At 48.5% G+C, this 144,179-nt stretch overlaps 1 protein-coding gene across 1 annotated transcript; it reads left to right on the forward strand.

The window, feature by feature from the left end:
- Positions 1–36,482: 36,482 nt before the first annotated feature.
- On the forward strand, positions 36,483–37,037 carry LOC147974944 (uncharacterized). Its single transcript, XM_087520215.1, has one exon. The coding sequence runs from the start codon at positions 36,483–36,485 to the stop codon at positions 37,035–37,037; it is 555 nt and encodes a 184-aa protein (XP_087376341.1).
- Positions 37,038–144,179: the final 107,142 nt, after the last annotated feature.

Genomic DNA, 144,179 nt, shown 5'->3' on the forward strand with positions numbered 1-144,179 from the left:
GTTACGAAAGGGAAACAGAGAGTTTGCAATCCCATCTCGGTGAGACCGAGATCCCTATCGGTAGAACCGAATTGCTAGGGTTTGCCAGTGGCTTATGACAAGTGAAACTCGGTGGCGCCGGATAGAAAGAATCGGTAGGACCGAGTTTGGCTTAGGGTTTAGGTCATATGTGGATATGGGAGAGTAGTTGAGGGTTTTAGAGCATATCACTAAGCACATGAAGCAAGAGGCTCATTAAGCAACACCTCATCCCTCCTTGATAGTATTGGCTTTTCCTAAAGACTCAATGTGATCTTGGATCACTAAAATATAAAATGAAGAGTCTTGAGCTTTTGAGCTTGAGACAATCCTTTGTCCTTAGCATTTTGAGGGTTCCACTATCACATCCATGCCATGCCAATCATTCAGCTTTCCTGAAATAGTCATCTTGGAATAGCATTAGCTCAATGAGCTATATGTTGTTATGAATTACCAAAACCACCTAGGGATAGTTGCACTTTCATAGTCCAACAGTCCGGCCAAAGGATATAGCCCGGCTGTCCGGAGACCCCCTAATACAGGACTCCCTCAGCCAGCTAAGCCTTTTTCCCTTGGGTTCCGTGGACTCAAGGGTCATCTTTATTTTAAACCCCCCCAGGCCAGTGCTCCTCTGAGTGTTGGTCCGAAACGAGTAGACTGCGGGGCCACCTTGGGGCAACTTGAGGTTTGGTTTTACTCGTAGGATGTGTCATCCGGTGTGCCCTGAGAACGAGATACGTATGACTCCTATCGGGATTTGTCGGCACATCGGGCGGCTTTGCTGGTCTTGTTTTACCATTGTCGAGATGTCTTGTAACCGGGATTTCGAGTATGATCGGGTCTTCCTGGGAGAAGGAATATCCTTCATTGACCGTGAGAGCTTGTGATGGGCTACATTGGGACACCCCTGCAGGGTTTTGAACTTTCGAAAGCCGTGCCCGCGGTTATGGGCAGATGGGAATTTGTTAATATCCGGTTGTAGAAAACCTGACACTTAACTTAATTAAAATGAATCAACATCGTGTGTAGCCGTGACAGTCTCTTTTCGGTGGAGTCCGGGAAGAGAACACGGTCTCGTGTTATGCTTGAACGTAAGTAGTTTTAGGATCGCTTCTTGATCTTTGTAGCTTCTCGACCGTGCTTTGCTTCTCTTCTCGCTCTTATTTGCGTAAGTTAGCCACTATATATGCTAGTGCTTGCTGCAGCTCCACCTCACTACCTTTTCCTACCCATAAGCTTAAATAGTCTTGATAGCGAGGGTGTGAGATTGCTGAGTCCCCGTGACTTACAGATTACTTCCAAAACCAGATGCAGGTGCCGACGATGCCAGTCCAGGGGATGTGACCGAACTCAAGTGGGAGTTCGACGAGGATTCAGGACGTTACTATGTTTCCTTGCCAGACGATCAGTAGTGGAGCCTAGTTGGGGCGATCGGGGATCTTTTGCATTTGGGGTTGTCTTTATTTTGGTTCCGTAGTCGGACCTTGATTGTATTCTCGATGATGTAATGCTATATTTATGTATTGTGTGAAGTGGCGATTGTAAGCCAACTCTGTACCTCTTTCTTATTCAGTACATGGGATGTGTAAAGATTACCCCTCTTGTGACATGCCTACAATGCGGTTATGCCTCTAAGTCATGCTCTGACACGTGGGAGATATAGCCACATCGTGGGTGTTACACTTTGTCAGGAATCTCTTTGTACATGTTAGCCATGGAGTTGTGATCCTTCTTCTTCTTGGCATATACATCTATATCATCTTCATGTTGTATAGGGGCATTGATCATTTTGGCCCATTCAACCACTCTCGATTGGTACCTGGTACGTACCCTCAAACATCTAGACGATTTTGCCATCAGGATAGAAATGTGTTGTGGAGTATAATTGCATGATAAGTTCATCATTCCACTTGGTCAACTTCTGACCCACAAATTTGTCTACCCCACATAGCCTGAAGCTCTCATGCACTCCTGGGAAGTGTTCTTCGTTATTGTCAATATACTTCCAGTCTACCCACTTCATATTGCAGACAATGGGCTTCTTATCTAGCAGAATAGTCTCGTAGAAGTCCTGCTGCAACTTGGTGTGAAACCTGTAATCCATAGCAGTCCTTCTCCTCATAGCATATGGATCAGATTGTCTCCATAGTCTGAGACCTGTATCCTTTCTGATCTTCATATTTTCTGCCACTGGATGGTTGCCATCGTGGTCAGGGATCTTGGGCTTCAGCTTCCTAAGCACTTGGGCTTCAACATCTTCTTCTTCTTCAATCTCAACTGGATCTTTCATCATAGATGATCTCCCAATCACTACAAAACAAAGAAACATCTGTGACATTTTGGGCCTAACGATATTTTTCTGTCATGCTTATGACACTTCTATGACGATAATTGTGACAAAACCCGGTGTCATCATAGATGTGGTGGGCTCCTACTTCAATGACAAAAATCATGACAGAAAATGGGCTTTTTGTCCTGGGCGGGCTGGAGACGCAGCTGCATGACATTCTTTGGGCCGTCCATGACAGAAAACACCATGGTAGAAGCAAGGGCGAGGAAAATATCGGGGAGTTCGCGGTTACGGTGGGTGGTCGGGGCCGAGCGATGCACGGAGGTTTGCGTGTTTCTCTCGTACACGTACGCGCGTGGGTGCGAGGCGTTGGGCTCTAACTGAACCCGAGCGAGGTGTCCGCCTACTGAACCCGAGCGATTGCACTGCAGGCTACGCCTTATTGAACCTGAGCGATTGATCGATGTCTATTAACTGAACCCGATCGAGCGATTCCTTCGCTACTATTGCTAACTGAAGCCGATCGATGCTGCCTCTGCATGAACAATGAGCGTTGTTGGGGGAGGGGGTGGATGAATAGTTCCCGGTGGGGGGTTGGATGAACAGGACCCCGTGGTAGTTGAGGCCGTTGCCGCTGGATGAACAGGACCCCGATCGAGCCGGTTGCGGGTGGATGAACAGGACCCCGTGGAGGGCTAGATGAATAGGACCCCGTGGAGGGCTGGTTGAATAGTAGCCGGTGGAGGGCTGGATGAACAGTAGCCCGTGGAGGGGTGGTTGAATAGGACCCCGTGAAGAGAGCTGGTTGAATAGTAGCCGGTGGATGAGCGGTGGAGGCTGGATGAACAGGAGCCCGTGGATGAACAGTCGCAAGTGGAGGCTGGAGGAGGTCAACGATGGATGAACTGTAGCCCGTGGAGGCTGGAGGAGGTCGACAGTGGAGATGAACAATATCCCATGGAGTCCAGTTTTGTGGTACGCCACACCCCTCCCGATGAACATGACCCCCATTTCGACCGTAGCGCTCCAACACAAGTCCGTTTCCTCTGTTTTGCGGTAGCCACACCCCTCCCAATCAACAGGACCTCGTTTCAACCGCAGGAGGTCCAAGAGAAGTCTGTTTCCTACGTTTTGCGGTACGCCAGACCCCTCCCGATGAGCAGGATCCCGTTTCGACCGTGGCTGGTCGAACACAAGGCTGTTTCCTCCGTTCTGTGGTACGCCAGGCCTCGTTTCGATCGACTGTTCCGTCCAAGCCGGTTGGCTCCCGATGAACACAACGTATTCTGTCGCCTCCCGATGAACACGACGCATTCCATTGCCTCCCCATGAACATGATGACGCAGTTTCGCTGTTCCGAACCGGCCATGTACACGAGCCCTGGCCGTATGTATGCGCGAGTAGGCGTTCGAGACCCCGCCATATGTACGTACGTGGCCGTATTTTTTGGCGTGTCGTGTATGACATGTGCCGCTACTTACTCGGCCATGGTTCATTGTTGCAGAGCGACTGATCGACTATTATGTACGTACACGTTCTGACAAGGCAGACAACAGTACGTACGCTTTGACCGGGTGGGTCCCAGCCAGCAGGGAGGATAAGGACGCACTTCCTTGCATGCGAAGATATAGCTGCTGGGTCCCAGCTGTCAGGGGGTATTTTTTTGCACGTAATAAGGACGTACTTCCTTGTGTGCGAAGATGTAGCTGGTGGGTCCTAGTAGTCGGAGGGAGAAAACATTGTTTTTCAGGGTAAAAAGGATGCAACTGCATGCATGCATCCATGGGCGTGGTGCACCCCTACTGTCAGCCTCTCACATATAGTTATCTTCCGATGACTCTCGTTTATTGACCATGTTGACCACACCATGCCGAGTGCACCAAGGCCGGTGGATGACGGCGAGGCCCCAGACTGGAACGACCCGGAGATGGGGAAGACACGGCAGTGGAGTCGCAGATGGAGAGGAGTGGGAAACTTGTCTGGTTCGGGTGCGCGATAGCACTGCCGCGGTGCCGCCCACAGGAGACAGGAGCAAGAATAGAGGTTGAAGAAGGAGCGCGGCTATTGGATTAACATCCAACAGTCCAGATGCTAGAATCATTTGTTGATTAAGTTGACAAAGCCATACGTACACGTCTGCTTAGTAGGCCCACAAGTCAGCCACCAAATCTGCCGGGTCCCAGCTGTCATCTGGAGGAATAGTTTTTTTCGCATAACAAGGAGGGACTTCCTTCCGTGCGAAGATACAGTCGGTGTGTCCCAGCTGTCAGGGGGAGGAATAAACTTAATAAGGAGGAACTCTCCTTGCAGGCGACCATGTACCCTGTGGGTCGAGCCGTCAGGCTCTCCACGTACATTCCTCTTTCGATGACTCTCGTTTGTTGACCACGCCGTGCCGAGCGCAGCGAGGCAGTGGATGACGGCGAGGCCCCAGACTGGAATGACCTGGAGATAGGGAAGACGCGGCAGTGGAGTCACAGACGAAGTGGAGTGGGAAACTTGACTGGTTCGGGTGCGGGGTGGGCCTACACTCGGCAAAGAATAACAGTAGGTGTGGAGTGGAGGGATGGCCTGGCTGTCGGCGATGTAGCGTTTCGTTGCGAGGCATGCAAAACAAGGCCGCTGGACGCCGAAGGCTGGAGCAGGCGGTCCCGATAGCGTAGGGGGAAGAAGACGAGAGATTGAAGAAAAATGCTGACAGTTGGATGTAAATCCAACGCTTGGCTTAGGCTTCGACCTACTGGCCCACATGTCAGCCAGTCCATTTGTTTTTTAGTCCATTTGGTGGGCTGGGTGAAACAATGATGTAGCATCTATGCAACCCGTTTATATATACAGTAGAATTTAAAGCCCATTTCCATTTCTCTCGAAATCCCTCGACTTGCTAGGCTGGGTGAAAATATCCTGTTGGGCTGGACGGAGAAATGTTATAAAAACATAAACACATGATTGCACGTCTATTACTGCATTGGTCAGTAAAATCTTTGCAAGCTTATGTACGCAATCACTAGGAGTTAACTTGCAAAATTATATATAAACAATTATTTTTATTATCTGCAAGAACTTTCAATTTACGAAATAAAATATCATTTTAATTTGATGAGTTAATAGGACGTGGGGTATTATTATTATTTAGGCTCGACGTGGGACAATTGAGTTGGTTCTAGGAAAAAGTACTCGGAGAAAACTCAGTTTACATCGAAAAAGAAGGTGGGAGAAAATTCAGATATAGGATTAATGAAAACGAAAAATAAAGGAAGTGGGAAGGTCTATAAAATGGTTGGACGAACGACAGGTTTAACAGAACCTTATGTTGTTTCTATTATATATATGTAATAAAATAAGATATATATATACACACACACACACACACACTATTATAGAAGGGAAAACATAGGTTCAGTTTTGCATTCTTATAGAAAAATAGAACTGAGCTGTGCGTCGTCTTGAAAAAACAAACATAACTTGGGAGGCCCAGAGGCTGCTTGAAACATGTCGTGGGCTGCCCATGTTAAACAACAAAACCTCGGCCATGGACTTGGTGGGCCTGGGACTGTCACCCTCTCGACGAACAGTTGTCTCCCGATTCCTCTTGTTTTGCTGACCATGCTGGGAATGACAGACGGCGGCGCCGCCGCGAGAGCACCAAGGCGGAGGACGACGTCGAGACCTCGGACCGACCGAACCGGAGCGGGGGAAGATGCAGGTGGAGGAGAGTATGAGGGTTGACTTGTTCGGGTGCAAGGTGGGCCAGTGAAGCTACTGCCACCGGATAATGTGTGGGAGTAGAGGGATGGCCTGGCCAACGCCATAGGCTATGATGGCCAGCCGCTGTATCGGAAGAGGACGAAAGATTGAACAAAAATAAAGAAATACAAATGGGTAGGTGGTTGGACCCATATGTCTGTGTATGAGACCTGCTGGGTCCACCTCAGAAGGGGAATACGTTGGGAGGAAGGAGATTCAAAGCACGACAGTCGAGTGAACTAGTTTTTTTTAAATGGACGAGTAAACTATTTACATACATAAGCAAATAGCCACTAAAAAAGCAAACATGTTAATGAGTTCTTAGAAGAAATATTTTGGACAAAACAGATAATTACGACACATAGGCTAATGCATGAAACACCTAGATGATAAAGGTGCTTATAAATAGATAAAGTACACCATCTAGACCTTCCTGTCACGCTTGATCATGATGCTGCGACTGTCCGTGTACTCGTCGGTTACGGGAAGCCGACACGCCCTCATGTCCAAGATCCTCCTGTACATGTCGTAGCATGTGTATGGATCTTTGGCCGTGTAGGTTATGTAGGCTAGATTCAGAGGTACCTCCCACGTGTTCAGGTCCTTGGTATCGTTGTCTTCTTTCTTGTTGGCGTAGCAGGGGTCGATGATGGTCTCGGCGAGGTCAACCATGGAGTCCTTCTCCTACCCGTTGCCGATGATCTTGTATTGCTTTTGGATGTCGACAAGCTTGTTGCACCAGATGGACGAATCGTCGCGTTCTTCCTTCTCTCCACCTTAGCGAAGGTGCAATCGGCGCTGCCTGTGAAACGAGAGAATGCTCCAGAACCTTTCATGGCCCTACAACAATGGTAGACGAGAACCTCATCCCGCACGCATACCTGGATGACCACGATCTGCTGGTCCCTGTCAGGAGACGAATGGATGGGCACAAGGTCTAGTCCTGCGACCTTGTGCTTTCTCGTCCTGTAGGTACTGCTTGAACTCGGCCAGGCAAAGCTTTACCGAGTCCAGATCGTCGGTGTACATCACATTCAACTTGGTGCAACCATGGGACTTAACGGTGAACTCAAAGGTGAACTCCTTCCTGAAGTCCATATCCAGCGGGCTCACCCCTCGGATCGCCATTGGAGTCTCTTGAAGTGAACGAGTGGATACGCGGCGGCAGCAATTCGTTTTTCAACTCTTGGGGAACTGGATTCAACAGTAAACTGTGTGTGTACAGGCGACAACAGTTACTACCCCTCCCTTGCCCGTTGCATGCCCGGCAGAACATGCACCCTCGGCACATTCAAACACCTCCATTAAGAAACCTATTCCGGCCACATGTCGGTTCACGAGCGGGTCTGTATTGGTATTGTAATAACAAGTGTTAGTGGTCACTTTAGTTAAAATTTAATTAGCTTTAGTAGAAATTTATTCTTAAAACAAGCAATGCACTGGCTCGTTTTATCAGTGCACATGATCAACATGCACAACAATTAGAATTATTATTCTCAGCACGCACACGATCAACACATTTGTCGCACTTTCACATAGATAATTCTACCAAGTTTGAACTGTTTGTTATGGTTGTTGTCCTCTGCATCATCATGCCATGTTTCCCAGCTTGCAAGATTTAGAACCAACAAATAAGATTCAAGTAATAAGTACATCAAACATGCCTACACATCTCATTGATTCCCAGCTTGCAAGATTCAGAACCAACAAATAAGATTCAAACAATAAGTACAACAACGATGCCTACTCATGTCACTGATTCCCAGCTTGCAAGATTTAGAACCAACCCATTAGAGCCTTTTGATAAACTGAATATCGGGATTAAATCCATCTTGGCTAGCCGTGTCATACAACCCAAGAACTTGGCGAATGCTCTTGACCATCACAACATCTGTAATTGAGTATTCCTGTTTGCACAGATAAGAAAGAGCATGATTACTATAATAGTGGCACTAGTTGAAGCAAACTTTATTTCCAAAATGAGAAAAGATTGCGATAGAATAGCTTTATTCAAAAAATAGAACATTAACATAGTATGACAAAGCACAATCATGTTGATAAAGGACAATACTGACCGGTCTGAGGGCCCTATGTCGCCATGACTCGATGTGGTGAACCTACAACTCCACTCGGATGAGGCCAACCTAGAGTTCAATGATTCAATTCATGCACCTTTTTCTGCAATTCACCTGAAATGAAGCAAAGATGACATCATTCAACTAGCAAGAAGTACTTGCTCTCGTGAGCTGGCATGTTCTTCTTTAGTAGTTGCACTAAAATTCAGCAACATTAAGGTTGGCTGTCCTGCTCATGTAAGGTGCAACTATAATTTTCTTATCCTTTTGTGCAGTTCCACTAAAATAAAGTGCCATTGTGGTGACGGCTCATCTTACAAAAGCTAATAAAATGTTGCACGAGATTACTAGTAGAATTTGATGGAGATTTTGGAAACTTCAATCACCATTTTGTGCAGTTCCACCAAAATTGAGAGATGTTGCCCACGTGTCATTTTAGTTGAACTGCACAAGACACTCATTAAAAAAAGTGTTTTGTGCAGTTCACCAAAAGGTCACAATAGCAACAAGTTGAAATAGCTATCCCTATCTGCACAAAAAGATAGAAAGTAAACAGTTGCTGGTCAATAAGAATATATGAAACATACACGAAATGAAAAGAAGCATCTTAATTATGTTCATGGCAATCATGCAAGGATAGTAGAAAATTTAAAACATCAGCAATGCTTCATGTTACCGGAAGCATTACAATCAACTATGACATTCGTCAAATATGGGATTACTTTAATGGTGGCATTGCTTGTTTACCAGATACAATAAATCAACAGTAGCTAAAGAGTTGGTTTAAGGGCATGGGACCGTGGGGGCACCAGGTCACTCAGCAGCGTAAATAAGCAACTTACTTATCATATTGGGGAAAACAGCAAGAGTACCATTTGTATCATAGTTTAATTGCATCATATCACTGGAGGCATTAGATTAACAATAACACTGGTTAGACATGTCCTTAAGGTAACAGTGTGATCGCTTCATTTTACATGCGTCCTTACATTAACAACAACAAAAGGTTGGTATAAGGACATGCGACAGTGGACGCATCAGCACAATGTACCTACAAGGAGGCATAAAGTGGTGATGCCGAGTTTGTTCATGCTCTATGAGGGCAGCACATCTAATCCTGGAGACCTTTTACTATGTGAGGGAAGCAAATCTAATCCTAGAGACCTTTTACTATGTGAGGGCAGCAAATCTAATCCTGGAGACCTTTTACTATGTGAGGGCAGAAAATCTAATCCTGGACATACTCAGTTGACTTGTCCACCAGCCGCCACTTTCTATCCTTTTTTCAACCAACAATAGATCCGTTCCTTATCCAGTTTGTACTGAGTTTTCCCATTATTTCCCTTTTCAACCAAGAGACTTGTCGGATTTCGGGTTCCGGCAGACCCTTGAGGTTCGAACACTGGGGTGCGCGCGGAGATTTCGCCTCCTACCTACCTGCACCCCTCCGCCTCGCTAAGATCTAAGCAATGGAAAGAACAACACGAATGACACAGGGTTTATACTGGTTCGGGCCACCGTTGTGGTGTAATACCCTATTCTAGTGTGTGGCGTGGTGGATTGCCTCTTGGGCTGATGATGATGAATAATACAAGGAAGAACAGCCTCGCGAGGGTCTGCTCTTGGCTGAGGCGATGAACTGCTGGGAGGAGTTCAGTCACCCTTCTCTCTCTCTCTCTCCTTCCTTTCCTCTCGTCTTTGTTCTCTCGTCTCTTCTTCTCTTGTCTCTCCTTTCCCTCTACCTGCTTGCCCCCGTTCTGTGGGTGGCTGGTCCAATTTATAGAGGCCCTGGTCCTCTTCCCAAATATCGAGCGGGAAGGGAGCCAACAATGGCGGGCTAATTTGAAGGGGGACAACTAGTACCAGCTATCCTGACAAAAGTAGTTTTCGCCTGCACAAAGCTCTGGTGGTGACGCTGTCCTGGGCTCCACAATGACCTCCGTCTTGCAGACCTCCTAGTCTTGGTCTTGTTGCACCGAAATGGCAACCTTTGCCTGATGCCTCGGTACTCCGCGGCTGCGCTTGCTCCCTTTGCACCAAAGAGGAAAGGAGGACGTTGCGCGGGCTGGCACCCGCCTGGCGCCTTTGGTCGTCATGGCTTGCGTCACGGGCACCTCGTGAGGTACCCCACCTTGATCTCTCCGCCTCCTCGCGAGCCAGCCTGATGAGGCCGTGCCTGAGGAAGCTCCACGTTGTCCGCCCCACGAGGCTTGGCCCCTCGCGACGGTCTTGGGTCTGTGTTGGTGAAGATGGGCCGTGCTGGGCCCCCCTTTGAGCCACGCCGCAGGCTGCAGGTAGGCAAGTCTGGGTACCCCCGTTCCCAGAACGCCGACAGTAGCCCCCGGGCCCAAGGCGCGCCCGGACTTGGCCGTGCAGGGAGGCAGAAGGGCAAGAGCGAAGCGCCGCGGGCCCTAACAGCCTGCGGCCTTGGGCGCCGCGTGGCGGTTGATTGTGGGCGCCTTAGCAACCGTGCGAGTTGATAAAGGAGCAGCATCTGCCTAGGCTTTGCTTTTTGCTTTCTCCAATTGCTGCTCAGATCCCTTTCTTGCGCCTCTCCTTCCTTCCTCCAAAGTTTCCAGATCTACTCCGACTGCGTGACCTAGGAAGCCATGGCGCCTCGTCAGCCCTCGGCCGTAGCTTGGTACTCGTCTGCCCTGGAATCGCCGAACATGTCGGAGGCGAGCCTTGCTCGGTTGCGCCGGATGGCGGCGGCGCGGGGCATCGACGGGGCGAAGGTGTTCAAGGCCGGCTCCGCCACCCCCGAGGGTCAAGGGAGCACCTTCTATCCGTTCTTCATATGTGCCATTTCTGCTGGCCTGGTGCCTCCCTTCTCCGAGTTCTTCTTCTCTGTCCTTCGCCATTACAAGCTATAGGCTCTACATCTCCACCCCAACTCCGTCCTTCTCCTGGCAATCTTTGCTTTTTACTGCGAGGCTCACGTAGGGGTGCATCCCTCAGTGGCCTTGCTGCGCCACTACTTCTACCTCCGGACCTCTCGTGGTCCTGCTTCCGCGTGCGCGAGCTTCGTCGCGTACGGCGGCGCCATTGCCATATCGAACCCCGGGAAAAGGATTGAGGGCTTCAGGAGCAAGTGGGTCTTGGCGGATGCTGGGCGCATTCACCCTCGGCTGACCTTGCCCACGGAGCAGCCCACGAGCTCCAGCGATTGGGGTCGAGCGGAGCTCGCGGACCCCCGCGCGAAGCTGGTGTTGGAGAAGATGGATGTGGATCTGAGGCCGGCCAACATGGTGGCGGCAAAGCTGACCGGCGCGTCGCTGCTGAGGGAATTCCTGGAGTACCAGCTGGCTCCGCTTCGGCTGTACTCACTCCCGTTGGGGAGGCCCCATCCGAGCCCCGCGGCCTTGGCCGACGGAGATCTGGCTGCGGTCCTCCAATCTCTGGTCGGGGGTGATGTGGCGAGGTTGGAGGGTGCTCCTACGCCCTTGTTCCTCCACGACGACTGGGAGCGGGTAGTGGAGTCCATGCCCGTCTTCAATGGGGATGGGCTCGTGCCCATGGAAACTCCCGAGGAACCGGTGGACGTGCCCTCCGACTACTCTAGCGAAGAGGAGGAAGGAGGGGAGCGGGAAAGAGGGCCTGACTCCGAGGCGACTGACGGAGAGTCGAGGGCTCCCCTCCCCCGGCGCAGGTCCCGCGTTCTCCGCCTCTCTCCGAGCGATGACGACGAGGATGACTACGAGGATGACGACGAGCAGGATGGCGGGAGCTTGCCCCCGATCCCGAAGAAGGACAGGACCAGGCTGATCTCCCGCGGGTCTGCCCCGGCCCCGAGGCGGACTGCACCTTCCGCTTCCAAGCTTCCCGAGGTTGACCCTTCCAGCTGGCTTTCAGGCTTCAAATTTGGCCGGAGGCCGCTCGAGCTCACTGGCGACGACCTGTAAGCGTTTGATTCTTGTCTTTATTTCTTATTCTGCTTGTGAGGCTTGACGTCCGCATCTCTTGGACAGGCTGGCGCCCGCAACAAAGAAGTCGAAGGGAGCTCCTGAGGTTCCATCCGTGGCAGCGCCTCTGCCCGCGAAGGAGGGTGACTGCGACGCACGGGCTTCTCCTGCACAGTCGTCCTCGCGGGGCCTGGCTGAGCCGACTGGGGCGAGCTTGGCCCCCACGGCCCAAGTGACTCCCGAGGTGTCCTTATCTGCCGCCGCCACTACAGCCGTTGGGGCGTAGCAGACTCCGCCTCAGGATGTTGTGGCCGCGCAGCCGCCTTCTCCTCCTACTCCACCGGCTGTTGTCTCTTCGACTCCTTCTGCCGTTCTGGATCGTGTTGTCGCTGAGCTGGACCGACTGCGGCAGGATCTTCTCGGCGCCGACCCTCGCTTGGTGGCCGGGCGCTTGGAGCTTGCTTCCGGATGGGTTCGCTCCGACGCTTCGATTCGGGTGGCGCTGGTCCAGGCCTCGATGGCTTGCGATGAGGAGAAGCAGGCCGTCCTTGAGGCGAAGGCTGCTCGTGATGCATCCCTGGGGGAGGTGGTCGACGTCCGTGGCCGTGCAAGGCGCTGGAGGACGAGCTGCAGGGCCTGCGGGACCAGCTCGCGAAAGAGGTCCGCCTTCGCCAAGAGCACGAAGAAGGTGTGAAGGCTCGCGAGGCGGCCGTCACGGAGAGGGAGGTCAAGCTCAGGAAGCGCCACGACCGCCTAGGCGCGCTGGAGCAGGAGTTGAGGGCGAGGAAGGCCGGGCTGGACGACAAGGCCCTGGTTCTTGCCGAGGACCGCGTGGCCTTCACGGAGATGGAGGCGAAGGCTCGCTCCTCACTGAGGACGCTTTACGACAGCGGCCTGGAGAGCACGCTGGCTGGCGCCGAGGATGGCCCCGCCAAGCTGGTTCCCTTCCTGGTTCGTGCTCTTGAAGATGTCGCCCTTGTCCTTGGCCCCACGGCGGAGGCCGAGGCACGTGTCCTGTCTTCTGCAGCACTGACGTGGGTGCTCACCCACATCTACCTTCGCGATCCCGACGTCGAGCTCAACGGCCTGCTGGAGCCAGTAAGCAGCGAGCGTGCCGCTGCCGCTGCTGAGGCCGTGAAGGGTCGCACGGAGGTTCTGCTGGGGAAGTTCCGGGCCTTCAGCACCAAGCCGAAGCAAGGCGCTGCCGACCCCACTGCTCCATGAGGCGCACCCACTCCACGATGCTCCACCGCCGACAAGTGACTCCGTTGTGGCTCCTGTCCTACCTTTAATTCCTGCACATGTATCATGCCTCGGGGAGGCGTTTAAACTTGCGTTTGGCATTGAGATAATGGTGTGGACTGTAATATTTTCTTTTGAATTCCTTGAAAATTGCGCTTTTCCTTCCTACTTGCTTATGTTCTACGCCGGCAGAGCCCGGCCCCGCGCATACCTCACCCAGCGTTAGTCCCGACCGGAAACCAGGACGGGGCCAAGGAGTGAGGGGCTACGTGACAAGTTAGGCTCCTGAGTTGTGATGCTCAGGAGTCCCCCTTGGCGCACGAACAGCAAGTAGGGAGGTGTGATGTGGGTGGATCTACCGTTCTACGTCTGCAGAGCCTGGCCGCGCGCATACCTCACCCAGCGTTAGCCTTTCGGAACTAAGGAGTGAGGGGCTACGTGACCAGTTAGGCTCCTAAGTCGCGATGCTCAAGAGTCCCCCTTGACGCTCAAACGGCCTTCATACCTTGGCCCTGCTCGGGGAGAGACGCGCGACGAACCAGGCCCGGGGAGGGGGGGACTGGTTGGGCGGCGTGCGTCTGGGCGTGACCCAGGCGCAACCCCCATGCCCAGCCCCCTCGCGTGGCACTCCCGAGGGGAGGCGTTACAATGAGGCTAGACACTGAGCTCTGGGCTCCCCGAGGTTGATGGGGCCCGGGGGCCACCCTCAGTTGTTTATCACCAGCGCGGAGCATAGCGCTTCCGTATGTGTACGGGCATAGCCGCTCCTCGGCAGTGTCGTGAGCCAGCGCGGAGCATGGTGCTTTCACTGGTATGTGGGAGGGGGCCCCCCTCCGGGAGGAGCCCCCGGGGCATTGTAGGATCTAGAAGTAGATGTGTCTAGAGGGGGGTGATTAGACACTTAGTGCTAAAGTTGCAATTTTTAAGCTTTTTCGGTTTAAGTGGAGTTTAGGCACAATTTCAACACACACAATACATATCAAGCAAGCATGCAAAGAGTATATGAGCAGCGGAATGTAAAGCATGCAACTTGCAAGAATGTAAAGAGAAGGGTTTGGAGAATTCAAACGCAATTGAAGACACAGATGTTTTTCTCGTGGTTCGGATAGGTGGTGCTATCCTACATCCACGTTGATGGAGACTTCAACCCACGAAGGGTAAGGGTTGCGCGAGTCCACACAGGGCTCCACCCAAGGGTAACGGTTGCGCGAGTCCACACAGGGCTCCACCCACGAAGGGTCCACGAAGAAGCAACCACCCACAAAGGGTCCACGAAGAAGCAACCTTGTCTATCCCACCATGGCCATCGGCCACACAGGACTTGCCTCACTAGTGGTAGATCTTCATGAAGTAGGCGATCTCCTTGCCCTTACAAACTCCTTGGTTCAACTCCACAATCTTGTCGGAGGCTCCCAAGTGACACCTAGCCAATCTAGGAGACACCACTCTCCAAGAAGTAACAAATGGTGTGTAGGTAATGAACTCCTTGCTCTTGTGCTTCAAATGATAGTCTCCCCAACACTTAACTCTCTCTCATAGGATTTGGATTTGGTGTAAAGAAGGTTTGAGTGGAAAGCAACTTGGGAAGGCTAGAGATCAAGATTCATATGGTAGGAATGGAATATCTTGGTCTCGACACATGAGTAGGTGGTTCTCTCTCAGAACATATGAGTTGGAATGGTGTGTGCGTTCTGATAGCTCTCTCATCGAATGAGAAGGAGGTGGAGGGGTATATATAGCCTCCACACAAAATCTAACCGTTACACATTTTTCCAATCTCGGTGGGACCGAATCAATAAACTCGGTCGGACCGAAAATGTAAACCTAGTGACCGTTAGTGATTTCGGTGGGACCGACTGGATCAACTCGGCGGGACCGATGTGCTAGGGTTATGGTAAATCCAAAACTCGGTTTGACCGATTACTCAAACTCGGTGGGACCGATTTGGGTAATAAGTGAAACTGAGATTTGGTCAAGCAAACTCGGTGGGACCGATTGCATATCTCGGTGGGACTGAGAATATTGCAATGAGTAACAGAGAGTTTGCAAGCCCATCTCGGTGAGACCGAGATCCCATTGGTGAGACCGAACTGATTAGGGTTTGGCAGTGGCTAATGACAAGTGAAACTCGGTGGCGCCGGATAGGAAGAATCGGTAGGACCGAGTTTGGCTTAGGGTTTAGGTCATATGTGGATATGGGAAAGTAGTTGAGGATTTTGGAGCATATCAGTAAGCACATGAAGCAAGAGGCTCATTAAGCAACACCTCATCCCTCCTTGATAGTATTGGCTTTTCCTAAAGACTCAATGTGATCTTGGATCACTAAAATATAAAATGAAGAGTCTTGAGCTTGAAGCTTTAGCCAATCCTTTATCCTTAGCATCTTGAAGGAGTTCCCATAACCTTTAGTCCATGCCACTCCATTGTTGAACTTATCTGAAACATGCTAGATCGAAATGTTAGTCCAACAAGAGATATGTTGTCATCAATTATCAAAACCACCTAGGGAGCACTTGTGCTTTCAATCTCCCCCTTTTTGGTAATTGATGGCAACATACATCAAAGCTTTGGATAAAGATATAAAGAACAGCAAGTAAAGCTTTGGAAGGACATGTAACAAGCATAGGCTCCCCCTTCATGTATGCACTCATGTAATTATGAAATAGAGAGGCATGTGAGAGCATAACCATGACAGAGTAGGCAAAGTGTTACATGCATCTTGGCCATATGCATCAGAGCAAAAGATTATCAAGGAAAATACCTTCATGCTCATGAGTCCTTCTTGCAAACAGTATGTACATAAGCAAGAACTCCTCATACTCATGATTTTGATGCATATACTTACCTTGTGGTCTTGAGTTGGCTTAGGATGGAATGAACCTGCACAAACAAGGTTAGATAAGACAGGTATATCCACTAGCCAGAGCAAACAAAAGAAACCAGAAGAATACCAAGACTGGGATGACATGTAGAGAGTGAGTACAAGGTACCACATAGAATTCAATATGTCCCCAAGAATAAAGATATGCAATGAATTTGACTGATTTCTTTTCCTTAGGTGTCTTGCTCCCCCTGAATCTGACATGGGATATTGGGAGAAGATAGGAAACAGAAAATCAGAGCTGAAGGATATGAATAGAACTAAATTCAAATAAGTTCATATGAACATGTCTTTCCCCCAAAAAAGACATGTGGCATCTCTCCTCTTGAACATCAATCATCTGGGATCCTTGAGTATTCTCTCCCCCTTAGTACTTTCTCCTTTGTAGGTGATAAGCTTTTGATGTGATCTCTCTCTCTCTCTCTCTGATGATAAGCTTTGATGTGATGTGATCTCTCTCTCCCCCTTTGACATCAATTTCCAAGAAGGTTTTTCCTGGAATCCGTCGAATAGGTTTGGTCCTTGAGATTCAGTACAAAGCAGTGAATAAAACTGTGATTCTTGTAGAGGATAAGATTCATTGAGTGGAGCTAGGTCAGAAGAAATATAGAATATGTGGCAAACTGTTTTTCCTGTTGCGAAATCGGTGGCACCGAGTGGCATGTTTCGGTAGTACCGAAGGGATTCGGTTGGACCGAGAATAGCTATTCGGTGAAACCGAGTTCATCACAGAGAGAAACACTTGTCACCGCAGCTCACTAGTCAAGTAAGATCTCACAAAGATTTGCAATGAATTAGCTGAAAGATTTGCAAGGAATTTGATGAAGAGATATGCAGAACAAAAATCAAAAAGGAAAAGAGTGAAAGTTTCTAGATGAAGTTTTTTTTTGTTTGAAAGAGAAGGAAACAAATATGCAAGGGACAAATGTAATAACTCTGAAAAGAACACAAGAGAACTTCATCTAGAATTGGGCGGTGACATGGTCACCTATGTTAGAGTATATTGACTTAGGAGTCAAGTGAGAACACTTGATCATAGGTCATACTCATCGTTTAAGCTCAAAATGGGGTTACCATTTTTCGTTTCAGCACCTTGATGTATTCACATCTTGTTGAGTTGCTTTGACTCATGTCTTGGAGTAAAGCTTCTCTAAGATGGAATAACATACCTTGGGTGGTGATGTGGTTCTTGCTCATGTAGTTGAACTTGTGTGGGTGCTCAAGGTTGATGTAGCTCATCGAGAGTTGGGAGCACCATTTGGAGTTTGAGTTCATCTACCTACATGGGTTAGTTCTTGCAAGGAAAAGCACTTGTGCATCCAAAAATGACAATCATGAAGTTTAATATAGAGTTTGTCAAAGGATATGTTTGAATGGTTTTGTGCTTCCTTGTCTTCAACCACTATTGTGTAGAGTCTTGGTGATGTAGAGATTGCTCAAGATATGAGTGAGTCGCAATCTCATGGAATTAGATTCAACCAAGCACCTACATGGGTTAGACAACATGCAAGGTGCAAATATATCCAAGATATAGGATAGTTATCATAAGAGATATATCATGGATTAGTCATAAGCTCATGTCTTGCATGTATCCAGTGGAGTTTCTACTCCAAGTTCGAAGCATCAATGATGTTCAATTCTCCTCTCAACCTGCAAAATGCTTTCTCATCAAGTGGTTTGGTGAATATATCCGCTAATTGCTTATTAGTGCGAACATGCTTAAGATTGATGTCACCCTTAGCAACATGATCTCGAATGAAATGATGACGAACTTCAATATGCTTAGTTCGCGAATGTTGTACAGGATTATGACCAATTTTGATAGAACTTTCATTGTCACAAAGCAGTGGAACATGTTTCACATAAATCCCGTAATCTTTAAGAGTTTGGGTCATCCAAAGTAATTGAGCACAACATGAACCAGCGGCAATGTATTCCGCTTCGGCGGTGGATAAGGATACTGAGTTTTGTTTCTTGGAAGACCAAGACACAAGAGATCTACCAAGAAATTGACAAGTACCCGAAGTGGACTTTCTATCAACCTCGTCTCCGGCATAATGCGAGTCAGAATAGCCAACAAGATCAAAAGAAGACCTCTTAGGATACCAAATGCCAAAATTTGGTGTATGGATTAAATATCTCACTATCCTTTTCACAGCCTTAAGATGACAATCTTTAGGAGCAGCTTGATATCGTGCACACATGCACACACTTAGCATAATATCGGGACGTGAATCACATAGGTATAACAATGAACCAATCATAGAGCGGTAAACCTTTTGATCAACCAGTTCACCATCTTTGTTCAAATCATTATGTCCATAGTAGGCATGGGTGTAGACATACCTTTGCATTCTTGCATATTGAACTTCTTGAATAAGTCCTTGGTGTACTTTGTTTGAGAGACAAATGTACCTTCCTTAGTTTGCTTGATTTGCAACCCGAGAAAGAATTTGAGTTCACTCATCATAGACATCTCAAACTTCTCTGACATTAGCTTTCCAAACTTTTCACTAAAGAGAGGGTTAGTTGAACCAAATATGATATCATCAACATAAATTTGGCATACGAATAGTTCTCCATTAACCCTTTTAGTAAAAAGAGTAGAATCAATTTTACCAATTTCAAAACCACTTGTAGTAAGGAACTTGGTCAAGCATTTATACCATGCTCTAGGAGCTTGTTTAAGACCATAAAGAGCTTTGTGAAGTTTGTAAACATGATTTGGTTTCTTAGGATTGATAAAGCCGGGAGGTTGTTTGACATAAACTACCTCCTCTATTTCGCCATTTAGAAAAGCACTCTTAATGCCCATTTGGTACAAGGTGATATTATGGTGATTAGCATAGGCAAGTAAGATGCGAATGGACTCAAGTCTAGCAACGGGAGCATAGGTCTCACCATAGTCCATACCTTCGACTTGTGTGTAACCTTGGGCGACGAGACGTGCTTTGTTGCGAACCACTTGTCCATCTTCATCTTGCTTGTTACGAAACACCCATTTGGTACCAATGATGTTGTGGTTGTTGTCGGGCTTCTTGACCAATGTCCAAACTTGGTTTCTCTCAAAATTATGTAGCTCTTCATGCATAGAGTTTATCCAATCTGGATCTTCCAATGCTTCTTCAACCTTCATAGGTTGAATGCTAGAGATGAATGAATAGTTTTCACAAAAGTTAGCTAAACGAGTTTTTGAGCGAGTGATTCTCCCGGTTTGTATATCATTGAGGATTTTCTCGACGGGATGATCTTTGGCAATTCTTGCTCGAACTCGTGAGAGCTTTTGCTTGGGTCTTTGTTGAGCATCTTCTTCATCTTGTTCTTCTTCTTGGCCTTCTTCATTGTTGACGTCGTCGTTCTCTTGTCGTGGTGGAGAAGGAGGTTGTTGATGTTCATCTTGACGTATTTCCTCGTTTTCTTCATCTTGATGTGTCCCACTTGTGGATGCTTCCATGTCGATTCTTGGTTCACCTTGTCGTGAAGTAGAAGCTTCCACTTGGATGGATGAAGTACTCTCCTTCACCTCCGTTGGACGAATTTTGCCAATGGACAAGTCTTGAATTGCTTCTGAAGGGTCTTTGTCTCCTACATCAATTGGAAATTGCTCTACTTGCGAGCCATTAGATTCATCAAACTTCACATCTACCGTCTCTTCAACCTTTCGGGTGAAATTGTTGTAGACATGGTAAGTGTGAGAGTTTGATCCATAACCAAGTAGAAAACCTTCATGAGATTTAGGAGCAAACTTTGAACGACGATGCTTATCAAGAATGTAGCACTTTGAGCCGAATACTCGAAAGTATCCAACTTGAGGCTTGTTACCGGTGAGGAGCTCGTATGCCGTCTTGCCGAGTAGCTTGTGAAGATATAAGCGATTTGTTACGTGACAAGCTGTCTCAACCGCTTCTGCCCAAAAGTGCTTTGGCGTCTTGTATTCATCAAGCATCGTTCTTGCCATTTCGATGAGCGTCCGGTTCTTCCTCTCAACAACTCCATTTTGTTGAGGTGTGTACGTAGCCGAGAACTCGTGTGAAATCCCTTCTTCGTCAAGAAAGGTGTCCACATTTGCGTTCTTGAACTCCATTCCGTTGTCACTCCGAACCTTCTTGATCTTCACATCAAACTGATTTTGGGCTTTCCTAGCGAAGTTTCTGAAGATCTTCTGGACCTGCGACTTGTCATTAAGAAAGAATACCCACGTAAACCTTGAAAAGTCATCAACTATAACTAGACCAAAAGAATTTCCACCGAGACTCTTGTAGGCGTTGGGACCAAAAAGATCCATGTGAAGTAGCTCGAGTGGCCTCCTTGTGGTCATGATGTTCTTCACGGGATGTCTTCCTCCAACCTGTTTACCTGCTTGACAAGCACTGCATAGTCTATCCTTATCAAATATGACATCGTTGACTCCAAGGATATGATTTCCTTTAATAAGCTCGTCAAGGTTTCTCATGCCAACGTGACCTAGTCGTCTATGCCACAACCAACCTTTTGAGGATTTAGCAACAAGGCAAGTTTTAGGTTGTGCCTTTTTAGAGAAATCGACAATGTAAAGATCACCTCTACGCATACCCGTAAAGACCATTTTATGATTGTCTCGACGAAATACTTGGCAATCTTCCTCAGTAAATAGGACATTCAAACCGAAATCAGCAAGTCTAGATACTGAAAGTAAGTTGTAGCCAAGAGATTCAATGAGCATGACATTTTGAATGGAACTATCATGTGAGATGGCCACCTTACCAAGGCCAACCACTTTACCCTTTGAATTATCACCAAAGGTGACATATTTTCGAGGGCCGTTGTTTTCAGCAAGCTCACGAAACATCTCTTCATCTCCGGTCATATGATCAGTACTTCCACTATCAAGAACCCATTCCTTTCCTCCTGATTCATATCCCTAAAGATTTACCATAAGACCAAAATGTCTCATTGCATCATCAAGATCGAAGTCACTATCATCATCATCATAATATTCATGTTCATCATGATCTTGTGACGCATCATTTTCTAGAGAGGGTAATTCATTAGATAAATGATCAAAGTGGTTACTTTTATGAATTCTTATAGCTTTGAATATGATATCATTAATGATTCCAACATCTCCTTTAGCATGCTTAAGATTGGCAAGTTCAAAAAGACATTTACCAAAACTAGGATCACTAGAGTTCATCTTACTCAAGGCAATAGATTTATGGAGAATTTCATCCAAAGTTTTCAAGGAATAATCGGGAAATCGTTCCTCAAGAAATTTCCATATGGTATAGGCACAATTGTGAGTAGGCAAACTAGCAATCAAATTTTTGGGCAATCCTCTAATGATGAGCTCAATAGTTCTAAGATTGCGAATCATGTCAATATCTTCATCTAGGGTAGGATGCAAGGGATCAATATGGGGTGCACAAGGGCTAGCAATATACTTGTTCAAATGATATTGATTGAAGATTACAAGCATCTCATTTTTTACTCATGAAAATACTCTCCCTCAAGAATAGGCACACTATGTCTAAGACTCCCTAATGTAGACACGTCCATCTTCCTCCAATGGTGATTAAACCAAGGCAATGGAGACCAAAGCTCTGATATCACTTGTAGGATCTAGAAGTAGATGTGTCTAGAGGGGGTGATTAGACACTTAGTGCTAAAGTTGCAATTTTTAAGCTTTTTCGGTTTAAGTGGAGTCTAGGCACAATTTCAACACACACAATACATATCAAGCAAGCATGCAAAGAGTATATGAGCAGCGGAATGTAAAGCATGCAACTTGCAAGAATGTAAAGAGAAGGGTTTGGAGAATTCAAACGCAATTGAAGACACGGATGTTTTTCCCGTGGTTCGGATAGGTGGTGCTATCCTACATCCACGTTGATGGAGACTTCAACCCATGAAGGGTAATGGTTGCGTGAGTCCACACAGGGCTCCACCCACGAAGGGTCCATGAAGAAGCAACCACCCACAAAGGGTCCACGAAGAAGCAACCTTGTCTATCCCACCATGGCCATCGCCCACATAGGACTTGCCTCACTAGCGGTAGATCTTCACGAAGTAGGCGATCTCCTTGCCCTTACAAACTCCTTGGTTCAACTCCACAATCTTGTCGGAGGCTCCCAAGTGACACCTAGCCAATCTAGGAGACACCACTCTCCAAGAAGTAACAAATGGTGTGTAGGTAATGAACTCCTTGCTCTTGTGCTTCAAATGATAGTCTCCCCAACACTCAACTCTCTCTCATAGGATTTGGATTTGGTGGAAAGAAGGTTTGAGTGGAAAGCAACTTGGGAAGGCTAGAGATCAAGATTCATATGGTAGGAATGGAATATCTTGGTCTCAACACATGAGTAGGTGGTTCTCTCTCAGAACATATGAGTTGGAATGGTGTGTGCATTCTGATAGCTCTCTCATCGAATGAGAAGGAGGTGGAGGGGTATATATAGCCTCCACACAAAATCTAACCGTTACACAGTTTTCCAATCTCGATGGGACCGAATCAATAAACTCGGTCAGACCGAAAATGTAAACCTAGTGACCGTTAGTGATTTCGGTGGGACCGACTGGATCAACTCGGTGGGACCGATGTGCTAGGGTTAGGGTAAATCCAAAACTCGGTTTGACCGATTACTCAAACTCGGTTTGACCGATTACTCAAACTCGGTGGGACCGATTTGGGTAATAAGTGAAACTGAGATTTGGTCAAGCAAACTCAGTGGGACTGATTGCATATCTCGGTGGGACCGAGAATATTGCAATGGGTAACAGAGAGTTTGCAAGCCCATCTCGGTGAGACTGAGATCCCATCGGTGAGACCGAACTGATTAGGGTTTGGCAGTGGCTAATGACAAGTGAAACTCGGTGGCGCCGGATAGGAAGAATCAGTAGGACAGAGTTTGGCTTAGGGTTTAGGTCATATGTGGATATGGGAAAGTAGTTGAGGAGTTTGGAGCATATCATTAAGCACATGAAGCAAGAGGCTCATTAAGCAACACCTCATCCCTCCTTGATAGTATTGGCTTTTGCTAAAGACTCAATGTGATCTTGGATCACTAAAATATAAAATGAAGAGTCTTGAGCTTGAAGCTTTAGCCAATCCTTTGTCCTTAGCATCTTGAAGGAGTTCCCATAACCTTTAGTCCATGCCACTCCATTGTTGAACTTATCTGAAACATGCTAGATCGAAATGTTAGTCCAACAAGAGATATGTTGTCATCAATTATCAAAACCACCTAGGGAGCACTTTTGCTTTCAGGCATGTACAGCCCCGCCCTGACACGTGGCTGGCACGGTAGGGCCTGGCGAGGTGTATCTGGGCACCCGTGGGCCAGCGCGGGACTCACGGGGCCCTACCTCTAGGCGGGTTGCGCCTGGCACTGGTCCTTATCTTCTGATGTGTCCCTGCAAATTTGGTTAGATGCCGGCACTCTACGTCCTCAGGTCCCGGCCCTCGAGCTGGTCTCAGCCGTCGCTGGTATGCCAGGTCGCGATGCCGTGGACAAGGCCAGAGGGTGAGGGCTGGAGAGCTAGTAAGAGCCCTGCGTCGCGATGCTTAGGTACCCCCCTTTAACGTGCAAGCGGTCAGCATGGAGAAGAAGAGGTGCCGTGGGCCGGCATCAAATAATCAAGCATGGTGGGTATGACGCATAACCGGAAATAACTGCAAATGAGATGCACGCCGCTGGGTCTGGCCCGAGCGACTTGGGGATCATGCAGCCCGAGGGGCGCCCACAACAAGGTAAGCTAACAACATGGAATAAAAGGGATACATGCCGCAGGGGCGGACCCACGCGACCTGGGAATAATGCAGCCCTGGGGGGTGCTCCCAGCTGGAAGTAAAACTTGAAAGTTGTCACCTGATGACGTTGAGGACGAAGGGGTGTTGGTGTAGTAGACTCGGTGGGCTGCGAAAGCCAATCCTCACGAGCCCCCAGGCCCAGGGGCCTCAGGAGGCTCCGAAGGCGCTGGTGGCTCCCTGCGGGCCATCTCCATCTCCGCCAGGGCTGAGGAACGCCTGGCCTCTTGTGCCTCCATGATGCCCCTCATGAGGCGCTGGTACGTGACAGCCGCGTTCGGCAAGCCGTAAGGCATGCGAACGCAACTGTGGGGTGGACCTCCATAGCGCCCCACTCGCGAGGGCAAGAGGCGCTCCAGAGAGGCGACTCGGTTGAGCCCTGGTATGTCGATGCAGACGCGCGGCCCACCATCCTCGCCTGGATGGGGAGCCACTGCTGGTAGACGGCGGCCGCCTTTCATGACCCTTGACTCCTGTAGCTCCTGAATGGCCTTGCTGACGAACTCCTGAGGGTCTGGCTCTCCTTGCCTTACTCCTCCTTTAGGGAAACGTGCTTTGAAGCACGCCTCCATGTGGTGCCCAAGCGCCTCCCTCGTGACCCTAGCCAGGTCGGTGGCCCTTCAGGGGAGAGCCCCCGAGCCCTGCCTGAGGAGGGTGTCGGGCGCGCTTTCCTATGCGACGGAAGGAGGTTCCCCCTAGGCAGGCACGGGCCCAGAGGGGCCTGCCTCCTGAGGGACCGGGCCGGACAATGTCTTCTTCTTCTTGGGGGCGGTCTCGGGAAGCCTCCTACTTCCGCGATCCGGGTCTTCCAGTGACGCGGCCTGAAAGGCTCGTTCTAGGGAACACACCGCATCCTTCTCTTCAGAGGGCACCGTGATGATTCCGCCACTTCCTGGAATCTTGAGGACGTTGTAGCCGTGGTGAGTTACGACCATGAACTTGGCCAGCACCGGGTACCCAAGGATGGCGTTGTACGGCAGGCGAATATGAGCGACGTCGAAGTCGATGAGCTCGGTGCGGTAGTTGTCGCGTGCCCCGAAGGTGACAGGGAGGCGGACCTGCCCAATCGGGACCGTGGAGCCGTCGGTGATTCCGAAGAAGGGCTTGGTTGGCTGAAGCTGGCTGTAGGGCACTTGGAGATTGTTGAATGTTTCTATGGACAGGACGTTGAGCCCTGCCCCGTCATCGATGAGGGTCCGGGTGACCACCATGTTGCTGATGATTGGGGAACAAAGCATCGGGAGGACTCCGGCTGTAGCCGCACACTTGAGCTGATCTGCTGAGCTGAACGTGATGGCGCACGCCGACCACCTGAGAGGGCACGTGGCTTCAAGCCTGGGGAGGAATGCATTCACTTCGCGGGCGAACTGCTTGAAGATGCGTTGAGAGGCTGGGGCCTGAGCCCCGCCCAGGATGCAGGCGATCGCGCGTGGCTCCTAGAAGCCCCCAGCCCCCTCGTCATGGTGGCGGTCCTTGTTTCTGCTTGGCTGTGGCGGCAGCGGAGGGAGGCCTGCGTTGCCATGCGGGCGATCCTCGCGAGGCTGATCCCTCTAGTCTCCCTCGCGAGGTGGTTCTTGCCAGCGATCCTCGCGAGGTTGATCGCGCCACCCTTGGCGCGGGCCATGGTCTTCCCAGCGTCCTGCATTCCTTCCTCCTCCTCGACCGTAGCCCCGGTCACCGCGGTGGGGGAGACGGCCGATCCTTCCTTCTCGCATGGCTCGGAGCTCTTGACATTCGTTGGTGTTGTGGGTGTGGAGGTCGTGGTACACACAGTACCGGCTGCCCTTGGAAGGTTCGGGCTGATCTCTTCCCCGCTTGGTGTCTGGTTCTGCCGCGAGCACGGCAGCCCCCTTGCGCTTCACGTCCTTGGCCTTGGGCTTCTTCTCTTCTGGGTCTGCGGCAGGCAGCTCGAGGAGGGAGAGACACCCTTCCTCAGCCCTAGCGCACTTGGTCGCCAAGTTGAACAGCTCCAAGGAAGTGCACAGGTCTTCATGCATTGCCAGCTCCTCCTTCATCTTGACATCGCGCACGCCGTCGGAGAAGGCTGAGATGATGGCCTCCTCAGTCACCTTGGGAATCTTGAGGCGTGCGTTGTTGAAGCGCTGGATGTACTTCTGCAGGGTCTCCCCGGGTTGTTGCTTGATGCGGGGCATGTCGCTCACGGCGGGTGGCCGGTCGCGAGTACCTGGGAAGTTGGCGATGAAGCGGGTGCGCACCTCGCCCCAGGAGGAGATCGTGCCTGGAGCCAGGTTCAGGAGCCAGGTGTCGGCCCCGTCCTTGAGTGCCATGGGAAACCAGTTCGTCATGACCTTCTCGTCTCCGTTGGCAGCTTCAATGCCCAGCTCGTAGAGCTGGAGGAACTCCGCAGTGTCAGTCGTGCCGTCGTAACGAGGAGGCAGGTCCGGCTTAAACTTGCCGGGCCACGCGACGCTACATAGCTCGGTGGTGAAGGCACGGCAGCCTGCTATGGCCATGGGAGGCCTTGGGTGACGGAGAGCCTGGTCTGGTATGTCCCCACGCGCTGCAGCTGGGTCTTGACGTGCGGGAGCAGGAGCATGGTCGTGACGTGCTGGAGCAGGGAGCGCCCGGGCAGATTCTTGCGGGTGAGCGACTTCTTGGAAACTCTGCTCTTGGCGCGCTGGCACCTGACGGAGTGGGTTTTGCCTAGGGGCCACGCGCCTTGGAGCCATGGCGCCTTCTTGTGGAGGAGGCGGCCGGGGCGCCGCAGGAGCTTCGTCGCCCACGCGGGGCGGGGTGCGGTGTAGCGGAGCGGACGGCGCAGGAGAGCCCCCTGCGGCGCGGATAAGCTCGACGACGCGGTCGAGCCATTCTTCGTAGACGTCGTCGACGGGACGGTAGCGCAGGAGCTCGTTTGTCGCGATGAGCGCAGCTCGAGCCTCCATAGGTGCGCGGAGCGCGCGGGACGAAGAACCAGCTGGGGTGAGCGAGGGAGTAGCGGTGCGGCCGTCTTGCCGCATGGACGGATGCTGAGATGATGCCTGCTGCTCGTCCCCCGCCGGGCCGATGGCGGCGTTGACGGCAGGTGACGGGGAATGGCGAGGACGCCCACCGACAGGAGCCGTCTGGGCGACGCGGGAAGCGAGAGCGGCCCGGCGCTCGGCGCGGGCCCGACGAGCGTCAGACATGGGCGCGATGGTCGGAGGAGAACGGGGCGGTGGAAGACGAATTCCGGCACACCCCTACCTGGCGCGCCAAATGTTGGATTTCGGGTTCCGGCAGACCCTTGAGGTTCGAACACTGGGGTGCGTGTGGAGATTTCGCCTCCTACCTACCTGCACCCCTCTGCCTCGCTAAGATCTAAGCAATGGAAAGAACAACACGAATGACACAGGGTTTATACTGGTTCGGGCCATCGTTGTGGTGTAATACCCTACTCCAGTGTGTGGCGTGGTGGATTGCCTCTTGGGCTGATGATGATGATGAACAATACAAGGAAGAACAGCCTCGCGAGGGTCTGCTCTTGGTTGGGGCGATGAACTGCTGGGAGGAGTTTAGTCACCCTTCTCTCTCTCTCTCCTTCCTTTCCTCTCGTCTTTGTTCTCTCATCTCCTCTTCTCTTGTCTCTCCTTTCCCTCTACCTGCTTGCCCCCGTTCTGTGGGTGGCTGGTCCTATTTATAGAGGCCCTGGTCCTCTTCCCAAATATCGAGCGGGAAGGGAGCCAACAATGGCGGGCTAATTTGAAGGGGGACAGCTAGTACCAGCTATCCTAACAAAATTAGTCTTTGCCTGCACAAAGCTCTGGTGGTGACGCCGTCCTGGGCTCCACAATGACCTCCGTCTTGCAGTCCTCTTGGTCTTGTTCTTGTTCCACCGAAATGGCAACCTTTGCCTGATGCCTCGGTACTCCGCGGCTGCGCTTGCTCCCTTTGCACCAAAGAGGAAAGGAGGACGCTGCGCGGGCTGGCACCCGCCTGGCGCCTTTGGTCGTCATGGCTTGCGTCACAAGCACCTCATGAGGTACCCCGCCTTGATCTCTCCGCCTCCTCGTGAGCCAGCCTGATGAGGCCGTGCCTGAGGAAGCTCCGCGTCGTCCGCCCCGCGAGGCTTGGCCCCTCGCGAGGGTCTTGGGTCTGTGTTGGTGAAGATGGGCCATGCTGGGCCCCCCTTTTAGCCACGCCGCAGGCCGCAGGCAGGCAAGTCTAGGGAGCCCCGTTCTCAGAACACCGACAACACCGGTTGGGTACACGGTCTCTACTAATTTCCCCCTATTATTTCCTCTTTGAATCAAGTCCTAGATTCATGCTACGACTTTCCCCGTTTCTTCGTTGTTTGAACCAAGTCCTAGATTCGAATGCATGAAGTAGCTTTACGTCTAATAATACAAAAAAGTCAGGTGGATTTGGAAAAGCTGATGGAAGTAGAAAAAGATGCACATACACACACGTGGGGAGCTGGGGCTGTAGAGCAAGGCCGCTTTTGAAGAACTTGCACCCGAGGGTCGTTGGGATGTCGGCGACGGTAGGTCCGATCTGCGCATTATACGGCAGGGAGGAAGAAGGGTGGGAGGACCTCCCGAGCCGGCGCTGTGTCGGAGAGAACGACATGGGCCGAGGATCGGGCCCCGCCGGCAGGTGTGGGTTTCCTCCCTCGCCGGTGATGACCGCGTGAATGATGCACCTTTTAGTCCTCTACACACACACCGGCCAAAGGGATCCGGCCGGATCTGTGACCAGTGGTGAGCAGAGAGAAAATGTCTCTACCGATGCTTGTTTAGATCTGGAGAGGATGACAGAATGAAGAGAGCAACCCTAGTAAAGCAAGCACTCAGGCCCCTGCGTACATATATAGTGGAGTGATTATCTTTTTCTCTTCACAACAAGCGTTTCAATTTGTGTACGTGGCATTAAAGAAAAGAAACTCTCTATTTAAGGTGACTAACTGTATGACTCCTACTTACTACTAGTAGTAGTATTGTTCACTTGTGCTCGCCAACCCTCCATTCATTGAACAACCCCACGGGGGAATAAACATACAGTACTAGTATTTATATAGAATGAACAAGCTCGAACTATTTATGCGTAGTTAAAAGTTGAGGGTGGGGCTTTTCCCGGGCAGTACGCGCGGCAATTTTCGTGTAGGCAGTTTGACAGAGAGGCGAGGAGGGTGAGGGAGTAGAGGATTCAACTTACTTAGTGCTAGAAAGGTCGGGCTATGTGATTTGATGGTGCGTTACTGCTGGAAAGACTTGTGATATGACTACTCAATATTGTCATGAATTACTGGCGCTACGACCGGGGTGATGCCCCCCTTCCGTTCTGCACTGTAATCTGGTGCATGACTCGTCGACACGGATGCTGGCTCTCCCACATGTCGGTGTAGTACGTAGTAAGAAGGAGCAAAGAATCATGTGATATATACTAGTACTACTACTCACGTCGGAGGAGTGCGAACCACGGCAGCTCAGTGAACCAACAATGCGAACCACGACAGCCCAGTGAACCAGCAGTAGACAACAATGTGGTGATATGGCCATAAAAAACAATGTGGTACGGTCCAGACTGTAGCATGTACAGTACTACTCCTCGTTGTTTGGATCCCTGAGTTAGAGCTAGTTTGGGTTGAAATAGCCTCAAATTATCCAAATAGGAGGGGTTAGTTTGAGCTAGTTTGCTCTAACCCACCTAAAAAACTAGCCCGGTGGAGAGGTTCTAATTGGGTAAGTTCTCGTGTTTTGTTGCGTTCTCGTCTCAACATAGTTGTTCCCTCTTCATGCATGCTCAACTCAACACCCCTCTTCATGCATGCTTCTAGTGTATTTGTGCTAAGCTAGTGTGGACTCATGCACCCTCCATACACTCTACCAAACACCCAAAAGTGGGTAGAGAAGGGAACTCTTGGGCTCATGCACCCTTCATACACCCTACCAAACACACCCTTAAACATAACTAAAAATCTCCCCTGCCTGCACCAGATCGTTCCCTCCCCCCTCGCACGACTCCTCTCTGTTCCCCATCGGGTTGCCTGCCCAAGCGCCGCTCCGCCGCTCGCCCTCTCTCTCCGGCCTCCGCCGCCCTCTCCCTCCGGCCTTCGAAGCTCGCCACGCTCCCCCTTCACCGGTCATTTTTCTCCCTCTGTCGTGCGCGGCGGCGGCACATCTACCAGGGAGGTCGCGAGAGGGGTGAGTTTGTTCATTCCTTCTCTGTCTAACAAACATATCATTGATCTTTCTCGCTCTAGTGCTAATTCTGATTTGGAAAAGTAGATCCTGATTAAACTTGGTATAGATTTGTGGTGCACGCATGGAATTGTTTGATGCTGCTTGAGGAGGTAATAAATCTTTCTAGAGGCCCAAAGATTCAGTTCACCTTTCTAGGTATTTTAGTTTTAGGCTTGCATTATTTCTAGAGGCCCAAAGATTCAGTTCACCTTTCTAGGTATTTCAGTTTCAGGCTTGCATTATTTCTAGAGGCCCAAAGATTCGGTTCACAGTCGTCGGCAAGAGGCCCTGCTACCCATGCTGGTGTCGACCTCAACTCGCAAGCGCCAGCGTCAGAGGGGTTCCCGGGGCTTGGGCTCTACAGGGCTTTCCTCCAGAGCGATGATGTCGAGCTCCTCCCTGGGTGTGTGAGGGGCTCCGGGCTCCCTCCCTATCATGAATGACTTCCGTGATGAGTTAGCTCATGCTTTGTTTCATGGAGTGTATTCTTTTGTGAAGCTTGATTGACGGTTTGTATGTTTAAGTGGGATATCTCATTTGTATGAAAAAAGTAAAATTTATCATGTTTTGCATGCTTGATTTGTAAAGATGGTTCATTTATGTCAATTGTGAGCGGGAGGAGGCCACACAAGAGCCGGCCATACCAAATCAGGCAGAAAATAGGGTCCAAAGTAGTCAAATGATTGAGAAAGAGCATTTATTATCAATCTAACTCTGCCATCCATACACCTCTTTGTTTGGTTTAGAGTTAGTTCAGGGTTAGTTCAGGGTTAGAATCTAACTCTAACCTCTAACTGAGTTTGAGGATGCATCATCGATTGTTCAACGTCTCGGGAACCGCTACCCTCTCCCTCCTTGGCATTCAAGCTGTATCAATGTAAATGCATGTTAGGAGACGTTCCTATCGACGACGAGGTGCCTATGGTGACTTCGTAAATTTCAAGATGATATGCCGGATCAGTCTTTCGGAGGTGCTCAAAGGGGTAGGGTGTGCGTGTGTACGTTCATAGGGGTGAGTGTATGCGCGTGTATATGAGCGCTTGCACCTGTACTATGTTAAAAAACATAAATGCGTGTAAAAAAAGAGACTAGTCAGTACAAGTATACTCAATATTCTGCACAACGATCAAGGCAGAGTGGAAAACGAGAGAACTACGTATTTATTTACGGTGTAGATTCACTCATTTTGCTCCATATGTACACCGTCTTGGTGTAGTCTAGTCACTTATTGAAATCTCTAGAAAGGAAAAATACTCCTTTCCGGATACAGGGCTATACTAGCAAGTGCTACAATAGTGGCCCCACATAGCAATTTTGTCTCATGCAAGAGCCTGGCTATATGCGTGCTCCAAGGTTCGCAACTACCACGTTTGGGTTGCGCTTGGCTCTTCGCCTCTTCGAGAAGACGAACAATGATGTTACTACTACTACTTCTAAAGTATCGAATCCACTGCTGCATGTCCATCCACTGCGTGCGGGAGGGATAGCTTGTTATAAGCAAAAGCTTGTCCTCGTCTGCGAGCCACCGCGCGCATGGGCGAGGGAGAAGGCGTGTAGTAGTAAAATCAAGCTTCTCCTCGTTGTACGAGTTGATGCGACACATCATAGCACTGGCCCCACATGCTTGCCTCTAAACTTGGCTGAAAGACCAGCAATGTACAATATATTTGATGCAACCTCTAACATTTACGCCAGCACAATATATTCTTGTCTTGACCAGATGAGCATGCAAACTACAATCACCAGGATGATAGGTAGGGCCAGAAGATTATTTTAATAAAAATTTCTTCGAGACGGCCTCATAGCATGGAGCCAACCGCAACGATTTTAAGCTTAGAGGCACGGTACACGCTATCCTAGACTACTCTACACATGAAACTGCCACACAAGCGTCTCAGCTGCGCTTGGCTCTTCGCCTCTTCGGGAAGTCAAACAATGATGGAGTACTACTACATTGGAGGAGTACTATAGTATTCTTCTGGCCATCTGACACCGAATGAACTGCTGCATGTCCACCGTGTGCGGGAGGGAGAGCGTGTAGCGAAAGCATCGCCTAGTCCTACCAGCCACCACGCTCATTGGCGAGGAAGGGACGCAACTTCATTGACTTACTGCTCCTGCCTTTGCGTGTATGACAGGTGGGCCCAATAGGTGGGTGGCCCACCTGTCATACAGTCAAAGGCAGGTGCAGTTAAGGCACTATAGCTCAGTCCGCGAGGGAGAGGGCGTTGTAGTAATCAAACTTCTCATTGTTGTACAAGTTGCCGCGACACATCAAAGCATTGCACTCGATATATTTCAATAATTTGTGTTTACTGATGCATTAATTACAATGCATGCATGCCGTGACTCTCCTTTTGATACTTGCATGTGTTGATTTAATGCACCTTGAAGTAGTATGAATATGTGATGGTAAAGCTTTGTAATGCCCCAGCCCTAAAGCGAGAGATGGTTGTACACGAGGAGGGCGAGGTCATGCAGATGGAACAAGACTCGACGATGGAACTCTCTATGGTCTCTGTAGCGACCCGACCTCAGAAGGTCAAGTCTCTGTGTATCTGTGCCATCCCTGGATCGGTATGCTGGCACACACAGTACATCAATGTAGATATCAAAGTGCAATCACATGTATAAATAACGTAAAACTGATATATACCTCATAAGTCTCAGCGGAAACAAATAATCGGGTGTGAAGTCCCATCAACGCCATCGGCAGGTTGAGTGTAGACCGTAACCCTGTACCGTACTCTTACTCGTCGGAAGGAACATATCTGCAACATGAGATGTTGCAGCCGTGTAGGTGAGTACATTGAATGTACCGGCAAGATCACAATATGAGGAAAGCAGATGATAAAACTATTCTATATGCAATATGGCTTTGTGGCTCTATGTCTGATGTTTTTTTTGCGTAAAAGCTGGTTTTATTTTCCCTACAACAAAAGAATATCAGGAGTCTGTACTATGGAGTTTTCTGTCATGACATGGTTCCGCCAACCGATGTCTCATACCCAAATCATCATAAGTTGCCCACAATTAAATTATCAGTCCGGTGTTGAGAGTTTCGAGATAGATCCAAGTCCAAAGGCTCAAATTGTCTGTAACCGGGGACACGGCTAATTGATTAGGTTTTAACCCTCTGCAGAGGTTTGTACACTTTACCCGCAAGATTCGATCCCTCTCTTTACATTCTCGCACTTCAGGGTGTTTGAGAACAAGATGATCGAAACATGGTCTTCCGAAGAGTTCCTCTGACCACTGTCCGGTGCTCATCCAATCCTACCGTAGTTCTACATCTGCTAGCACCGTCCCAGCCAGAGTCACAACTAAGGTCAACCAAGCCAGAGCCCATAGTGACTTGCGGTTGCATAGGTAAGCTTCCGGGCATGAAGTATTCTTCCGTCTCTTTGAGTCTGGGTGAAGCTTTCCGCAAGATGTCATGGCGCTTCTCCATGCATCCCGGCCAACCACTGGTTTCTCCAGGGTGCCCGTCAACCGTCCTTCACCCAGTAGTGTGTATTGAATTCTTGTCTCGAGTCTCGAAATCTTGAGGAGTCCTGAAGATGCAGTCCTTGCAGATGCCATCATGAAGTTGTCGTCTTTGACGTAAAGTCCTTCATTCTCACACCACTCCCGAGCACTCATACCAAACCCCGTCTACTACAGCGTAGCATTAAAACTATATACGTCCCGGGCTTGGTAACAGGGAGGTGGGTTCCTACCTCATGCATTCTACTCAACTACAAGAATCAATATCACTACTGGAGAAGTTGTTGCAAGGATGACACTAAATGCAATAAAAATATAGGTATGAAAAACATGGTCAAAGTGAACTTGCCTGGTAGGTTGATGAAGATAACAACGCTCTCGAAACTAACTTGATAGGACTTTTCGCAACTCTCCGATGAAATCTATAATAACAAACATGACATTCACATAAGCAAGCATTCTAGCAAGAAAATCTAACAATCAAAAGAAAAACCAATAAGAAAACCCAACACAAAACAAATAGCACATCGAAAGAACTAATAGGGGAAAACTATAAAGAACCTACTAGGAAAACCTTTTGCCTTAACTACAAAAATAGTTTTGTCCTAAGCAAAACTTAACAAAGAAAATACTAAACTAATAAATTAACTGAAAATAAAAAGTAAAACAACTAAGTTAACAAAAAGTATTTTTCATAAAACTTTATTTGCAAAAAGAAACAAATAAAAAGCTTTTATAAAACTCTAACTATGACCTATACAAGTTTCCATAAAAAACTAACAATTTTTTTAAAAAAATAAGAATAAAATTGTCTACAGATAAATAACAGAAACAAAACTAAATTTTTCAAAAGTGACAAAAAGAAATAATTTAAAAACAATTAAAACTATAAAGAAAAGGTTAAAACAAAAGTAGAACTAAAACAGTACTGTTTTGCCTAAAAATCTAATTTAAAAATAAATTAAAATAAATAACTATATTCTACTAGACAAACCAAACAATAACAAAACAGTAGCAAATAGAATCAATAAAAAATATTTAATAAAACTCAAGATACGGCCAAAATAGAGATTTGAACAAATTTCATCAAAATCAAATTTACACTACTCAAATTTGAAAACTAAGTACACAAACAGAAACTTCAACAAATTGGTGACACAATGCAAAAAGAATCACTCAATTTGGATATAAAACATAAAAGTTATAGAATATCTAAGATTGAAACTTTTCTGTTTTTTTATAGAAACGAAAATAAAACATAACGGGCAAGTCTACTGGGCTAGGATCTGAGCGATCTGTAACTAACCGTTGCTCAGCCGAAACTTTATAGAAATGTGCACGTACGTTTAATAAAAAGAAACCGATGAACCAGTGTGATCTAAACCGAAGTAAATCGACTAATAGAACCGATCTACTAAAACCGATCTAATCTTATTTGCACTTAACGCTTCGAAAAAAACGGAGGGAGGCGCTTGTTGCTTACGGAGAGGAGCTCGTGTAGGCAGGGAAGTGGATGGCGTCGGGGGCGACGGCTCCGGTGACCAGAAGCGGAGACGACGATGTCCAGCAGGTGGAGGACTCCGAGGGGGACCGATTTTCTGTGGATAGTGAGGCGAGGGAACGTCGGAGTCGAGTGTGGCGTCCAGGTGAACTTCGTGAACTCCGGCAGAGTTGTGAGCTCGAGGTGGTGGCTCCGGTGCTCCCTAGGCATCCAAAACATGTCAAACAGATTCGCAACAATGAGGGGTAGTTGGCTATGGAACGAAAGGTTTCGAGGATACTTACAAGCGTCGGAAACGACCTGTGAACCGCGTGAACTCCGGCGAGATCAAAACGATGAGGTCGCGTGACCTGGTGGGTTTTGGTGAGGGTTTTCAAAGGGAAACGGAAGAGGATAGCCTCGGGTATTTATAGGGCATGAGGCTTGGGGAAGGGATCGACTCGGGGAGGGTTTCCAAGAGGATCGGACGCGGCGGTGGCGGCGGCGGGAGCATGAACGCGTGGAGTTCTCTTCTTCGTGGAGAAAAAGAAAGAAGAGGTGGGGCCCATGCGCCAGGTGGGAAGTCAACGAGGGGGAGAGAGTTACCTGAGGGAGGGGAGAGCGAACGAGGGGAGAGGGCGTGGGGCGCTCGGTCTCCTTTTTCCTTTTTTTTGCACGTGGGGGTGCTGGGGCGGTTGGCCTGGGGGCTCGGCCTTGCTAGCGCTGGCCTCGCCTGGTCTGCTGGGTGGGACGGTTGGCCTGCCTGGCGAGCATGATTTTTTTATTTATTTTTAAACAACAACAAAGAAAATAAAAAAAATAAACAAAACAAAAACATTTTATATAGGCATACTATATACCAAAGTTTATAGAATAAAATTTCCTAAAACATGAACATATTTTCATGGCCAAATAAAATATTTTAAGAAAACATTTTTTGCAATAACTCCAAAATGAAGAGGAATTTGAGTTTCAAATATTGTCTCTGATTTTTGGAGTGTCATATTACTCCTCTCATATTATTATTTTATCAGAGAATTGTTTATTTTTCTGACAAGCTTCAAACAAAAAAATTAAACAGAGATTCAAAAAGAAAAAAACAATAATTGGGAAAGTCCTTTTATTCCCTCTCATTTGATTTTTTTATTCCACTCAAATCCACATTGTCATTCACACAACAATCAAACAAACAACCATAATTATTTATTTAATATAACATTCCAAAATTTAGAATTTTGGGATGTTACAGTCTCGATGGACCTCACCTTGCTCCACTGCCCCTTGAAGCCTCCAGTGTATCAGGTTCGAATACACCTTGTCCGTTCGACTGATCGAGCAAGGTGCAGGTTTCTTGATTGATGTGCTGTTCGATGGGTTTGTGCAGTGCAAGGGAGGGCACATGGCTTGCGCGGACTGCCATGTCAAGCGCCCCGAGAACCAGCGGCAGTACCAGAAGTGCGAGCGCGGCGGTTGCTTTGACATCTGGAACATGGCGGTGGATGCCGTCCACTCCTCGGTGAGGGTGGAGTGCCCGCATGAAAGCTGTGGGCTCTACGTCACTTACCACAAGCTCGCCGATTACCAGAGTGTGTGTCCGCTCGCGCCCTGCAAATGCCCCGTGGCCGTCTATGGCTATGAAGGCCCGCCCACCGCACTCTCCCACCACATTAGCACCGTGCATCCCATGCCCATACACAGGATCCAGTACAGCAAGGTGCTCCAGCTACAAGTGCCACTGTCGGAGCCATGGCTCTTGCTGTTCGTGGAGGACGACGGCCGCGTGTTTTTCTTGGTCGGCGGCGTGCTCGACATCGACATGCCTATCGCCGTGTTGGCCGTCTGCATCAGAGCGGGGGCATCCCCACTGCCGCACTACATGGCCAAGCCGTGGGTAAACAGCCCACCGGGGAGCCCAAAGGTAGGACTGATGCCGTCAAGGTGGAAATGGAGGTGACAAGCAACAAGGATCCCGACGACGTCGCCGTGCAGGAGCTGACCTTCTTCACAGTTCCGCCCAAGCTGCTGGCCAGGGCTAAGTTGATGTCCCTCCACATTCAAATTGACAAGCTCACGTCCTAAATGATTCTACAGTGCCTTATGTTTATCTTAGTAATATGCTAATATAGGGGTTAGCTCGGTCTAATTTAGCTTAAGAGATGGTGGGTTTTGGTGGCGATGCAGCAATTACTTTGACATCAGATCAACAGTTAAAGTAATTTCCAACAATCGAATGGATATTTTGTGTCTGTTGGATATAAAGATCCTTTGGGTAAGAAGTATAACGGCAACATCTTATATGCTTGTTTGTTCAGGAAGTGTTGCATACTTGTGCGAGTTGACGCGACACATCTTATATGCTTGTAAGAAGTACTCCCTCCGATCCTAATTTCTCTGCGCATAAGTCGAGGCACAGATACCAAGGAGGGTCTGGTTGTGTCTATACTTGGACAACTCACCCGACTACGCACCAGGCATACGAAGCTCGTGTTGTGTTGGTGTCGTGTGCGACCCGCACATTAACCAAAACCTTGCGCCTCCAGCTTAGCCTCGGCATTTTAAACTTCTCAATCTCAAGGCCAAGGAGCAACGTGAAACCTATGATAGAGCCAATCAGATGGTTGAGAAAACTGCAATTCGTAGCTACAGATGCATGTGTGAGAAAGGATGAGTGTGTGCGTTGTCGGTGTCAAAACCGACAGATCTCGGGTAGGGGGTCCCGAACTGTGCGTCTAAGGATCAAAGGTAACAGAAGACACGATGTTTACCCATGTTTGGGCCCTCTTAATGGAGGTAATACCCTACGTCCTGCTTGATTGACTTTGATGAGTATAGGGGTTACAAGAGTTGATCTACCACGAGATCGTAATGGCTAAACCCTAGATGTCTAGCCTATATCATTATGACTCTCTCTTCGGACTAAACCCTTCGGTTTATATAGACACCAGAGGGGGCTAGGGTTGTACAGAGTCGGTTTACAGAGAAAGGAATATTCATATCCGCACGCTAAGCTTGCCTTCCACGCCAAGGAGAGTCCCATCCGGACACGAGGGAAGGCCTTCTATCTTTTATCTTCACGTCCCATCTGTCCGGCCCACATCACGTAGCCCGGACAGCTGAGGACCCCATAATCCAGGACTCCCTCAGTAGCCCCTGAACCAGTCTTCAATGATGATGTGTCCTGGGTGCAGATTGTCTTCGGCATTGCAAGGCGGGTTCCTCCTCCGAATTCTTCAAAGTAGTTGATAGTCAGTACTATATCCGGCTCTGTACAATAGTCATACCTCTGAATTAGAATACAGATAAGTTCCGTCCTCTGAAGATTTCACTGGTGAGACGTTACGTCCAGCCGTTTTATTAATTCGTACCGTTTTTCGGCCTCCCGTTTCGCGCTTTGATATGCAACATCTGGCGACATGTCTTGTCACAGCAGAGATCGCACCCCCTTATGACGGGATTCTCATCAATACGAGTTTTGGTAACCTATCCGTGCGGTTCACGTGACCCCTTGGGAACATGCGAGTTTTAAGGCTCGAGGGAGGGGACGCTTGATATTCGCAGTCCATATAAGTGGATAGAACCCATCTGTTCCACCACACGCCTCATTCTCTTTGCCTCTCCGTCCTCGAGCTCCAGCGCCCAAACTCCAAGCTCTTCCCTTCCCGACAACTCCTCCGACCATGGCCGGTTCTCAAGGCAAGTGGGTGCCCTCCTCCGTCACGGAGTAGAATATCAAGGAGCTGCAGGAAGCACGGTATTTGACCGCGAAAATTAAGCACAGGCTACCCGATCCGGCACAGGTTATCCCCACTCCGGGGCCCAATGAGAGGGTGGTGTTTACCCCCCACTTCCTCCATGGACTCGGATTCACCCTTCACCCCTTTGTAAGGGGTCTCATGTTCTACTACGGGCTGGATTTTCACGATCTGGCCCCAAATTCGTTCCTTCACATCTCGGCATTTATCGTCATGTGTGAAGCCTTCCTCCGTGTCCCTCCACATTTCGGCTTATGGCTCAAGATTTTTAATGTGAAACCGAACATGGTCAATGGGAAACACACAGACTATGGTGGCACCATGGTGAGCAAGCTCCCCAAAGTCAATTGGCCAAAGGGAGTCTTTGTGGACACCGTCAAAATATGGCAACATGAATGGTTCTATATTACAGAACCCCGCGGCTCCATGTGGGCAGCCGCACCAGCCTTTAGATCTGGACCCCCACTGAGGCTTACATCCTAGATCGACATGGGTCCGGACTGGGGGTCGGTCCCTGAGGTGCTGCTGCTGCAGAAACGCGTCAAGAGCATGATAGCGAAGGACGTTACCCTTGCCGACGTAATCCAAGTGATGCTGATCCGCCGGGCACTTCCCTACGAGAGGTGGCCCCTCAAGATGTGGGAGTTCAATCCAGAAGGGCCGCGGACCCTACAACGGTTCTATGGTACACCGCATAAGGGGATCTGGAAGCTGCTTTTTAAGAAGCAGAAATTGTGGCTGAGGTCCTCAGACGACACCGGCATCGACTGCAACCATCAGTCCTCTGAGGTAAATTCTAAAAACTATGAACACCAATAGGCTTCAAGAACCCGAGGGAGAGGTGCTAGGTAGTCCATCCCCTTACAGGTCTAGATTAAGAAGGCGGAGCAGATCTGGTGTCTGGCTCCACTCCCCAAAGACCCAGCCAATCCTCTTCTAATGAGGATGTTGGTCCCGGTGCCATACCAGGCGCCGACAGAGAAGGACAAGAAGAAGAAAAGGGAGGAGAGCACTTCGGACGCAATGTTTGAAGATGCTGATGCCCAGTCCTCTCATGAGGGTGATGACGAGGAGGAGGAGGAGGAGGAGGAGGAAGAAGATCCTCCCCGCAAGGGTAAAAAGAGAGCGGCCTCCGAAGACCTGGGAGCCGAAGCGTCCAAGAGGGATAAAATTACCCTCCCCGATGACTCGGGGTTAGACGCCGAGGTTGCCCCGAAGTGCCCGCACCAGACTAAGCCCCAAGCCGACTCGTAAGTGACTAAGCCCCAAGCCAACTCGTAAGTGGTCCAGGATTTTTCGCACTTATTCAATCAATGAACTATGATGATAACTCTAAGTTCTATATTTTAGTTCGGCCCACGATCTTCCCCCACTATCTTCGTCCTCGGGGGATCTGCCACCGGAGATGATGGAGAGCGGGTCGCCTCCATTAGCCTCCCCGCCGCCTAAGGCGGATGATGCCGAGGTGTCGTTGATAAACCATAAGTATAGGGGATCGCAACCGTTTTCGAGGGTAGAGTATTCAACCCAAATTTATTGATTCGACACAAGGGGAGCCAAAGAATATTCTCAAGTATTAGCAGCTGAGTTTTCAATTCAACCACACCTGGGTAACTTAATATCTGCAGCAAAGTATTTAGTAGCAAAGTAATATGATAGTAGTGATAACGGTAGCAAAAGTAAATTTTTTTGTGTTTTGTAGTGATGGTAATAATAGCAACGGAAAAGTAAATAAGCAAAGAACAATATATGGAAAGCTCGTAGGCAATGGATCAGTGATGGAGAATTATGCCGAATGTGGTTCATCATGTAACAGTCATAACCTAGGGTGACACAGAACTAGCTCCAATTCATCAATGTAATGTAGGCATGTATTCCGAATATAGTCACACGTGCTTATGGAAAAGAACTTGCATGACATCTTTTGTCCTACCCTCCCGTGGCAGCGGGGTCCTAGTGGAAACTATTGGATTTTAAGGCCTCCTTTTAATAGAGTACCGGACCAAAGCATTAACACATAGTGAATACATGAACTCCTCAAACTATGGTCATCACCGGGAGTGGTCTCGATTATTGTCACTTTAGGGTTGCCGGATCATAACACATAGTAGGTGACTATAGACTTGCAAGATAGGATCAAGAACTCACATATATTCATGAAAACATAATAGGTTCAGATCTGAAATCATGGCACTCGGGCCCTAGTGACAAGCATTAAGCATAGCAAAGTCATAGCAACATCAATCTCAGAACATAGTTGATACTAGGGATCAAACCCTAACAAAACTAACTCGATTACAGGATAAATCTCATCCAACCCATCACCGTCTAGCAAGCCTACGATGGAATTACTCACGCACGGCGGTGAGCATCATGAAATTGGTGATGGAGGATGGTTGATGATGATGGCGACGGATTCCCCTCTCCGGAGCCCCGAACGGACTCCAGATCAGCCCTCCCGAGAGAATTTAGGGCTTGGCGGCGGCTCCGTATCGTAAAACGTGATCAATCCTTCTCCTTTACTTTTTTCTCACCGAACATGAATATATAGAGTTGGAGTTGAAGTCAGAGGAGCTCCAGGGGCCCACGAGGTAGGGGGCGCGCCCCCACCCTCGTGGCTAGGATGTGGGCCCCCTGGCCTTGATTCTTTGCCAGTATTTTTTATTATTTCCAAAAATAATCTCCGGAGTTTCAGGTTATTCCGAGAACTTTTGTTTCTGCACATAAATAACACCATGGCAATTCTGCTGAAAACAGCGTCAGTCCGGGTTAGTTCCATTCAAATCATGCAAGTTAGAGTCCAAAACAAGGGAAAAAGTGTTTGGAAAAGTCGATACGACGGAGACTTATCAGTCGTCTCATAGGCCCTTCCCAAGCCTTGAAGAGACGCGCGGGGGGGGGGGGCGATTTAACGGTGCCAGAGGGTAATAGCTCGGCTGCCGGAGGGCCGGGGAGTACGGTCCTCATGGAGACCAGCGACGAGGGCCCCGGTGAATCCATCCCCCAGCCGCAGACTGCTCCGGAGACCAATACGGCCCTGAAGTCTAGTGAACGACCCCCTGCTGGAGAAAAGGGAGCGGCGACCTCTGCTAATCTGGAGGTGCCAAATACGAAGACAGACGTTCTTCAAAGTGCATCCGTCCTAGATGAGCACCGCATCCTGATGGGTGCAGTGTCTGAGAAGATTCAGTCCGCCAAGAGCAGACTGAATGAAGCCTTCTCCAGCCTGCTAGCAGGCTTCGAGGTACGCAATGTAATGATTTTGATCTTTTTATGAGAAATATGCCCGTATATAGATAGTAGCCCCTGAGACTCTGTTCGGTTTTCTAAAAGAAAAGCCAGCAGAGGATCAATAATCAGTTGTCAGGTGGTAACATGCTATTTTATTTGAATTTCAAAAGAGGCCTCTCTCTTAGCGGCGACTGCCTAGTCAGCAGAGATTTCCGAACTCAAACGAAAACTGGAGCGAGCCGATGAGGATCTAGTCCTTGTTAACACGTGGCTCGACCAAGCGCAAGGTATAAGATACATCTTGTTGTATGCCTATTTATTTCCATGCTTTTGTGGAAGTTGAAGAGCTTTACTGTGCATGGTTGTACAGATGGTGCCGCCGCAGTGGTGACCCTCAAAAGAGAGCTTGCTTAAGCCAAGGAGCAAGCAAGTGTAAGCAAGGCAGCCGCCGATAAGGCGACTGTGGACTTGACGGCCGAACAGGCCGCTCAGCACCGTTTTGAGGAACAGGTGGCCGAGCTGGATCAAAAACTCAAGGAAACTGCCACCAAGTGTGAGTCCTTGGAAATAGAAAATAAGGCGAAGGGGATCGAACTCGCCAAGGCCCTTCAATATGCTTCGGAGGCACGGTCAGAATCTCGCGCAACGCGCGAGGAAATCTGTCAAGCCGGTTAGATAGCGGTTGGTAAGCCTTTTCTTTTACAGGCTAAATTTGAGGACAGGAAGTATGCCCTGATTAATCGATTGTGGAGTTCTCCAGACGCATATGCGGATCTACTGATGAGTGCTGCAGCCGCTACCCAATTCTTCCAGGCCCATGAGGGGTACGAGGCGGAGGAGCTCTTCTGGTCGTAGTTTGTGGGGCAGGAGCATTCCCTACTGCTAAACGACCAGATGGCGCAATGGGCGGAGCTGCATAAGATGTCCGGCACGGCCATGAAGGACGTCATAGTCCGGTTGTGGCCGGCTGAAGTCATTCCGGACAGCTACTTCGGCCTCGTGCAGCGTCCCGTCGATGCGCTGCCTCGGATTGACGCCATTAGGAGGTGGTCATGTATGGAAGGAGCGCGTATGGCTTTCACCCATGTCAAGATGCACTGGGTGAAAATGAATGCCAAAAAGGTGGCAGTTGAGGGTCCTCCCGAAAGCAAGGCCCACCGCACACCGGAGCGCTATTTTGAGGACGTGCTAAAATTGCTCGCCTTATAGAGGGCCAATGCTCTAAGGACGTAGTGTTCGAATAAAAGGGGCCGAACTATCCTGGGATTTGTGTTATAAACTAAATGTTTTGTAATATATTCATTCCTTGATGAAAAGATTTTATCCTCCTGCACGGCCGTTTATTATATCTGAGAGTTCCTAGTCGTTGGCTTCAGCCCCTATGTAGATTCTACTGGGGTGTTCGGAATTGCACATAACTACACTTAACCCAACGTCTTGGTCCTTGTAGGAGGTGTTAGTGCAGCGAACCAGACAATCAGACTATTCCGTTTTATTGCTCTCACATAGCTATAGGATTTTGACAATGGGTCTATTAGGTAGCCCCTAGTATGTACGCGGCTACCCTGGTGCGGATGCGTTACATATGTGACCGAGAAATGGACCTTCATGTAATACGGAAAAATCGCTAAGGATTGTAATGAATCGCCGTGTGGCTGACCAGCTCTCGCCGCATCATGACAGTCAGTTTTCGGCTTTCTCTACTGATGTGCTTAACCGGACGAGCCAGAAACACAATCGCAGTAGTTCTCCCTTTATTACCCTAGCCGATCAGACATAACGTAAGGTAGCAAGCACAGGAGCCAGGCAACCCGACTATTGACCATAGACATGATTCAGAGCCGATGCATATAATGTCGAGCTTGGGACGCCAAATTGTGCTGTAAAGCTGTTCGGACTTTTGTTTGGCAACACATATGTTTTCTTATAGAGCCCCTGGCAATTTTCTACCGAGGTGTGTACGTGGGACCACTTAACAGGCAGGAAAAAAGATACCGAATTTTGGTTCACTAAAATCTGATTGATACGTCCAAACGTAATCTTACAGAAGGTACCATAATTACCAAGGCCATTTTACATGTCGGCGGTCTAGGGCTAAGGGAAAAGCTCAATACAGGTTCTTGAGCGAAGTTATGGTCTTCTTGTCGCACGTCTGCGCCGCTTTTCGCCCAAATAAGAAAGATTCCTTTTAAGGAATGGTCTTTGGCCGTGTATACAGAACCGGGCTCGAAAAGAGTCCTCGTGGGTCCGAAGAATGAGTGGGTTTTGATTCACCTATTGTAAAAAAGGATAAGATGATTAAAGAAAGGGCAAGGCCGTTTAAGGTCGAACCTTTGTATAGGCATGTCCATATATTGCCTCCGCCGATGCCCAAGGTATTTCGAGTGCATAATTATGCACGCGCGGTACGAATTTCACTGATTTACGTGGCGGTCGACGGAGGCTAGGCTGCTAATCCAGCCCTGAAGTTGCCAGACTACCTGTATATAGAACTGACCGGTCCTGCGTGGAGAAGCCCGATGGCCTAATAGCTAAGGGGATGTGCGGCTTGATAGGGCCGCTTTGTACTTCATCCACAATGGCTGCTGTGTGCTCCTCAGTACGGAGGGAGCACTCCATGTTTCCATTGATTGTAATGACGCCCCGTGGACCGGGCATCTTGAGCTTCAAATAGGCGTAATGCGGGACCACATTGAAGCGGGAAAAAGCGGTTTGTCCGAGCAGTGCATGATAGCCACTACGGAAGGGGGCGATGTTGAAGATCAAGTCTTCGCTTCGGGAGTTTCCTGGTGAGCCGAAGACTACTTCCAGCATGATTGATCCCGTACAGCGGGCCTCTTTGCCAGGTACTACTCCCTTGAAGGTAGTTCTAGTGGGCTTGATTCTTGACGGATCAATGCCCATTTTGCAAACAGTGTCTTGATAAAATAGATTGAGACTGTTGCCACCATCCATGAGGACTCGCGTAAGGTGGAATCCGCCGATGATTGGATCGAGGAATAGAGCTACTGAACCTCCATGACGGATACTAGTTGGGTGGTCCTTTAGATCGAAGGTGATCGGACAAGCCGACCATGGGTTAAAGTTGGGGACGTCCGGCTCTATGGCATAGACGTCCCGTAGTGCGCGTTTGCGCTCCCTCCTAGGGACATGTGTGACATATATCATGTTCACCGTTTTTACCTTGGGGGGAAATTGCTTCTATCCCCCTGTGTTCGGCTGACGAGACTCTTGGTCATCGTCGTTGCTTGGCGACCCTTTTCCCTTGTGTTCGGCATTAAGCTTGCCGGCTTGTTTCAAGACCCAACAATTTTTGTTGGTATGATTGGCGGGTTTATTGGGGGTGCCATGAATCTAGCAAGGCCGATCAAGTATTCTGTCTAGACTGGATGGGCCATCTCTGTTTGTCTTGAATGGCTTTTTCCGTTGACCAGGTTTGGAGCCGCTGAATCTGGCGTTAACCGACGTGTCTTGTGTTCCTTCATTATTGTTTCGACGCTTATGCTTGTCGTGTTGTGGCTTTCCATTGCCGTCCCTGGTTTCGGAGGTACCAGGGTCGCTGGTGCAATTGCTTATGCGAGCAAGCCAGCAGTCTTCTCCCATGCAAAAACGGGTCATAAGTGCAGTGAGGGCTGCCATGGACTTCGGCTTTTCTTGGCCGAGGTGTTGGGCGAGCCACTCGTCTCACATGCTGTGTTTGAAGGCCGCGAGGGCTTGTGCATCTGGACAATGCACAATCTGGTTCTTTTTGATTAGGAACCTTGTCCAAAGCTGTCGGGCCGATGCCCCAGGTTGCTGGATTATGTGGCTAAGGTCATCGGCATCTGGGGGCCGAACATAGGTATCTTGGAAGTTGTCTCTGAATGCATCCTCCGTGTCCTCCCAACTACCAGTAGAATTTTCTGCTAGACTGTTCAGCCACTGTCGTGCTGGTCCCTTAAGTTTGAGGGGAAGGTATTTGATGGCGTGTAGATCGTCACCGCAAGCCATGTGAATGTGGAGAAGAAAGTCTTCAATCCATACTGCGGGATCTATTGTGCCGTCGTATGATTCGATGTTCATGGGTTTGAACTCTTCTGGGAACTGGTGCTCCATTACCTCATCGGTGAAGCATAGGGGGTGTGCGGCGCCCCTATAGAAGGCCGTGTCATGGCGTAGTTCGGATGAAGTCCGTATGCGGTTTTCGGCCGGGGCGTGGTTATACTTGTCGCGCCGGGATAGGTAACCGTCCTCTCGCACCGGGGCGTGCCCCCGCGATCCATAGATTGATATGGTTTGACCTACTGTATTTCCCAGGTCTTGTCACATGTCATATGTATACACCGAGCTGTTGTTTCTCTGCTTTTACGGCGAGGTGGAGCAGGTTGGTGTTCAGCCTGAGTTGCCATTCTGCCCTGGCCATGTGGTGGTCGGTTGGGTCTGTCAGCCGCGTTATGTGTGGGCAGTATGGCCTCTAGCGCCTCGCCATCGAATTGGGGTAGCAATTTGCGCTTCAGGTAACTCTTTGTTGGGCATTCGAGGCCGTACTCTTCGGCTGCCAAGACATTAGTCCATCTGTCGTTGAGCAGATCTTGGTCAGCTTGCAGCTGTTGCTATTTCTTTTTTAGACTTCTAGCCATGGCTATTAGCCGGCGCTTGAAGCGCTCTTGCTCGAGGGGTTCCTCTAGCATGATAAAATCTTCGTCGCCGAGGCTCACGTCGTCCTCGGAGAGTGGCGAATAGTTGCTGTCCTCCGAGTCTCCGTTCCCTGCTTGCTCGTCGGGATCAATTTGCTCGTCCTCCCGATCGTCCTGTTCGGATGTCGGCCCGATGGGGGCTTCTTGGTCTTTGGCGTTCTCGGGAGTATCATTGTCTCCGATGCCGGTGTCGCTATTCTTACCACGACGCGATTTAGAGCGGCGCCGTTGACGTCGACATTTCGGCGGTATCTTAGGAGGTTCGTCCTCGACTGGGTTTTTCTCATCATCGCCTTCGCCATTTTTAGGTGTATCCACCATGTATAAATCATACATGGAGGTGGCCGTCCAACGTCTGGTGACCGGCGGGTTTTGGGCCTACTCCTCTCTGGCATTGTCGTCCATACCGTCGATGTCTTTGGAGGCATAATCAAGCATGTCGGTTAGGTCCTCGACAGTGGCTATGAAGTGGGTGGTGGGTGGGAAGTAAAATTCCCTATTTCCAGCCCCTAGCCCGGGCTGGGCATGATTCAGAAGCGGTTCCTCTGTGATGATGAGGGATCGCATTAGGTCCAAAGCCTCGTTTAAGAGCGGGTGGTTTGGACATGGTCGGAAGCTTTTAGGCCGAGCTCACATACGCGGGCCTCCAGGGTTCGGAACTAGTATCCAGAGAAGAGTCTGGCCTCGCAATGATTGCCAGAGACGCTATTATTTTGGTGTTGAGCTCTAAGGCCGCAGAGAGTCCGGCGGGCTCTAGACTCCCGTCTTCGGACCTGATGACGCGCTCTGGATCTAAGGCCGGAGCGGTGGTTGAGGCCGCGAACCCTTGGAAGATCAAGTCTCCTCGGATATCAGCGACATAGTTCAGTTTTCCAAAACTGATCTGGTGACCAGGGGCGTAGCTGCCGATCTGCTCCAGGTGGCCAACCGAGTTGGCCCGCAGTGCGAAGCCGCCGGATACAAAGATCTGGCCGGGGAGAAAAATCTCCTTTGCGACAACATTGTTGTAGATGATTGATGGAGCCATCGAGCCTTTCGACGACGGCACAATGGAACTCTCAATGAAAGCACCAATGTCAGTGTCAAAAACGGCAGATCTCGGGTAGGGGGTCCCGAACTGTACGTCTAAGGATCGAAGGTAACAGGAGACAAGGGACACGAGGTTTACACAGGTTTGGGCCCTCTTAATGGAGGCAATACCCTACATCCTGCTTGACTGACTTTGATGAGTATAGGAGTTACAAGAGTTGATATACCACGAGATCCTAATGGCTAAACCCTAGATGTCTAGCCTATATCATTATGACTCTCTCTTCAGACTAAACCCTCCGGTTTATATAGACACGGGAGGGGGCTAGGGTTGTACAGAGTCGGTTTACAGAAAAAGGAATATTCATATCCGCACGCTAAGCTTGCCTTCCACGCCAAGGAGAGTCCCATCCGGATACGAGGGAAGGCCTTCTATCTTGTATCTTCATGGCCCATCTGTCCGGCCCACATCACGTAGCCCGGACACCTGAGGACCCGATAATCTAGGACTCCCTCATGCGTGCACCTCTTCTCTTCATGTATAATGTACTAAACTCAGAGTACAAGTGTATGTGGGTGGCATCGACCTAGGGAGCTAGAGGTGGTGCGTGCAAGAAGTCCCGAGAGATAGGTGTAATGCATCTGAAAAAAGACTAGTCTATAGCTCGCCACGAGGCTATTCCTGTCGAACGCCCCAATAACCATAAGATATGTATCCGACGGTGCCAGTTATTGCACGTACACAGCAGTAGAGAAAGAACTACCATGGCATATGCTACACCACGGCCGAAAACATGTGCCCACATTACGCCATCCGGGAATAGTGCCGCACTTCGAAACTAGAACCGCCAATAAATTTTGAGCTTGCGTCTCGTCACATTCCAAATTACTACTACCACGCTACTTTGTCTAGGTATGTAAGTCACCTTACAAAAATCAAATAGTCCCAAAACACATAGGTGTGGTGCATTAACTCTCACGTTGTTTCTTGTTTTTTGACATAAATAAAGGAATCAACCAATAAGAGATGTGGGGCGTGTATGCTTTTAATGACTTGAGACTACCAAACATGACATGTAGTGGTCAGTTCGTTGCATGCGGTGGTATTAATTAGCAAATAAACATTAAGTTCTCTTGTTTTCCTCTCCACCTTGGTTGTGGTGCACAACCTAAGATGACTTATTCACCTAGATGGGGGGAGTATATTTAATCGCAAACCTGTTCACACCGATCACAACCTAAACGGTTTACACTTAGGAGTGTATTAGTACTCGGTTATAAATACTACTATGCCAAGATGACTGCACATTCCTCCTCAACTCCTCATCCACAAAAACAAACAAGTCATTTAGCATCCTTCCCTTGCATCTGCCATGTCCAGTATGAGTTCTGGGTCGAGAGATTACCACCAGGGAGAGGCGAGCATGGAAGAGGAAGCACGAGAGATGTCCCGCCTCGCCGTGAAAGCAGCCGACAAGTCCCGCCGCGCGGAAGTAGAAGCACAGAGGTCCTGCCGCGCCGCCGAAGCAGCACGGAGGTCCCGCCGTGCCGTTGATGTAGTAGACTGGTCCGGCCGTGCCGCGGAAGCTGCAGAGATGTCCCGCCGCGCCGCGAATGCAGCAGAGATGTCCCACCGCGCCGCGGCGGCCTGGGAAAATGTTTCGCGGGCAGGCGACGACTCTTACAGGCGCATGCATGCGATCGTCCATAGCCAAATGGATCAGATCTCCGGCTGGGCGAGGTTGTAGGACGACATGAGAGCCTCGTTTGAACAGGCTACCAGCTTCATCCGGCAACTAACGGAGAGCAATGAGAGGCTTCGGGCCGAGCGCGACCTGTTGAGGGCGAATATCGTCCGGAGTGCAGAGCAGTAGGAGGAGACCAGTGCCTTGTTGAAGAGGACATGCGTCATCGTCAAGAAATTTATGGATGAGAATGACATGCTCTGCATCGAGCGCCAAAGGCTGGTGGAGGAATTTGTGGATGCTCTGAAGCAGCGTGTTGAGGACACAAAAGAGCTCGTCGCCGCTCGCCGTGGAGACTAGTTCCCGCGACCTGCAGCAATGCATCAAGAAAGTAGAGATCAACGAGCCAGATCGTTGTCTTCCTTCTTGTTTTGCCCTTGTGTATTTCGGGCGTAGCCGCATGTGGCTTTTCTAATTATCTTCCTAATTATGTAAGACAATTATTATCCACTGTCATCATCCTTATATATTCATCAGTCTCGCTATAAGTCGTAGTAGAAGCTATATAGGTCCGTCGGATCTTACATCAAGATCCGTGCAAAATTTTCTTTTTTCTCTCTTAAATCTCAGTCGAGTGAGACATAGCCACGCCATTAAACAGAGGCTCAAGCGCCATTAATGGAGACCTTGGGGGAGAGGTGGACGGCAGATGGAGGTCAAAGGGCTCTCCTCCCGATAAGCACGCGTAGGGGTCAGATCGCACACCTCCCGTACTCAAGTAGCTACCCTGCACGACGCCTCCTAGCTAAGAAAAAAAGGGGACGTGTGGTGGGACGAACATGGTAAATAGAACGCCCACGATTTCAATAGTACTTGTGTTTTCGATTGTAACGTGACAACACTTGTTCCAAAATGACTTTGTTGATTGTTAATGTGTGCGCCTTCGCAAATCGGACAGCAAAATTACCACAACATTTGGTGCCATGTCATGACACCAAACCAAGTTTCATGATTTTCATGCGTGTTTTGGATTTACAGGAATTAAAAAACCAAGTTTCTCAATGTTTCTAGCCGAGCCACGACACCCGGATGTTTGAATTTCATTCTCATTTCTTGCATGTGACCTAGAAATTTACCCGAGGACACACATGTGATTTTTCAACCAACTTTGGTGCACTGGAGCATGTGATTGGGTTTCAAATTTGAATTATGCACACAAAGGTGACACGTTCCCTCTCAGAACCACGAGCCTTCTTGAGAGAAGCTCCGGTATGCACGAAGCTTATACCAAAACTTGTTCCTATTCAGCCAGTTTTTTTACCACAGCATAGTAGTACCATGACATGACACCATGCAAGTTTCATGATTTTCAGGCGTGTTTTGGATTTACAAGAATTTTAAAACCAATTTTCTCAATGTTCCCGGCCGAGCCACGATGCACATATGTTTGAATTTCATTCCCATTTCTTGCACGGGACCTAGAAATTCACCCGAGGACACACATGTGATTTTTCAACCAACTTTGGTGCACAGGAGCATGTGCTTGTAGTTCAAATTTGAATTATGCACATTAAATGACCAGAAGCTCAATTAATGTATAAAAAAGGCCAAACAAACCCGGAATAATTCCAAAATTTAACAGGGCACTTATGTAGTTCTATGTTGCCTCTTTAAAGAAACTCAAGGGGGGCAGCGTATATCATTTCGCACTTAAAGGTGACACGTTCCCTCTCAGAACCACGAGCCTTCTTGAGAGAAGCTCTGGTTTACAAGAAGCTTATACCAAAACTTGTTCCAAATCGGCCCAATTTTTTACCACAGCATGTTAGTGCCATGGCATGACACCATGCCAAGTTTCATGATTTCCCGGTGAGTTTTGGATTTACATGAATTTAAAAACCAAGTTTCTCGATGTTCTCGGTCGAGTCACGACGCCCAGATGTTTGAATTTCATTCCAATTTCTTGCATGGGACCTAGAAATTCACCCAAGGACACACATGTGATTTTTCAACCAACTTTGGTGCACCGGAGCATGTGCTTGCAGTTCAAATTTGGATTATGGACATTAAATGTCCAGAAACTCAATTAATGTATAAAAAGGCCAAACGAACCCGGAATAATTCCAAAATATAACAGGGCACTCATATAGTTCTATGTTGCCTCTCTAAAGAAAATCAGGGGGAGGCAGCGTATATCGTTTCGCACACAAAGGTGACACGTTCCCTCTCGGAACCACGAGGCTTGTTGAGAGAATCTCCGGTTTTGCAAGAAGCTTATACTAAAACTTGTCCCAGTTCAGCCAAAAATTATATATATGAAAACAGGGTTTAGATTATCCTGAACATCTCGCTACCTATACCAATGTACTCTGATTTGCATTCAACATAAAATGGATACAAATATTTGGATTGGAGATCGCATGGTACATGTAGTTCATAGTGAAATATGATTAATGCTATATGCATGTTTTTGTTATCAAGATAATATTTAAATGATTGTATAACTTGACAACAATCGTATTCAAATAAGGAAAATTGATTCAAATTTAGTCCATATGGTAGAAGACAATATATATGTTCATAGGGTGGAGTAAAATGTTCATATATGATGGAAGATCAAAATGTAGGACTACATCCATTATAAACTGCAAGGTCACCTAACGATATATTCAAATTCAACATAACGTGGATTTAAAAATTGAAATTCGAGATCCTGGCATTTGTAATCATATAAAAAGGGACATGACTCTTTCTTTTGGTGGGAATTGATTTATTTTTTCTTGTTGTTGAGGGAAGTGCGAATCGATTTGGTACTGTATAGGGTAATCTTGTTCTCCTAATTTTTTTTACATTTTTCTTGTAGTTTTTTCAATGGCATTTATAGCAATATAGTAAAAGGGGACATGACTCTCTTGTGTCTTCTATGAATTGTTTTTTGTACACTTTAAGTTTGTTCTGCCGAACAAGGAATTTGCGCCTTGTTATAATGAAATTTTCAAGCTCGAGTATCTTTTGTCTCATCTGCTTTGAAACTCCCGTCACTTCAACCCAAGCCGTGCCTTGTTATCACGAAATTTCGACGGGCGCAAAAACTCCCTCCTCATACGAAATCGGTCCTGCAGCCCAGACACGCGAAATCCTCCTTCTACCCCTCAGCCGGAAATGCCGGCTCGACGTCGCGGTGTCAAAACTGGTGGGGGTACGCTGGTAACTTACCCTACATTTCGGACAAGCGCATCCCTAAGCCATGGCCCCCTACCTTACCCTTCACCCCCATTCGTACACCGAGGCCACCAAAACCTGCGAAACCCCATGCTCCTCCGTCGGCCTGCCGACCGCCGCCCAATCGGAGACTCTTCCCCGACGACATCATCCACCGCAATAGCTCGTCGTCCCTCATCCACCGCATCGGATGAGGATCCGTCGTCGATCTCGTCGTCCCGCCAGATTAGCCGCCCCGTCCTCCACCTCCAAGGAGCTGCCCCGATGTTCACCTCGTCTATCGCGGCACCTCCATCCCCACAACACCGTCTTGACCTGCCCCATCGGAACCGCAGCACCCTCACCAATTCATCTGATGAAGCCGAGGCCAACTTGGTGCCACCAAGGAGGTTTTGCACTCACTGCTGCATTTTATCTTTTATTCGATCTCACGGGGCTGCCGGTGCTCGATAACAAGCAACCATGGTGGGTCCCCATCGATGGCGTCGTCGCCGGCCACTTCATCCACGACGTCTCTCTCCCATGTCTGCTTCCTCGACAGCGACTTCCACACCGGCACTAGCTATAGCTGCTCCGGCTTTCACTCGCGCTGCTGCTGCTGCTCCGGCTCTCGCTCGTGATGCGGCTCTATTCTTGCTGTCGGTCACGTTGCTGCGCTACTCTTGCTTAAGTTCGTGCTGCTGCTCTTCTCTGCTATTGCCGTCGGTCGCGCTGCTGCTCTGCTCTTGCTCTTGTTCATGCTGCTGCTCTTCTCTTGCTCTCGCTCGCGCTATTGCTGCTACACGACATCCGGCAGCTACATGAGTTGCTACTTTAGCACTCGCTCGTGGTGCTACTGCACAACTTGCTCTCTGCTAGTGCATTCCCTGCTCGAGCGTCTGCTGATTTAGATCACTGCTTCTCTGCTACTAGTGCTCGAACGCCCTAAACATCTATTGCAATGCTCTGCTGCTTGTTCAATCAGTTTGGATAGTAAAATTTAGTTTCAACTATAAAGTTTAGTTTCTTCAGTTAAGTTTAGAGTGAACAGCATTTACAGCATCTATCAGAGCGGCCGTGGCGCGGCTGATGTGTTTTACATCTAGAACTTTTTGGTGATGTATTTTACATCATCTACTGCATATGATATTAGAGTCCCACTTCAGATTAACGTTGTTTGTCTTGTCCTGCTTCAGCCTCACCGTTCTACACCTCACCGGAGCTGCTCCAACGATGGAGCCATCCATCACAGCAGAGCAGTACCCTCGGTGCTGTTTCCAGAGGCCTCAGATCTTCTTACCCGCCTCCGACAGTCGCACCAGCATCACCATCCTCCACGTCCAAACCAATAATGCTGAGGTCGACAAGGCAATGCAAAATAGGTTATATACTCGTTGCATCACTTTGTTACTCTACATTCATGTCGATCCCTCAGGGATCCTTTGCTATGGAACTACTATGGTACTACTATTCATGCATTTGGTTAGAAGGAGTGGATCAAAGCAAAACTGGAGGATTTTTTTTCCTTTGGTGTCTCTTTCAAAGAAAAAATGTAGGAATCTTAATATCCACTTGGACGTCCTTTTCAAATTAATATGCATGAAGAACAGGACTAATTGCATTACTGGCATAATAAGATTCTTATTTTTTTCATTTTCACATGGTTTGACTTTAATTTCACGATGTTTCTCCATTCCCGTGTTCTTCCAATTCATGTGAACCAAACACCCAGGTTGACAGAAATCCTATGTTTCCAAATGCTCTATTTTGCACGTCATTCCTATCCTATTCATGTGTTTTTCCTATCCCTGCGTTTATAGAATCCTCCAATTCTAAGGAGCCCTTACAGATTTACTTCATTTTCAGATAAGCGTCAAAGAAAACTCTGTGTGTTATGTCATGCTCCTGCCGTGCCGTCAACCACCCCACCTGAGGTGCACCATCGACAGAAGCGTTCACTTCAGTAGAGATTCCCCCTGCAGACTTTCTTTCATCGCCTCAGATCATCTTCCCCGTTGCCGGCAGCCACGCCAACTGCATTACCATCATCGACTGAGCGGATGAACCTGAGGACTACACAGTTTCGGAAGAGAGGTCGCAGTCTTTCGTGTTTGCTTACGGTATACACCGGTTATTATTACCTACTACTTTATCGTTCAAACTTGAGTTTTAAAATGCTCGTGGGTCACATATCGAGGCAGCAATGAACAGTATCTGTCTACTATCTGGTTCATCTGGGTCTTCTATGTGGTTCATGTTGGGTGGGCAACAAACAATAGATGATCCATTATCTATCTTTTTAAACTGGATCTATAATCTACTTGCTATCATTAGTTTTGGACCTATCCACTTGTTTGCTACCATCAATCTTGATTTCAGCATGCACCCCTTAGGCCTTACAAAATCTAACTACTTTTATTATGCATGTCAGTTATTGTACACAACCGTACTGAACATGTAGAGAAAAAGAGAAGACCATTGCATGGGAATATAATGTCATGCAGACGCCGCTCCATGGTGGGCGAAGTGGGCCCCCTCCCGCCATTCTAGATTGTATTCAAAAGGAAGATAACTGTTTAGATGGGGATTCAGAGGGAGCCGACCACTCCTATTTACCACCTGAGGTGTTTTCTCTAACCTGGCATGCTGATGTTGATCATATCATGCATATGGTGCCTCATATTGCTTACATTATACATCTTATATGTCATCAACTTAGTTTTTATTTGCTTTGTGTGAATGCCACATGTTTGGTTTCTATATCATACTCCCACCATTCGTAAATATTTGTATTTTTAGAGATATCAACAGGTGACTACATACAGAGAAAAATGAGTGAATCTACACTCTAAAATATGTCTATATACATCTGTATGTGGTAGTCCATTTGAAATCACTAAAAAGACAAATATTTAGGAACGAAGGGAGTATATGGGAATTATGCAATGCCATCTTCTTTAGTGGCATCATATACGTGAATCATGCAATGCCATCCTGTTTAGCCAGTCATCATATATGTGAATTGTATCGTGCCATGTCTTTTTTTCATAATGTATTCCATTTGTCAACAATGTTTATACATTCATCTACTCTTCCTGTGCATCAGCCATTTGAGTCGGTCATGGGAAAATCTGGAATGAAAGCAAGGTCTTCTGAGCAGTCAGTTCTACCTGTCGATGCATATTTCTTGCTGTTACAGATAGTTCCTCAGAGGAGGATTCAGAGATAGATGACCAGTCGTATTCCCCCCCCCCCACTACAAAAAGGCACTTCCTTGATGATACATGTTTGTCACAGTAGGTCACGTTTTCTGTCATGCATGTACATCCATGATGATTTTATGATAGAATCAAGATAGTCATACATGTGTTGTCGTAGAAGTGTTCCATGACATTACCAAAATTATCATCATGCAAGTGTCCACTTCCATGACGATAAATCGCGTGTCATAGAAGTGCTTTCATCAAGGGTGACCGACACATGGCGTCCACTATAATGGGATGCCGTTAAGCTCTCGGGTCCGATTTTGGATCATATAACCCGCTAACAGCCATGACCAATGCCGATTATCCACGCGTAAAATTCTCATTGGCTGATGGAACCACGTGTCGGCTCTGCGTTGGCACAGGTATCACTCATCCAATGGGCGAGATGCGCCTATGATATGTTGACACATGGACCGGCCCAAAAGTGGCCCATAAAGATTAAATGGGCCGGCCATAATGGGCCGGCCCAACTAAAGTCCTGCAAGATTTAGCTAGCCATAATGGGCCGGCCTAGCTAAAGGCCCACAAGATTTTGCAGACCATAATGGGCCGGCCCAGCTAAAGGCCCAACACACTACTAGGAAAAGGGCTAAAGATAGGATTGCCACTAATGGCGCACCAGAGAAGTGGTGCGCCACTACTATATACTAATGGCGCACCTGGTGGAGATACGCCATTAGTGTGGAATACACTAATGGCGCACCAGGCAGAAGGTGCGCCACTAGTAAAACAATTTTTTTTTCATTTTTTCAAACATTCTAATGGCGCATCCGTGCAAAGTGCGCCATTAGTAGTTAGAACTACTAATGGCGCACTGGCGACAGAGTGCGCTAGTATTTTTTTTACTTTTTGGCAAAAAAACTTTCTAATGGCGCACCGCCGCTCGGTGCGCCATTAGTATGCTTCCCCCCACTCCACCTATTCCCCTCCCTCCCTTCCTCCCCACTCAGTACGCCCCAACCGTACGCCGCCGCCCCAACCGTACGCCGCCGCCCCGCCCCCGCGCCCCCACGCCCCCTCCGTCCCCTCCGTCCCCTGCCGCCGCCGCCCCGACCCCCGCCCCCGCGCCCCCACGCCCCCTCCGTCCCCTGCCGCCGCCACCCCGACCAGGAGGAGGACGAGGAGGAGGAGGAGAGGATGACCGCCTCTACCTGAGCTCAGCCAGGCCACGCGACGCCGAGCCGAGCGCCGCCTCCCTCGCCGTCCCCCCTCCGCCCGCGCCCGCGCCCTCGACGTCCTCCCGCCCAAGCCGAGACACAGAGACAGGCGAGTGGAGGAGCCCGCCGCATGTCACCGGAGCTTCAACGCCCAGCCACTGCCGGAGCTTCAACACCGGCGTCTTCCTCCATTCCTCCATACCCTCCCCAGGTGATTCCTCCCTTCTCCTCCACCCCCTCCCCTGCAAACCCTAGGTCCATGGCGGCATGTTATAATTTCTCTCCTGCATGCTTGTACTCGCTAGCAACGGCTTACAAGTCTAATTACTTCTCTCTGTACAATTTAGTATTATTGACTGATGCATAATTAGTGTGGATTAATCGAACAAATTCCTCTTGATTCCTGCTGGTCCTCACAACACAGAACATTAATATTGTCACTCTGCAAATTATTAGCTGAGCTTTTCTTTCTTCTGAATTATTACTTTGTTGCCTAAAGGGAGTGATGATCCAAAGATATAGGCCTATATGTTTGTTAAATGTTCCTTTTATGACTTTTACCATGGTCAAAGCAGAGCCGTTGTGTGAGATAATATCCCCTCTGCAGACGGCTTTTGTGAGAAATATGTTTATTTTAGATGGTGTGCTATTGTTGTGTGAGATAATTCATGATATTAGAGTTAAGAAAAGAAGTGTTGTTAATTTCAAGCTTGATTTTAAGAAAGGACAAAATTAACTAGGATTTTTAGAAAAGGTGATGGTTATGAAAGGGTTATGACTTATGAGTACTATTAATGATGGTAAGGTGGCTTTTCTAGCTCATTACATGTATTGTTTGTAGCTACAAATAATTATGCATAGTGATACCTTTTATCGAGTCCTTTTTGCTCAAGCTTTTAGTTCTTTCTGCAATACAGTTGTATTACATCTTTTACTAGTGAGTAAATTCGCTTTATAAAATTAAAGTGGTCATCAATAAGCTGTGCCTCAGTGCTGTTTAGTTGTGAGTGTGAAGTAAAACAAATAAATCATGTTTCTCTAGGTATATTCCAAACATCAAAGTTGAAATAACTTTGATTTCCTAGATATAGATAGTTAGGCACACAAGTTTGCTGGTAAATCTATATGTCTGCCAGATCATGATTTCTTCTTATATACAAGGTGTTATTTTAGCTATGAACAACGCTATGATTACAAGTCCATTTCCATACCACATTCACAGTTTGGAATGTATCTCTCTGCTATCTTATCATACCACATTCACATCTGTCTTAATACCTTGCCTTGCCTTGTTCGGTTGTAAGGGTACTAATTGGTCTCTTCTGCTACTTATCAGAGATGGCGGGAAGCAGCCACCGCCGCTCTGCGACACCGAAGTACGAGTTGGATGCTTCCAAGTTCTTCACTATCATACTTGGGACTTCAGTATCATCCATGACGCAGGTATATAAAATGAGAGATCTCCCCTAGCTTCACCCATCTCATTATGATATCTTTTGTTTGCCTACATCACTCATTGTCCCAAACTACAGAGGCTGCCTGAAAGTTTTATGAACATGCTGATGGGTGAAGATCCGCCAAATAATGTGAAGCTGCAATAGGCCGGCAGCAGGTTTCGCAGGCTGTGGAATGTGGAGTTGGTGATCAAGGAGGGCCACATATACTTGTCTCGTGGGTGGGAGAAGTTCTACCGTGCCTACGACTTGCAGCTAGGGTACTTCCTTCTCTTCATGTATGACGACGCCACCATGCTCATTGTGAAGGTGTTCAATGCGACTATGTGTCGCATGCGCTACGCTGAAGATTATGATGCCGGTACGTTCTGCCTCTTCTTATTCCTCTACGTTTGGCTTTGTCTCACATCGATTGTTAACGGTCATTGTTGCATTTGGATAGGTAATGGGAGCAGCAGCAGCGACAATGGCTACAGCCAAAGCAGCAGCGACCATGGCTGTAGCGAAAGCAGCAGCGATTCTGGCTGTAGTGAAAGCAGCAGCGATTCTGGCAGCAGCATAGACAACAAGAAGGATGATCCGGACTGGAGTGCGGGAGAAGAGGAGCAGAGTGGGGATGAGGAGCTGCAGGATGACGATGGGCATCAGGCTGAGGATGACCTAGCCGCTGGTGGTGGCTGACCAAGGGCAAGAGATGGTGGTGGTTGACCATGGGAAAGAGATGGTGGTGGCTGACCATGGGCAAGAGATGGAGGTGGCTGAGGATGACCTAGCAATGGTCGTGCCTGAAGGTGGCCTCGCGATGGTGGTGGTGCCTGACAATGACCACGCACCGGTGGTGGCGCCGGCGATCCCACAGCTGGGCGACATGACCACGCCAATTGAGGTAGAAGACTACATCCCACTGCCCCCACCGCCTCGCCGCTCTTGGCGCATCAGGCTGAGGAAGGAGAAGGAGAAGAACAATGCATGAGAACTGAACTTTGTCAGGTATGTCAGATCTCCAAAATGATATATATATACTTAGTTACTTATGTTATCTCTAATATGCTTAGTTTCCTATAGATTAGCTTCATTTTACCTAAGTTGGCTCTAATATGCCAACTTAGAGCTTATATGCTTAGTTTCCTATAGGTTAGCTCCAAAATAACTTATGTTAGCACAAAATGATCAAGTTTACATAATAAGCTTATAGTCTTTTTCTTATTCTTCTTCTTTTCCAAAATGACATAGGTTAGCTTCATTTTACCTAAGTTGGCTCCAATATACTAACTTAGAGCTTATATGCTTAGTTTCCTATAGGTTAGCTCTAAAATAACTTATGTTAGCACAAAATGATCAAGTTTACATAATAAGCTTATAGTCTTTTTCTTATTCTTCTTCTTTTCCAAAATGACATAGGTTAGCTTCATTTTACCTAAGTTGGCTCTAATATACTAACTTAGAGCTTATATGCTTAGTTTCCTATAGGTTAGCTCCAAAATAACTTATGTTAGCACAAAATGATCAAGTTTACATAATAAGCTTATAGTCTTTTTCTTATTCTTCTTCTTCTCCAAAATGACATAGGTTAGCTTCATTTTACCTAAGTTGGCTCTAATATACTAACTTAGAGCTTATATGCTTAGTTTCCTATAGGTTAGCTCCAAAATAACTTATGTTAGCACAAAATGATCAAGTTTACATAATAAGCTTATAGTCTTCTTCTTATTCTTCTTCTTTTCCAAAATTCTTCTTATTCTTCTTCTAGTGTTCTTCTTCTTCTCGTATTCTTCTAGTCTTCTTCTTTTTCTTCTTCTAACTTCTTGTTTATCATTTTGCAGATTTGATTTAATTTACGGAAGCTTGCATGGATGGAGTGCTTCTTTTCCATTTGTGTTTTTATTTTGTATCAATGTGAAACTTTTGTGAATTGATGGATAACGGTGTTGGATGAACAATGTGAAACTTTTGTAATATGTAACGATGGAACTATGTGTTGGCTATGTATGTATATATGATGGAACTTGTTTGTTGGCTATGTATGTATATATGATGGAACTTGTGTGTTGGTTATGATTTTTATATGGATGCTTGTTGTATATATATATGTGTTGGATATCTCATAGGTGAAATAGTGACCTGAGATTAAGAAAAAAAAATTAAAAAATTGTTACTAATGGCGCACTACCGTGTGGTGCGCCATTAGTATAGCAGACACTAGTGGCGCACCGTGGGCAAAACTAATGGCACACTGCCAGCTGCGCCATTAGTATACCAGATACTAATGGCGCACCAGTGGTGCGCCATTAGTAAAAAATACTAGTGGCGTGATACTAATGGCGCACCAGTGATGCGCCATTAGTAGGCAAAACTGGTGCGCCATTAGTAGCTCTTTTCCTAGTAGTGACATTCTCAGTTAAGGCCCATACGACTAGTGCCAAATCGGCCCGTCGACGGCCTGTCCTAAACTTGTCATCTTCGCGGCCCATGGTCATTCTGGCCCGTTAATAGTCCGCTAAGAATTTGGGCCGAATTATGGCCCGGTGTTTTTCCGGCCTATTAAAGGTCCTGCTTCATTTGGGCCCATTTATAGTACATTGAAACTTTCGGCCCATAAACGACCGTGAAGGATATGGGTCATATTCGGCCATGTCTGACATTCGGCCTGTTAGAGCCCCACTACAGATTTGGGCCACTTTCAGCCAATTGTGACTTTCGGCCTGTTAACGTTGGACGAAATCCATGGGCCATATGTGGCCGAACGCCACATCGGGCCTACTAACGGCCCATATAAAAATGACACTAATCAAGCCCGACCGAACTTCTGGCCTGTTAAAGGCCCGTGTAGTAGGTCGACGCATTTACGGCCCGTCTGAATTTCGGCCTGTGGACGATCCGCATTATAAATGGGCCACCATTTCGGCCTGCTAAGACCAGCGGGTTATTTGGCACAATCAGGGCCCAATCTTACTTTCGACCTATTAAAGGCCCATGTTTTTTATGGGCTCGAGATATTTACACATGTAAACGGCATAGGCCTACCAGAAAAATATGAAAGCTTATGCTGATTTAGGCCCAGATATTTTTAGTGGGCTACATGCAAATTTCGGCCCAGAATCGTTTTTAGCCCAATTGGAATGGGCCCGATGAATGTTGGCATGTTGGGCTCCTACGAAGCTTTCGGCCGAATACATTACTAAGATAAACCTACACTATACACAAATAGCGTCATAATCATTGCAGCCTTTGGCAGCATCATAAATGTTGTATCACAACAAAATAAACTCCAACCATACAACAAAAGGCCTGTTGGCATAAAGTTTACAGTCCTTGCATATAAAAGCACCATCAGATGTATAGAAGCACATGCCATTTGACCCGAGTACTTATGTTTCAGGCTGTAGAATCTGATGGAGCAGCACGATCTTCCCATTTTTCCGCCATTGCTCTTGAACAACGAAACAAATGTCTGATAGTCTGGTTTCAAAACCGTTCATATCTTGACGACATTTGTCAACCACTATTTTTGTTTCCGACACAACGTCCATTAGGGATTGGACTTGTGTCTGGAGCATAGATATATCACTCTCTCTAACCGGAAGATTTTGTTCAGTAGGCGATTTGGACGAGGTTACCTTGACAACCAACCCAGAATTATGCAGGAAGGTTCTTTTTTGCACTGTTAGTGGAGAGATACTAACACACTCCTTCAAGAGGTGACATTGTGCCAGCGGTAGCCTCATCACCTTCAGGTGGTTGTGGCTGTTCAATCATTTTTTCCATAGCATGCTGAAAGTTTGAACTTGTAGATTAGTGTACCAGATAAGTTACTAATGAGAAAAGAACAAACAAAGTAGATTTCACATTTATACATAACTTATTTTGGTGAACTACTGTAATACATTAGCATGTATTGTAGTGCCAACTACATAATAAAAACACTTTCGGAACATATGTCCATGTAGCATGCCTACTGTATTGTCTATTTCCTCACATTCGTTGACATCTAAGGATAAAGAGACATGGTTTAAAGTAGGATGAACATAGTATGACATCATTCATATCATGGGCAAACAGATATAAAACAAACAGGCTATTCTATCATTGTGTGCGCACGTGAACATCACAACTAGATTACAGATCAAGACTAAAAGAATATCCTTAATCTCTTTTAAACCATGTAAGGTGAAATGATACGTTAAGATAACTGTGTATAAAAGTGAACAGAGTAACTGACATTGGATGCATACCAAGCAGTTAAATGAACACATCATAGTACCAATCAGTTCAAAGGCATGAGGAGTAAGGACTTACAACGGTGGCCTGAACTGGTGTGCTCATGCCCTTCATCTTGCTGGTGTGGCAATCCATGAAGATTTGTAATGCATTTGGTTCAGGTTCTTTTTGGTCCGCACGGGTTTTCCTCTGTATTTGGAACAAGTCAATATAGATACAATACTATGGCATAGAAAAAAGAAGGAAGTAGCAGCTATTTACAAGAGCCTCGCAGTGTGCAATATAGCTACGAGATCCTGTTATCCGTTGGAATTTCACTTTAGAACGGTTGGTCTTGTTCTTCAAACAGTTAGCCTAGAAGAAGATACACTTGTAAGGCACATACATAAGTACAAGTTCAATATGTGGTCTGATCAAATACATATACCCTACCTGATACTTTGGATCAGACCAGTGTTTAACAAGGGCTGTCCAGTCTTCATTCGTAATATATTCCACCGGAGATGTTTGGGCGATTTCATTGTTAGCCTTGCCTTCAAAGTGAGATTTTCTAAGGTGGTACCGATACTGTCGCAGAGCAGACTGAAAAACATGAGTGCATGCTTGTTTAGTTGCATCATCTTTCGGATCCAACTTGAACCTCATCTGCTGAAAAAAGAATGTGAGTCTTATTAGGAGGAAGCTAGAAAGTATGGCATAGAGCCAGACAATATTACAAATTGCGATGAATAACATTACTTACGGATAAATGGTCAAGGAAGGTGTTAAACTGGGTATTGTCTTTCTCATTCCTGTACTGGATCCACGTTGGGAGGATACGTGCATGAAACCTAACGACAATGGATGCCTCTGATACTAACTTGGCTGACTCTGTAGCATCATGTGGCCTTTTTAAACCTGCCTCAAAATGGATCTCCATTCTTCCTCCTTTAGATTTTGTTAATCTGTTAAGCATTATCCCTAATGTCTGTTTCCGCTTGCGCCGTGGTGCTAGTTCAACAACGAATATGGAAAGTGTTAGTGTACATCAAACTGTGAGAGTACATGTAAAGGAGCATGCAACTGCAACTTGACTCGGTCAGGTACCGTCTTGGTGTTGATGCTCATGACGTTCATCTGATCTTGCCAAGTCCTGTTGTGTCAGCACTCAACAGTGTTTCGGAAGTAGTGTTAGGTGTGAATGTAGCTTGGGAACTGGCCAGTTCCAGAGCAAACGAATGAGTAACTCGTTGAGATCCTGGTATAGTTGAAGTGGATGCTGCAGCTGGTGGAGCAGGTGATACTGTGTTTGTAGATTTTGCCGGTGGACTTGGACCTTCTACTGCACTACAAGTACCATAAGAATTTCGAGGGCAGATCCTTTTCCATTTCACCCGATGAGTAACACCATTCCCTACTATATTCTTTTCCTTGCCTGCCTGCGGCCCACGGCGTGGCTGGGCTGGTAGGTCTATACGGCCCATCTTCATCGACAAGGCATTCAAGACCCTCCCGAGGGGTCAAGCCTCGCGAGGCGGACGACGCAAGACCTCCTTAGGAGAGGCCTCGCCAGGCAGGCTCACGAGGGGTGGAGAGATCAAGGCAATGCAAACCTCGCGAGGTCCTCGTGACGTGAGCCATGACGATCGAGACCAGGCGGGCGCCAGCCCGCGTAGTGTCCTTGCTTCCTCTTTGGTGCCAATGGGGCAAGCATAGGCGTGGAGTACCAAGGCATCAAGAAAAGGGTTCCATATTGGTGCAATGAGACCAAGAACAGAAGGACGATAGGACGGAGGTCACCGTGGAGCCCAGGACGGCGTCATCACCAGAGCTTTTTGCAGGCGAAGACAACTTTTGTCGGGATAAGCTGTACTAGTTGTCCCCTTTCGAATTGGCCGTTGTTGGCTCCCTTCCCGCTCAATATTTGGGGAGAGGACCAGGGCCTATATAAGTAGAACTAGCCACCATAGTAGGAGAAGGAACTAATAGAAATGAACCGAGAGAGAGAGAGAGAGAGATCTGATTTCAGTCCTCACCCACACAAGTTCGCCAAGCACAAGAACACCTCAACCTTAGGAGGTTGTTCTTCCCCTTGTACTGATCATCATCAGCCCAAGAGGCAATCAACCACCACCACACTGGAGTAGGGTATTACACCACAACGGTGGCCCAAACTAGTATAAATCTTGTGTCTTTGTGTTGTAACTTCGTCGAGTTTGTCCGTGAGATCTTAGAGAGCTAGGGCGTGGATCGATAGGGAGAAAACCTTCACGCGCACCCCAGTGTTCAAACCTTGAGGGTTTGCCCGAACCCTTGATCTGACATTTGGCGCGCCAGGTAGGGGTGTGCCGAAGCTTCCTTCCATCGCTCGGTGCTCCGTTGCTTCGTCGTCTCCATGGCAGATGCGCGCCACGCTCGTGTTGAGCGCCGGGCTGCCCTCGCTGCCCACATCGCTCAGATGGCTCCCATCGGCAGGCCACCTCGTCGTTCCCCGTCACCTACCGCAAACGCCGCCACCGGCCTGGCTGGGAACGAGCAGCAAGCATCCTTGCTGCACCCCTCGGTGCGGCGGGACGGCCGCACTGCCACTCCATCGTTGACCCCGGCCGGTTCTTCTTCCCATGCACGTCGCCCTCCCATGGACGCACGGGACGCACTCCTCATGGCGTATGAGCTCCCGCGCTACCGCCCAGTTGACGACCTCTACGAGGATTGGCTCACCGCATCGCCGAGCTTGTCCACGCCGCAGGGGGCTCCCCTGCGCCGTCCCTATCTTCGCCTCGCCCTCCGCTAGCTACGGGCGACGTGGCTCGCGGAGCGCCTCCACCACCTCTGCCCCAAGACGGCGCCCTAGCGCCAAGACGCGTGGCTCTGAGACGCGACCCGCCGCGTCCCACGCCCGCGCGTGAAGAAATAAGTTGTCAGGAAGTCCCTCGACCGAAAGAAAACGCTCCGCCGCTCCTCGCGCCAACGTGCCGTGACCGGCTGCTCCGACAAGACCGCGCGCCACCTGTAGCGGCAGGGCGCGGACCCCATCAAGACCAAGCTCCACCCCAAGGCGGGCCCCGGTGACCACAGCCGGCTGCCGTGCTTTCACCCCCGAGTTGCGTAGCATCGCCTGCCCGGGCAAGTTCAAGCCGGATCTGCCTCCTCGCTACGACAACACCCTCGACCTGATGGAGTTCTTTCAGCTCTACGAGCTGAGCATCGAAGCGGCCAACGGCGACGAGAAAGTCATGGTGAACTGGTTTCCAAGGAGGGCGCCCGTTCCTGGCTCCTGAACCTGCCACCGGGCTCGATCTCCTCCTGGGACGAGATGTGCAACCGCTTCGTCGCCAACTTCCAGGGCAATCGCGACTGCCCCCAGTCGCGGGTGACCTGCGCCGCATCAAGCAACAACTAGGAGAGACCCTACAGAAGTACATTCAGCACTTCAACAGCAGACGGATCAAGATCCCCAAGGTGACCGACGAGGCCATCATCTCTGCGTTCTCTGATGGCGTCCATGACATCAAGATGAAGGAAGAGCTCGCTATCCATGAGGAGCTGTGCACGACCCTGGAGCTGTTCAACATCGCGATCAAGTGTGCTAGAGCTGAGGAGGGGCGCCTCTCCCTCCTCGAGCTCCCTACTACAGACCCAGAGGAGAAGAAAGCCAAGGCCAAGGACGTGAAGCGCAAGGGAGCAGCCGTGCTCGCAGCGGAATGAGACACCAAGCGTGGCAGAGACCAACCAGAGTCGTCCAAGAGCAGCCGTCCGTTCTGCGCCTTCCACAACCTAAACACCCACAACACCAGCGACTGTCTACAGCTCAGAGCTATTTGCGAAGGACGCTTCAGTCGACGCCCCGAGTGTGGCGATCGGGGTTATGGCCGAGGAGGAGGACGTGGTGGCGGATGCTGGGACGACTGTGGCCCATGCCAGGAGTGGCGCGATCGGCCTTGTGAGGACCTCTGGCAGGATCAGCCTCGCGAGGGCGCCTGGAGGGACCAGCCTCGTGAGGATCCCTGGGCTCCCTCCGCTACCACCACCACCAAGAAGGAATGATGAGCACCATCAGGACGAGGGGGCTGGGGCTTCCAGGAACGGCGTGCTATCGCCTGCATCTTGGGTGGAGCCCAGGCCCCAGCCTCGCAGCGTATCTTCAAGCAGTTTGCTCGTGAAGTGAATGTAGTCCTCCCCAAGCTCGAAGCCACACGCCCGCTCAGATGGTCCCAGTGCCCCATCACGTTTAACTCGGCAGATCAGCTCAAGTGCGCAGCTACCACTGGCGCCCTTCCGATGCTTTGCTCCCCAGTCATCAGCAATGTACAAGTTACCAAGACCCTCATCGACGGCGGCGCAGGGCTCAACGTCCTGTCCGTAGACACGTTCGACAGCCTCCAAGTGCCATATGACCAGCTTCAGCCTACCAAGCCTTTCTCAGGAGTGACCGACGGTTCCACCACACCGATAGGGAAGGTTTGCCTCCCTGTCACCTCCAGAGAACGCAAGAACTACCACACCAAGCTCATTGACTTCGATGTCGCACGCATCTGTCTGCCCTACAATGCCATCCTCGGGTATCCAGCCCTGGCCAAGTTCATGGAAGTGACCCATCATGGCTACAATGTCCTCAAGATGCCAGGAAGCGGCGGGATCATCACGGTCCCATGTGAAGAAAGAGACGCGGTGTGCTCCCTCGAGCGTGCCTTCCAAGCTGCAGCAATCAACGACCCCGACAACAAGGGCGAGGGTCCCCCTGAGGCCACCCCCAAGAAGAAGAAGCAGTTGTGCCGTGCAAGACCTCAGGAGGGTGGCGTCACAGCCGGAGCCTCGTCAGGATCAGCGCCCGCTCCAGGGGCACCTCCCTCCATCGCATAGGAAGGCGCGCCCGGTGCCCTTCTCGGGCAGGTGTAGCGACCAGACCTCAAACGGTCTGATCTCTGTGCTTCAGTGTCATCCCTGGATCAGTAATGCTGAGACGCACAGTACTTGAAGGATTTATAACAGAGTATCAATCACACACTTATTACATCGAATATCTCAAGAGAGAACTTATTACAATAAATATGGCTTAGGGCCATCTAATAACTTTAACAGCGGAAGGCTTGGAAGATAAGTGAGTCCATCAACTCCAATGGCATCACTGAGTATAGAACCACGACCTAAAGGCACCTTACTCGTCGTCTGAAAAGTCTGCAACATGAACGTTGCAGCCTGAAAACGGGTCAGCACATGGAATATGCTGGCAATGTAACACATAGAGAGTAATGGAAAAAAATAAGGCTATACTACATGCATATTTGGCTGGTGGAAAGCTCTATGGTTACTGTTTTTGCGTAAAGCCAATTTTTCCCTACTGCAAAGGAATAAATTTTAGTTAACTATCATGGTAGTTGTTAAACATTGAGAGTGTAGACACCCTCTCAATCCCAATTAAGCATCATCATTAAAACCCAACAAAATTAATTAGAGTAACATGATGAGATTCACATGATAATCCAAGTACCAGATACTCAAGTTGTCCATAACCGGGGACACAGCTAATCATCATTAGTTTATACACTCTGTAGAGGTTTGCGCACTTTTCCCCACAAGACTCGATCTCCTCCATTGGGATTCTCGCACTACACGATGTTTGAGAAACGGATGACCGAGACATAGTCTTTCAGAAGCGCTAGCACCTTACGAACGGGTAGACTGTACCAACCTACATCCCCTACATCTGCTAGTCTACCACTGTAAGAGTTCACACGACTTAATCATCTATGCTAGAGCCCATAGTAGCTTGTGGCTGCACACGGAAGTTTCTAGTATGAATAATCTCATGATCCCTTTGAGCCTGGGTGGCGGACCATAAAGAAAAACAGGCAATCGCTGGAATACCCAGGTGCCTCAGTCCACCCAGATGTGTGTTTAAGTTGCCACCTTAAATAAACCATTAATTCAACAATCTCACATCTGTCATGGATACACTCACCCAATCCACGTCTACTAGCATAGCAGGGCGATATAAGCAAATGTAGAAGTAACTCCCAAAGGTTTGGTAATAAAATAGGTAATAGGTACAACCTCATCTACTTCCCAAAACCCACAATTTAAATTAGATCCTAATCATGCATTGTTTGAGGATTGATCTAATGCAATAAAACTGGGTATGAAAGGGATATGATCAAAGTGTTACTAGCCTTGTTGATGATCCGCGAAACATAGCGATTCAAAGTAGCAAGCGGTGCACTCTGGGTACTCTATCACAAACAAACAAGCATACAATAAGTACTCATCTAATGCACGAGTAAAACTCAAATAAGAGAACTAACCATAAAGTTCAAATTAAGAACTCCGATTTGCAAAAAGAATCAAATCGAACGAAGCAACGAAAGTCAAACGGCGAAAGAAACAAGCCTCGTTTACTATTCTGGATCTAGGTCAAATTTTACAGAAGCAAAAACTTGTTTGAGTTGGTTAAACGGAAAGAGGGTTTCGAGACGAAACTCCAGGCACTTGAATCGCCTGATTCCGATAAACGAGCGAAAAGTTATACTAGAACAAAAATCGGATCAGAAATCGCGATCAGAAATAATCACGGAAAATCCGAGAAAAAGAAAACGACGAACAGATTAACGAACAAACGTTCGTTTTTTGGAACTAAACGATGAACGCGTCCGTTAAAACGAACGAACGAGCGAACGCTCGCTAAATAAAGTAAACCGGAAATAAACCGATCTAAATAAAAAACGGATCTAAAAAACCGAACGGAAAACTGAACGGTTTTCTAGGGAAAACTGGCGGCGGCGGCGGGATCAACTTCGGCGGCGGCGGCGGCGGCTCCGGCGTGCGGCGGCGCGGGGCCGCGACGGCTAGCGGCGTGCGGCGGCGCGACAGGGCCGTCGGCGGCGTCGGGCGGTGTTGCGGCGGCGGCTCGGGCGACGGCTTCGGCGGCGGCTTGGCTCGGCTAGGGTTAGGGTTAGGCGCAGGGTGGGCTTGGGTCTTGGGGAGGCTCCTTATAAAGGCCGGCCCGAAGAGTCCTCGCCGAAACCGGCCCTAAGTCGGTTGCGCGTTTTTTTTAATAATTACGCGCAGAAAAACAAAAAAAGAAATACTAAACGGACTCCAAAAATCCCGAAATAAATTTTCCCCGACTTCTAAAATCAAGACGAACAGGATGAACATTTATTTGGGGCCTGAATGCAATTTTGAAAAACGTGCATGTTTCCTAAATTTGAATAAAATAACAAATAAAACCAAAATAAAATCTTATTTTATTTTATTATTAAATCCTCAATATTTCTTTATTTTGGGAAAGTCATTTTATTCCCTCTCTCATATTTGTATAATAGAAATAATTGAAGATAAAATAAATAAAATCAAATGATGCTATTTTCCAAAATTTGAGAAAACTCAAATATGAAAATAACGAAGTCCCCAACTCTCTCCGAGGGTCCTTGAGTTGCGTAGAACTTCTAGGATCAAACCAAAAGCAAAAATACAATATGATATGCAGTGATGATCTAATGTATAAGATTCCAAATTGAAAATTTGGGATGTTACAAACCTACCCCCTTAAGATGAATCTCGCCCTCGAGATTCGGGTTGGCTAGAAAATAGGTGAGGGTGGTCCTTCAGGAGATCTTCCTCTCGCTCCCAGGTGGCTTCATCCTCGGTGTGGTGGCTCCACTGAACTTTGCAAAACTTGATAACCTTGCTGCGGGTGACTCGGCTGGCATACTCAAGAATCTTGACTGGTTTCTCCTCATATGTCAAATCACTGTCCAACTGAATCGCTTCCAGCGGCACTGTATCTCTCAGCGGTATATCAGCCATCTCTGCGTGGCACTTCTTCAACTGGGAAACGTGGAATACATCATGAACTCCTAACAACCCTTCGGGCAATTCCAATTTGTAGGCTACTTCTCCCATACGCTCCAAAACCTTGTATGGTCCTACAAAACGTGGCGCTAACTTTCCCTTAACTCCAAAGCGCTTAACTCCTCGAAGTGGAGATACTCGAAGATAAACTCGATCTCCGACTTCGTAAACTGTCTCCTTGCGTTTAGAATCTGTGTAGCTCTTCTGCCTGGACTGGGCTACCTTGAGCCTATCGCGAATCAATTTCACTTTCTGTTCAGACTCCTTAATCAAATCCGGTCCAAACAACTGGCGGTCTCCAACTTCATCCCACGACAATGGGGTCATGCACCTCCTTCCATACAAGGCTTCGAAAGGGGCCATCTTCAAACTGGATTGATAACTGTTGTTGTAAGAGAACTCTGCATATGGCAAATTCTCGTCCCAACTAGATCCATAATCTAGCGCGCAAGCTCTCAGCATATCCTCCAAAATCTGATTGACTCTCTCGGTCTGTCCATCTGTCTATGGATGGAAAGCTGTACTAAACTCTAGCCTGGTACCCAAAGTTTCGTCCAACTGATTCCAGAACTTTGAGGTAAACTGGGTTCCTCTATCTGATACAATGCTCCTTGGAACTCCATGCAGACATACGATCCTGGTAATGTATATTTTGGCCAACTTAGCACTGGTGTAAGTAGTCTTCACTGGAATGAAATGAGCTACCTTTGTCAAACGATCGACTACTACCCAAATCGAGTCATAGCCTGAACGCGTTCTGGGCAATCCCATGATAAAATCCATGCCTAGCTTATCCCACTTCCATTCGGGTAATGGCAATGGCTGTAGCAATCCTGCTGGCTTCTAATGCTTTGCCTTTACTCTCTAACATACATCACAAACTGCTACATACTCCGCAATATCCTTGTTCATTCCAGTCCACGAGAAAGTATCCTTCAAATCCAAATACATCTTGGTATTTCTTGGGTGAATCGAATATGGTGAATCATGGGCCTCCTGCAGAATTAACTTCACGATCTCCGGGTCGTTGGGCACATAAACACGGTCTTCAAACCATAGGGTATCGTGCTCATCCTCACGAAATCCTTTAACTTTTCCTTTGCTCGTCTTCTACTTTATAGAGGCAACCTCCTTGTCAGTCTTCTGAGCTTCTCTGATCTTATCCATCAAGGTAGACTGAATCTCAAATGTTGCTACATAGCCTCTCGGAACTATCTCCAAACATAGCTCACGAAGGTCCTAGGCTAACTCCTTTGTTAATTCCCGCGACATTAGTGTGTTGACATGGCTCTTACGGCTCAATGCGTCAGCTACTATGTTAGCCTTTCCAGGATGATAATGCAATCTCATATCATAATCCTTGATGAGCTCCAACCATCTCCTTTGCCTGAGATTCAACTCCTTCTATGTGAAAATATACTTTAAACTCTTGTGATCTGTGTACACTTCACAATGGTTTCCAATGAGAAAATGTCTCCAAGTCTTTAATGCATGCACTATGGCTGCTAACTCCAAATCATGTATGGCGTAATTCATCTCATGAGGCCTAAGATGTCGTGAGGCATATGAAACAAGTCTGCCCTCCTGCATAAGCACTGCTCCAAGTCCTCGACGTGAAGCGTCGCAATACACCTCATAGTACTTGTTCTGATCCGGCAAAATCAACACTGGTGATGTAACCAAACATTTCTTCAACTCCTGGAAACTGTCCTCACATTACTCAATCCATTTTAATTTGGTATCCTTCTTCAACAACTCCATCATAGGCTTCGCAATCTTCGAGAAATTTTCTATAAATCTTTGGTAGTATCCTGCGAGTCCAAGAAAACTTCGGATCTCTCCCACTGTTGTTGGGGCTTCCCAATTTGTCACAGTGACAACCTTGGTGGGATCTACTGCTATACCTTCTCTGGATATAACGTGTCCGAGGAATCCAACTTCCTTCAACCAAAACTCACATTTGCTAAACTTGGCATATAACTGATGTTCTCTGAGCTTCTCAAGTACCAAACGCAAATGTTCCTTATGTTCCTCTTCATTCTTCGAGTAAACCAGAATATCATCAATGAACACTATGACGAACTTATCCAAAAACTCCATAAACACTTTGTTCATCATGTTCATAATATAGGCAGGTGCGTTAGTCAGACCAAATGACATAACGGTATACTCGTATAGCCCATACCTGGTGGTAAAAGCCATCTTAGGTATATCCTGTTCTCGAATCTTCAACTGATGGTATCTTGGTCGCAAATTGATCTTGGGAAATACTTTAGCTCCTTGCAATCAATCAAACAGATCATTGATCATCAGTAGTGGGTACTTGTTCTTGATTGTTACTTCATTCAATCCTCGATAATCAACAACCATCCTTAACGATCCATCCTTCTTTTCCACTAGAAGTACTGGCGATCCCCAAGGCAAAGAACTTGGGCGAATATAGCCTTTATCCAGTAACTCTTTAATCTGCTTCTTAATCTCCTCCAAATCTTTTGCGGGCATCCTATATGGTCTCTTAGATATTGGCCCTGTGCCTGGCAAAAGCTCAATCAAAAACTCTATGTCTCTATCCAGTGGCATGCCTGGCAACTCCTATGGAAATACGCCAGGGAAATCCTTCACTACTGGTACTTCCTCCTGCACAACTCCTGTTAGGGAATTTACTTGAGTCCTCTTAGGAAAATGTTGGGATACATACTTGATCCTTCTTCCTTCTGGGGTGGTAAGCAAGATCGACTTACTGGCGCAATCGATGTTTCCTCCATACATCGACATCCAATCCATACCCAGAATTACATCCAAACCTTGCGATTCCAAAATGATCAAATCGAGGGAAACACATGCCTACCTATACTCAATGGCACTGGTAAACATCCTCGGCTGGCCATATACTCCGCTCCTGGTGAGCTTACTAGCATAGGTGTTCTAAGAACCTTAGTGGGCAGGTTATACTTATCAGCGAATCCCCTTGATATGTATGAATGCGATGCACCAGTATAAAAAAGAACGATTGGAGTAAAAGACTTAACCAAAAACTTACCGATTACTGCATCCGGCTGCTCTTCAACCTCCTCCGCGTTTACGTGGTTCACCTGTCCCCTGTTGAAAGGGTTCGGCTTCTTCCCAGAGATTCCATTGCCACTTCCATTCTGGGCTTCAGGACATTCATTGGCATAATGTCCGGTCTTTTGGCACTTAAAGCAAGTGACTTGGCCCAGGTCTCTCTTAGCTGGGGTTGATGGGTTGGTACAGTTCTGGCCGTTGCTTCCTCCATTCCCATTACCATTCTTGGGGCCATTATGATTGTGCGAGCTACCTCCTCCATGGGTATGCTGAAAATTTCCTCCTGGTTTAGGGGTAAAACGTGGCTTCTGCTGAGCTCCTGAATTGTACTTCCCTTCTCCATACTTCCTCTTGCGGTTCTCAATCTGCTGCTGCTTCAGTGTCATCTGATACCATCTTGTAGCGACCAGACCTCAAACGGTCTGATCTCTGTGCTTCAGTGTCATCCCTGGATCAGTAATGCTAACACGCACAGTACTTGAAGGATTTATAACAGAGTAGTAATCACACACTTATTACGTCGAATGTCTCAAGAGAGACCTTATTACAATAAATATGGCTTAAGGCCATCTAATAACGATAACAGCGGAAGGCTTGGAAGATAAGTGAGTCCATCAACTCCAACGGCATCACTGAGTATAGAACCACGACCTAAAGGCACCTTACTCGTCGTCTGAAAAGTCTGCAACATGAACGTTGCAACCCGAAAACGGGTCAGCACATGGAATATGCTGGCAATGTAACACATAGAGAGTAATGGAAGAATAAGGCTATACTACATGCATATTTGGCTGGTGGAAAGCTCTATGGTTATAGTTTTTGCGTAAAGCCAATTTTTCCCTACTGCAAAGGAATAAATTTTAGTTAACTATCATGGTAGTTGTTAAACATTGAGAGTGTAGACACCCTCTCAATCCCAATTAAGCATCATCATTAAAACCCAACAAAATTAATTAGAGTAACATGATGAGATTCACATGATAATCTAAGTACCAGATACTCAAGTTGTCCATAACCGGGGACACAGCTAATCATCATTAGTTTATACACTCTACAGAGGTTTGCGCACTTTTCCCCACAAGACTCGATCTCCTCCGTTGGGATTCTCGCACTACATGATGTTTGAGAAACGTATGACCGAGACATAGTCTTTCAGAAGCGCTAGCACCTTACGAATGGGTATACCATACCAACCTACATCCCCTACATCTGCTAGTCTACCACTGTAAGAGTTCACACGACTTAATCAACTATGCTAGAGCCCATAGTAGCTTGTGGCTGCACACGGAAGTTTCTAGTATGAATAATCTCATGATCCCTTTGAGCCTGGGTGGCGGACCATAAAGAAAAACAGGCAATCGCTGGAATACCCAGGTGCCTTAGTCCACCCAGATGTGTGTTTAATTTGCCACCTTAAATAAACCATAGAGAGTAATGGAAGAATAAGGCTATACTACATGCATATTTGGCTGGTGGAAAGCTCTATGAGCGAGCGAACGCTCGCTAAATAAACTAAACTGGAAATAAACCGATCTAAATAAAAAAACGGATCTAAAAAAACGAACGAAAAACTGGACGGAAAACTGAACGGTTTTCTAGGGAAAACCGGCAGCGGCGGCGGGATCAACCTCGACGGTGGCGACGGGGTCAGCGGGATCAACCTCGGCGGCGGTGGGGGGGGGGGTCAGCGGGCGGGGCGGCGGCGGCTCTGGCATGCGGCGGCGCGGGGCGGCGGCGGCTAGCGGCGTGCGGCGGTGCGGCAGGGCGGTGGCGGCGGCTCGGGCTACGGCGTCGGAGGCGGGGCAGCTCGGCTAGGGTTAGGGTTAGGCGCGGGGTGGGCTTGGAGCTCGGGGCGGCTCCTTATAAAGGCCAGCCCGAAGAGTCCTCGCCGAAACCGGCCCTAAGTCGGTTGCGCGTTTTTTTAAATAATTAATCACAGAAAAATAAATGAAAGAAATACTAAACCGACTCCAAAAATCCCGAAATAAATTTTTTCCGACTTCTAAAATCAAGCCGAACAGGATGAACATTTATTTGGGGCCTAAATGCAATTTTGGAAAACACGCATTTTTCCTAAATTCGAATAAAATAGCAAATAAAACCAAAATAAAATCTTATTTGATTTTATTATTAAATCCTCAATATTTCTTTATTTTGGGAAAGTCATTTTATTCCCTCTCTCATATTTGTATAATAGAAATAATTGAAGATAAAATAAATAAAATCAAATGATCCTATTTTCCAAAATTTGAGAAAACTCAAATATGAAAATAACGAAGTCCCCAACTCTCTCCGAGGGTCCTTGAGTTGCGTAGAACTTCTAGGATCAAACCAAAAGCAAAAATAAAATATGATATGCAGTGATGATCTAATGTATAACATTCCAAATTGAAAATTTGGGATGTTATAGCAGGGCTCGGTGGCTTTCTTCTGGAAGGCCTCAGATCTTGCCCACTTCACGAGGGAGGCGCTTTGGCACCACGTGGAGGCATGCTTCACAGCACGTTTCCCTCAGGAGGGCACATGGCAAGGATCGCCCACCGTTCAAGAGTTCATCACCAAGACCACCCAGGAACTACAAGACGCAAGGTCCATGCGTGGCGACCGCCGCTCACAAGGCGCGTCTTTCCATCCAGGAGAGGATGCTAGTCTGCGCAACTGCATCGCCATTCCAGGGCTCAACAGGGTCACTTCTCAGGAGCTTTTCTGGCCTTCACGTGTGGGACGCTGCGAGGGCCCACCACACAGCTACGTTCGCATGCCCTTTGGCCTGCCGAGCGTGTCGTCCACCTACCAGCGCAACTTGCGGCGCATCCTAGCGTCTCAGGAGACCAGGCACCACGCCGTCCTAATGGGGATGGAGACAGTCCTCAAGGAACCACCTGAGCCCCCAGAGCCTCCTGAGGCTCAGGGCCCCGGTGGCTCGTGAGGAGCAACCCTTTCGTTGCGCACCTTCAGCTGCCCCAACTCTCCTTCATCAACATAACGAGGTGACATCTTTCAAAGTTCATTTAGCTGGGAGCGCCCCTCGGGCTGCATCATTCCTATGCCGCGTGGGTCCGTCCCTGTGGTATTTATCCCCTTTTTATGTCTTTAGCTTACCTTGTTGAGAGCGCCCCTCGGGCTGCATCATCCCCAAGCCACTCGGGCCTGACCCAGTGGCACGTATTTCCCATGCACTTGCTTAAGCCTGCTACTCTCATGTTTGATCTACCATTGATAACTACTTACTCGATCGCCACCCATCCTAGGGACCGCGCGCCGGTCGTCTTTCTTTTGGACCCTTCGCGTGAGCAAGTTGAGCATGACATCTATGCTTGGATCCGTTCCTGCAGCGTCGATAAATCCAATGGCTGAGCTCTGTCTGGCGGCCGGCCCCATTTTCGTCACCTCCTGGGGCCGTTGGTGCTTGGATTTCTCACGTCATAACCTCAGGAGATTCGTTCGACGCAGGTTGTCTGACCACCTCGCAGGACAAACACAGCAAACAAGAACCAAGATCAGGCGCAACCCGCCTTGAGGTAGGGCCTCGTGAGTCCCGCGCTGGCTCACGAGTGCCCAGATACACCTCGTCTAGCCCTGCCGTGCAAGCCACGTGTCAAGGTGGGGTTGTACACGCCCCGGGGGCTCTCTACAGAGGGAGCCCCCCTCCCACGCACAAGTGCTAGCACCATGCTCCGCGCTGGCCGTCGACACTGCCGAGGAGCGGCTATGCCCATGCACAAGCGGAAGCACTATGCTCCGCGCTGGTGATAAAAAACTGAGGGCAGCTTCACGGTCGTACCAACCTCAGGGAGCCCCAGAGCTCAACGTCCGGCCTCACCGCAATGCCTCCCTTCGGGAAAGCCGCACGAGGGGTCTGGACACGGGGGCTGCGCTCGGGTCATGCCCAAGCGTACGCCACCCAGCCAGGTCTCTCGGACCTGGTCGTCGCCCGCCCCTCCCGAGACGAGCCTCGACGAGGGAAAAGGTATAGAGATTGTTTGCACGTCAAGGGGGACTCCTGAGCATCGCGACTCATGAGCCTAACTAGTCACGTAGCCCCTCACTCCTTGGTCCGTCCTGGTCTCTGGTCGGCCCAACAGTGGTTGAGGTATGCGTGGGGCCGGGCTCTGCCGACATAGAACATCAACCTATCCTCGCGTACTCTCCATGTAAGTTGTTTGCGCGTCAAGGGGGACTCCTGAGCATCGCGACTCAGGAGCCTAACTGGTCACGTAGCCCCTCACTCCTTGGTCCGTCCTGGTCTCTGGTCGGCCCAACCGCGGTTTGTGGTATGCACGGGGCCGGGCTCTGCCGACGCAGAACACAAAGCAAATAGGAAGAAAATCACAAAATCTCGAAGCAAATATTACAAGGCATATTGTTCTCACAATATAAAATGAAAGTTTAACACCTCCACGAGGCTTGACGCATATTGTAGGAATGAAACAGGAAAGCAGCCGCAGGTCACCCCTGGACACCGCCATCGTCTGCAGAAGGTGTTCCTCCCTTGGTAGCGTCGCCTTCACCCGCACCATCAGGCGCACGATCGGTGGCATCACCGGTCGAGGGCGCGAGGAAGAAGCCATGGAACTTCTTCAGCACGGCCTCCACCTGACCTTTCAAGGCTACGGCAGCGGCCGCACAATGTTCATCAGCTACAGGCTCCAGCAGCTCGTCGAGACAAGCATTGGGGTCGTGAAGGTACAGATGGCTGAAGACACGTGTCAGCACAGCTGAAGAAAGGACACGAGCCTCTGCCTCAGCCATGGGACTGATGCCCACCATGACTTCCACAAGTGCCTTCACCAAGTAAGGAAGCAGCTGAGCAGGGCCATCCTCGTCGGTGGTCAGCGGCTTCTCCAAGCCCTTCTCATACAGTGACTTCAACAGCACGGTAGACCTCTTCTCAAGAAGTGAGTAGGCTGCGCGGTCTTTGGCCAGGACCTTCGCCTTGGCGTCGAGCTCGGCCTCCCTCGCCTTCGCCTTCTGCTCCAGCCCCTCCAGTCGATTGCGCTCCGCGGCCTGCGCCTTCATCAACTCCCCCAGCTCGGCGTCACGGCCCTTGATGGCGTCCTCCCGATCCTTCATCTCCTCCTCCCTTGCTTCACGGTCACGTGCTTCTTTTGCGCGCTCATCTCGCAGCCTCTTCAGCTCGCCCTCTAGCTCTTGGCAGCGGTCGCGGGTGGCCTCGGTGTCCTTCAGTGCCGCCTCGCGATCGGCCGCAGCCCTAGCGGCGGCCTGCTTCTCCTTCTCAGAGGCCGCTGTGGCCTGGCTCAGCGACGCTCGAACTGCCGAGTCGGGGTGAAGCCAGCCCGAGGCCAGCTCCAGGCGCCCGGCCGCTAGGTGCGGGTCCGCGCCTAGGAGGTCCTCCCACAACTTGGCCATCCCCAAGAAGACCCGCTCCAAGACTGTGGAGGAGGCAGAAGAACTTGGGGCAGGAAGTGCAGCAGGAGAAGGAGGCGACGTCGTTACCAGAGCATGGAAGATCGAGGGCTCCAGAGCCCTTGGGACATCATCACCAGAGCCGGGTGCCAGCACTTCTGGAGCCAGCGGGGCCACGGGGGCTAGTTCATCCTGCCGCTGCTCCTCTTGGCCTCGCGAGGGCGACCGGGCTGGGGAGATTCGGGTGCTGTTGCCTCTCTTCTCCGTAGAGGGGGGCACGGCCGCGGTGTCCCCTTTCCTCTTCTTCGCTGAAGACACCGGCCTGATCAACCAAGGGCAAATGTCAGAAAATGGCAAGTACAAGCAGGAACAAGACGAAGCTCGAAGCACTTACTGATCCACTTCGACATAGTCCACCTTCCACTTGGTGAACCTGAAACCCGAAAGCGTCGGGGCCTGAGGAGTGGGCACATGGGCTCCGGGAGCAGAAGACGACGCGGAAGAAGGGCCGGAGCCAGCCCCAGGCGGTGCCAAGTTGGAGGCAGCATCTCGAGAGACCAGCGACGACCTACCCCTTGTTGGGATGAGGGGCAGCTCCCACTGGCAGGCGTCGGCCTCGGCGTCGTCTGGGAGAGCACGGAGGATGTCGGCCTTGCTCAAGGAGGAGTTCTCCTCCATCTCCTCGGGGGTCTCCTCCGAGTCCTCCTCCCCCTCTTCCTCCTCGCAGGACTCGTCAGAAGACACCTCCCTCAGCTTCGGTGTTGTGGAGGGATCAACAAGCGCTGGTGCCACCAGCCCGCGTGCATCAAAGTTCGGCCTGGAGGCAACCAATTGCTCCCAGTCCTTGCGATGGAACAAAGGAACAAAGGCGCTCGGCGGGTACTCTTGGTTATCCCCAACCAAGAGGTGCAGAACTGCAGTCAGCTCGTCATCAGGCAGGGCCACCGGGCTCAGACGAACCTTGTCTTCTTCATCTCCAAGCTTCCACAAAGGGCGTGTGCGCGCCTGGAGTTGAGCAACGTGCAGCGTTAAAAATTCCCTCAGGAGCGTGACCCCCGTCACCTTGATCGCCTTCGCATTGCCCGGCTTCAAATCAACCTTCATCTGCTCCAACACCGGCGATGCCCTTTCGTCGGTGAGCTCTACACAAGACCACCCCTTGTCCGACTGGGGCGCCTCCATCGACAGTTCCAATCGTGGATGGGCACACGTGGCACTCATCATGACCCATTTGGCCCTGATGTTGTCAATCCTCCTGCCAGTGTTCGAGATCGAGTTGGCCTGGCCGAGCGCGATGAAGTTGGCGCACTCGGAGATATGGCCACTGGTGACGGGAGGAAGAAGAAGTGGCGCTGCAGTGCCACGGGCGGTATCACGCCCAGGTACGCCTCACAGTAGTAGGCAAAGATAGAAAAGAGAAGAACGGAGTTGGGATGGAGATGCAGCGCCAGCATCCCAAAGTGGTCGAGGACCTCGAAAAAGAAATCAGAAAAGGGGGGAACCAACCCGGCGGTGATGTTGCTCTTGAATAAAGGGAAGAAGGTGCTTCCCTCAGGCTCCGACTTGTCGGAGGCAAGCTGGAGCTCCGTATTCCCACTCTCGTTGCTTTCCCCCGCCGTCAGCAAGCGCGGGGCGGCTAGGTTCTTCTCAGTAACATTGGGCGCATCAAGGGCTGGCTCGAACCAAGCTGGCGTCGAAGAGGACTTGACCTTGTGCGGCGCCATTGGTCGACGATGCGGAGCGAGGTAGAAGCGGATCTGGAGGTTTCGGCAGCAAGGGGCGAGAAAGGGGATCTGGAGCAAGGTGAGGAAGAAGCAATGAAGGCAAGCACTATTCGTGTCTGCCTTTTTTGTCAAGTCGGGCAGTTATCGAGGCGGCGTGGGGAAGCGGAGACGCCCACGTCCAATCAACCGCCACGCATCAACCAAGGCCGCAGGCTTTTGTGGCCCGCGGCGCTCCATGCTTGACCCTTGGCTTCGCGTCGAAGCCAAGCCCGAGCGCACCTTGGGCCCGGGGGCTACTGTCGGCGTTCTGGGAATGGGGGTCCCCAGACTTGCCTGCCTGCGGCCCATGGCGTGGATGGGCTGGCAGGTCTGTATTGCCCATCTTCATCGCCAAGGCATTCAAGACCCTCGCGAGGGGCCAAGCCTCATGAGGCGGACGACACAAGACCTCCTCAGGAGCGGCCTCGCCAGGCAGGCTCACGAGGGGCGGGGAGATCAAGGCAATACAAACCTCGCGAGGTCCTCGTGACATGAGCCATGACGATCGAGACCAGGCGGGCGCCAGCGCACGCAGTGCCCTTGCTTCCTCTTTGGTGCCAAGGGGGCAAGCGCAGGCGCGGAGTACCGAGGCATCAAGCAAAGGTTTCCATATTGGTGCAACGAGACTAAGACCAGAGGGACGGTAGGACGGAGGTCACCGTGGAGCCCAAGACGGCGTCATCACCAGAGCCTTTTGCAGGCATAGACTACTTTTGTTAGGATAAGCTGTACTAGCTGTCCCCTTTCGAATTGGCCGTTGTTGGCTCCCTTCCCGCTCAACATTTGGGGAGAGGACCAGGTCCTATATAAGTGGAACTAGCCACCATAGTAGGAGGACGAACTGATAGAAACGAACTGAGAGAGAGAGAGAGATCTGATTCCGGTCCTCATCCACACAAGTTCGCCAAGCACAAGAACACCTCAACCTCAGGAGGTTGTTCTTCCCCTTGTACTGATCATCATTAGCCCAAGAGGCAATCAACCACCACCACACTGGAGTAGGGTATCACACCACAACGGTGGCCCGAACCAGTTTAAATCTTGTGTCTTTGTGTTGCAACTTCGTCGAGTTCGTCCGCGAGATCTTATAGAGCTAGGGCGTCGATCGATAGGGAGAAACCTTCGTGCACACCCTAGTGTTCGAACCTTGAGGGTTTGCCGGAACCCGTGATCTGATAGAGCTAGCCTTTGAAATCGCGAAGTGCTTGAGGGCGTGATCGGTGAGGGAGAGATCTTCGTGCGCACCCCAGTGTTCGAACCTTAAGGGTTTTGCCGGAACCCGAAATCTGACGTTTTGCATGCCAGGTAGGGGTGCGCGGAAGCCTTCTTCTTCGTCGACCCACACTTCGTCACTCTACCAAGCTCATGGCCGACGCTCACCGAGCTCGTGCTAAGAGCCGGGCCGCCCTCGCCGCCTGTGTTGCTCAGACGGCTCTCGTCGGCGGGCCTTCCCGTCATTCCCCGTCACCCGCCGCCAACGCCGTCATCGGTCCGGCGGAAAACAAGCAGCAAGCCTCTTCACTGCATCCCTCTGTGCGCCAGGACGGTCACACCATCACCCCGTCGCTGACTCCGGCCGGCTCGTCATCTCACGCTCGTCGCGCTCCCATGGACGCACATGTCGTGCTGCTCATGGCACGCGAGCTCCTGCGTTATCGCCCGGTCGACGACCTCTACGAGGACTGGCTGGACCGCATCGTCGAGCTTGTCAGCATCGCGGGAGGCTCTCCTGCATCGTCCCTCTCGCTGCCTCGCCCTCCATCAGCTGCGGGCGACGTGGCTCACGGGGCGCCTCCGCCTCCTCCATAACAAGATGGCACCCTTCCGCCGAGGCGTGCGGCTCATGGAGCACCTCAGCGCCCCCCCCCCCCCCCCCGCGCCAGGGTGGCGTCATTGCTCCAAGATGCGCGGTCCAGCGGCGCAACCCACCGTGCCGTGTGCCAGCGCACGAGGAAAGAAGTTGCCAAGAGATTCCCCGTCCCCAAGGAAGTGCTCCACCACTCCGAGCTCCGCTACGCTAGGATTGCTTGCTGTGAGAGGGCCATGCGCCGCATGCCACGGCGGCGCAGGGGCACCACGACCAGGCTCCACCTCTAAGGCGAGCCCCGGTGACCACGGCCGGCTGCCGCACCTTCACCTCCAAGATGCGTAGCGTCGCCTGGCCAGGAAAGTTCAAGCCAGACCTACCTCCGTGCTACAACGGCACTCCTAACCCCGCAGAGTTATTGCAGCTCTACGAGCTGAGCATCGAGGCGGCCAGCGGCGACGAGAAAGTCATGGAGAACTAGTTCCCCATGGCTCTCAAGGATGGCGCCCGGTCCTGGCGTTTGAACCTGCCTCCTGGCTCCATCTCTTCTTGGGACGAGATGCGCGACCGTTTTGTCGCCAACTTCTTGGGCACTCGCGACCGCCCCCCAGCCGTGGGTGACCTACGCCGCGTCAAGCAACAACCAGGGTAGACCCTCCAGAAGTACATCCAGTGCTTCAACAACGTTCGTCTCAAGATCCCCAAGGTGACGGACGAGGCCATCATTTCTGCATTCTCCGATGGCGTCCGCAACATCAAGATGAAGGAGGAGCTCGCCATCCATGAGGAGTTGTTCACATCCCTGGAGCTGTTCAATCCGGTGACCAAGTGCGCAAGGGCTGAAGAAGGACGCATTTACATCCTCGAGCTCCTAGCTGCCGACCCGGAGGAGAAGAAATCCAAGGCCAAGGACGTGAAGCGCAAGGGAGTCGTCGTGCTTGTGGCAGAGCTGCACACAAAGCGCGGTAGGGACCAGCCTGAGTCATCCAAGGGCAGCCGTCCGTTCTGCGCCTTCCACAACGTACACAGCCACAACACCAACGATTGCCAAGAGCTCAGAGCCATGCACGACAGACGCTTCGTTCGATGCCCCGAGCGCAACGACCGAGGCTACGGCCGAGGAGGAGGATGCGGTGGAGGATGCTGGGATGACCGGGGCCCACGCCAGGAGTGGCGCGACCATCCTCGTGAGGACCGCTGGCAGGATCAACCTCACGAAGGTGCCTAGAGGGATCAGCCTCGCGAGGACCGTCCTCAGGGCAATGCTGGGCTTCCTCCACTACCGCCAGCAAGAAGGAACGACGACCACCACCAAGACGAGGGGGCTGGGTGCTTCCAGGAGCCGCGTGCTATCGCCTGCATCTTGGGCGGAGCTCAAGCTCTGATGTCTGCTACACAACCTTCTTCTTGTAGACGTTGTTGGGCCTCCAAGTGTAGAGGTTTGTAGGACAGTAGCAAATTTCCCTCAAGTGGGTGACCTAAGGTTTATCAATCTGTAGGAGGCGTAGGATGAAGATGGTCTCTCTCAAGCAACCCTGCAACCAAATAACAAAGAGTCTCTTGTGTCCCCAACACACCCGATACAATGGTAAATTGTATAGGTGCACTAGTTCAGCGAAGAGATGGTGATACAAGTGGTATATGGATAGTAGATATTAGTATTTGTAATATGAAAATATAAAAACAGCAAGGTAACTAATGATAAAAGTGAGCACAAACGGTATTGCAATGCTAGGAAACAAGGCCTAGGGTTCATACTTTCACTAGTGCAAGTTCTCCCAACAATAATAACATAATTGGATTACATAACTATCCCTCAACATGCAACAAAGAGTCACTCCAAAGTCACTAATAGCGGAGAACAAACGAAGAGATTATGGTAGGGTATGAAACCACCTCAAAGTTATTCTTTCCAATCAATCCGTTGGGCTATTCCTATAAGTGTCACAAACAGCCCTAGAGTTCGTACTAGAATAACACGTCAAGACACAAATCAACCAAAACCCTAATGTCACCTAGATACTCGAATGTCACCTCAAGTATCTGAGGGTATGATTATACGATATGCATCACACAATCTCAGATTCATCTATTCAACCAACACAGAGTACTTCAAAGAGTGCCCCAAATATTCTACCGGAGAGTCCAGACGAAAACGTGTGCCAACCCCTATGCATAGGTTCATGGGCGGAACCCACAAGTTTAACACCAAAACATACATCAAGTGGATCAATAGAATACCACATTGTCACCACGGGTATCCCACGCAAGACATACATCAAGTGTTCTCAAATCCTTAAAGACTCAATCCGATAAGATAACTTCAAAGGGAAAACTCAGTCCATTACAAGAGAGTAGAGAGGGAGAAACATCATAAGATCCAACTATAATAGCAAACCTCGCGATACATCAAGATCGTATCACCTCAAGAACACGAGAGAGAGAGAGAGAGATCAAACACATAGCTACTGGTACATACCCTCAGCCCTGAGGGAGAACTACTCCCTCCTCGTCATGGAGAGCACCTAGATGATGAAGATGGCCACCGGAGAGAGATTGCCCCCTCCGGCAGGGTGCTGGAACGGGTCTAGATTGATTTTCGGTGGCTACAGAGGCTTCTGGAGGTGGAACTCCCGATCTATTGTGCTCCTGGATGTTTTTAGGGTATATGGAGATATATAGGCGGAAGAAGTACGTCAGAGGAGCCACGAGGGGCCCACAAGGGTGGAGGGCGCACCCAGGGGGGTGGGCACGCCCCCCTGCCTCAAGGCCTCCTCGATGCTTCCCTTACATGGACTCCAAGTCTCCCGGGTTGCTTTCCTTCCAAAAATAAGTTCCGTGAAGTTTCAGGTCAATTGGACTCCATTTGATTTTCCTTTTCTGCGATACTCTAAAACAAAGAAAAAACAGAAACTGGCACTGGGCTCTAGGGTAACAGGTTAGTCCCAAAAATAATATAAAAGTGTATAATAAATCCATATAAAACATCCAAGGTTGATAATATAATAGCATGGAACAATCAAAAATTATAGATACGTTGGAGACGTATCAGCATCCCCAAGCTTAATTCCTGCTCGTCCTTGAGTAGGTAAATGATAAAAACATAATTTTTGATGTGGAATGCTACCTAACATATTCATCATGTATTTCTCTTTACTGTAGCAAGAATATTCAGATCCATAAGATTCAAGACAAAAGTTTAATATTGACATAAGAATAATAATACTTCAAGCATACTAATTAAGCAATTATGTCTTCTCAAAATAACATGGCCAAAGAAAGCTATCCCTACAGAATCATATAGTCTCGCTATGCTCCATTTTCACCACACAAAATATTTAAATCATGCACAACTCCGATGACAAGCCAAGCGATTCTTTCATACTTTTGATGTTCTCAAAAATTTTCAATTTTTACGCAATATATGAGCGTGAGCCATGGACATAGCACTCTAGGTGGAATAGAATGGTGGTTGTGGAGAAGACAGAAAGGAGAAGATAGTCTCACATCAACTAGGCATATCAACGGGCTATGGAGATGCCCATCAATAGATATCAATGTGAGTGAGTAGGGATTGCCATGCAACGGATGCACTAGAGGTATAAGTGTATGAAAGCTCAAAAAGAAACTAAGTGGGTGTGCATCCAACTTGCTTACTCACGAAGACCTAGGGCGTTTTGAGGAAGCCCATCATTGGAATATACAAGCCAAGTTCTGTAATGAAAGATTCCCACCAGTATATGAAAGTAACAACATAGGAGACTCTCTATCATGAAGATCATGGTGCTACTTTCAAGCACAAGTGTGGTAAAAGGATAGTAGCATTGCCCCTTCTCTCTTTTTCTCTCATTTTTTATTTTTTTAATTTGGGCCTTTTTTATGGCCTCTTTTTTTTTCTTTTTTTGATTTGGGCTTCTTTGGCCTCTTTTATTTATTTCTTTTCGTCCGGAGTCTCATCCTGACTTATGGGGGAATCATAGTCTCCATCATCCTTTCCTCACTGGGACAATGCTCTAATAATGATGATCATCGCACTTTTATTTACTTACAACTCAAGAATTACAACTCGATACTTAGAACAAGATATGACTCTATCTGAATGCCTCTGGCGGTGTACCGGGATGTGCAATGACTCATGAGTGACATGTATGAAAGAATTATGAAAGGTAGCTTTGCCACAAATATGATGCCAACTACATGATCATGCAAAGCAATATGACAATGATGAAGCGTGTCATAATAAACGGAATGGTGGAAAGTTGCATGGCAATATATCTCGGAATGGCTATGGAAATGCCATGATATGTCGGTATGGTGGCTGTTTTGAGGAAGGTATATGGTGGGTTTACGGTACCAGCGAAAGTTGCGCGGTACTAGAGAGGCTAGCAATGATGGAAGGGTGAGAGTGCGTATAATCCATGGACTCAACATTAGTCATAAAGAACTCACATACTTATTGCAAAAATCTATTAGTTATCGAAACAAAGTATTACGCGCATGCTCCTAGGGGGATAGATTGGTAGGAAAAGACCATCGCTCGTCCCCGACCGCTACTCATAAGGAAGGCAATCAATAAATAAATCATGCTCCGACTTAATAAAATAACGGTTCACCATACGTGCATGCTACGGGAATCACAAACTTTAACACAAGTATTTCTCAAATTCACAACTACTCAACTAGCATGACTCTAATATTACCATCCTCATATCTCAAAACAATCATCAAATATCAAACTTCCCATAGTATTCAATGCACTTTATATGAAAGTTTTTATTATATCCCTCTTGGATGCCCACCATATTAGGACTAGTTTCATAACCAAAGCAAACTACCATGCTGTTCTAAAGACTCTCAAAATAATATAAGTGAAGCACAAGAGTTCATCTATTTCTTCAAAATAAAACCACCACCGTGCTCTAAAAAGATATAAGTGAAGCGCTAGAGCAACAACAAACTACTTCGAAAGATATAAGTGAAGATCAATGAGTAGTCGAATAATCATGCAACTAAGTGAAAACTCTCTAACATTTAAGAATTTAAGATCTTGGTATTTTATTCAAAAAGCAAGCAAAACTAAATAAAATAAATTGACGCTCCAAGCAAAACACATATCATGTGGTAAATAAAAATATAGCTCCAAGTAAAGTTACCGATGAACGAAGACGAAAGAGGGGATGCCTTCCGGGGCATCCCCAAGCATAGGCTCTTGGTTGTCCTTGAATATTAACTTGGGGTGCCATGGGCATCCCCAAGCTTAGGCTCTTTCCACTCCTTATTCCATAGTCCATCGAATCTTTACCCAAAACTTGAAAACTTCACAACACAAAACTAACAGAAAACTCGTAAGCTCCGTTAGTATAAGAAAATAAATCACTTCAAGGTACTGTAATGAACTCATTCTTTATTTATATTAGTGTAATATCTACTGTATTCCAACTTCTCTATGGTTCATACCCTCCGATACTACTCATAGATTCATCAAAATAAGCAAACAACACATAGAAAACAGAATCTGTCAAAAACAGAACAGTCTGTAGTAATCTGGATCAAACGTATACTTCTGGAAACCCAAAAATTCTAAAATAAATTGCTGGACCTGAGGAATGTATCTATTGATCATCTGAAAAAAATAACTAAATATCACTTTCCAAATAAAAATGGCAGTAATTCTCATGAGCGCTAAAGTTTCTGTTTTTTACAGCAAGATCAACAAGACTTTCCCCAAGTCTTCCCAATGGTTCTACTTGGCACAAACACTAATTAAAACATAAAAACTCCATCATAACAGAGGCTAAATAAATTATTTATTACTAAACAGGAGCAAAAAGCAAGGAACAAAAATAAAGTTGGGTTGCCTCCCAACAAGCGCTATCGTTTAACGCCCCTAGCTAGGCATGACGATTTCAATGATGCTAACATAAAGGATAAGAATTGTAACATAAAGAGAGCATCATGAAGAATATGACTAGCACATTTAAGTCTAACCCACTTCCTATGCATAGGGATTTTTTGAGCAAACAACTTATGGGAACAAGAATCAACTTGCATAGGAAAGCAAAACAAGCATAACTTCAAAACTTTAAGCACATAGAGAGGAAACTTGATATTATTGCAATTCCTACAAGCATAAGTTCCTCCCTCATAATAATTTTCAGTAGAATCATGAATGAATTCAACAATATAACCAGCAGCTAAAGCATTCTTTTCATGATCTACAAGCATAGAAATTTTATTACTCTCCACATAAGCAAAATTCTTCTCATGAATAGTAGTGGGAGCAAACTCAACAAAGTAACTATCATGGGATTGAAAATTGAAATCAAAATGACAAGTTTCATTGTTATCATTATTCTTTAAAGCATACATGTCATCACAATAGTCATCATAGATAGGAGGCATGCTTTCATCATAATAAATTTGCTCATCAAAACTTGGTGGACAAAAAATATCATCTTCATCATACATAGCTTCCCCAAGCTTGTGGCTTTGCATATCATTAGCATCATATATAGTCAAGGAATTCATACTAACAACATTACAATCATGCTCATCATTCAAATATTTAGTGCCAAACATTTTAATGCATTCCTCTTCTAACAGTTTGGCACAATTTTCCTTTCCATCATACTCACGAAAGATATTAAAAAGATGAAGCGTGTGAGGCAAACTCAATTCCATTTTTTTGTAGTTTTCTTTTATAAACTAAACTAGTGCTAAAAAAAGAAACTAAAAGAGTCGATTGCAAGATCTAAAGATATACCTTCAAGCACTCACCTCCCCGGCAACGGCACCAGAAAAGAGCTTGATGTCTACTACACAACCTTCTTCTTGTAGACGTTGTTGGGCCTCCAAGTGCAGAGGTTTGTAAGACAGTAGCAAATTTCCCTCAAGTGGATGACCTAAGGTTTATCAATCCGTAGGAGGCGTAGGATGAAGATGGTCTCTCTCAAGCAACCCTGCAACCAAATAACAAAGAGTCTCTTGTGTCCCAACACACCCAATACAATGGTAAATTGTATAGGTGCACTAGTTCGGCGAAGAGATGGTGATACAAGTGGTATATGGATAGTAGATATGGGTATTTGTAATATGAAAATATAAAAACAGCAAGGTAACTAATGATAAAAGTGAGCACAAACGGTATTGCAATGCTAGGAAACAAGGCCTAGGGTTCATACTTTCACTAGTGCAAGTTCTCCCAACAATAATAACATAATTGGATTACATAACTATCCCTCAACATGCAACAAAGAGTCACTCCAAAGTCACTAATAGCGGAGAACAAACGAAGAGATTATGGTAGGGTATGAAACCACCTCAAAGTTATTCTTTCCAATCAATCCGTTGGGCTATTCCTATAAGTGTCACAAACAGCCCTAGAGTTCGTACTAGAATAACACGTCAAGACACAAATCAACCAAAACCCTAATGTCACCTAGATACTCCAATGTCACCTCAAGTATCCGTGGGTATGATTATACGATATGCATCACACAATCTCAGATTCATCTATTCAACCAACACAGAGTACTTCAAAGAGTGCCCCAAATATTCGACCGGAGAGTCAAGATGAAAACGTGTGCAAACCCCTATGCATAGGTTCATGGGCGGAACCCACAAGTTGACCAGCAAAACATACATCAAGTGGATCAATAGAATACCCCATTGTCACCACGGGTATCCCACGCAAGACATACATCAAGTGTTCTCAAATCCTTAGACTCAATCCGATAAGGTAACTTCAAAGGGAAAACTCAATCCATTACAAGAGAGTAGAGGGGGAGAAACATCATAAGATCCAACTATAATAGCAAAGCTCGCGATACATCAAGATCGTATCACCTCAAGAACATGAGAGAGAGAGATCAAACACATAGCTACTGGTACATACCCTCAGCCCCGAGGGAGAACTACTCCCTCCTCGTCATGGAGAGCACCTGGATGATGAAGATGGCCACCGGAGAGAGATTACCCCCTCCGGCAGGGTGCCGGAACGGGTCTAGATTGGTTTTCGATGGCTACAGAGGCTTCTGGCGGCGGAACTCCCGATCTATTGTGCTCCCGGATGTTTTAGGGTATAAGGAGATATATAGGCGGAAGAAGTACGTCAGGGGAGCCACGAGGGTCCCATGAGGGTGGAGGGAGCACCTAGGGGGTTGGGCACGCCCCCTGCCTCGTGGCCTCCTCATTGCTTCCCTTATGTAGACTCCAAGTCTCCCGGGTTGCTTTTTGTCGGGAAAAAACCGGCGGATCTCGGGTAGGGGGTCCCGAACTATGCGTCTAGGATCGATGGTAACAGGAGACAGGGCCCAGGATCGGGCCCTCTTGATGGAGGTAATACCCTACGTCCTGCTTGATTGATATTGATGATATGAGTATTACAAGAGTTGATCTACCACGAGATTGTAGAGGCTAAAACCCTAGAAGCTAGCCTATGGTATGATTGTTGTATCTGATCTATCGACTAGCCTGGCCTCGGTTTATATAATGCACCAGAGGCCTAGGATAACAAGAGTCCTAGCCGAATACGCCGGTGGGGAGGAGTCCTTGTCTTGATCATCAAGTCTTGTGGAATCTTCCATGTATGCGGCAGCTGTCCGAACTGGCCCATGAGTATACGGCCATGGGGGTCCTCGGCCCAATCTGATAGATCGGGAGATGATGCGGTGAGTACCCCCTAGTCCAGGACACCGTCAGTAGCCCCCTGAACCGGTCTTCAAGTTAGGGACGCTCCTCGATTCTTCCGAACTGTTCTTCATCTTAGGTTGTCGGTCTTGAAAACTGGTTCAACAAATCTTCTAATCTTCGATCTTGAGGATCGCTGAAATGCATTCAATGAGTTTACACATTGGGTATCCGAGGAGCCCCTTTAAGTTTCCGGCCTTTATCAATGCCTTGTTATTTTTATGGCACACCTCGAGTTTGAAGTTGTTCCCGGGAGGCAGTGTCATCTTGCGTCCGAGCTATAACGTAGGGCTGCATTCGAGGTATCTTTTGCAGCTGAGCACCAATGTCAGACTGCTTCCGAGCTCTAACGCCGAAATGTATCCGAGCTCCAACGCCATACTGTGTCCATGCTCCAACGCCGAATTATATCCAAGATGTCATAGATCATCTTGGTCCAAAAAAGTTGAAGGAGTTTAGCCGAGCTTAATGCTGGAAATGCCCTCTATGGAGCCAGCCACTAGCACCCGAGCTTTATGCCGGACTGCTTCCGAGGTGGTGCACCACCCCAACTGTGGGCCAATTTTTTGTCAATATTTTTGATTGGTGCAATTTATTCTCTGCCGAGATATATAGCCAGTAACCCTCAATGTGTGTATCGGTTTAAAACCCAGGATGCACTTGAAGGATAATGTAAGACCACTGATCCCAGTAGCCGTTGAGACTCAGGTTGATTTGCAAAATCGGCCCGAGGATCAAGTCCTAGCTCGGCAGAATACTTCGGGATACAAAAAGCGGCGTGCTCAGTCCTCGAGACTCAGGTTGGGTGCGGCCGACCAACCTGAGGATCATAATCTCCTCGGAAACAGTATTGCACTTAAAATATTTTGCATTGGACAGGCAATGCAGTAGCCCCTGAGACACTGGTCGGGTGGCAACACCAGATCAGGGGATCGATGTGCCCCTTTAATATTTGTAAATAATAATCCCGAAGCCCAGTAGCCCCCGAGCCTTAATGCGGGCACGAGTGGCCGAATTATGGATCGATATCCATAGTAAAATCACAAATTATGTGTAATGACTCTATGTATCCAAGTACTTTACATCCTTAATGCTCGGATCCGCATTGTACAAAACTTTGTTGACCGACCATCGGCTTCCACCTCCTCGGCTAGTAGCCGAGGAGTGTTTGTCCTACATTATAAAGCCTTTATGGGGGAAAAGATTTACGACAAACAAGGCAATCTGGCCATACGGTTTTATAAACAAAGGTACGCAGAGAGATATGTTATATTACTGTTTAACATTAGAAATGTCTTCCAAATAAAATAGTCCCGCTATCGGTTCCTTTCTTTGGGTTGTCATGCTAAGCATGATCATGAAACCTCATCTCTAATGTAAGAGCAAAATATCGAGGATTTAGTTTGGGAGGCCAGTTAATAGCCCCCGATAGCGTTCGGCGACAGTCGAGGTCAAGCCGTAAACACTTCGGCCCGTCATTTAACACCATCATCGGATTGCTGACCAGTTTACGCTTATTGTGACAGTCAGTTTTCGACTTTCTCCACTGAGGTGCTTAACCATGTGAGCTGGAAGCACAATCGCAGTGGTTCTCCCTTTGCACACCTAGCCGAACAAAGCGGAACGTAGGAGGCAAGCGCAGGAGCCGGGCAACCCAACTATTGACCGAAGGCACAATTCGAACCAATGCATATATAGTGAGATCCGAGAATGTTTTTGCCGAATCTATAAAGGTGTCCGGCATTGCATTGTGAGACTTGTGCTGGAAACACACAAATACTTTAAAAGTGCCAAAAAGCTTGGAAAACCAAAAAACGTCAGTAAAAACATGACGTCCGAACAAGATCAAGTGTTCAGTGCCAATCCAAAAATTGGAAGAGAAAGAAAAAATTGTGCTTCTGTCGTGTTTTGACAACGACCAAGAAGAAAACACATTTACATCTCATATATACATTTTAAGAGCCCCCAAGTGACTTGGGTAAGAATTTTATGTATAATGATTGTATGTACCGAAGTACTTATATCATATTTGTGTTCACCCGAACTTTAAACGCGTCTTAACCAACCGTCGGCTTCTCCCTCTTTGGCCAAGGGCCGAAAAGTGTCATGAACTCCGCCTGTCGAGAGTATCGACGGTGTTTTCGATGACCAGGCAATCAGGCCATAAGGCTGTAACAGACAAAGCACGCTCAGGGAACTTATGCTATATAACTAACGAAGTGTAAGAAGCATATTCGAAGAAAATAGTACCCCCATCGATACCTTTCTTCGGTGCTCATTATTACTATGAGACTTGTGCAATAGATTTTTTGTACTCATGAGTTCCGTTGTGTGCCGACCATGATTGAAAACAATATGAGCGCTAGCTTTCGGCTTCACCCAGTCTGAGGTCAGAGCTCGGATGACCCGGTCATGACAATCGCAGAGGTGCTCCCTTTACTCCCTAGCCGAACAATCGGGAACGTAGGGGTAAGCACAGGAGCCAGGCAACCCAGCTTGCAGATCGCTTAGGTCAATATGGTGCATATTGTGGCATAATACACGAACAAGGAACGAAGCCGTACAAGTATAATCATATGCATCAGGAAAAGCTCCATCAAGGGAGCCCCCTAGTAAACGGGGTATTTGAATTTGTTTGTCACAAACAAAGTTTTGACAAGGAGATTCTCTACAAGCAACTTTTTTTCAAAAAGGTATAATGCTTGGTCGAACCGAACACAAGTTAGAAATTTAAAACTTTGAGCATAAAGGCAACTTAGCTGGTTAATGTGTTCGGTATTGATGACGTAGCCCGAACTTGATGCGGGACAAGGTTCCATCCCCCAAGCCGGTCCCAAGGTGGCGGAGCGAAGAGCTCGGCACTCCGAAGTGGTGACATAGCACAGTCAATGCGGGCCAGCAGAGTGATGCCGAAGTACTTGGCATGGGGTAATGAAGTGTTGACGAAGCCCCCCGTCCAGCCGAGGTGACGTGGTATGTCAGTACGTCGAGTTGACGATACTGCCCAACCCGGATCATTTTCCTGTGCACAAAAAATAGTGCAAAACGGAGATAATAGTAATAATAATAATTAAATAAATCATTGCATAATAAATAATTTATGCAAAGTGAGTAATAAAAGAAATATGTCCTGGCGCTGAAGTCAATGTCGATGCAGGGCGTCGGCGTGATGAGGTAAAGGCGTGGCAAAGCCTGAATTCACAGGTCGGTCCGAGTTCCGAATGCGGCGTTCGCCGGACCATGTATAGAAACTGACCGACCCACCATGCGACCTCGTTAATGCGACCATCATTTGATAGACCTGTGTACATATGCTAAACAAACCAGAGTAATAATTCCGTGGGAAAAAATGAACCCGAACAAGCAAAAAATACTAGGATTAATAGCACCTGGTTTATTTGTTGTAGCAATCCAAAGAAAGGTGATTCCGAAAATTGGGAGTCGATTCGCACACCCATTTCCTGATGGGCGATAAAGCGACGGTATGGCGATACTGGCAAAGGTTGGCTCGCCGAGGAAAAGCCCTCGGTCCAGCTAACGTGACGGAGCTGGTCGGCTAGTGACGCTGAAGTCTCCGGAGTAGGTTGATGAAGAGATGGCGAAGCCCCCGGTCCAGCCGAGATGTTGAAGCCTCGATGTCAGCCGATGAGTCAAAGTAGGTCGGCGTGATGGATACCAGCTTGAAGAAGCAATAGTGCGGCCCTTCCGATGCAGGTCGTGATGTGGTCGATGCCGGCTTGATGAAGTGACCATGCGGCGATGCCGGTATGCTCGCTTCGTGTAATCCGTGGGGCGGCGATGTTGGTGATGATTCATCCTTCGCGATGCCAGACTCTTGTTCGGCTTGCCGAGATGATGATCCGAAGAAGTTGAGCTCGGCTCAACAAAGTGACGACGTGTCTAGCGCAGGTCGGCAGCCTTGGAGCAATATTGTCGGACTGGTTTGACACTAGCATGATGATGAAGATGACCTCAGGGGAGGCTTACAAATTTATGGGCACGTGTTTAAAAACAACGCACAATACCCTAGAAGAGAATTCCTCTAAAAAGGTTGTCCAATAACACGTTCATAAAGAAACATGAATTCGGGACGGATCCGTATTCGCGCAGAAAATGGATCCGAAAATTGGTCCACTCATCAGAAGGTTCCCGGAGTTTGAACCGTCGGATCGAGTTAAAATTTGGAGAGGTGTTAGATATGGGAATTCCATAGTAGATGAACGGTTCGATCTTCCAAAGGACCTCCAAGATGGGATCTGGAGACCACGTGCTGAACTCGTCCAGATTCCCGTCCAGATTTGACAGGGCTCCGGTATATCGTAGATTGTCGGAGATTCCTCCATCAGAACTTGACGAAATTTTGCATGGCTGTTCTAGACATAATTCTGCACTATGCCACTGAAGCAATCGTCAAACCGACGCTCAAGGAGGTGGTGACGGCGAATACAAGTTCACTGTCCATAAAAATAGCATGGCCGCCCGAGGGCAATGTTGACGTTGAGCCCTCGAGCTCCAAGGATGACTCCTCTATTATCATGATAGAGATTGGAGTTGATGATGAAGAAGGCCCCAGTCCGAACATAATGATCGGAGATGGAGCACGGTCCTCGGTCGAGCCAAGTTGACCAGTCAAGCCGGCGACGAAGATGCCGGCGCCGCAGTTGACCTACGGACGAGCCATTAATCCTTTTGCCGATCACACAACGGAACTCTCAATGAAAGAACCAATGTCGGTGTCAAAACCGGCAGATATCGGGTAGGGGGTCCCGAACTATGCGTCTAGGATTGATGGTAACAGGAGACAGGGCCCAGGTTTGGGCCCTCTTGATGGAGGTAATACCCTACGTCCTGCTTGATTGATATTGATGATATGAGTATTACAAGAGTTGATCTACCACGAGATTGTAGAGGCTAAGACCCTAGAAGCTAGCCTATGGTATGATTGTTGTATCTGATCTATCGACTATCCTGGCCTCGGTTTATATAATGCACCAGAGGCCTAGGATAACAAGAGTCCTAGCCGAATACGCCGGCGGGGAGGAGTCCTTGTCTTGATCACCAAGTCTTGTGGAATCTTCCATGTATGCGGCAGCTGTCCGAACTGGCCCATGAGTATACGGCCATGGGGGTCCTCGGCCCAATCTGATAGATCGGGAGATGATGCGGTGAGTACCCCCTAGTCCAGGACACCGTAAGTAGCCCCCTGAACCGGTCTTCAAGTTAGGGACGCTCCTCGATTCTTCCGAACTGTTCTTCATCTTAGGTTGTCGGTCTTGAAAACTGGTTCAACAAATCTTCTAATCTTCGATCTTGAGGATCGCTGAAATGCATTCAATGAGTTTACACATTGGGTATCCGAGGAGCCCCTTTAAGTTTCCGGCCTTTATCAATGCCTTGTTATTTTTATGGCACACCTCGAGTTTGAAGTTGTTCCCGGGAGGCAGTGTCATCTTGCGTCCGAGCTATAACGTAGGGCTGCATTCGAGGTATCTTTTGCAACTGAGCACCAATGTCAGACTGCTTCCGAGCTCTAACGCCGAAATGTATCCGAGCTCCAACGCCATACTGTGTCCATGCTCCAACGCCGGATTATATCCAAGATGTCATAGATCATCTTGGTCCAAAAAAGTTGAAGGAGTTTAGCCGAGCTTAATGCTGGAAATGCCCTCTATGGAGCCAGCCACTAGCACCCGAGCTTTATGCCGGACTGCTTCCGAGGTGGTGCACCACCCCAACTGTGGGCCAATTTTTTGTCAATATTTTTGATTGGTGCAATTTATTCTCTGCCGAGATATATAGCCAGTAACCCTCAATGTGTGTATCGGTTTAAAACCCAGGATGCACTTGAAGGATAATGTAAGACCACTGATCCCAGTAGCCGTTGAGACTCAGGTTGATTTGCAAAATCGGCCCGAGGATCAAGTCCTAGCTCGGCAGAATACTTCGGGATACAAAAAGCGGCGTGCTCAGTCCTCGAGACTCAGGTTGGGTGCGGCCGACCAACCTGAGGATCATAATCTCCTCGGAAACAGTATTGCACTTAAAATATTTTGCATTGGACAGGCAATGCAGTAGCCCCTGAGACACTGGTCGGGTGGCAACACCAGATCAGGGGATCGATGTGCCCCTTTAATATTTGTAAATAATAATCCCGAAGCCCAGTAGCCCCCGAGCCTTAATGCGGGCACGAGTGGCCGAATTATGGATCGATATCCATAGTAAAATCACAAATTATGTGTAATGACTCTATGTATCCAAGTACTTTACATCCTTAATGCTCGGATCCGCATTGTACAAAACTTTGTTGACCGACCATCGGCTTCCACCTCCTCGGCTAGTAGCCGAGGAGTGTTTGTCCTATATTATAAAGCCTTTATGGGGGAAAAGATTTACGACAAACAAGGCAATCTGGCCATACGGTTTTATAAACAAAGGTACGCAGAGAGATATGTTATATTACTGTTTAACATTAGAAATGTCTTCCAAATAAAATAGTCCCGCTATCGGTTCCTTTCTTTGGGTTGTCATGCTAAGCATGATCATGAAACCTCATCTCTAATGTAAGAGCAAAATATCGAGGATTTAGTTTGGGAGGCCAGTTAATAGCCCCCGATAGCGTTCGGCGACAGTCGAGGTCAAGCCGTAAACACTTCGGCCCGTCATTTAACACCATCATCGGATTGCCGACCATTTTACGCTTATTGTGACAGTCAGTTTTCGACTTTCTCCACTGAGGTGCTTAACCATGTGAGCTGGAAGCACAATCGCAGTGGTTCTCCCTTTGCACACCTAGCCGAACAAAGCGGAACGTAGGAGGCAAGCGCAGGAGCCGGGCAACCCAACTATTAACCAAAGACACAATTCGAAACCAATGCATATATAGTGAGATCCGAGAATGTTTTTGCCGAATCTATAAAGGTGTCCGGCATTGCACTGTGAGACTTGTGCTGGAAACACACGAATAGTTTAAAAGTGCCAAAAAGCTTGGAAAACCAAAAAACGTCAGTAAAAACATGACGTCCGAACAAGATCAAGTGTTCAGTGCCAATCCAAAAATTGGAAGAGAAAGAAAAAATTGTGCTTCTGTCGTGTTTTGACAACGACCAAGAAGAAAACACATTTACATCTCATATATACATTTTAAGAGCCCCCAAGTGACTTGGGTAAGAATTTGATGTATAATGATTGTATGTACCGAAGTACTTATATCATATTTGTGTTCACCCGAACTTTAAACGCGTCTTAACCAACCGTCGGCTTCTCCCTCTTTGGCCAAGGGCCGAAAAGTGTCATGTACTCCACCTGTCGAGAGTATCGACGGTGTTTTCGATGACCAGGCAATCAGGCCATAAGGCTGTAACAGACAAAGCGCGCTCAGGGAACTTATGCTATATAACTAACGAAGTGTAAGAAGCATCTTTGAAGAAAATAGTACCCCCATCGATACCTTTCTTCGGTGCTCATTATTACTATGAGACTTGTGCAAGAGATTTTTTGTACTCATGAGTTCCGTTGTGTGCCGACCATGATTGAAAACAATAAGAGCGCTAGCTTTCGGCTTCACGCAGTCTGAGGTTAGAGCTCGGATGACCCGGTCGTGACCATCGCAGAGGTGCTCCCTTTACTCCCTAGCCGAACAATCGGGAACGTAGGGGTAAGCACAGGAGCCAGGCAACCTAGCTTGCAGACCGCTTAGGTCAATATGGTGCATATTGTGGCATAATACATGAACAAGGAACGAAGCCGTACAAGTATAATCAAATGCATCAGGAAAAGCTCCATCAAGGGAGCCCCCAAGTAAACGGGGTATTTCAATTTGTGTGTCACAAACAAAGTTTTGACAAGGAGATTCTCTACAAGCAACTTTTTTTCAAAAAGGTATAATGCTTGGTCGAACCGAACACAAGTTAGAAATTTAAAACTTTGAGCATGAAGCCAACTTAGCTGGTTAATGTGTTCGGTATTGATGACGCGGCCCGAACTTGATGCGGGACAAGGTTCCATCCCCCAAGCCGGTCCCAAGGTGGCGGAGCGAAGTGCTCGGCACTTCAAAGTGGTGACATAGCACGGTCAATGCGGGCCGGCAGAGTGATGCCGAAGTACTTGGCATGGGGTAATGAAGTGTTGACGAAGCCCCCCGTCCAGCCGAGGTGACGTGGTATGTCAGTACGCCGAGTTGACGATACTGCCCAACCCGGATCATTTTCCTGTGCACAAAAAATAGTGCAAAACGGAGATAATAGTAATAATAATAATTAAATAAATCATTGCATAATAAATAATTTATGCAAAGTGAGTAATAAAAGAAATATGTCCTGGCGCTGAAGTCAATGTCGATGCAGGGCGTCGGCATGATGATGTAAAGGCGTGGCAAAGCCTGAATTCACAGGTCGGTCCGAGTTCCGGATGCGGCGTTCGCCAGACCATGTACAGAAACTGACCGACCCACCATGCGACTGTCGTTAATGCGACCATCATTTGATAGACCTGTGTACATATGCTGAACAAACCAGAGTAATAATTCCATGGGAAAAATGAACCCGAACAAGCAAAAAATACTAGGATTAATAGCACCTGGTTTATTTATTGTAGCAATCAAAAGAAAGGTGATTCCGAAAATTGGGACTCGATTCGCACACCCATTTCCTGATGGGCGATAAAGCGATGGTATGGCGATACTGGCAAAGGTTGGCTCGCCGAGGCAAAGCCCTCGGTCCAGCTAACGTGACGGAGCTGGTGGGCTAGTGACGCCGAAGTCTCCGGAGTAGGTTGATGAAGAGATGGTGAAGCCCCCGGTCCAGCCAAGATGTTGAAGCCTCGATGTCAGCCGATGAGTCAAAGTAGGTCGGCATGATGGATACCAGCTTGAAGAAGCAATAGTGCGGCCCTTCCGATGCAGGTCGTGATGTGGTCGATGCCGGCTTGATGAGGTGACCATGCGGCGATGCCGGTATGCTCGCTCCGTGTAATCCGTGGGGCGGCGATGTTGGTGATGATTCATCCTTCGCGATGCCGGACTCTTGTTCGGCTTGCCGAGATGATGATCCGAAGAAGTTGAGCTCGGCTCAACAAAGTGACGACGTGTCTAGCGCAGGTCGGCAGCCTTGGAGCAATATTGCCGGACTGGTTTGACACCAGCATGATGATGAAGATGACCTCAGGGGAGGCTTAAAAATTTACGAGCACGTGTTTAAAAACAACGCACAATACCCTAGAAGAGAATTCCTCTAAAAAGGTTGTCCAATAACACGTTCATAAAGAAACATGAATTCGGGACGGATCCATATTCGCGCAGAAAATGGATCCGAAAATTGGTCCACTCATCGGAAGGTTCCCGGAGTCTGAACGGTCGGATCGAGCTGAAATTTGGAGAGGTGTTAGATATGGGAATTCCGCAGTAGATGAACGGTTCGATCTTCCAAAGGACCTCCGAGCTGGGATCTGGAAACCACGTGCTGAACTCGTCCAGATTCCCGTCCAGATTTGACAGGGCTCCGATATATCGTAGATTGTCGGAGGTTCCTCCATCGGAACTTGACGAAATTTTGCATGGCTGTTGTAGACGTAATTCTGCACTATGCCACCGAAGCAATCGTCAAACCGACGCTCAAGGAGGTGGTGACGGCGAATACAAGTTCACTGTCCATAAAAACAGCACGGCCGCCCGAGGGCAATGTTGACGTTGAGCCTCGAGCTCCATGGATGACTCCTCTATTATCATGATAGAGATTGGAGTTGATGTTGAAGAAGGCCCCAGTCCAAACATGACGATCGAAGATGGAGCACGGTCCTCGGTCGAGCCAACTTGACAAGTCAAGCCGGCGACGAAGATGCCGGCGTCGCAGTTGACCTACGGGCGAGCCATTGATCCTTTTGCCGATCACACAACGGAACTCTCAATGAAAGCACCAATGTTGGTGTCAAAACCGGCGGATCTCGGATAGGGGGTCCCGAACTGTGCGTCTAGGATCGATAGTAACAAGAGATAGGGCCCAGGTTCGGGCCCTCTTGATGGAGGTAATACCCTACGTCCTGCTTGATTGATATTGATGATATGAATATTACAAGAGTTGATCTACCACGAGATCGTAGAGGCTAAAACCCTAGAAGCTAGACTATGGTATGATTGTTGTATCTGGTCTATCGACTAGCCTGGCCTCGGTTTATATAATGCACCAGAGGCCTAGGATAACAAGAGTCCTAGACGAATACGCCGGTGGGGAGGAGTCCTTGTCTTGATCACCAAGTCTTGTGGAATCTTCCATGTATGCGGCAGCTGGCCGAACTTGCCCATGAGTATACGGCCATGTGGGTCCTCGGCCCAATCTAAAAGATCGGGAGATGACGCGGTGTGTACCCCCTAGTCCCGGACACCGTCACTTTCCTTCCAAAAATAAGTTCCGTGAAGTTTCAAGTCAATTGGACTCCATTTAATTTTCCTTTTCTGCAATACTCTAAAAGAAAGAAAAAACAGAAACTGGTACCGGGCTCTAGGTTAATAGGTTAGTCCCAAAAATAATATAAAATTGTATAATAAAGCCATATAAAACATCCAAGGTTGGTAATATAATAGCATGGAACAATCAAAAATTATAGATACGTTGGAGACGTATCAAGCCCCAGCCTCACAGCGTATCTTCAAGCAGTTTTCTCGCGAGGTGAACGCAGTACTTCCCAAGCGTGAGGCTACATGCCCGCTCAGGTGGTCCAAGTGCGCTAGCTATTACCTTCAGCTCAGCAGATCAGCTCAAGTGCGCGGCCATCGCTGGCGCTCTCCCAATGCTTTGTTCAACCGTCATCAACAACGTGCAAGTCACCAAGATCCTCATCGACGGCGCCGCAGGGCTCAACGTCCTGTCCGTCGAGACATTCGACAACCTTCAAGTGCCATACGATCAGCTTCAGCCTACCAAGCCTTTCTCAGGAGTGATCGACGGCTCCACCACGCCGATAGGTCAGGTCCGCCTCCCAGTCACCTTTGGAGAACACAACAACTACCGCACCAAGCTCATCGACTTCGATGTCGCCCACATTCGTCTGCCGTACAATGCCATCCTCAGGTATCCGGCCCTGGACAAGTTCATGGCAGTGACGCACCACGGCTACAACATCCTCAAGATGCCAGGAAGTAGCGGGATCATCATAGTCCCCTGCGAAGAAAGAGATGCGTTGTGCTCCCTCGAGCGCGCCTTCCAAGCAGCGTCAATCAAAGACCCTGGCAACAATGCAGCTCGGTACCCTCCTGAGGTCGTCCCCAAGAAGAAGAAGCAGCTACTCCATGCCGGACCTCAGGAGGGCAGCGCCACAAATGGAACCTCATCAGGATCAGCGCCCGTACCCGGGGCGCCTTCCTCTGCTGCATAGGAAGGCACGCTCGGTGCCCTGCTCGGGCAGGGCTCGGGGGATCTCTTTTGGAGGGCCTCAGACCTTGCCAACGTCACGAGGGAGGCACTCGGGCACCACTTGGAGGCGTGTATCGTGGCACGTCTCCCTCAGGAGGACACCGGGCAAGGAGCTCCCGGCGCTCAGGAGTTCATCAACAAGGTATCTCAAGCGCTTTAGGAAGCAAGAGCAATACGCGGCGACCGCCGCCCACCTGGCGTTGCTCCCCACCCAGGCGAGGGTGGTGAGCTGCATGTCTGTGTTGACATACCATGGCTCAACCGAGCCGCATCTCAGGAGCGCTTCTGGCCTTCACGTGTTGGGCGCTGCGAAGGTCCACCTCACAGCTATGTTCGCATGCTGTTCGGCCTGCCGAGCGTGGCTGTTGCCTTCCAGTGCAACCTGTGGAGCGTCATGGCGGGTCAGGAGGTCAGGCATCACGTAGTCCTGGCGGAGATGGCGACAGTCCTCAAGGAACCGCCTGGACCCCCAGAGCCTCCCGAGGCTCACGGCCCCGGTGGCTCGTGAGGAACAACCCCTTCGCCACGTACCTTCAGCTGCCTGAACACCCCTTCATCAATGGAACTAGGTGACATTTTCCAAGTTTATTTAGCTGGGAGCGCCTAGGGGGCTGCATTATTCCCAGGCCGCGTGGGTCCATCCCTGTGGCCTGTATCCCTTCTTTTTTATGTCTTTAGCTTACCTTGCTGGGGGCGTCCCTCGGGCTGCATCATCCCCAAGCCGCTCGGGCCGGACCCAGTGGCGCGTATCGTTCATGCATTTACCTGAGCTAGCTTGCCTTCCATGCTTAATCTATCTATGATTATCACCTGCTTGATTATCGCCCACCGCGGGAGCCGCATGCCGGTCGTCTTTCTTTAGGACCCTTCGCATGAGAGGGTTCGGCACGGCGTCTGTGCTCGGGTCCGTCCCTGCAGCGTCGATAAATCCAACAGCTGAGCTCTGTCTGGCGGGCCGGCCCCGTTCACGTCACCTCCTAGGGCCGTTGGTGCTTGGCTTTCTCACGCGATAACCTCAGAGATTCGTTCGGCACAGGTTGTCTGACCACCTCATAGGACCAACATAGAGAACAAGAATCAAGACCAGGCACAACCCGCCTTGAGGTAGGGCGTCGTGAGTCCCGCTCTGGCTCACGAGTGCCCAGACACACCTCGTCTAGCCCTGTTGTGCAAGCCACGTGTCAGGGCGGGGCTTTACACACCCCGGGGGCTCTCCGCAGCAGGGAGTCCCCTCCCATGTACCAGAGGCGGATCCGCAATCACCATGGCGATTGGTGCCCTTCCTCGCACCAACTTGCAGGACTTCCTGAAGGCTACAGCAGGCGGTATCGCAGACTCTCTCTCTTTTCCCATGCGATTCGCTTGCGCGTTAAAAGGGGGGCACCTGAGCATCGCGACCCAGGAGCTCTTACTATCTCTCCAGCCCTCACCCCTGGCCTTGACCACGACATCGCAACCTGGCATACCAATGGCGGCTGAGCTCGCTTGAGGGCCGGGACCTGAGGACGTAGAGCACCAGGAAGAACATGGAGAAGAGGGGGAGGCCCGCACGGGCCTTACCTAGCAACTCATCAGCGGCCGACGCCCAAGTCCGGCATCTCGCGAAGGACCAACCATCGATTGCCAAGATAAGTTTCACGCTCGGGTCAACCAACCGCTACAGTGTAGAGTTCTCATTTGTGTTGCCCCACTGTGGCGACGTAGTCTCCCTCTCTTACCTCTCGGTGGTCGCTTGCACGCCAAAGGGGACCTCCTGAGCATCCCGTCTCAGGGGCTCTTACTGGACCTCAGCATCGCGACCTGGCATATCAGCGAAGGCTGAAGCCTTCCTGTGGACCGGGACCTGTCGGCATAGAGCACCACGCCATCGCAAGGTTGGAAAGGGGAAACAAAGCCGGAATGGAGCACACACACGCATATCTTCATAATAAGGATGATATCAACAAAGGACATTATAGACGCCTTACACGCCCCAGCGGGGTCCGTTTCGATTCCTCACAGGGAACAAAAGGAAAGGAATCCCTAGGAGCTCTACCTACACGCGCCGGACGACGCTGACGCCATCATCAACAGTGAGCCACGAGAGGCCGGCGCCAACCCCATCTAGATCATTGAAGGCAGCGGTCAGACGCTGCAGCCTTGCTCCGAGCGCGACGGGAGCTTGGGGCATGTAGCTATTGCCGCTCGTCTTCGGAGACTCCACGAGCTCGGGAGAGTCGCTGGACCACCAGGAGTCGCTGCTGTCGCTGGAGGAGTTGCAGGCGAGGCCTGCGGTAGGCCCGGTGCCCGCCGCTGCGCCGTCCTGGCGACCACCTTCAGGGCAGCACTCCATGCGGCAGCCTTCCTCGTCAAAGACCTTGAAGAGCATCACGGAGGCGCCGTCGTACTCGAAGTGGATCGCGAGGGCGCCCTCCGCACGATAGACTCGGGCAATCTCGCCCTAGCCTCGGGTCATGAAGATCCCCCGGAGGCGACGGCTTCAATTTCTCCTCCAGTCCCCGGGGTGTCGCAATCGGCGTGCTGCAGCCAAAGCTCGAGGGGTCCCCTTGGCGGCCTCTCTGCAGAGAAGAAGGAAGGGAAGCGAATCCAAGTGCTCGGGGGCATCGCCGCCCACAGCACGAACTAGCCCGAAGAGTCCGCAACATGGACCCCTGGGGCAACGGCGTGCACCTTAGCGGCACGGCAGCCTCGGCCCTGGCGCGAGCGGCGGCGCTCACCGCTCCTCCCTCTGGAATCATCGGCGTGAGAATACAAGGGCAACGGGTAACCAGGAGGCGGCCTCTCGTACCACGGCCTTGACACCACCAGCCTCGCGACCATATCGCAACAATGGGACCTCCTCTTCTTCGGCGGGAGCAGCTCGAGCTCGTTGAGGGGAGCCTTTCCCTTCTCCGCGGCCGAGAACCTCCGAATCGGTGCCATGACTACACCAGTAAGGAGTGAAGCAAGGAAGGAGAAGAAGCAGGAGAGGCAGAGGAGAGACGGGTGATGGGGCTCCGTCCCCACCTCCCATTTATAGCCAAAGGGAGGCCAACCACTGGCCTCCAAGATCTAAGGTAATAATGATGGTTTTTTGCATGCAACGGGGACTCGTCAAGTTGGCAGTTTCCGAGGCTGCGTGGTGAAGCGGAGTCGCCCACATCCAATCAACCGCCATGTGTCACCCAAGGCCACAGGCTATTGGGGCCCGCGGTGCTCCGCACTTGCCCCTTGGCTTCGCCTCGAAGCCAAGCCTGAGCGCGCCTTTGGCCCGGGGGCTACTGTCGGCGTTCTGGGAATGGGGGTCCCCAGACATGCCTGCCTGCGGCCCACGGCATGGATTTGCCAGCGGGCCCGTACGGCCCATCTTCACCAACAAGAATTCAAGACTCTCGCAAGGGGCCAAGCCTCGCGAGGTGGACGACACAAGACCTCCTCAGGAGCGGCCTCACCAGGCTGGCTCGCAAGGGGCGGAGAGATCAAGGCCAGGCAAACCTCGCGAGGTTCCAATGACGCGAGCCACGATAATCGAGACCAGGCGGGTGCCAGGCGGGCGTCAGCGCTCACAATGTCCATGTTTCCTCTTTGGTGCTAAGGAAGCAAGCGCAGACGAAGAGTACCAAGGCGTCAAGCAAAGGTTTCCATATCGGTGCAATGAGACCAAGACCAGCAGGACGGAGGTCACCGTGGAGCCCAAGACGGCATCACCACCAGAGCCTTTGGCCGGCGAAGACTGCTTTTGTCAGGATAACTTGTACTAGTTGTCCCCTTTCAAATTGGCCGATGTTGGCTCCCTTCCCGCTGAATATTTGGGGAGAGGACCAGGGCCTCTATAAATAGGATTAGCCACCCCAGAGGATGGAGGATCGACCTCATCTTAGATCTGAGCCATTCCATCCATAGCCACACCCAACCAAGCACAAGGGCACCTCACCTCAGGAGGCTGTTCTTCCCCTTGTACTGTTCATCATCAGCCTAAGAGGCAACCCACCACACCACACTAGAGTAGGGTATTACACCGCAATGGCGGCTCGAACTAGTATAAATCTTGTGTCTCTTGTGTTGTGAGTTCGTCGAGCTAGCCTTTGAGATCGCGAAGTGCTTGAGGGCGTGATCGGTGAGGGAGAGATCTTCGCGCGCACCCCAGTGTTCGAACCTTAAGGGTTTTGTCAAAACACAAAATCCGACAAATGTGTCTTATGGGTAATTGACGTTGCAGGTATAAGTTGTAAGCTACGCAGATGCAATTCAACAAAATCAGAAGCAATACAAACTAGACATCATATGGAACACACAACCACATATAATAGTTCCAAGTTAGACCAAGAACCTATGATGGTGGAGTAGGGGAGATGTGCTCATCATCTACACGTATGTTCTAGAACATGAACATGTGTCATATTCACAGGCATTATGTCTAAAGTAAGCAGATACAATTCAACAAAGTTAGAAGCAATACAATCTAGACATCATATGCAACATGCAACCACATATAATAGTGCCAAGTTAGAGCAAGCACCTGTGATGGTGGAGTAGGGGAGATGTGCTCATCATCTACACAGCTATGTTGACTGTCTAGCCTTGTCTTGTTTTGCGAATCTTGTTGGTAGGATGGCGGAGTAGAATCTATAGAGACCCTCTGTTCGAGTTGCTCCGAAGGACCACCATCATCCATTGCCAAACTAATTTCCTTCAGCTGTATTGATTTTACATTGTGAAGTCAAACCGATAAGAAAAAGGAATAAAATTCGCTCTTTAGAACTCATTCATGCATGATACTGATGAACACTACTCGGATGAAAGGCAAACACATGATACGAGGATGGAATATGTACGAAAAAAAGGACGACATGACATATTCACACCTATGATGTGGTAACTAAGCAGAAGGCATTTCCACAAATTAGAAGCACGGCAAGCTAGACACCGTATGAAAGGTGCAACCAATATCGCTCTGCCAACTTCAAACTGTCTAGCGTTTCAACAAATTAGAAGCAGTACATGCTAGAAATCATATGCAAGTCACAACTAATATCACAGTGGCGACTTAAAGGTGCCTTATCATAAGTGACTGATGCGGGATATGCAAGAACAATAGTCTGATGTAAGAACATGGTGTGATCAGATATAGTATGTTCTAGAAACAGGAACATGTGTCATATTCACAGGCATTATGTGTAAAGTAAGCAGATGCAATTCAACAAAGTTAGAAGCAATACAAGCTAGACATCATACGCAACATGCAACCACATATAATAGTGCCAAGTTAGATCAAGCACTTGTGATGGTGGAGTAGGGGAGATGTGCTCATCATCTACAGAGCTGCGTTGACTATCTAGCCTTGCGTTGTCTTGTGAATCTTGTTGGGAGGATGGCGGAGTAGAATCTGTAGAGACCCTCTGTTTTAGTTGCTCAGAAGGACCACCATCATCCAATGCCTTACCAATTTCCTTCCGCTTTATTGATTTTGCATTGTGAGGTCAAACCGAGAAGACAAAGGAATAAAATTTGCTCTTCAGAACTCATTCATGCATGATACTGATGAACACTACTCTAATGAAAGGCAAAGCCATGATACGAGGATGGAATATGTACGAAAAACTGGACGGCTTGACATATTCACACCTATGATGTGGTAACTAAGCAGAAGGCACTTTAACAAATTAGAAGCACTACAAGCTAGACACCATATGGAAGGTGCAATCAATATCACTTTGCCAAGTTAAAACTGTCTCGTCATAGGTGGCGTTCATCAAACTAGAAGCAATACATGCTAGAAATCACATTCAAGATGCAAACCAATATCACATTGCCAACTTAAAGGTGTCCCATCATATGTGACTGACGCAGGATACACAAGAAGAGTAGTTTCATGTAAGAACATGGTGTGATAGATAGATATAGTATGTACCAAAAACAGGAAAGCGTCTCATATTCACACGTATCATGTGTAAGCTAAGCGGATGTAGTTTACACTAATTAGGAGCAATACAAGCTGGACACCATATGCAACATGCAACCATATATCACACTGCCAAGTTAGAGCAAGCACCTTGGATGGTGGTGTAGGGGAGCGGAGACTTGGAACTTGTAATGCACTAGCAGTACAAGGAGAATCCGTACAGATGCTCTGTTTACGTTGATGCATAGGACCACCATCATCGCCTTTCTTACTATTTTCCTTCCTCTTTTTTGATTTTTCCTTGTCAAGTCAAACCCACAAGAAAAAGGAATAAAATTTGCTCTTCGGAACTCATTGATGCATGATACTGATGAGCACTACTTTCATGTAAGACAGCCGCATGATGGGAGGATGGAATATGTCGTGGGTTTGTCACGGCAGATGTCCTTGTAAAAGGACTGAGTCATGGAGCCATCGCAACGGGTTAGCTTAAAGGGGTTAAACCGGACAAGGGGACACGGGGAGTTCTATACTAGTTCGGCCCCTTCAAGGAAGGTAAAAGCCTACGTCTAGTTGTGATTGGTATTGCTAGGGTTTCGAAGGCCAGGGAGCGAATCCGCTTTGTCTGGCTCTCGAGTTGTTGTCTCCCCCCTGAACCGCTGCCGGGTCGTCCCCTTATATACATGGGTGGCTCCCGTCGGGTTACAGAGTCCCGCAACCGGCTCATAAACGTGTCCGGTTCGGTCTCCACTCTTTCTATCTTACAATGCAAGTTACATACTAATTCTGGTTCACGGCTACAGGCCTTAAACCGGTTTCTGGGCCCTGGGCCTTTCCTCTTATGTCTACATGGGCTTCATGCATAATCCACTACGGATGAAGTTAACCCGGCCTTTCCTGGCCGGTTTACGCAATATCCCCAACATTAGGCCCCAGATTGATTTGAACAGGTTTCATGTCAATCTTCATCACTTAGAAAAATTCCTCCTTTGCATTTTTCCCTTGATCTTGTAAACCGCCATGACGTCATGCTCCAGTTCCTTTAACAAACCACCCTGACGTCATCTATTTGTCAAAGCTGAAGATTACCTTCATTAATGCATATCCAGTCATCGAGGCGACACCATTATTACTTATCCATTTTTTGAGCTCCTCGATTCCTACACTTGCCGTTGTATCACTTCGCCTTATAAATAGGGGCAGGGGACCCTTTTCTTTTCTTTCCGCTACCCCTTCGTCCCTTCTTCTTCCTCGCGAGGTTTCCGCTCCTGAGCGCCGCCGCCATTGTCAAGCTTCACCTCTGCCTCATCGTCGGCCGCTGCATCACCCTGATCGAACCAGAAAACCGCGGCATCTCTCCGCCGTTCCTGTGACACTGGTAACCCTTCTTTACTTCCACCCTATATCTTGTCTTTTAGGGTTTCACTGTTCATCGGAGTTCATCGAAAACCTCAGTGCTATTCTTCTTTTTTCCTCTCTGTAGCATCCAAGGCTAGGTTGGACCTGTTATTCTTGAGCGACCGTAGCCATAATCGTATTCTCCTCATTAAACTCCCCCTTTATATCAAGAACAACTTATCTGAATCTGCTGAACTGTTTAAATACCTGAAGCTTGAACCTGAATATATTCTAGTTTCTGTCATACTTTAGATCTAAAATTTTCATATAACTCTGTTAAATTTGTTTCCCCTTACTTAGGTATTTTTAGATCTGTACTCCTCACACCAATATAGGCAGTTTAACTTTGCAAGAATGATAATCCGGTACACACCATTAGTCCCCTTGTTGAACCGCCAATGTACTTCCCCTTATAGCCTTTATTTAGTAAATTCTGGTATAGAATTGCCAACTCCGGTTTAGCAATATGATTATATCCTTGATATGACCTTGTCCTTCACTATTATATCAGTCTCCGGTTTACGCAATTTTATGTACCAGTATATGTTGATTTCATTACATCTTGCATGTCATCCTGAGTGATTTGTAAACCGGCCTTTCTTTTCCAGCCTTTTTGCTCAACAATGGCCAAGCAATTTACCACTTGCAGCTGGGCTCGTTCCCCGGCCACCGAGGAACAATTGAACGATATGGTTAGCATTGGTACTTTGCCGAAGAAAACCGAAATTAAATGGCGAGTTCCAGGAGCAGAAAATCCTCCGACCCCGAGGCAGGGTGAGGTGGTGGTCTTTGTCGACTATATAGGCTATGGCTTCAAACTGCCAGGGTCAAAGTTTTACCGAGATGTGCTTGCCAGTTTCCAACTTCATCCTCAAGACATCGGGCCCAACTCAGTATCCAATCTATGCAACTTCCAGGTCTTCTATGAAGTGTATTTACAAGAAGAACCAACCTAGGAGCTGTTCCGGGACTTCTTTCATCTGAACCGGCGCACAGAATTTGTAAATCGCCCCAACACTGAACTGGGTGGTGTCTCAATTCAGAAGCGGAAGGAAGTTGAATTTCCTCATGCCAAACTGCACAGCCACCCTAAGGAATGGAACCAGACTTGGTTTTACTGCAGAGATACTTCTCCTGAAGATAAGAATCCCCTCCCAGGCTTTTGTGATCACCGGCTTTCCAACACCCATCCAATGCCGCAACGCTTAAGTTCCGCAGAAAGGGCCAAATATGCCCCTCAACTCGCCAAACTCCGGGCTTTTATGGCCAACGGTTTAACAGGCACTGATTTCGTGCGCTGTTGGATATCTTGGAGCATCTTGCCGTTAAGCCGGCGCCCTGGTTTAATGTGTGAGTACACCGGTGATGTTGAAGACCCTCAATGCCATTGCAACATTCAGGTGACCGATGAAGAAATCACTGAAGGTGTAAAGAAAATTTTGAATGAATCAGAATTAGTTTGTAGTCAAACCGGCTTGAACCCCTTCTATACTAAGAACAAACCGCCTGCTGTAAGCACTATACTTCCATTTCATCTTTGATATTTTTAACTTTCTCAACTTGTAATCCTTCTTATGTGTATGTATGTATAGGGTGATGATCCCTTCTGGAAATGGAAATCCGTAGAGAAAGCAGTAAAGCCAACCGGGGATAAAGTGGTCAAACCATCTCACCCCAAAACCAAAGCTGTCAAGCGGAAGTCAAAACGGAAAACGGCTGACCGGATCAACATGGAACTTGATGACGATGCTGATGATCCGGAAGTTGAGGTAGAACTTGACTCACTTGGCTCACTTTTCATGCACCTCATTAACAATGATCTTTATCAGGAGGACGTAGAAGGCAGCCAAGCTGATGACGTAGAGGTAATTACCCTTTCCTCCGGTTCACACTCTATGCCAACACAAAAAACCCATCAAGCAGTCCGGAAAGTAAGCTTTTCTCATCCTCTTGCTTACTTGGACCCAACATTTATTTTGAAGACTCAGCAGCATGAAGCTCGCCGGACAACCCAGCACAGTGGCCAATAGGTCACTTCGGCCGGTTTACTGACACCCCGGTTCAGAAACGCCGGTCTAAGGTCTCTCCCACTTCTGGCAATTCTTACCTCAAGGCAGGTTATTTCAGACAACCTCTTAATCCGTCCGAGTCAAATTATCAGGTGACACCTCCCTCATCCTCTGGCGAGTCGACAGCAACTCAACTCCCTCCTCTGAAAACTGTGGCTGGGTAAGCTTTTAAAACCATTCCTTTCAATGTGTTGTAAACCTTGAATAAGATGCTAAACCTCTTTTAATTTTGTCTGCAGAGCCAAAGCCAGACCCAACAAGAAAGCTCGGGTCAACAATCCGCCCGAAGACCCAGCCACTTTTGAAGAAGAACCAAGAGGTGAACCGGACCAAACTTGTGAACCGGAGGGCCCTCATCCTGAAGCCGCCTCTGACGACCCGCCCCTTCAAGGTCCAAACACTGATGAACCAACGAACGCTGAGCCTGCCGCGCCTGATACTGAACCGGCAGTGCCAAACCGGGCTAGTCCGGTGAGAGATGCTGAGACTCCATTATCACCAGCCAAAAACATTGAAGGCCAAGGAGACGACGTTATCATTACTGGAATGGGCCACAGCTCTCCTGTCCATCCTGTAGTCTTGGCTCAACATAGTGCCAAAGAAGAGCAGGCTGCTAGGGAAAAAGGCAAATGGAGTAGTGATCTATCAAGTTATGCCCATCTCAACGCTGAAGAGCTTCACTCCGGTTTTTTAAACTGTTTGCACTCAAACCATGACTATGAAGCCGGTTTGGTGAATTTTATGAAGGAACGATGTGAGGTATTTTCATCTCCCTTTTCTTGTTGATTCAAAGTTGAAATACTAACCCAAGTAGCCCCCAAGGGCCATTTTATGATGTTAATCATAAACCGAGTCTTTGTAGAACTTTAAGTCTGTCTTCATTGAACCTCAAAATGTCATGTCTCTAATAAAAACCAACATCCATCCTTTAGCAATTATAGAACTTTCCCCAGTGTAGCCCCCAAAGGCCGGTTTAACTTGGCAAGTTAATCCGGGTTTTAATCCATGCGTCCGTTTTGAACAGACGTACATTAGCCCCCAAGTGTCAAGGATAATGCTTACATTATTCTGGAGACTAATATAAAATGTAGTGATTTAGAGCAAATAGGCATTAGCCCCCAAGTATGAAGCGCATAACTTGTTATACACTTTGTACTTTAGAACATATATATATATATATATCCTGTTGTTTGACATATCTTCAATGTTGCAGGCTGAACTGAGTAATAGAGATGCCCGAAACGCTGACTTGCAAGAGAATGTGAAGACACAACAAGCAGAAGCTGCGAAAGCCAAAGAGGAGTTGACCAAAGCCCTGGCCGCAATGGAAAAGCTGAAAGAATCTTTCAACAAAGATCGTGCTGACCGGGAAACCGAAAAATCCGGTTTAACAAAAAGAGCTGAAGACACCGAGGCAGCCCTAAAACCAATTGTAGATGAACTAGCTGGCCTGAAACGGCAAATCAACGCTATGAGTTCTTCTATCTTTGGTAAGTGTCTCCTTATGTGTTTTGTGCAATTCATGGAACCTTATCATTGATCAGAATGCTGACGTTAAACCGTGACAGGCACTCGCATCGCTCATCTCGGCACCGATGTGCGAATGAAGCTTAAAGCGGCATATACTTTGATTGAACAGCTGTATTCTGGGTCGCAGCGGGCTATTTGCACAGCGGCCTATAATAAACCGGCGCCAACGCTGATAAAGGAAACTCTTGAGAAGCTGGGCATGTTACTAGCCCGGATTGCTGAATTGAAGAAAGCAGCTGCAAGAGCAGGCGCATTAACTGCACTAATCAGGGCGAGGGCATGGATTCCTGATCTTGAAGCGGAGGACATTATGACGGTTCAAACTTCGACAATGATGACTTCCGAAGGCTGACCAAAGAAATGCGGCCAGTAGCCAGCAAACTGGCAGAGGACACAGACTTGTCTCATTTCCATCCGGCTTATGACGCTGAAGGGAAGAGACAGCCTGCCGAAATCCATGAAGTTGAAGAACTTGTACCTCCAATTCGTAAGCATAACTACGCTCCTGATATTAACCCTTCCAGCCTTATCCATGAAGAGGCTGTGTTTCAAGCGTTTAATGGAATCGATTGGTCGACGGTTGATTTCTCGCGTCCGGGGAGGGATGAAGAAGAAGTAGTCGCACCAACTGACCCTCAACCATCAAACCATCCAGACGAAGCATCTTAAACCGGCCGCCGGTTTACCAGCTATTGTGTGCCAATGCTTAAAAACACCTATTCAATTGGAACCGTTTGAAAGCTTCATGTAATAGGATAGCAGAAAACTCCTTTTATCTGTCATGCCATCGAGCATGTTTTGTGACACTTTGCTGATGTTGAAACTTGCTCTACCTTTTGGGATCGATTTATCCTTAACCCAGGAATAGTTTCGTTCCTAAATACAAAAACTTGCCAAGTGTCCCAGTGGTTTACCACTGGACGGGTTATGATGCTCAACATATATACAATACTTAGATGAATGATCAAAGTTGTTGTATAAAAAGTAATATGTGCAACATACCTCGTTGGTTGACCAACTGTTTGGTAAAGGAGTTAACACGAATCCGGAGTATTAATAACTCCATCCTTATAGTGCCGGATTATGATAATAAACCGTACCGAGATATAACAATCACCTCGATTTCTTTATAGCACTGGCGATTTAGTCAAAACAGACCGGGGCAACGAACACCGGTTTATAACTGATCATGTGCTGACAACTTGTAGTTGAAAGGCAAGCCGGGTCAAGGACGCCGGTTTATCAAAAGACATTTATGAAATTTTATAAAGTAAAAAACTTAACAAATAAGAGTCAAAAAAGGAAATATGCAAGGCTTTTTACGAGCTGCCAGGCTCCAAATCGAGGCTTTTCATGGGCTGGCAGGCCTCTGAGTTAAACCATTTAACAAAGCCTTTTAAGATGGGCCTCCAATTAACCAATCGTCATTTTAACTTCGACAAGTTCAGGGTCTGTAAAAGATTGACTTGTCAAATGTTCGGTGGGTCATACCAGGATTACCTGGACAGGAGTGGCTTACTTGATGAAGGCAGGTTAACCCGGGGTTTTAGGTGAATACACCAGGCTTCCAAGCCGTGGCTTGATAGCCAATTACAAGGGTCCTTTCAAACTCTTTGTTGCTTTGCAAAAAGAGCCCCCAAGTAACTTTGTGAGCTGTGCTCAGTGGGTGCCCATGTTTGAGTTTGTGCTTTGTGCAACACTCTCTCTGGCCCCACATAATTTCCTTTGTGGCTTAAATGCCTACCAAGAGGTGTAGCTATGGTGCGATAACAATCAAGCCCCCTAGTGATATCCCTTTGTGGTTTCAAACCAATCAAGAGGTGTAGCTATGGTTTAGATATGACCAAGCCCCCTAGTGATTTTCTTTATATCTGTGCGGCTGCAGAGACCGGATTAACAAAAAACTCCACTTTAGCAGCAGAAAACTCTTGTAAGCACACATATGATGTAAAAAGAACAGATACCCCGCTTTAATGGAGGCTCCGGTTTATTATATAATATATACATCATCATAAATATGTACATATGAAGAGCCTATGGCTCAAGTATAGTAAGGCCGAAGAAGAGCTATGTTCCATGGCCGCTTGGTCTCCTCCTCCGATTTACTTGAGTCTTGGTTCTCTCGAACATCAATGAGGTAGTATGACCCGTTGTGCAGATTCTTGCTGACCACAAAAGGTCCTTCCCAAGGTGGGGATAATTTGTGCATATCAGCTTGATCCTGAATGAGCCGGAGCACCAAATCGCCCTCTTGAAAGGTTCTGGTCTTAACCCGGCGGCTATGATATCGTCGGAGATCCTATTGATAAATCGCCGAACATGCTGCTGCAAGATCATGTTCTTCATCAAACGGGTCCAGAGAATCCTGACGTGCTGTCTCATTATCCGCTTCCACATAAGCTGCCACCCGGGGCGAATCGTGACGGATGTCACTAGGGAGAACCGCCTCCGCTCCATAAACCATGAAGAAAGGTGTGTAACCCTTCGATCTGTTAGGTGTGGTGTTGATGATCCATAACACAAAAGGTAATTCCTCCACCCAACAACCCGGTGTCCGCTTCAAAGGAACCATAAGCCGGGGTTTAATACCTCTGTAAATTTCTTGATTTGCCCTTTCCGCTTGACCATTAGATTGGCGGTGAGCCACTGATGCTAAATCATGTCGGATGTGCTCACGTTGACAAAATTCCTCGATCTCTCCCTTTGACAAATTAGTACCATTATCAGTTATAATGCTGTGTGGAAAACCAAACCGGAATATCACCTTTTTGATGAATTGAACCGTTGTGGCCGCATCACACTTACTGACTGGTTCTGCTTCCACCCATTTGGTGAATTTATCAACTGCCACTAATAAGTGGGTCTTTTTGTCCTTGGATCGCTTGAAGGGTCCGACCATATCAAGCCCCCAAGTCGCAAACGGCCAAGTTATTGGAATCATCCTCAACTCCTAAGCCGGAACGTGAGCATGGCGTGCGAATTTTTGACAACCGTCACATCTCTTGACTAAATCCTCTGCATCAGCATGTGCTGTTAACTAGTAAAAACCGTGGCGAAAAGCTTTAGCAACCAAAGACTTTGAACCGGCGTGGTGACCGCAATCCCCTTCATGGATTTCTCGCAAAATCTCACAACCCTCTTGAGGAGAAACACAATGCTGAATTTCTCCTGAAATGCTGTAACGATGTAACTCCCCGTTGAGTATGGTCATGGACTTGGAACGCCGGATTATCTGTCGGGTCAACGTTTCATCGTATGGTAACTCACCCCGGTTCATGTAAGCCAGATATGGGATTGTCCAATCCGGTATGACGTGCAAAGCTGCCACCAATTGAACCTCCAGATCAGGAATAGCCAACTCTTCTTCTGTTGGTACCTTGACTGACGGATTATGCAATACGTCAAGAAAGACATTTGGTGGAACCGGTTTACGCTGAGAACCAAGACGACTTAAAGCGTCTGCCGCTTCATTCTTTCACCGGTCTACATGGTCCACCTGATAACCCTTGAAGTGACCAGCCACTGTATCCACCTCTCGCCGATATGCGGCCATGAGAAGGTCTTTAAAATCCCAAGTGCCAGACACCTGTTGAGCCAACAGGTCTAAATCGCCGAAGCACTTAACCCGGCTTAAATTCATCTCCTTAGCCATCCGAAGACCGTGGAGCAAAGCCTCATATTCAGCTGCATTGTTAGTACAAGGGAACATTAAACGGAGGACATAACAAAACTTGTCACCTCATGGGGAAGTTAGTATGACTCCAGCCCCCGAGCCCTCCAACTGCCTGGATCCATTAAAATGAATAGTCCAATACGTATTATCTGGTTTCTCTTCTGGTGCCTGTAACTCCATCCAATCATTAATGAAGTCCATGAGTGCCTGGGATTTGACCGCTGTGCGGGGTATATATTTGAGCCCATGAGGTCCAAGCTCAATAGCCCACTTGGCAATCCAACCAGTTGCTTCTCTGTTTTGAATGATATCTCCCAGAGGGGCTGAACTAACCATTGTGATGGGATGGCCCTGAAAATAGTGTTTAAGCTTCCGGCTTGCCATAAACACTCCATACACCAGCTTCTGCCAATGTGGATACCTCTGCTTTGACTCAATGAGTACCTCACTGATATAATAAACCGACCGTTGAACCGGATACTCCTTGCCAACTTCCTTGCGCTCCACCACGATAGCCACGCTAACAACTTGGGCATTAGCAGCCACATATAGCAATAACGGCTCCTTATCGATCGATGCTGCAAGCACAGGCGGTTTAGCTAACTGCCTCTTCAGATCCTCAAATGCTTTATGAGCTGCCTTGCTCCAGACAAAATTATCTGTTTTCTTGAGCATCTGATATAAAGGGATGGCCTTCTCCCCGAGATGATTGATAAAACGGCTCAAAGTTGTAATCCGGCCGGCCAGACGTTGAACGTCATTGATACACGCCGGTTTAGACAAAGATGTGATTGCTGAATTTTTTTTCGGATTAGCCTCAATGCCTCTGTTTGACACTAGGAAACCCAAGAGCTTGCCTGCCAGGACACCAAAGACACACTTCTCCGGATTGAGCATCATCTTGTAAACCCGGAGGTTGTCAAAGGTTTCTCTCAAATCATCTATCAATGTTTCCTCCTTTCTGGACTTTATCACAATACCATCCATGTATGCATGAACATTACGCCCAATCTGCTTATGAAGGCAATTCTAAACACAGCGCGGATAAGTTGCCTGGGCACTCTTGAGTCCAAAGGGCATGGAGACATAGAAGAAGGCTCCAAAGGGAGTTATGAAAGCTGTCTTCTCCTGGTCCTTAACCGCCATTTTGATCTGATGATAACCAGAATAAGCATCCAGAAAACACAAACGGTCACAACCTGCCGTAGCATCAATTATCTGATCAATACGAGGGAGAGCAAAGGGGTCTGCAGGGCAAGCCTTGTTTAAGTATGTGTAATCCACACACATACACCAAGTGCCGTTTTTCTTAAGAACCAACACCGGATTAGCCAACCACTCTGGATGAAATACCTCCACGATAAACCCTGCGGCCAACAACCGAGCTATCTCTCGCTGATAGCCTTACGCCTTTCTTCATTGAAGCGGTGGAGAAACTGCCGGACCGGTTTAAACTTAGGATCAATGTTAAGTGTGTGCTCAGCGAGTTCCCTCGGTACACCTGGCATGTCAGAAGGTTTCCATGCAAAGATGTCCCGGTCCTCATTAATGAACTTGATGAGCACGCTTTCCTATTTGGGTCTTAGTGTCTGTAGCCGATTTGAACTTCAACGCCGGATCATGTTCCGTAGTCGGCTTTTTCAAAGAGGTCATATCTTTCGGATCAACTTGCTCCTTATAGAATTTCAACTCCTCCGTGGCATAAACCGACTCAACATAAGCCACATCACCTTCCTCACACTCCAAAGCGATCTTTCTGCTTCCATGTACTGTGATAGTCCCCTTATGACCTGACATTTTAAGTTGTAGATAAACATAACACGACCTCGCCATGAATTTAGCATAAGCCGGCCGCCCAAACAGGGCGTGATACGGACTTTTGATTTTCACCACCTCAAAAGTCAATGTTTCTGACCTTGAATCATAATCATCTCCAAAAGACACTTCTAAGGCTGTCTTGCCCACTGGATATGCGGACTTACCAGGCACCACACCATGAAAAACGGGTATTTGACTGTTTAAGATTCTTATCTGTCAACCCCATTCGGCGGAATGTATCATAATATAGAATGTTGATACTACTTCCCCCATCCATGAGCACTTTAGTGAACTTATATCCCCCAACTTGAGGGGCCACTACTAGGGCCAAGTGACCCGGATTGTCAACCCGGGGTGGGTGATCCTCTCTACTCCACAAAATGGGTTGCTCAGACCAGCGTAGATACTGAGGCACTTCCGGTTCAACAGAGTTTACTGCCCTCTTGTGAAGCTTCTGGTCACGCTTACACAAGCTAGTAGTGAAGACATGATATTTCCCACTATTTAACTGCTTAGGATTGCTCTGATAACCTGACTGCTGCTGCTGCTGGTGGTGGTTCCCTTGATGGTTGTAGCCTCCCTGGTTGCCTTGGTGCCCTTGATTGATGTGTCCGGTTTGATTACCTTGAAATCCTGAACCGGAACTGCTACCTCCGTAACCCGGCCCGTGGAAACCACCTCCTGAACCGCCGGGCGGTCCATTATCATACTGGAACATATTGGAGTTCTTAAAATCCCGCATGATATAACAGTCCTTCCAAAGATGTGATGATGGTTTCTCCTTTGATCCATGCTTTGGACAGGGCTGATTTAACAGGCGCTCCAAATTGGGGCCTGAAGCTTCAAGCACTCTGGGGCTGCTTGCCCTTGCGGCGCTGGCCATTCTCCTGACCATTGGTGTTAGCGACAAAGTCCAAGCTACTGTCGGCCTTGCGCTTACCACTGTTCCCGTGGCCTGCCGGATTATGTTGCTCACTCTTGGCGTTGCCGTTCTTCTTCCCTTTCCCCGGTTTGTCCTCCTTTGAGTCTGGGTCCTTGGTATTATCTGAATCAGCGTACTTAACCAAAGTGGCCATGAGCGTTGACATATCATTGCAGTGACGTTTGAGCCTTCCTAACTTCTGTTTGAGCGGCAGAAAATGGCAATTTCCCTCCTACGTTAGTACTGCGGTATCTGCATTGATACGATCCGATGAATGTAAAATTGCTGAGACCCGCTTGACCCAATGGGTCGTGGACTCCCCCTCCTCTTGGACATAAGCGGCCAGATCCACGATTGACATGGGATGCTTACAAGTATCTTTGAAGTTCTGGATAAACCGGTGCTTCAATTCGGCCCATGATCCGACGGAGTTAGTTGGTAAGCTCTTCAACCAAGTACGAGCTGTTCGTTCCAACATCATGGTGAAGTATTTAGCACACACTGCCTCATCCACATCTAACATCTCCATTGCCATCTCATAGCCTTCAACCCATGCCTCTGGTTGGAAATCGGCGGTGTAATTTGGTACCTTATGAGGTCCCTTAAAGTCCTTGGGCAATCTCACATTACACAAAGCGGGGGTGAGACATGGCACCCCTAAGGAACTGAATACCAGAACTGGTTCTACTGAAGCGGTAGGGTGAACCGGAGTATGTTGACGCGCTCCGTGTCGAGCTGCTAACTCGGCCACCCGACGCGCGCGGCCGTGATCTACAACATCCTGTGCATTAGCACCTCCCCCTGCCGGGTTGTGTCCTTGCGGCGAATTACGGCGGCGTGCACTGCTTGACACAGCCGGTACATCTTCAACATGTCTGCTATAGCTCCGGCTCGGACGGGGAGTGGAATGAATCCTCTCACGACTGTGTGAATATGCCTGCTGCTGATTTAGCGCCATTTGAAGGAGATCTCTGGCCCGATGTGCCTCAATTGCAAGTGGTGATTCGCCATCAGTTGGGAGGGCTGCCAGGCGTGAAGCGGCGACCATGATATTGTCCAACGGGTTGGAATAATGCTCGGGAGGTGTTGGTACATACTGCGGCACAACGTTGTTCTGACGAGGCAGGTCCATCGTGCGTGGTTTAACCAGCGCTCCTGTTCCTGGTGCCTCCACCCGGTTTAGTATTGGTTGGTTACTAGCTCCTGCTCCTGGTGTGTTGAAGATATTTCATGGCTCATAACCCGACGGGAGATGCGATCAGTACCTTCTTCTCATGACTTCTTCGGAAACGTTTTGATCCAGTCTAATCCGGTAGGCCTGAGCTTCCAACTCGGCCCGTTCTGTAGCCATCTTAGCGTTCTCTGCCGCTAGGTCCGCTTTAGCCTGAGCTATTTGATCCTTCACCTTCGCAATCTCCATGTTGTGCTGATCCCGGGCTGCTGCATCCACCTCTGCGGCCATCAATGTTGCCAAAGCGTCGAACAGGTCAGACAGGACTTGAGCCGGAGGCGGCGCAGAGCTTCCTGCCCCCGCCGGCGTGGCCGTTGTTGAACCGGATAGTATTGCTGCAGCAGTTGATGAGTGAGGCGCCGACTGTGTACCGGCCATGAAGATAGCGGCCCGGTTTGGCAGATCAGGGGGGTCCGTAATACTGTTGCCCTCGGATCCTCCACCAATCCGGCCATCCTGCAACTGATAGAGCGATTCGGTCTCTCCGGAAGACTCGTCATCGGAACAGACAACGGTGAAAGATCTTGGATGTCGCCTAGAGGGGGGTGAATAGGCGCTTTAAAATAATTATGGTTGAGGCTTGAACAAATGCGGAATAAACCTAGCGGTTAATTTGTCAAGCACAAAACCTACAACAACTAGGCTCACCTATGTGCACCAACAACTTATGCTAAGCAAGATAAACTACTAGGTGATAGCAAGATATATGACAAGAAACAATAAGTCTATCACAAAGTAAAGTGCATAAGTAAAGAGCTCGGGTAAGAAATAACCGAGGCACGCGGAGACGACGATGTATCCCAAAGTTCACACCCTTGCGGATGCTAATCTCCGTTTGGAGCGGTGTGGAGGCACAATGCTCCCCAAGAAGCCACTAGGGCCACCGTAATCTCCTCACGCTCTCGCACAATGCAAGGTGCCGTGATTCCACTAAGGGACCCTTGAGGGCGGTCACCGAACCCGTACAAATGGCAACCCTTGGGGGCGGTCACCAAACCCGTACACTTTGGCAACCCTTGGGGGCAGTCACCGGTACCCGTCAAATTGCTTGGGGCGATCTCCACAACCTAATTGGAGACCCCGACGCTTGCCCGGAGGTTTACACCACAATGATTGAGCTTCGAACACCACCAACCGTCTAGGGCGCCAAGGCACCCAAGAGAAACAAGCTCTAGGGTGCCCAAACACCCAAGAGTAATAAGCTTCTCAAACTTCACTTCCACGTATCACCGTGGAGAACTCAAACCGATGCACCAAATGCAATGGCAAGGGCACATGGAGTGCCCGAGTCCTTCTCTCCCAAATCCCACCAAAGCAACTAATGCTAGGGAGTAAAATTAGAGGAAGAACGAAAGAAGAACACAAAGAACTCCAAGATCTAGATCCAAGGGATTCCCCTCACTTAGAGGAGAAAGTGATTGGTGGAAACGTGGATCTAGATCTCCTCTCTCTTTTCCCTCAAGAACTAGCAAGAATCATTGGAGAGATTGAGAGTTAGCAAGCTCGAAGAAGGTCAACAATGGGGGAAGAACACGAGCTAAAAAGGATTGGGTTCATTGGGGAAGAAGACCCCCTTTTATAGGTGGGGAAAAATCCAACTGTTATGCTCACAGCCCGCACAGAGCGGTACAACCGCTCCAAGGAGCTCTACTACCGCTAGGGCGGAAGTACCCCTTTGAAAAACAACAGCGAGGAGGCAAAAGGCCAGAAGAACTGCCGGAGCGGTACTACCGCTCGTCCTCACGGTAGTACCGCTCGACCTCGCGGTACTACCGCAAATGGTAGCGGTACTACTGCTTGCGAGCGGTACTAAAAAAAATACATCCGGGCCTACCACCGCAAGACTTGGGACGAGTTTTTGGTCCGGAGCGGTACTACCGTTGTAGGAGCCGCGGTAGTACTACTCTGGAGTGGTAGTAAAAAATTACATCCGCTCCAATTCGCGGTAGTACCGCTGCAGCCTTTTCAGAACACCAAAACTGCCACAACTTTTGCAAACGGACTCCGAATTCGATGAAACCAAGTTTGTTGGAAAGCTAGCGACAAGGGCTAATACAATCTTCAATGAAATATCAATAAGAAGCAAATGAGAAAAGTCCCATAAGAAAATGGTGAGAACCCTTCCTCAGAAAAGACCGGTAAAACCTCCAACACCAAAAACATCATAGAAGATGCATGCGAACTCCGTTTTCGATGAACTCAAGCTTGTCATCAAGATGACCATAAGCTCTAAGACTCACAAAGATAACCAAACAAGAACCAAGAAAGATGATACAAGGATGCAATGGTTTGAGCTCTCTACTAACGATACAATCAAGAAACCAACTTGAGAGCCCCCCTTGATAGTACGACAAACGATCCTATAACCCGGTCTCCAAACTACCACCATGAGACCGGTAAAATAGAAAACCTATCAAGGGAAAACCTTTGCCTTGCACATGGTCCACTTGAGCTAGATGATGACGATCTTGACTCCCTCAAGTTGGACCACCTTTCTTGATTGCGTTGGCTCGATGAAGACTAGATGATTGCTCCCCCATAGTCCACTATGGGTGAGCCACTCTTCGGCACATCTTCACCACAATGGACGGCAAGCTTCAAGCACTTGATCTCTTCGCGATGATCACCACTTGATGTCATCCTCTCCATGGGTTGAGTGATATCTTCCTCTTGACACAAGCCCATGAACACGTACCTAACCCCACGTAGAACTCTCACATAGACCATGGGCTAGTACACAAAGCACAATGGACAATGCTTACCAAACCATGGGATCACTTGATCCCTCTCGGTACATCTTCTACGCTTTTTGAGTTGATCAACTTGATTCACTCTTGACTTAGTCTTGATCAACCTTGAATCTTTCCAACTCTCTTCATTTGGATGATGTCTTGAAGGAAAACATGAATGATCACACAATCTTCTTCTTCAAGACATGCTTGCAATAAGCTCAACTCTCACATGACCAAGCTTTGGATAATTCCTTAATAGCACCTTTGTCAACACAAACTCTCCTTGAAACCAACACATGTACTCCAAGAAAAGCCTATGGACAAAACCTTCAAATATAACTCAAGGCAACCATTAGTCCATAGAGATTGTCATCCATTACCAAAACCAAACATGGGGGCACAGCATGTTCTTTCAAACGGTTTCTCCATCGGACACCGGTCCGTCCTCGTATTCTGCTCCATGGATGACACCTATGAAAACATGCTTCGTCACGGGCTGAACCGGCGAAGAACTTGCACATCGAGCCGTCTCGACGATGTCGGTGCAGGTGTCCGGCTCAGGGGCCGGTTCATCAATCTTGCCGATGAAGACGTGAATCCCACCAAAGGGGACCCGGTATCCATATTCAATTGAATTGACCTTGGGACCCCAACCTGCGTTGTCGATGTAGAGTTTGCCATGGTGACTCTTCGTCACCCGGCCCACAGCGTATCCCTTGAGTCCATCAAAGCTGCCCTTCAAGAACTCGAAACCACCGTGCGATAGCCCCACGGTGGGCGCCAACTGTCGTGGGTTTGTCACGACAGATGTCCATGTAAAAGGACTTAGTCATGGAGCCATCGCAATGGGTTAGCTTAAAGGGGTTAAACCGGACAAGGGGACACGGGGAGTTTTATACTAGTTCGGCCCCTTCAACGAAGGTAAAAGCCTACGTCTAGTTGTGATTGGTATTGCTAGGGTTTCGAACGCCAGGGAGCGAATCCGCTTTGTCTGGCTCTCGAGTTGTTGTCTCCCCCCTGAACCGCTGCCGGGTCGTCCCCTTATATACATGGGTGGCGCCTGTCGGTTTACAGAGTCCCACAACCGGCTCATAAACGTGTCCGGTTCGGTCTCCACTCCATCTATCTTACAATGCAAGTTACATACTAATTCCGGTTCACGGCTACAGGCCTTAAACCGGTTTCTGGGCCCTGGGCCTTTCCTCTTATGTCTACATGGGCTTCAAGCATAATCCACTACGGATGAAGTTAACCCGGCCTTTCCTTGCCAGTTTACGCCCAATAATATGTATGAAAAACAGGACGGCATGACATATTGACATGTATGATGTATAAAGTGTAAACTAAGCACAAGGTGTTTGAACTAGTTAGAAGCAATGCAAGCTAGAAACCATATGAATGATGAAACCAATATCACTCTGCCAAATTAAAAGGGTGGCCTAACAAATGTATTTGACCAAATTAGAAGGAATACATCACAGCAGGCTAGAAATAATATGCAATATGCAACGATTAAAGGTGTCTCATCGTAAGTGAATGATGCAGGAAACAGAAGAGAGGTAGTTTCATGTAAGAACATGGTTAACACATAGATGTAGTGTGTACCAAAAATAGGAAAGCATGTCATATTCACAGGTATAATGTGTAAACTAAGCAGATGCCATTTACCCTAATTAGAAGCATTACAAGCTAGACACCGTATGCAACATGCAACCACATATCACACTGCGAAGTTAGAGCAAGCACCTGTGATGGTGGTGTAGGGGAAGTGCGGTCTTCAATTACAGAGCTATGTTTAATATCTTCAATTAGGCTTGTTGTTTCTTGAGAATCATGTGGAGAGGATGAAACTGCACTCTTTATAAGAGTAGCGCGTCTCATACTAACCCACGGCATGACTGTCTCATCATATGCGATAGATGCAGGATACACAAGAACAATAGTTTGATGTAAGAACATGGTGTGATAGGCAGATGTAGTATGTACCAAAAACAGGAAGACGTGTCATATTCACATGTATAATGTGTAAGCTAAGGAGATGCAATTTCACAAATTAGGAGCAATACAAGCTAGGCACCATATGCAACATGCAACCAGATATCACACTGCCATGTTAGAGAAAATACCTGGGTTATGGAGTAGGGGAGATGAGATTTGGAACTTGCACTGCAGTAGGAGTAGCAGGAGAATCTATAGAGATCATCTGTTTTGGTTGCTCTAGAGGACCACCATCATTCCATGCCTTCGTCCTTTTAGATTTTGCCTTGTCAAGTAAACACACAAGAAAAAGGAATCAAATTCGCACTTCCATATTTGTTGATGCATGATACTGACAAACACAACTTTTATGTATGGCAACCACATTGTAGGAGGATGGAATATGTACAAAAAACGCTAAGCAGAAGGCATTTCAACAAATTGGAAGCAATGCATTCTAGACACCATATGAAAGATCCAACCAAAATCACTCTAGGCACCATATCATCAACCGCAGAGCTACGTTTAATGTCTCCATCTGCTGGCTCTGCACCCTTTAGAGCGCTGAGACGCTTAGTGCTTATCTTCAAATTACACTAGAGCGGCTTTTGTCTTTTCTTTTTTGTATTCATCAACATTGCGTCAGAGTCCGAAATACCCATGCATAAAAAAACAATAGTGTGAGTATGGGTGAAGTGTGTGCACAAGTAGTACAGTGTAAAGGTAGCAGATAGCAGGTCGGTGAGAAATAAATGACGGGAGACATATGATAGCTCTACAACATGCATGGCACACGAAATTACTAGATTCTAGAATTTTGAAATATGAGCAGAAGGATGGTTGGGAAATGCAGATGCTCCTCTAGCACACTACAAGGTGTGGTCCTATGAAAATAACAGTCGACTAAAAACAAATAGGTCAGTCCATTTTTTTGCAATGTCCGATGTACAAAGAATGGCAGATCACCTTCATCTACCTCCAGCCAGTTAGTGTTACGATCTTCCTCAAAACGCAGCGACCACCGACCCGGTCCCCTGCCTCCGCCCTCCCCTCGACCCCACCGCACCGCCATGCTTGGCACTGCCACGGCCATCCCTTCAAGCCCCACCGACCTCCAGATCGACGCAAGCAGCTCCTGCACCCCACACCCCTATGATAGACACCGATGCGCCGCTTCCTCGGCGAACAGGCGGACTAGGTGCTCCGCGCGCCTAAGCGGGTGCTACTTCTTTTAATTGCGATTCGACTGACCCTGAATTGAAATCCAGGCGGGCTACTAACCTCTAGAAAAGGCGAAATGGTAAATGGGAGGAAACCTTATGCATTTAGTGCCACGAAGAATATGCAGTACGAAGAGCTCAACTAGTTTCTTTCGTGGGATGAATACGGTGTGAGCGGAGACGTAAGATTTGCACGAATAAGGGAAGAGGAGTACCTCTTTCTGCTGGCAGTGCTGTGTCCTTGATACGTTCATTTTGCATCATGCTTTTATATCGATATTTATTGCATTATGGGCTGTTATTACACATTATGTCACAATACTTATGCCTATTCTCTCTTATTTTACAAGGTTTACATAAAGAGGGAGAATGCCGGCAGCTGGGATTCTGGGCTAGAAAAGGAGCAAATATTAGAGACATATTCTGCACAGCTCCAAAAGTCCTGAAACTTCATGGAAGACGTTTTCAGAATATATAAAAAATACTCAATAGAAGAAATTCACCAGGGGGGCACACCCTGCCCATGAGGGTGGGGGCGCGCCCCCCTACCTCGTGGGCCCCCTGGTGGCCCTCCGGTGGCCATCTTCTGCTATATGAAGTCTTTCGATGGGAAAAAATACCAAGCCATCTTCTCGGATGAAACTCCGACGCCACGAGGCGGAACCTTGGCGGAACCAATCTAGGGCTCTGGCGGAGCTGTTCTGCCAGGGAAACTTCCCTCCCGGAGGGGGAAATCATTGCCATCGTCATCACCAATGCCCCTCTCATCGGGAGAGGGCAATCTCCATCAACATCTTCATCAGCACCATCTCCTCTCAAAACCCTAGTTCATCTCTTGTATCCAATTCTTGTCTCCAAGTCCGAGATTGGTGCTAGTAGGTTGCTAGTAGTGTTAATTACTCCTTGTAGTTGATGCTAGTTGGTTTATTTGGTGGAAGATCATATGTTCAGATCCTATATGCATATTAATACCCCTCTAATTATGAACATGTTTATGCTTTGTGAGTAGTTACTTTTGTTCCTGAGGACATGGGTGAAGTCTTGCTATTAGTAGTCATGTGAATTTGGTATTCATTCGATATTTTGATGAGATGTATGTTGTCTCTCCTCTAGTGGTGTTATGTGAACGTCGACTAAATGACACTTCACCATTGTTTGGGCCTAGAGGAAGGCATTGGGGAGTAATAAGTAGATGATGGGTTGCTAGAGTGACAGAAGCTTAAACCCTAGTTTATGCGTTGCTTCGTAAGGGGCTGATTTGGATCCATATGTTTCATGCTATGGTTAGGTTTACCTTAATACTTTTGTTGTAGTTGCGGATGCTTGCAATAGAGGTTAATCATAAGTGGGATGCTTGTCCAAGTAAAGACAGTACCCAAGCACCGGTCCACCCACATACCAAATTATCAAAGTACCGAACGCGAATCATATGAGCGCGATGAAAACTAGCTTGACGATATTCCCATGTGTCCTCGGGAGCGCTTTTCTCTATATAAGAGTTTGCCCATGCTTGTTGAGGGAGTCCTGGATTAGGGGGTGTTCGGGCAGCCGGACTATACCTTTAGCTGGACTCCTGGACTATGAAGATACAAGATTGAGGACTTCGTCCCGTGTCTGGATGGGACTTTCCTTGGCGTGGAAGGCAAGCTTGGCGATGCGGATATTCGAGATCTCCTACCATTGTAACCGACTCTATGTAACCCTAACCCTATCCGGTGTCTATATAAACCTGAGGGTTGTAGTCCGTAGGCAATCAACTCCATATACAACAATCATACCATAGGCTAGCTTCTAGGGTTTAGCCTCCTTGATCTCGTGGTAGATCTACTCTTGTACTACCCATATCATCAATATTAATCAAGTAGGACGTAGGGTTTTACCTCCATCAAGAGGGCCCGAACCTAGGTAAAACATCGTGTTCCCTGCCTCCTGTTACCATCCGGCCTAGACGCACAGTTCAGGACCCACTACCCGAGATCCGCCGGTTTTGACACCGACATTTGTGCTTTCATTGAAAGTTCCTCTGTGTCGTCGCCTTTAGGCCCGATGGCTCCTTTGATCATCAACAACGATACGGTCCAGGGTGAGACTTTTCTCCCCGGACAGATCTTCGTCTTCGGCGGCTTCGCTCTGCGGGCCAATTCGCTCGGCCACCTGGAGCAGATCGACAGCTACGCCCCTGGCCATCAAGTCAGGTTTGGAAGCTTAAACTACACGGCTGACATCCGCGGAGACTTGATCTTCGACGGGTTCGAGCCACGGCCAAGCCCGCCGCACTATCTTGAGGGTCATGATCTAGCTCTGCCTCCGGACAGTGTCCTGGAGGCCGCACACGCATCGGTTCCGACCCCTAACTCGGAGCCTATTGCGGCAATCGAGGATGAGCGGTTGGACGTCACCTTAGGGGCTTCGATCTCAAAGGCGATCGAGCCGAACGCTAGCCCTGCACTCTGCATGATCCGTGACTCCAAGGATCCGGACTCCTTTCTGAACTCTGAACCCCCCGTGCCCCTGCCGATCGAATCCGATTGGGCGCCGATAATAGAGTTCACCGCCGCAGACATCTTTCAGCAGTCGCCTTGTGGCGATATCCTGAACTCTCTCAAGTCTCTCTCCTTATCAGGAGAGCCCTGGCCGAACTACGGTCAGCGACGATGGGATACGGACGATGAAGAAATTCGAAGCCCACCCACCACCCACTTGGTAGCCACTGTCGACAATTTAAACGACGTGCTCAACTTCGACTCCGTAGACATCGGCAGCATGGATGACGATGCAGGAGATACCGATGAACCAATGCCCATAGGGCATTGGACAGCCACCTCATCTCACGATGTGTACATGGTGGATACCCCTAAAGGAAGCGAAAACGAGGAAAAGGGGGATGGGACGGGAGATCGACCCCCCGAAAAGCAATCAAAGCATCGGCGTAAACGCCGACCCAAGCCCCGCCTCGACAAAAACCCAGCCATAGAGCAGGATGAGCCGGTAGATGACGAGCAGGCCTTAGAGCAACCGTCCGAACAGGGCAACATGGATAGAGAAACCGAGCATCCCTCCTCCGGCGAAAACGGCATTCCGGACGACCTCACGCCGAATAAACCTATGGAGCAGAAGAATCTCCACGAGAGGCTCGTTGCAACTGCACGCAGCCTAAAAAAGCAGAAGCGGAAGCTAAAAACAGCCGAAGATGCACTCCAGATTAGATGGAGCAAAGTAATCAATACCACAGATAAGTACGGTGACAGTCGCCGCACTAAAAGCTATCCGAAAAGAAAGCTACTACCTGAATTCGACGAAGAGGCCCTAGAGCCCTCGCATTCAAAAAATGAAAAAGCCACACGGTCGGATAGATGACCCCATAAAGCGGCAAGCGGCGCCGCACCTAAATTGGCATGCGACCCACTTAAGGATTCGCATCATGGCCCAGTCAGGTCCATTTATGGGCCAAGAAAGCAAGCTCTCGTAAGCAACGCTATGAAGCCATCATCAGAATCCGGCACACCCAAATACAGGGGCGCCGCACACCCTCTATGTTTCACCGATGAGGTCCTGGACTATGAATTCCCAGAGGGATTCAAACCCGTAAACATAGAGGCATATGATGGAACAACAGACCCTGGAGTTTGGATCGAGGATTATATCCTCCACATACACATGGCTAGAGGAGATGATCTCCACGCCATAAAATATCTACCCCTTAAGCTTAAAGGGCCAGCCCGGCATTGGCTTAAAAGTCTTCCCGAAAACACAATTGGAAGCTGGGAAGAGCTTGAGGATGCTTTCCGAGCAAACTTTCAAGGGACCTATGTCCGCCCTCCGGATGCAGACGATCTTAGTCACATAACTCAACAACCCGGAGAATCAGCTCGGCAGTTCTGGAATAGATTCCTCACTAAAAAGAATCAGATAGTCGACTGTCCGGACGCCAAAGCCTTAGCAGCTTTCAGGCATAACGTCCGAGACGAATGGCTCACCAGACACCTCGGCCAAGAAAAGCCAAGAACAATGGCCGCACTAACAAGCCTCATGACCCGCTTTTGTGCAGGGGAGGACAGCTGGTTGGCAAGGTGCAGCCCCAGCGACCCAAGTACATCCGAAACTAGGGATGGAAACGGAAAACCGCGACGCAACAAGGACCGTCGCTGGACTAAGGACAAAAGTCCGAAGAGCATGATAGTCAATGCCGGATTCAAAGGCTCACGACAAAATCAGGAAAAATTGCCCCCCTAGGATAACAGGGACGATCCATCCAACCTAAATAAAATCCTGGATAGGATATGTCAGATACACAGTACTCCCGGGAAGCCTGCTAACCATACCCACAGAGATTGTTGGGTTTTCAAACAATCTGGCAGACTCAATGCCGAACACAAGGGGCTCGACACACCAAGCGAAGACGAAAACGAACCCCAAAAGCAGAGCACCAGGAAACAAAAGAACTTCCCAAAAGAAGTAAAAACAGTGAACTCACTTCACATAACAAAACGTGCGGCACCCATAAAGGTACGCACCACACAGCCCATCCCCAAAGGGTCCTGCCACTGGTTGTCAAAACTGATCATCTACGATCAGCTAGATTATTCTAGGAATATCAAGAATGTAGGCTGGACTGCCTTGATACTCGATCCAATAATTGGCGGACTCCAGTTTTCAAATGTCCTTATGGACGGCGGTAGTGGACTAAACCTGATATATCAGGATACAATCCAGCACATGGGGATAAACCCAGCAAGAATCCACCGCAGCAAAACCTCCTTTCAAGGGGTAATACCTGGTCCGGACACCCATTGTATGGGTTTTCTCCGGCTCGAAGTCATATTCGGCTTTGCCGATAACCTCCACCGTGAAAAGTTGACCTTCCATATCGTCCCGTTCTCAAGTCTCTATCAAGCACTACTGGGACGCGAAGCTTTTGCTCGCTTTAACGCAATACCGCATTATGCATCTCTTACGCTTAAGATGCCCGGTACACGAGGCATCATCTCTTTGAAGTGGAAGCACTAAAGTGCGCCTCCCCAAGCGGAGGACTGTGCGGCCGCTTTGACAGCCCCACAGCAAAATGGCCTCACCGGCCAAAAAACTTCGAAATAGGTCATTCAAGACCACGAACGCGGATAGACGAGTTCGGTACAAAATCATCATTGATGCAGGCCTAGAAGCCATATACCCCCGCACGAGGGGCTCCATGCATATGCAATAAGAGACAATAAAGCTCAATCTTATATATCTTACTTTATACTTTGCTTATTTTAAACTTTTTCGGCACGACCCGTTTTCAACTCAGTTCCTCTCTTTTACAGATGAACGTCATGCAGCGCCCATCCAGGATACGGCACAACGGAGACACAGGCGCAGACGTGTAGTAGGGACCCATCCTAAAGGATTCTTTTTAGATTAAGACCCTGCGTAAACCTTTTTTACTGTCTCTTGTTGCTACACATCCCCTGGTTTTTTCTTTCTGATATAACCAAGGAGGAGGCTGGCATCTTGGCATGTGGCCACGTCAGAATTTTTGCACGTACCTGGACACTAGGGGCTTTTTTAATAAAGAGTGTTGTTTCGCCCACACTCATAAAGACCGAACACCTTAGGGAGTGTTCGCGTCGCGAGTTTTGGCATTATATGCATCAGCTCCGAATCATGTCTTTGGTCAAATGTTGGGTTGCCCGGCTCCTGAGTTCGGCTATCTTACGTTCCGCTCAATCGGCTAAGGTAGTACCAGGAGAACTACTGCGATTGTGCCCCAGTTCAGCCGGGCGAGCACCTCAATAGAGAAAGCCGAAAACTGACTGTCATGATGTAGCGTGAGACTGGTCAGCCACTCGATGACCTATCGGAATCTATCGGATTCCTCCGCTTTAATGAAGGGCCTCTTCACGGTCAGGCACATACGCGCCCCGAACTCGGACGAGCGCAGTTGCCACTAAGGGGCTACCTAAATAGTCTCACATTACAAACTCCTATGGCTAAGTGAAAGTGTTAAAGCATTATAGTCCGGTTGCCTGGCCCGCTGCGCTATCACCTCCTTTGTAGGACCAAGACGTTGGGTTAAGTGTGAAAATGCGTCTTCTGCGAGCACCCCCGCACTATGTGCATGGGGGCTGAAGCCAACGACTGCCATCTTTCAGATTCTATATATATATATATATATATATATATATATATATATATATATATATATATATATCTTAAAACGGCCGCACAGGAGGTGTTACCAATACTTGGAGGCACAAGTATAAAAAAAGGCCACTACAGTTTATCAAAATATTAGTTTATAATTACATATGCTATCATAAAATAGCATCTTTCGGGCACTGCGTCTCTATTACACGAGCGCCTTCAAGAACTTCTTGAAAATAGTGCTCGGAGGGTACTCGGCTTTTGTCCGAATCTCGGGACGCAACAACGGTGGTCTCCATCTCTGCCCAGTATGTCTTAACACGGGCAAGAGCCATCCTAGCGCCCTCTATGCATGCTGACCTCTTCATTGCATTTATACATGGCACCGCGTCAACGAATTGCTGCACCAAGCTGAAATAACTCTTCGGCTCCGATCTTCCCGGCCACAGGTGACCCATGACGTACTTCATGGCGAGTCCAGACAACCTATTCAGTTCGGCCCATTGAGCCAAACGATCATCCACTGCCAGTGGATGCTTTGGATTGTGAAACTGCGACCAGAAAAGCTTTTCCACTTCGCGATCTTTCTGATCTCGAAAGTGTTCGGTCGCATCAGCAGCACTCACTGCCAAGTCCAGATAGGTATCCTCCACACTCCACATCCGGTCCAACGGAGCAAACTTCGGATCACAAAATTTCCTTCACAGCATAAAGGGCTTTCCAGCCGCAATCTGTTCGGCCTGACGCAGCTCCTCCCTCGCAGCTCTCATCGCAGAGCGCGCGTCCTTGGCATTGGCAACGGCCTTCTCTAAGTCCGTCTGTTTCGCCTGGTCTTCTTTTTCAAGAAGTCTGCAACGGTCTGTAGCGCTTTTTAACTTTTCGGCCATCTCGGCCATCTCTTCCTTGCTTTGGCAATGAGCAGCCTATTCGGCTCTCAGCTCTTCAAGGGCTTTCCTGGTGGCCGCATCACTTTCGCTGGCTTGTTCTTTAGCTCGGGCAAGTTCTGCCCTAAGACTCTTCACGGCGGCCGCACCATCTGCGTCAAGCACACACATCGTAAGACACAGGCATAAAACTATTCTTACCTGATGCCACCCGAGGAATTACATACCTTGAGCCTCATCAAGCCGCTTATTGACAAGCGTGATGTCGGCATCTGCCATGTCCAGTTGCCGCTTTAGTTCGACAAAATCGTCAGTTCGGCTCGATTCCAGACACCTTGCCGCCTACATTCAAAGGCGACATCTTAGACCTGGGATTATGATCCTCCGCGTGCCGTCATTTCTTGACAACGCGCAGAGTCTCAGGGGCTACTATCTACACAGGGCGCATCTTACTCATGCGCAACTGACAAAAGTATACATTATCTAATGTACCTCGAAACCCGTCAGTAAACTTTTGACGGCCTCATACAATCCGCTCTATACGGATGAAATCCTTTCAATCACCGTGCCCATCAATGCAAGGTTCTCCTCTGAGATAGAAGCTCGCCCCAGCAGAATCTTTAGCTCCTCCGACCGAGCACCAGACGGTGCCGGGCTCATCCCATGACCTCTTTCGAAGGCCGGACACAGAGAACCTCGAGGGGCCGCATAGCCACCTTCCGCCCTTGCCGGATTTGGAGAAACCCTCCGCGATAACACCTCAGGGTTGCCCGCCTCGCTAGGCAGCACGGCAGGGGGAGGCGTCCCGCTCTCCATCATCTCCGGAAGGAGATCCCCCGAAGACGAGCTCTGCTGAGAAGGGCTGAGGTCCGAGCTACAAGATAAAGGTTTGGTTAATCTTCTCAGATATAAATCAAGGACTTCCCTCATCCCTCAAAAGGAAAATATTTTCTCCACTTACGGCTCGCTGGAGGGCTGATCCCCTTGAGGGCGTAGTCCGGCCGAGGAACTCCCCGGCGTCGGACCCTCTGACGAGGATTTTCTCCCCCATTTCGAGGCCATGGTTTCCGGGTCGTCAGAGGCGGCTCTCTTCTTCCCCTTAGGAGAGGAATTGTCGGTTCCTCCCTTCGGAGCAGCCTCCTTCGAGGAGGCCATAGCTTCCTTGTCCTCCCCCTCCAAAGGCATTATCTCCAGCATCCTGACCAGCACGGGATCCAGCCTGGTTTCAGGAAGGGGAGCCGGACACCTGATCAGCCTTGCCTTCGCTATCCACTCCTGTTTAAAAGGACGGCTCTTTTAGGGGCAAGTTTATGACAATTATACGGATAGAAGGTTCGGGCACAAGGTTGCTTACTTGAGTATCCGGGCGATTGCAGCTTAGGCCTGCGTCCTCGGTTAAATCCGGACATATCTCTTGTGATCCGAAGAACAGTCTATACATCTCCGCGGGCATTGCGCCCATAAAATTCTGGAGAGCTCGCGGTCCCTCTAGTTTAAACTCCCACAGGCGAAGGGGGCGACGTTTGCCGGGCAATATTCGGTGAATCAGCATGACCTGCGTCACCTTGACCAAGCTGAGGTCTCCTTCCAAGGGATCCTTAATTTGGCCCTGTAACAGGGGCATGTCTTTGGGCAAACCCCAATCTAACCCTTTGTTAACCCATGACGCTAGCCATGGTGGGGGACCCGAGCGAAAGGCAGGAAGCGCCACCCACTTGGTGCTCCGGGAAGCGGTGACATAAAACCACTCTCGTTGCCACAAGCCTAGATCCTCTTGAAAAGAGCCCTCGGGCCAGGGAGCATCAGTATTTTTGCTTATAACAGCGCCTCCGCACTCTGCGTGCCGTCCCTTGATCATCTTCGGCTCCACTTTGAAAGTCTTGAGCCATAATCCGAAGTGAGCGGTAACATGGAGGAACGCTTCGCATACAACGATAAACAAGGAGATATGGAGGATGGACTCCGGAGCTAAGTCGTGGAATTCCAGCCGTAATAAAACAGCAGTCCCCTCACAAAGGGGTCCATCGGGAAGCCTGACCCCCGAAGTAAGTGAGACACGAACACTACGCTCTCACCGGGCTGGGGACTGGGGATAGCCTGCCTTTGAGCAGGCAACCTGTGCGAAATTTCAGCGGTCAAGAACTTAGCCTCTCTCAACTTTAGCACGTCCTCCTCCATGACGGAGGAGGGCATCCATCGGCCTTGAAGGTCGGAACCGGACATTGTCGAAGGTCTGAGGCGCCCGGAATCTGGAGCCTAGGGTGTTGGAACTCGAGGCGACGGGCGAACTTGTTTTGGGATTGGAGAAAAGGAGTAAGGCCCTGGTCTCTTTATAAGAGGTTGAATACCAGGAGCCCTCCCCGTGACCGTTTGGGACTCGCCTTTAATCGAGAAAACATGCTAACGGGCACGATTGGGTTACTCACGTCCGTATTGATGAGAATCCTATAAAAGGGGTCGCACGATCTCTGCTTTGACAAGACGTGCCAAGGAAACCGCCTCGCAAAACACGCTGAGGTGGAAAAGTGAAAACGATTCGAGTGAAGGACTTGGCTGTAGTGTGATGACGCACTGCGGAATACGTCAGCAGATTTGATTTGTGTTAATATTATTCTCTCTATGGCAATATGTGGAAGCTTATTTTGCAGAACCGAACACTATCTTGGTGTTTACAATCTTCTGTGAAGGACTTGGAGGAGGAACCCGCCTTGCAATGCCGAAGACAATTTGTGCGCCGGACTCGTCGTCATTGAAGCGTGGTTCAGGGGCTACTGAGGGAGTCCTAGATTAGGGGGTGTTCAGGCAGCCGGACTATACCTTCAGCCGGACTCCTGGACTATGAAGATACAAGATTGAGGACTTCGTCCCATGTCCGGATGGGACTTTCCTTGAAGTGGAAGGAAAGCTTGGCGATGCGGATATTCGAGATCTCCTACCATTGTAACCGACTCTATGTAACCGTAACCCTATCCGGTGTCTATATAAACCGGAGGGTTGTAGTCCGTAGGCAATCAACTCCATATACAACAATCATACCATAGGCTAGCTTCTAGGGTTTAGCCTCCTTGATCTCGTGGTAGATCTACTCTTGTACTACCCATATCATCAATATTAATCAAGCAGGACGTAGGGTTTTACCTCCATCAAGAGGGCCCGAACCTGGGTAAAACATCGTGTTCCCTGCCTCCTGTTACCATCCGGCCTAGACGCACAGTTCGGGACCCACTACCCGAGATCCGCCGGTTTTGACACCGACACTTGTCCTTTGCTACAAAAATGATTGGGCCACCTTGCTGCACTTTATTTACTTTTGTTACTTGTTGCTCATTACAAATTATCCTATCCCAAAACTATCTGTTACCACCTATTTCAGTACTTGCAGAGAATACCTTGCTGGAAACCACTTATCATTTCCTTTTGCTCCTCGTTGGGTTCGACACTCTTACTTATCGAAAGGACTAAGATAGATCCCCTATACTTGTGGGTCATCAAGACTCTTTTCTGGCGCCGTTGCCGAGGAGTGAAGCGCCTTTGGTAGGTGGAATTTGGTAAGGAAAAATTTATATAGTGTGTTGAAATTTACTGTCACTTTTTACTATGGAAAGTAATCCTCTGGGGGCTTGTTCGGGGTATCTTCACCCCGACCAGTAGAGCAAAGAGTTTCTCCTCAACCTACTGAACCTACTGAAAATGAAAATGAAAATGAAAATGTCTGCTTTGAAATTCCTTTGGGTATGATAGGAAAACTGCTAGCTAATCCCTTTTTAGGAGATGGAACAGAACATCCTGATGAGCATCTGATATATGTGGATGAAGTTTGTGGATTATTTAAGCTTGAAGGTGTACCCGGAGATGTTGTTAAGAAGAAGGTCTTCCCTTTATCTTTGAAGGGAGATGCATCGACATGGTATAGGCTATGTGATGATATGGGGTCTTGGAATTACAAACGATTGAAATTGGAATTTCATCAGAAGTTTTATCCTATGCATCTTGTTCACCGTGATCGCAATTATATATATAATTTTTGGCCTTGCGAAGGAGAAAGCATCGCTCAAGCTTGGGGGAGGCTTAAATCAATGTCATATTCATGCCCCAATCATGAGCTCTCAAGAGAAATGATTATTCAAAAAATTTATGCTCGGCTTTCTGATAACAATCGCACCATGCTTGATACTTCTTGTGCTGGATCTTTTATGATGAAGACTATTGAATTCAAATGGGATTTATTGGAAAGAATTAAATGCAACTCTGAAGATTGGGACCTCGACAAAGGTAAGGAGTCAGGTATGACACCTAGTTTTGATTGTGTTAAATCTTTTATGGATACCGATATTTTTTGTAAATTTAGCACTAAATATGGACATGACTCTGATATAGTAGCTTCTTTCTGTGAATCTTTTGCTACTTATGTTGATCTTCCTAAGGAGAAGTGGTTTAAATATCATCCTCCCATAAAAGTAAAAGTAGCTGCACCTATTAAAGTTGAAGAAAAGATTGTCACTTATAATGATCCTATCTTTCACTACTAGGAAAAACCTTATACACAGAATCTTACCAGTAGCGCGTGTTCAAATGAGGCGCTACTGCTACTTAGCAGTAGCGCGTGGTCAGAAAGGGCGCTACTGCTATCCACTTAGCAGTAGTGCAGCAGGAATAAAACATGCTACTACTATAATTCCCACACCGTTGCTGACATGCTAGGTATAGTAGTAGCGCCCTTAGACAAACCGCGCTACTGCTATCAAATTAGTAGTAGCGCGCTTTTAGGGTAGGGCGCTACTGCTAAGTTTCAACTTTTCCACAGGACAGGCCCAGCTTAGCAGTACCGAGTTTGTGAGGAGCGCGCTACTGCTACGGATTTTAGCAGTAGCGTATTTTCTTTTCCCATGCTACTGCTAAAGCTATTTTGACATAACCCCCATGCGGGCTTCCCTCCTCTGCTTTCTCCCCCAATTCCCCACTCTCTCTTCTCCCCTCGTCGCCTCCGCCGTAGCCCCTGCCCTCGCCCTCGCCAGAGCCCCTGCCCTCGCTCTTCGTCGGAGTCTGCCCTCGATGTCGCTGTGCGCCTGTGCTCCTCCCCCTCTACCTCGACCTTGCCGGAGCCCCTGCCCTCGCTCTCCGCCGCCGTCTCCCTCGACCCCGCCTTGCCGCCGTCTCCCGCGACCCTGCCTCGCCATCGTCTCCCCCGACCCTGCCTCGCCGCCGTCTTCGCCGACTCCTCCTCGCCGCGCCTCGGTGCCGTCGTCTCCCCCGACCCATCTCTCTCTCCGCCCTCTATAAGCACTCTCCCCTCCCCTCTTCTCTGCTCTGCTCTCTCTCTCTCTCTCTCTCTGTTAGTATGAACCCTAGCTATTTAGTGCTAGTTAGTATGAACCCTAGGCTATTTTTAGTGCTAGTTAGTTAATTACAATTAGTATGAACCCTAGTTAAAAAAACCTAGGACAGATTATTGGCTATTTTTAGTGGTACTTAGTATGAACCCTAGGTTTCAAACTATTGCTATTTTTAATTAAAGCAATTGTTGCTATTTATTATTTTTTAGTTAAAGCAATTGTTGCTATTTAAAAAAACTTCTTTCATTTTTCTTCAAGTTCTATATTTTTCTTCCTGCTATATGCAAATTTGAAGTGGACATGTGATTTGGACATGTCACATTTGGAATTTGGACATGTCATATTTGTACACGTGATGTTTTGGACATGTTATATTCGGAAAATGATGATTATGTGCAGGGTAAATGATCTGAGAGGTTCTCGGGTGCCAGCCATAAATGGTTCAAAAGCATACATGAAGCAGAAGCTAGTTACTTGAGGTTCACGCTAACGCGAGAGAGGACTCATAACCGCCGCCTCAGGTACTGCATAGTTCCGCTGTCACTCATAGTGATAGCTCTTCTTGTCTATATCATTGTTTAGATGGATGACGATGTAGTTGCAAGTATTTGAGGCATCTCATAACTTGTATCGCTATTTCGAGAGAGACGTCATTTTGTGTTGGATGATGATTATGGTGATGACATAATCGATTTGATGAGGCTATTTGTATGTGTATGATATGATCAGATTTGTATGTGTATGATATGCTAGAGACTATTGTATAAAACACTAAACAAAATTCAGTAGCACAAAATATGGAGCAGATTTTTTTTCAGAAACTAATAACAGTAGCGCGGGGTATGGCTTTAGTAGCAGCGAGGTCTTAGCAGTAGCGCTTTTTATACTAGGGCGCTATAGATATTAGTAGCAGCGCGTTTTTATGATGACCGTTGTTGCTATCCCTAGATAGCAATAGCGCGGGTCTACACGCGCTACTGCTAAGCGTTAGCTGTAGTGCCGTATCAGTAGCGCAGCTGCCCGCGCTACTGATAAGCATTTTACCCGCGCTACTGCTAGGCTTTTCCCTAGTAGTGGTTCCTACTGCTTATGTTGAGAAACCACCTTTTCCTGTTAGGATAAAGGATCATGTTAAAGCTTCAACTATGGTTCGTAAAAGCAATACTAAAACATATACACCTCCTGAACAAGTTAAAGTTGAACCTAATATTGCTATTGTTAAAGATCTCTTGTCTGATAATATTGATGGGCATGTTATTTATTTCTGTGATGAAACTGCTAGAATTGCTAAACCCTGTGCTAAAGATAAACCTAGACCTGTGGTAGGCATGCCTGTTATTTCTGTTAAAATAGGAGATCATTGTTATCATGGCTTATGTGACATGGGTGCTAGTGCTAGCGCAATACCTCATTCCTTATACAAAGAAATTGTGCATGATATTGCACCTGCTGAGATAGAAGATATTGATGTCACAATTAAACTTGCCAATAGAGATACTATTTCACCAATGGGAATTGTTAGAGATGTTGAAGTCTTGTGTGGGAAAACTAAATATCCTGCTGATTTTCTTGTTCTTGGTTCCCCAAAAGATAGCTTTCGTCCCATTATATTTGGTAGGCCCTTCCTGAACACTGTTAATGCTACCATAGATTGCAAAACGGATGTTGTTACTATAGGTTTAGATGATATGACTCATGAATTTATTTTTTTCTAAATTTAGTAGACAACACCGTGAAGAAGAATTACCTAGTAAGGATGAAATTATTGGTCTTGCTTCTATTGCCGTACCTCCTAGTGATCCTTTAGAACAATATTTGCTAGACCATGAAAATGACATGTTTATGAATGAAAGAAGGGAAATAGATGAAGTATTCTTTAAACAGGAACCTATTTTGAAACACAACTTGCCTGTTGAAATCCTAGGGGATCCTCCTCCACCCAAGGGTGATCCCATGTTTAAGCTTAAACCGTTACCTGATACTCTTAAATATGCTTATCTTGATGAGAAAAAGATATATCCTGTTATTATTAGTGCTAACCTTTCAGAGCATGAGGAAGAGACATTATTGAAAACTCTGTCGGCGTTCTGGGAAGGGGGGTCCCCAGACTTGCCTTCCTGCGGCCTGCGGCGTGGCTCAAAAGGGGGCCCAACGCGGCCCATCTTCACCAACACAAACCCAAGACAGGGTTTATACTGGTTCGGGCCACCGTAATAATGAGTGGGGATGTACACGCCCCGGAGGCTCAAGGGTGCCGGCCTCAGGCCCTGGGGCTCCCTCCCACGTCCAGTGGCAGCACTTAGCTCCGCGTAGGTGCCGGAAACGACCTTTTGTTTGCTTTTGTTGCCCTTCCCTTTGGTTGTCTCTTTCCCCCGCTGGATTCAAGTTGGATTCGAATTTGAGATTTGCTTGTGTTCGGGGAAGGGGTGCTTAGTCTCGTTCGAGCAATTTCTCGCGTTTTGGTTACCGCTTTGCCTCAGCTGCCTCCCCTCGCAAGCCCCTCGCGAGTCGGGACGGGCCTAGCTTGCGCGCAGCCCAGACTGCCGCAGACGTGACCTCTCAGGAGGGTGTTTTACTGCAGATCCTACGAACCCAGTCAGGGAACACTCAAGACACCACAACCTCCCACAGGCTGCCTCAGGGCTAGCACGGGACAAAGGTAAACTAGCCGACCAGCGCGTCGCTTGGGCCAACCACTTGGCGCGGGCGCATGGGCAATGTCGCATCTACTAATACGATGAACACAAGTTTTACATAAGGGGCTCCCCCTTCAAAATGCTCTCACTGCAATCAGGCCGAAACCTGAGTTCTATTCATGTAGGGTAAGGAAGTAGGAGCGATGCACAATCAGTCGGATGAACCCCCCAATGCATTCTCAGGAGCTCCACCTGAGCCGTTGCTGGCGTCGCTGAACCCGCCATCACTGTCCGCGTCGCCGTCAGCGGTGTCAGGGTCGTCCACCACACCGCCCTCGACGGCCGGCACGATCGCGTCGTCGTTGTCTGAAGCGAAGGCCCTGATAAGAGCCTCCACATTGTCTTCCACCCAGTGCGCCAGGTCGCCTCGGATGGCCTGGGGGACTGGGGCGATGGTGGCGTCAAAATCAAAGTGGGGATCCATGTTCCGGAGGTGGCTGAAGACGCGAGAAAAGGCGCGCCCAAGCAGGGCGCGGCTCCTCTCCTCCACCAACCTGTCAGCCCTGACCGACTGCGCCTCCAGCTGCGTCACCATGTCAGTGAAGAACTGAAGATTGCCAGCATAGTTGACTGCGTGCGGCTCGCCAACAGCCGCCTCGCAGATATTGCCCAACGCTGCGTTGGCTCTCTCCCGGAGCGTGGCAAGCATGGGGCCGTGCTCATGCTCCAGGATCCGCCGCTGACGGATCTCGTCCACATTCTGGCCCGCGACGACCTCAGCCTCCTCCACCCGCTGGCGGAGAAGGAGCACCTCGGCCTGGGAGGCGGTTAACTCACCTTGCGACACCTCAAGAGCGGCCCGAAAAGCGTCGGCCCTCCGTGTCGCCTCCTCCATCTTGGTCCTCAAGGCAGCAGTCCTGCCTTCAGCTTCGGCCCGGATCAACCCCAGCTTCTCCTCGAACTCGTGCTCGAGGTTCAACTGCGCCATCTCCACTCGACGTCCGACCTCCTCCAGGACGCGGGCTTCCTGTGCAGCAACATCATCCTCCGCCTACGTCACCAAGCGCTCCCTCGTCTCCAGGCGCTCGTACTCACGGGTACGTTCGGCGGCTTCCAGCGTCAGCGCCTCCTCACGCTTCTGGAGCTCTGCTGAGTCATCGGAGGCCACCTTCATCGACGCTAGGGCTGCCTCGTGGAGCTCCACCTACTCCTCCAGCGAGTGGCACCAGGCCATGAGCTCCCAAGCCCGCTCCTCCGCCGCCGTTCTCCGCCGGTCAGCATCCCGAGCCTCCTCAGCGGCCCAAGATCGGGCCTCCCGAGAGGCCACTAGCGACGCCTTGGCCTCTGCATAGTCAAGATCGCGCTGACGGCGCGCGAGGGCGATGGCGCCCTCCAGCTCACGCCTCTCTGCAGCCAGGCGCAGGCCCTCGGCCTCAAGGCGCGCGTCTTCATCAGCAAGCTCCTCTCCAAGCAGGCCTACCGCATCAGCCGCCCTCCGAAGGAATCCTTGGCGAAGGGCGCGACGCTCCCGAGCGCGCTCAAGCACATCTTCCACACCACCATCTGCCCCAAGCAAGAGCCGGGGGCCGCGAGTCAGCACTCCCCCTCTAGGCTAGGGGCTGGGGGCTGGCACCCTCGTGACGGCCGGGCACGCCGCGTCAGAAGCCCGGCCTGGGGCCAGCCCATCCCTAGGTGAAGAGCGCAGGAAGCGCCTCAGCCAATCGCAGTCCACGACCAAGCGAGAAGCCCACGGCAGGCTAGTTATGCCATGAGAAGGCCCGCGAAGGATCGCGAGGTGCGCGGGGCCACATTATGCCTCGGGATGGCTCGCCTCGTCGATCTCCCTCACCACAAGGGCTCCACTGTTTGGAGCGCTTGAGGACGGTGGAGGGGGCGAGGCCAAGGGGGACGGCTCCTCAGCCGTCTCCGCAAGCTCGGCTGGAAGGGGCCTGCGGAGCAATGGTCAGTAAGAGCAATAGAAGGATCGGGAGCTGGGAAAGGAGAAGAATTACTCGTCAGTGGCGAAGTACTTCCTACGCTTCAGCAGGCGACAAGGGTAATCGTCGCCCAGGGCTTCCCT

Source organism: Triticum urartu, chromosome 4A, assembly GCF_056163025.1.
Source record: "Triticum urartu cultivar PI428250 chromosome 4A, HENAU_Tu73, whole genome shotgun sequence".
NCBI lineage: Eukaryota > Viridiplantae > Streptophyta > Magnoliopsida > Poales > Poaceae > Triticum > Triticum urartu.

Coding starts and splice junctions, on each gene's coding strand:
- LOC147974944 (XM_087520215.1), top strand. CDS start 36,483: ATGGCTTGCGCGGACTGCCATGTCAAGCGCCCCGAGAACCAGCGGCAG.